The sequence below is a fragment of the Acomys minous genome, assembly GCF_964271855.1.
Source record: "Acomys minous genome assembly, chromosome: 5".
NCBI classification, from domain to species: domain Eukaryota; kingdom Metazoa; phylum Chordata; class Mammalia; order Rodentia; family Muridae; genus Acomys; species Acomys minous.
The window spans coordinates 31,392,638-31,536,816 of NC_140494.1; the positions used below are offsets into that span (position 1 = coordinate 31,392,638).

At 39.4% G+C, this 144,179-nt stretch overlaps 3 protein-coding genes and 1 pseudogene across 4 annotated transcripts; all 4 read left to right on the forward strand.

Moving 5' to 3' along the window:
• Positions 1 to 2,585: 2,585 nt before the first annotated feature.
• LOC311598749 (cathepsin M-like) lies at positions 2,586 to 6,472 on the forward strand (the record flags this gene model as incomplete). Its single annotated transcript, XM_084784084.1, has 7 exons — positions 2,586 to 2,711; positions 2,984 to 3,106; positions 3,199 to 3,345; positions 3,777 to 4,001; positions 4,383 to 4,545; positions 5,154 to 5,271; positions 6,373 to 6,472. The coding sequence occupies 7 exons, from the start codon at positions 2,586 to 2,588 to the stop codon at positions 6,470 to 6,472; spliced, it is 1,002 nt and encodes a 333-aa protein (XP_084640210.1).
• On the forward strand, positions 3,870 to 110,917 carry LOC311597541 (cathepsin M-like; the record flags this gene model as incomplete). Its single annotated transcript, XM_084781733.1, has 8 exons — positions 3,870 to 4,001; positions 106,827 to 106,954; positions 107,227 to 107,349; positions 107,442 to 107,588; positions 108,024 to 108,248; positions 108,630 to 108,792; positions 109,676 to 109,793; positions 110,818 to 110,917. The coding sequence occupies exons 2-8, from the start codon at positions 106,829 to 106,831 to the stop codon at positions 110,915 to 110,917; spliced, it is 1,002 nt and encodes a 333-aa protein (XP_084637859.1). The 5' UTR covers positions 3,870 to 4,001; positions 106,827 to 106,828.
• Positions 53,992 to 57,968, forward strand: LOC311597540 (cathepsin 7-like; the record flags this gene model as incomplete). The annotated part of the gene is made up of 6 exons (XM_084781732.1): positions 53,992 to 54,117; positions 54,607 to 54,753; positions 55,396 to 55,624; positions 56,059 to 56,217; positions 56,815 to 56,932; positions 57,869 to 57,968. 6 exons carry the CDS (start codon positions 53,992 to 53,994, stop codon positions 57,966 to 57,968), a joined length of 879 nt encoding a protein of 292 aa, XP_084637858.1.
• Positions 97,372 to 98,040, forward strand: LOC311598757 (large ribosomal subunit protein eL15-like; annotated as a pseudogene). Its single transcript has one exon. The product of its transcript is annotated as a large ribosomal subunit protein eL15-like (transcript).
• Positions 110,918 to 144,179: the final 33,262 nt, after the last annotated feature.

A 144,179-nucleotide genomic window follows, 5' to 3' on the forward strand; every position in this document is an offset into this window, starting at 1 on the left:
GAGGCAGAGGGGTCCAGGGCACTACAAGAAGACCTACAGAGTAAACTAACCTGGACCCTTGGGGCATCATAGAGTCTGAACCACCAAGCAAAGAGCTTGCATGGGCCAGACCTAGTCCCCCTACACATATGTAGCAGATGTGAAGCATGGTGATCATGTGGGTTCCCTAACAATGGGAGTGGGGACTGTCTCTGACTCTGTTCCTGCCTTTGGATCCCTTTCCCCTAGCTGGGATGCCTTGTCTGGCCTCATTGGGAGGGGATGAGCTCAGTCCTGCTGAGACTTGAGGTGCCAGGGAGTATTGGTACACTTTGGGGGCATCCTTTTCTTTGGGAAGAAGTGGGGGATGGTCATAAAGAATATGCGAGTGGGGGACTGAGAGGAGAAGAGTGAGGGGGCTGTGAGCAAAAGAAAAGTAGAATTTAATAGTTTAAAAGGGATTAGCAGTAAATAAAGAATTGAAAATGGAGAAAAATCAAAATAAATCTTTAAAAAATAGAATAGAAGAACACATTGTTTTAAAAATGAAAGGAAATAAAGTAAAAGCTTTGGAAGCCAGAAGGATGGCTAAAACAACAACAACAACAACAACAACAACAACAACAACAACAACAACCTGAGTTGCCCTGACCACGGTATCTTTTTATACTAATAGAATCCCTAACTAAGACACCATATAATAGATAATCTCAAAACCTGATGAAAGAATGTATTTTGATAGTAGGTCCTGGGGCCTAACTCATATCCTAATGGTCCACTTTCAGTATTGGTATAGAGGAAATTACCTCCAACATGGTGACAGTAGGGAAAACCACTCCACCTTTGGTAGCAGGCACATTCCCATGTAGAGAAATTGAAGTGAAGGGTGCTGAGGTTGAGAACAGGGATTAGAGGATTATTGTGTGATGAGTCTTGAGTTTCTCTAAAGAAAAAGGAAGTATTTCCAAATATCTAGTGGTGATATTTGCACACAATGTTGTCCGTCAGGTCACTGAGAGGTATATAAAGGGGTAAAAGTGGGAACATTCAGGTGATACATGCATTACCCAGTAAAAAGATTGACAATTTGATGGTTCTTGCTGATGTGCACTCAATTTAAATGAAAGAAAAGCCAAACACTTTCAGGGGACTCTGAGAGCAAGGATATTCATCTTTCCTCTTAGATTTAGCCCTGAATATTGCAGCCGTGTTACATATCACCTTCCCCTAAAAATTCCTGTGAACGTCATGTGTGTTAAACCCGAGGGGAGAAAAAGTCATTCCAAGGTTTGAGGTCATAGGATGTCACTTTAGTTGTGGGTTAAACAAGAAATGTGGTACTTCTTTACCAAGAAAAGCTTTTTTTCCTGAGCCACTCACCAGCAAAATATGACATATGAAGTGATCCAATGTGGAAACCAGGTCCTCTAACCAGGTCCACTAACCAGGTCTACAGGTTGAGCTCCACACAGGCCACTGAGGTGGCCACAGTCACCCCTTCAGAAAAGGTAGGGTCATGTTTAGTAAGAGCCTAGAGTCTCAGAGTTTGGAGTCCCAGACAGAGCCTAGGGACTTGGAGCCTGGAAGCCTGGAGCCTGGAGGCCCAATCTCACCACTGCACAGAAAATCAGGACAAGGTTAAATTCCAGAGACTTGGGATTTAAAGCCTGAGTAAAGTGTTGCTGGGCCAGATCCCGGGTCGTCAGTAACCTTTGAAAGGCTGTGGAGTGCACTGAGGCTGCAGCACGCACCCCAGGTGAGATTCTATGTCCACAATGGAAGAAAAGAAAGTGATCATGAGAGAGAGCTTTGAGAGTCTCCACGGAGAACCAAGCAGAACCCCAGGAATGAGACTCTTCTGAACCTCACTAGTCCTGCTGTGTGGATTTAGAGGAGGGTGGGGAAACTAGAGAGGAAACCAGACATGTCCTGGATCTACAGAGGGCATCACTTAAGAGATCCAGCATGTCTTAATCTGAAATCCTGGGTGTGACTTCCTTTAGTACCTCACCTTTTCTTGTGGATCTGTATTACATGACTTTTCTATGTGACTCTTTCCTCACTAAGGTAATGTGTGTGGCTGCAAAATCCTGTGGTTGGGAGAGATGGGTTAGGAGCAGAAGACCTTCTTCTATTTTGTAAGGAGGATTCAATAGGTCATGTTGAAATTAACCCAATTTCTTGATGTATGTCGGGCAGGGATATGATGTCATGTAGCCCCAATCCAGGAAGAAACCTTGTGTTATGTAAGAGAAATTTTGCTTTATTACAAATCCTAGTTACCTATGCCACAAGTCCATAGTTGTGTAAGCTTTGGACTTTGAGGTGCATCTTTATCCTTCTGATGAATTATTTCACTATATATGCAGTTTGTGTTCATAGAATTCTTGTCGTGTCTTTCATTTATTTATTTGCCCATCATTGAGCCTTTGGTGCAAATATATATTTATCCATTCCCAAAATCTGTGACTAAATATTTTGAAGAATACTTCAAATAACTTTATCCAGCACGAATGTTTTGGTTTCTCAGGAAGGAGTGAGAAGGCGGATTACAAGTGTTGGTGTAGTCACACCTTCATTTCTCTTCCCTTTTGTGTTCTTGAGGCATGGCTGCTGCTGTCTTCCTGGCTGTCTTGTGTTTGGGAGTGGCCTCATCTGCTGCATCACCTGATCCAAGTTTGGATGCTGAATGGCAGGATTGGAAGATACAATATGAAAAAAACTACACTATGGTAAGTAACATTAGACCTGTCCAGAGGGAGTCCAGAGAGCTTGCTGCTGTGGTGTTGGCACAATAGAGGCCACAGTAACTGTCTATCTGAAGAATTGCCCAAATAGAGATGAGTATTCAGTTGTCAGGATCTCTATTCCTAGATCTGTGGCCAATGGATTATTTCAGTGACCTGAGATGCCTCCCTCTGCCTTCTCCTCAGCCATGCAGCCAGTACTTGGTCAGCTTGTGCAGTGATTAACAATCAATGTCATCCGTTATTTTTACTTCCAGGAGGAAGAAGGACAGAGGAGAGCAGTATGGGAAGAAAACCTGAAAAAGATCCAATTGCACAATGGTGAGGATGGCCTGGGGAAGGACGGCTTCATCATGGACATGAACGCCTATGGTGACATGGTGGGTGTGACGTGTGGAGCTTCACATTGTCTTGTTCCCTTCAGTTCACTGGCATCTTTTGCTTTTCATGATTTATGTACTTTTCCTTAAAGACTGGGGAAGAATTCAGGAAATGGATGATCGATACGCCGATCCCACCTCTCGAGAATGTGAAAAGTGTCCAGAAACGTCTGGCTGGTGATGTGCCTAATTCCATAAACTGGAAAAACAAAGGCTATGTGACCCCTGTGCGGAGACAGGTATTTCTATGCCCTATACCCAACTTCCTCAACTACTGAAGAAGGTAGGAAGTGACCTGTCTGTGTGGATTGAGTTGATATTTCAAGAATATTTGTATTCTTCCTATGCTTTTATGTGATGCACATCAATCTTTTAACTCCACCACTAACTTAGCCTTACACAACCACCTAGCATCTGCCATCACATCTTTAGACTTTGTGTCATCTTACATTGTTATAACCTTCAGATATCAGTAGGTCCTGCCCTTATGTGCATGTGTATGGCCTATCACTGGGCACGAGCAAACTGGTAGCAGTCAAGTCTCCAAATGAGATGGACTTTCCTTAGACAGGCTTCCATCAACTTCTGGTAGTTCATTTTCTGACATAGTATTCATCTGCCTGATTTGGAGTTGCCATTTGTGAATGCTTGTCCTTTCATCTCTGGTTAGGGCAGGTGCAACTCTTCTTGGGCTTTCTCTGTGGCTGGTGCCATAGAAGGACAGATGTTCCGGAAAACAGGCAAACTGACCCCTCTGAGTGTACAGAACCTGATTGACTGTTCTGGACCACAAGGCAATCAGGGCTGTTATGCAGGAAATACGTACCTTGCATTGATGTATGTGGATGAAAATGGTGGTCTGGAGTCAGAGGCAACCTACCCATATGAAGCAAAGGTAAATAGATCTTCTATGCTTTTCTCATTTCATGCCTGTCATTGCAGTACTATCTTTCCAGGGTTGTCTGTTGCTATGGTTTCCGTGTAGCTGATCCTACTTCTATAAACATGGACAACATGTGAAACCTTTATATATAAAAATATACATTCTTTCACTGCAAAATTTGCCATGGACAGTGAGACTGAAAAAGATATCTTTGATAACATAAGAGCTGACTTCCAGTTCCAAATTTCCCAGTAGCATTTTGTTTCCTCAGATGATTTATAAGAGCCCATATTTGGGGGTGCTCAGCTTCAGAGCGGAGAATGTGGTTCTGACTCTTGCTCTCCAGGGCCCGGAGGGAAGTAACCTAGTCTTTTAACTCTTTATGGTATCAAGGATGGACCCTGCAGGTACAGTCCAGAGAACTCTACTGCTAGTATCAGAGGCTTTGTGTTAGTCCCAAAGAACGAGGATGCTCTAATGGATGCTGTGGCAACTGTGGGGCCCATTTCTGTTGCAATCGATGCAAGGCACGATTCTTTCCAGTTCTATAGAAGAGGTAAGCATGTGCCCTTCTAGATATTATTTTTAAACTGTGTGATGTACCCTTGGCATTTATGTTCAGCAGATCATTTTAGAACTATAAAACATGGTGTGAATATGTGGGTCTGCATATTTTACAGCTATCCAGTCAACAATCTTGTGTGTCCTTTGTGCTTGACATGACCTCCCCCTTGCATGTGAGCAGTTCCTAATACATCAGGCTTATTGATTAACTTAATTTCTCAATTTTTGCACATGTGCTATGTCTTACAGACTTTTAGAGATATGGCATTTCTAGAATAACCTTAAAGGGTCTTAAATTAAGTAATTTATGCCCAGCAGTGCTTGCTTGCAATTGATTTCTATTAGTGAAACCACAAGATGTGAGTGCGTCAGCTTATATGCATGTAGAGAATTGTTTACCAATATGTTGATGATCACTTGGATTTTTTTTTTGGATTCTAATGACAACCTGTATCAGGATTCCTGTCAGTAACTGATCCTATTGTTATTGGAGTTGTTATCATTTCAGTGAAATCAGAAAATGTATGACTGATTGTTCGAGACCATTGTTATAATCATGTTCCTGGGGTCTCTCACTGATTTCTTGATTTTATTTTTCAGGTATATATTATGAGCCAAATTGCAGCAGGACTTCTGTCAACCATGCTATGTTAGTGGTTGGCTATGGTTTTGAAGGAAGTGAACTTTTTGGCCGGAAATACTGGCTGGTCAAGAGCAGGTATAAATTGCCACTTTGTTTTAAATATTTGAAGTTGCAAAGAGATTTTACTGTTTCTTGTTGCTGCATAAATCCTGGAGGATATTGTGTCTTTAAACAAAAAATCATTTTATTTTTCTTTATTTTCTCTCATCTATGTGAGTGCATGTTTGCATGTGGATACACCAGAGCATGTGTTTGTGTGTATGGATACATGCTTGCATTTATGTTTGTGTGTTCTTATATAGTCCATAAATTGACATCAGTTATGTTCCTCAGTTGTGCTCCAGTTATCAATGAAGACAGGGAATCCCACTGATCCTAGAGTTCACTCTTTTGGTTACTGTGCCCACCTGTTTATCCCAGTTATGTCTTGGCCTCTGGGGTTGCAGACAGGAGTCCAGGCTTCCTGGCATTTGTTATTTTATTTATGTATAAGTGTGTATGAATGAATGATTCATGTGGGCAGAAGCCCGTGCAGTCCTGAAATGGACATCAGTTTACCTGGAGCTCCAGTAAGAGCTGCTACTTCTATACGTCCTTGAAAACATGTATGGTTGACACAGGTGCTGGGTGGGGGCTCTTGTCCCCTTGCTCTTAGGCAGTGAGCCATCTCCAGGCCCCATCATGACTTTCAGTGGGATCCCAGATTTGAATTTCAGTTTTTCCCCTTATATGACCAGAGGTAGACACTCTGAGCTCTCTCTACAGCTGGAACAACCAATTCGTACTGTGTGGTCACAATGTTCAGATTTAGCCACTAGTTTCTTTGCTCTCCAGGGCCCGGAGGGAAGTAACCTAGTCTTTTAACTCTTTATGGTATCAAGGATGGACCCTTAACATCATATTTGTGCGACTGATTTTTCTAAAATCTGACACAGTTGTTATGTGTGAGCTACCCATGGGTGTAAACTTGTTCTATCTTTTCCTTGCTGTAATTTTCATAGCCTTGTGTGAGGTATTATGGGTTCCCAGTTCACCCTCTGCCTTTTCTGCTGCTTTTGATTAAGTTGGCCTCTGGCTCAATGCTCAAATGAGGAGTTATTATAATAATTCACTGTGCTGTGTTATCTTCACTGTGCTGTGTTATCTTCACTAAAGGGAAAACATCCTTTCTTTCAGCTTGGGTAAAAAATGGGGCAGGGGAGGATATGTGAAGATTGCCAGAAACAAGAGAAACCACTGTGGAATTGCTACATATGCCACTTACCCCAGAGTGTGACCTGCATGGTTGTGACAAGGAAGGAATGGCTTTAAGACAACATGTACAGAAGGGACACATTCTTCTCAAAGCAACGGCCACTGCTGTGCTTACAAGATACCTCAGTCAGTGAAAAGCCAGATGTGATGTGATTGTGGGACATATTTACTCAAGTGAGACATGACTACTGCTACAACTGATTCCAGCCATTTATCTGTATTCATATTTTCTATAACAACTTGATTTTTATTTTATACTGTACCAAATTGTCTTCAAAAATAAAGGTTTCTTTAAATGTTTCTCAGCCATTTTAATTTCCTTTATTGTGAATTCTCTGTACTCCATTTTTTGAATTGGATGACTGGATAACTTGGGTTTTTTTCTATTTGCATTTGGGTATTAGTCCTTTATCAGTTGTGAACTTGGTAAAAATACTTTCCCATTCTGTAGGCAGCTGCCTTGTCTGAATGATGGTGTCCTTTGCCTTATAGAACTTTTTAGTTTCATGAGGTCCCATTTATGAATTGTTTGCCTTTGTGCCTGTGCTCCTGGTGTTCTCTTTAGAAATACTTTTCCTGTGACAATGAGTTTAAGGCTATTTCCAACTTTCTTTCATTCTTTCATTCATTCATTCTTTCTTTCTTTCTTTCTATCAGGTTTAGTGTTTATGGTCTTAGGTTGAGGTCTTTGATACACTTAGATTTGACTTTTGGGCAGAGTGATAAATCTATTTGTATTCTTCTCCATGAAGCCACCCAGTTTGACCAGGGCCATTTGTTGAAGATGTTGACTTTGTTTCAGTATGTGGTTTTGTTTTTTAATTTTTATTCTTTAATATATTTTATTAATTTATTCATATTACATCTTAATTGTTATCCCATCCCCTGTATCCTCCCATTACTCCCTCCCTCCCACTTTTCCTTTACTCCCTTCCCCTACGAATGTGATTGAGGGGGACCTCCTCCCCCTGTATATGCTCATAGGGTATCAAGTCTGTTCTTGGTAGCCATCTATCCTTCCTCTGAGTGTCACTAGGCCTCCCCATCCAGGGGGTGTGGTCAAATATGGGGCACCAGAATTCATGTGAAAGTCAGTCCTCACTCTCCACTCAACTGTGGAGAATGTCCTGTCCATTGGCTAGATCTAGGTAGGGGTTCAATGTTTACTGCATGTATTGTCCTTGGCTAGTGCCATAGTTTGAGCAGAAAACCCGGGCCCAGATCCAACCATCATAATGTTCTTGTAGGTTTCTAGGACCCTCTGGATCCTTCTATTTCCCCATTTTCCCATGCCTCTCTCACCTAGGGTCCCAATAGGATGTCCTCCCCTCTGTCCCACTTTCCTGGTAAGTGAAGGTTTTTTAAAATTGAAAAACACAGGTATCTTTATATGTATGTATTTATGCCTTCGTGTTTAATTTGATTACTTTATCATCATGTCTGTTTTTATGTTAATAACATTCACTTTTATTACTGTATCTCTGTAATACAACTTGAAATCTAGAATGAAGAGACTTATAGCCATTCTTTTATTATTCAGGACTGTTTTTGTGATCCTATTTTTCTTCCAGACAAAGTTGAGAATTTCCTTTTCAAGGTCTGTAAGGAACTCTGTTGGAATTTTGATGAGGATTTTACTAAATCTGTACATTACTTTTGGTAAGATGGCCATTTTTATATGTTAATTCTACTGGTCCATGAGCATGGAAGACTTTTCCATCTTCTGACATCTTCATTTATTTTTGCTTTTTAAAAATTATTAAGTTATTATTTACTTTATATCCTGTTCTTAGCTTCTCCTCCTTCTCCTCTCCTCTCCTAGTCCTCCCATTTTCCTCAGAATAGGGGAGGCCTCCCATGGATGTCAACCAGTCTTGGCATATCAAGTTGCAGTAAGACTAGGCGCATCGTCTTCTATTGGTGCTAGACAAGGCAGTTATTGTAGTTAGGGAAAAGGAATCCAAAATGCAGGCTACTTAGTCAGAGACAGCCCTGCTCTTATTTTAGGAGCCCTCATATGAAGACTCATCTGGACAACTGTTTTGTATGTGCAGAGGTCATAGGTCTGTCCCAAGCATACTCTCTGGCAGTTCAGTCTGTGAGCCCCTATGGACTCAGGTTAGTTGATTCTGTAGGCTTCTTGTGGTGTTCATCACCCCTGTGGCTACTTGAATCCTTCATTCCCCTCTTGTAATGAATTCTCTAAGCTCCATTTAATATTTGGCAGCAGGTCTGTGCATCAGTTTCCATAAGTTGCTGGTGAATCCTCTCTGATGACAGGTATATTAGGTCCCTATCTACAAGTGTAGCAGAATACTGTTAATAGTGTCAGGGGTGGGCTCGCTTTCATGGAATTTACCTCAAGTTGGTTCAGTCATTGGTTGGCCCTTCCCTAAATTCTTGCTCCATCTTTTACCCTTCTATATCTGTAGGCAGGACAAACCGCAGGTCTAATGTTTTGTGGCTGAGTTGCTGTCCTAATCCTTCCATTGGGAGTCTTGCCTGGTTATAGGGGATGGGGAGTTCAGGCTCCTTATCCCTCATTGCTAGGAGTATTAGCTAGGATCACACTCTTAGATTGTTGGGAGTTTCCATTGTCCTAGTTTTCTAGCTCACCCAAGACATGAGACCACCCAATCTAGTTGCCTTTTCTAGTACAGTCTCCCTCTGCCTTCTCCACATGTCGTCTTTCCTGTTCTAATGCCTACCCTCTCCTCCACCCAATACCCTCCCAATACCTTCAATGCCTAATATACTTCCACCTCTCAGTGAGATTCAAGCAAACCAACTTGGGCCCTCCTTGTTTCTCTTATCTTCTTTGGGTCTTTGGTTTGTAGCATGGTTATCCTGTACTTTATGGCTAATATACACTTATAAGTGAGCACATACCATGTTTTTCTTTCTAGATTGGGTTACCTCACTCAGCATGAACTTTTCTAGTTCCATCTGTTTGCCTGCAAATTTCATGATGGTTTTGTTTTTAGTGGCTGAGTAATGTTCCGTGGTGTAAATGTTCCACTTTCTTTGAGTGGGGGGTTGACGGACATCTACTTTGTTTTCAGATACTATTATGAATATAGTTGCTATGAACATAGCTGAGCAAGTGTCCTTGTGGTATGGTGGAGTATCTTTTGGGTACACGCCCAGGAGTGGTATAACTGGGTCTTGAAATAGATCTATTCCCAATTATTCTGAGAAACCACCAAATTGATTTCCAAAGTAGATGTACAAGTTTTCACTTCCAGCAGCAATGGAATAGAGTTCCCCCTCACTCCATATTCTCATCAGCATGAGCTGTCACTTGAGTTTTGGATCATAGCATTCTGTCATGTATAAGATGGTATCTCAGATTTTCTTTGATTTGAATTTTCCTGATGAATAAAGAGGTTGAACATTTAATTTTTCTTCATTAATTGATTTATTTATTCACTTTGCATCCTGACTGCAGCCCCTTCCCTCCTCTTCTCCAGGTCCTTATATCACATACCCTTTTCCAACAGTTCTCCCGTCTTCTTCTCCTCAGAGAATTGGAAGGTCCCCTGTAGGTAAAAACCTCCTTGGCACAATAAGTTGCTACAGGACTAGTAGCATCTTCTCCCACTGAGGCCAGACAAAGCAGTCCAGTTAGGAAAATTGGATCCAAAGCAAGCATCACAATCAGAGAGGGCCCCTGCTCTAGTTGTTGGAGTCCCACATGTAGATAAAGTGTTCATTTGCTGTGTATGTGCAAGGGTCCTAGGTCCAGTCCATGCATGCTCTTTGGTTGGTTGTTCAGCCTCTGTGAGCCCCCATGGACCCAGGTCATTTGACTCTCTAGGTATTCTTGTGGTGTCCTGTGTCCTACGGGTCCCTCACCTGTTTCCTCAAGCCTTCTACAAGACTCCCTGAGCTCTGTCTAATGTTTGGCAATGTCAGAACAGGCCTCAATATTTTCACCCCTTTGAGTTTTGGTCTTAGAGTCAATGATTTGTCTCTTGTTTCCAGAGTGTTATAATGGGTGCTTAAGACCATAACCCTAATTGTTGAGATTTTATAACCACAAGGAACAGAATTGGTGACCAACCCCACAAGACTCATGATGAGGGTGGGAACCCATTTGTCCCATATGCCAGGGAATTCCTTTAGATATAGGGTTTCAGCCAGTTAGGTGGGACAATGGATGATGTATTCTCTTCTGTAACTCTTTCTGGCTGACATTAGGACACTGTTATTAGGGCCCAGGAAGGCTGAAATGCTAGTAAAAGGCTGAGCAATGGGGTAATTATCAGAAGCATCTGCTTAGTTGATCCAGATGAGAGATGGAACAATCACATTGGCTGGACTAGTTTTCATCAGCTTTCAGGTAGTCCAGAGCTCAGCAGCTTGTAGTCCACAGGTGGTCTCTGAATGAAGTCTGTTACATGAAAATTTGCTGAGAAAAATATAGACTAGGGACAGAATTAAATTTTCCTAGTAATTGCAGAAGTTGTAGAATCTTGAAACCATAGAAAATTCTCCTTTTTAGGGACAGGTAAATGTACTTATCTGGAGTCTATTTGAATTGTGGCAGGTGGGTCCAAGTCACGTTTTGAAGATTATAAGAATATTTAAGTTTACAAAAGGAGACAAATTGGCTTGGAAAACAATTTAAAATAGAATTAAAGTTAAGTCTTAATACAATATTACCTTAAATCATTTATCATAATTGAAGGTTTTACATCTTTTAACTTTTAAAACCTGTATATATATATATATTTTTTTTTTGAGAAGGCAGTTGAATTCTTGGTTTCTGTTGTTAAACTGATCTTCAAACCCATCAGAGACATGAGAAAGGTAAATATAATTTGAATAAACAGGACGTGCAGTGCAAGCAGCTTCCAAAAATACAGGAACGAAAGATTCTGCTGACCACCTGGACAGCCACTCATGCTATCTCTATGATGTTGGAGCATCATCTTCAGCCTCTGCATCAGACTATCTGACAGACTTTTCGGTCAAACAGGTTATATGAAGGATTTGCCAACCTTTCTCTTGTAAAGTCTGGTAGTCAACTTTACTGCATCCAGTCTTCTAGCTTTCTGTTTGCAAGAGAAGCAAGGGCATCCCCCCCGCCCTCGCCCCCAGTGGCTAGATTACCACATGCGAAGCCATTTCCTAAAGGAGAATTTTTTGATGCTTATCATCTTCTTCAAAGTTGAAAGGGGGTGCTACCAGGAACTGACATGTTTCATTGTCAAAAAAATTTCAAATTAACAAAATATATTTAAATGCCATATTCTGTAGATTTTTGAGGTTTTTTAAGACCGTCTATCTCTTGTATATCTGAACTGCTTGTTTCTATCTATATACTGGCTGATTAACTTAAAACACACATGATTAACTAAACTAGTACCTAATGAGACCACAAGTTTGATTGACTATTAGTTTGCATTTCTTAATTAACAGTTTGTGATAGTAGCTTTCAAAAGGACTAGAACTGCACATAACATTTTAAAGAATTACGTAGTTACAATACCTTAAAAAGAGTTGATACATAATAAGCTATAACCAAAATATAACTTTTATTTCTATTCAATGTACAACATCAATATAAGAATAGATTCAATAGTCTACCTATTTTGTTTCTATATTATTTCTGTACCCCACCTCGCTTTTTATCTCTTCTCCTCCTACATCAAAAGAAGGATAGAGAATAGAAAAAGAATGAAAGAAATCCCAAAGTCCAACTTTCTATATCTTGTTTAAGACCACTCACAGTTTGCAACCAATCCCCCTAAAATGGCTACAAGCATCCACCACCACTGAATAACCAAAATCCCTCCACCCCACCTTGGAAATGGGGTGTCAGTCTCTTAAAATTGCTTCCTTATGATTTGAGATGTAGTTTTCTTTCAGGGGCCCAAGAAATCAGAAAAACGAGCAAATCTTAAAGCAAGCTGTAACATTTGCTGTCCAGTCTACATGTGCTGTGAAAATGTAGGCTTAAGTGAAGTCCAGACTGTAACAGTCTGTGAATATGGATCGTCTTATCTAGCCATTTTGAAGTTGTTCTAAAAGCAGATTTTTAAGGAAAAAGCTATTGAGGCAGTCTCTGAGTCTGGATCATCTGAGATGCTTGAAATTCTTTTCTGCCTGCCTCTACTTCTCAAGTGTTGGGATCAAAGGCTTGTTCCTCCCTTGTTCTTGGATTAAAGGTGTGAACTATCACCATATTGTTTGTTGTAACTCTGGAATTTAAAAAACTATTAATTTAAAGAGATCTGCCTATCTCTGTGGGGAATAAAGGCATGAGCCACCATCACCCTGCTCAAATTTTTTATCTTGGCTCCAATTACTCCATATTCATAGGGATTAAGAAAAGAAGTTTGAACTGTAGTAACCTTTAAAAGTTACTTAGAAGATATTAAGTCTCTTAACTGTATTTTTAATACCAAACAAGAAAGATGCCTTTTTTTTTAATTTAAGAAGAAAACTAAAAGCCTGATGTCCAAAATGGTGTGTGTCATGTGGCAATAGAGAGTCTAACATGATTTAAATTATGTGGCTTAAGAACACTCACTTTTTGTTTCATGCCAGTAAGACAAGTGTGCCTTTGATAAATTATAATTTAAATTATTATTATTTTTAATGCCTATTTAACCTATTTACAAGTTGAGCAGTTGGTACCTTTGAAAGACCATCACATGCCATGTCCTGCTTATGGACAACCTGGACAATCTGTGACTGTTCTTGATAAAATCTTTAAACATTTTTCTAAGAAACATTCTTTAATTTACAGTTTTTTTCTGAGACTGGTGGAATGTTAATCTGTATTTTCCATTGCTGTTCCCATACATTCATGGCCATATTAGCCACAAATGGCTTTAATTTTCCTATTTTTCCTTCTGGCCCTATATATTCAACCCATCTTGCACTTCATTTTATCTGAGATAATGTTCTAGACACTAGAAGCTGAATATATGCTTCTCAAAGGAGGTAGCCTGGCCAATTCTATCATTGCTCATAGTTTTTCTTTTATTTTTAATTTTGGAGTATGCAAATCAATCTTTAAAGCATACATATAGTAGCAAATTATTCTTAAGGTTGTTATGCTGTCCAGTATAGCCAATAACAAAATTTTCAGAGACATTTCCATGCACCATAGGTTCAAATTCCAATTAGAAACAGAAAAATAATGACAAAAATTACTTTGTCAGCTTTTTATGCAGTGATGAAAAAGGTTGATTCATCTAACTTAAAATGCTAAACGGTTAATATTTTGTTTAATATAATCATAAACAGGGGCATCCAAGTAATAAAATTTATTGATATAAACAGGAATATTATTTTCTTCTCAGTTAACAAAGGGTAGCAAAGGAAGGTGAGGTATATGAGCCCAATATGTTTCAGCAGTAATGGATTTATTTAACAGAGACAACATAGCAAGAAAGAGCAATCTTGTAGCCATATCTTTCCCCATGAGATTTCATAAATTTTACCCTTAGTAGGGAGATTATCTCAAGGACTTTGTTGTCACATTTTCTTTCTTGTTCTCTAATACAGCCTGAACATATGAATACCTGACAACAGCACAGAAGCTGATATTGTCTGCAGAGATATCATTAACATCTCCTTTAATTTCTATTGAAGGGGATGGGTGGAAGTCTGGCATGTAGCGTTAACATTCTTATATGTTAGTTGCTTGAAATAATCATTTTCTTCTTCATTAACTATCAGGCAACTGACTACCTTATACCGCTGACTGCCAATTTGTATGTCCTAGTTATCCTAAAAATCTGCAATAATTTAGTTATTTACCTTGGTTTAATTTTGAAAACAAGTATAGGAGGCCAAATAAAGCCTATCCTGGTAATCAGTCATGATAAGCACAGCCATGAATATTCCAAAAATATAATCATTCATAGGACAACTGACAATCCTCCTGCATGCCCCTTTTTCTTTCTTTCTTTCTTTCTTTCTTTCTTTCTTTCTTTCTTCCTTCCTTCCTTCCTTCCTTCCTTCTTTCCCTCCCTCCCTTCCTTCCTGTTCTTTCTTTTTTTCCCCTAATTTATTTATTCACTTTACATTCTGGTTGTAGCTCTATCCCTCCTTCCTTCCCAGTCTTACCCTCCCTCCATTTCCCCTTACACCCTCTTCTATATCTCAGAAGAGTGGAGCTCCTCTTCCCATCCACCACAGCTCATCAAGACACATCAGGACTGAGTATGTACTCTCTCCCTGTGGCCTCTCAAGGTAGAGTCCCTCCACAGGAAAGTGATCACAAAACTGGCAACAAAGCACGTCAGAGACACCTCCAGCTCCTATTACTAGAGGACCCACATTAAGCCTGAGCTGTTCACTGGTTACATCTTTGTAGGGAGCCTAGGTCCACTCCAAACAAGGTCTTTAGTTGGTGCTTCAGTCTCAGCAGGCCCCTCTCACCCTGAGTTATTTGGCTCTCTTTTTGTCTTCTTGTGAAGCTCCTGTCACCTCCAGGGTAGGGTAGGGATCACAGAGAGATGTGAGGGTGGAGATCAGACTTGGGGGTGGGGGTGGGTGGGAGGACAGAAGACCTGTAGAGAAAAGGCACCTGTGTGACAAACTGGAGACCTGGTAGATCTCCCAGAGGATACGAGAGAGGCTCTAGCAGAGTCTCCTAGTAGCAGGGGCTTCAGAGACTGAAGAGGCCACCCTCTAACTACTCAAGCCTCCTTGTAGAGGGAGTGGAACGCCAACCCACAACAAAAACTTCGACACAAAATTCACCCTGCCTACAAGAGTTGCAGGGATAAAGATAGAATAGATATATCAGAGATTGATGGAATGTCCAACCGTTGCCTGCCAATGGGGGAGAGCTAACCCCTTGACTCTACTAAAAGAACATTCTACTATGCTTGCAGATAGGAGCCTAGCAGAGTTGTCCTTTGAGAGGCTCTGCCTAGCAGCACTTTCAAAAAGATGCTCAGATGCAGTGCCAAACATTGGGTGATACTTAGGGAGGCTGCTGGAAAGGTGGGGTGAAGGAGGAAAGGACCTGGAAGTGCCTGAATCACTTTTAACTGTCCATAATAAAACAACAACAGCTGCTGAAACAGATGCTCCTTCAGCATCAACATCCCTCAATACAGAGACAGGGAGCTTTCCCTGATCTCCACATGGCTCATCACCATAGAGCATACCGGTCCCTGCATGGCCCAGTTACAAAAATAGTTATCTCTTAATATGGCTAATAAAAACAAGGAGGTTAAAACATATTTTTTATATATTTGTAGGATTTATTTATATATTTAATCTTGGTATTTTTTTCTTCTTGGTCATATGACATCATTGTGGCCATACATGAACTAATTTTTTAAAGAAAGGGGGCTTCTTAATACTTGATTATTTTGTCATTTACCGAAGCCGTTCTTTGTCCATCTGTATAAGGAAGAGGTTTTTGCAAAACTCCAAAATTTTCTTTAAAGAAGTTTAAAACTTCTCAATTGTGTATATTTGAAATATCAAAAAGTATCTCTTCTTAAGAGTAAAGTTATAGAGCACAGCCATATATTTTAGAAGATAAAAACCAAACAGTATAAATAATTTAGTGTGTCTAAAAACAAATACCAGGTTATTATTTTGATGTTAAAGATTGGCTACCAGCAAGAAAAGCACATGAAGGTTCAATTTTAATACCTTATTAATCAAGCATAGTTTTAATTTTTATTTTTATAAATCTGTTTTTAAAGGTAGGACAGAAATTACGTAAGATCTTACCCCAATTTAAATGTACCTTGGGAGACCTATTTCTTTAGTTAGCTCATGTCATTTTTTTTGTTGCTGTTCAGAATAGCTCTGACTCTAAATTATGAGTTTAAGTTAACTTTTGTTACAGATGTTAGAGGTTTTTAACCATATCCACCAGTATACAACCCAATAATATAAACATTGCTATCTGTTGAATCCAACTCTCATCACCACAGAGGATTTGTGGCAGGACTAGCCATCAGCTACCTTACCAGAGATACTGAGAAGCAGCTGGTGCCCCTCTAAGAGGAGCTTGTACAGGTAGCCCCGGGCTTGCTGCCAGGCAGAAGACTCTTGGCTTGCAGGTGCAGGACTCCAAGGGCAGAGTCAGTTTATCAGCTCAGTTGCCTCTTCCCCCTCAAAAAAAATTCTTGAAATGAGTAAAAACTAAGGGTGAACAGCTGGCTATGAATTTGGCCTTTTTCCCAGAATATGAATCACAGAGCCCAATCAAGAAAAAAACTATACACATAAACTGACATGGACATGGACAGACATTGACAGATCCAGACTTGGTGGTACATGATTTTAATCCCAAGCAATAAGGCAAAGTTAGTTCGTAGAAGGACGCACCCATGTTTGAGTGTGCTGTATGAGTGGGAGAAAAAGTGAGGAATCAGGGAAAGATTTGCTAGAATAGGATATGCCTATCTTTCAGGATAACAGAGAGGAAACAGAAGCTACGTAAAGGAGCAGCACAGAGGGAGACGGAGGGGAGAGGAAGCATTTTGCCAAGAGAATTTCACAGAGAAAGGTTGAAGGGAACACACTATGACAGGTGAAGACAGAATGAGCAAGAGAATGACGAGGAGCCAGAAGATTACAAGATATTGCCAAAGTTAGTATGATGCCAAATTCAGCAAAAAGTCAGAATTCTGACAGAAGTCAAATTGAATCAGTCATCTTGGAGAAGAGCATTAGGCAGAATACCTGAGTTGATCCAGCAACTCAGAGTTCGGAAAATGCTGCAAAGGGTGAACTTAGTTAACGGTAAGTATCAGAGGCTGAAAACATTCTAGGCCTGGATGAAATTATAGTGAGGTGAGGAGCTTCAAGGGCTAGGCCTAGGTTAGGATATGGAAGCAGTAAATCTCTGAGATGACAAAGTAGATGAATAAAAGCTACTTTTATACTGTCATTTTCTCCTGTTGGGTGTGTTTGCCTCTTTGTTCTAGAACTTTCAGGTATGCTTTTAGATTGCTAGTATGAAGTTCCACCAATTTCTTTGCCAAGGCACTTGGTGCTATGAAATTTCCTCTTAGGGCTGTTTTCATTGTGTCTCATAAGTTTGAGCATGCTGTGCTTTCATTTTCACTGAACTCTAGAAAGTCTTTAATTTCTTTCTTTAGTTCTTCCCTGACACAGCGATCATTGAGTACAGAGTTGTTCAGTTTCCGTGATTTTGTAGGCTTCTTGCTGCTTCTGGTACTAGTGAAGCTCAACTTTAATCCATGGTGGTCTGATAAGACACAAGAGGTCACCACAGTTTTCTTGTGTCTGTTGAGCTTTGCTTTGTGACCAAGAATGTGGTCAGCTTTGGAGAAGGTTCTGTGAAGTGCTGAGGTGTTTTGGTGAAATGCTCTATAGACATGTTAGGTTTTAGTTGAGCCATAATTTCTGTTAGTTCCATTATTCCTTTGGATGACTTGCCTATTGATAAGAGTGGAATGTTGAAGTCTCCCAATGTGGCTGCGTGAGGTTCAGTGAGTGATTTAAACTATAGTGATATTTCTTTTATAAATGTGGGTGCCCTCACACTTAAGGCATAGATAGTCATAATTGAGATATCAGCTTGGTGGTGATTTTCCTTTGATTAGTACAAAGTGTCCTTCATCTCTTTTGATTAATTTTGTTTGGAAGTCTATTTTATTAGATATTAGAATGGCTGCTCCAGCTTGCCTCCTAGGTCCATTTTCTTGGAAAATATTTTTCCAGTCCTTTACTCTGAGGTACTGTCTGCCTTTGATGTCGATGTGCTTTTTTTGTACTCGCAGAATGATGGATCCTGTTTTGTTTGGTTAACTACCCTAACCCAAGGCTATTGGGAAAGGTGTTAGTTCCCTAATTTCCTTTTCAGTCTATTTCTAATTTGAATCTAGGAGGGAATCCCCATTTTTGTGAGTTAGTTTTGTATCCAAGCATTTTGCTGAAAGATTTTATCAGCCACTGGAGTTCCATGGTGGGATTTTTACATTCATTTTTGTTTACTATCATATCATCTTCAAATAATATTAGCTATAGGGGGAATTTATAATAAAATTGTTTTGAAAGCCCATCTTATAACTGTCAGAATGGCTAAGATTAATAACAGAAGTAAAGAGCTCATGCTGGAAAGGATGTGGAAAGGGGGCAATACTTCTCAGTTGATGGTTGGACTACAAACTTGTACAGCCACTATGGAAATCAGTGCCACATTCCCTCATGATGAGAATTGGTCTACCTCAGGGTCCAGCTATATCACTTTTGATCATATACTCAACAGTTGCTCCATCCTACAATAAAGGTACTTGCTCAACTATGGTTTGTGGCATTACTGATAATTTCCAGAAACTAGAAACAACCTAGATGTCATTCAGAAGAAGAATGGATAAACAAATATAGTATATTTACACAATGGAGTATTACTCAGCTCTTAAAAAAATGATAACATGAAATTTACAGGCAAATGAATAGAACTAGAAAGTATCCTGGATGAGGTAAACTAGAGCCAGAAACACAAATATGGTATATAATTCCTTATATGTAGATATAGCCTTTAATAACTGTAACTGATAACTAAGGTACAATTTGTAGACAAAGAACGGTTAGGTATAGAATAAGTATAAAAAAATGACTCCAAATGGAATTTTACTATACTTATAATAGATCAGTGCTTTATTTCATTATTAACATAAAACTTCCTCTGAAATCAAATGGGAACAGATGCAGAGACTCACAGCCACATGTTACATGGGGGGGCGGAGAGAGAGAGAGAGTGCTACCAGGCCTCCCCACCAAGGAGAAGTGGTCAAATACGGGGCACCAGAGTTCATGTCCAAGTCAGTTCCTACTCCCCACATGACTGTGGAGAATGCCCTGTCCCTTGGCTAGATATGAGTCGGGGTTCAACATTTACTGCATGTATTGTCTTTGGTTGGTGCAGTAGCTTGAGCACAACTCTCTGGGGCCAGATCTGCTCATCATGATGTTCTTCTTGTAGGTTTCTAGGACCCTCTGGATCCTTCTATTTCCCCATTCTCCCATACTTCTCTCACCTAGAGTCCCAACAGGAGGTCCCCACATCTATCCCAATCTCCTAGTAAGTTAAGACTTTCAGGGGACATACCTGTTGGGCTAGTGTCCAATTATACAGATAAGCAACTTAAACAAACCTGTAACCCTGAGTGAAATACAAGTGACTAAAAGTAAATCCCCGTACAAATAAGCCATCACCCTCCTGGGCCAGATTGTTTTAGTACAAACTTATACTAGATTTTCAAAGAATAGTTGACATATGATACTATACACAAGTGACCTGAAAAAAATCCCACCAGGAATCTCCTATAGATGCAACAGATCAGTGCTTTTTTCCTAAACATTCTACACACTTCCTCCTGCAGCAGAAGGCAGTAAATATAGAAACCCACAGTCAGACATTACACAGAGAAGAACAGACCTTGGAACACTCAGTTCTAAATGGTAGGTCTTCTCCCTCCCCTCTCAGAGCTCAGGGAATCCAGAAAAAGAGGAGGAGGAAACTTTGTGAGAGTTGGAGGGTAGCAAGAAAACAAGAGTCTCAACTCAGCCTGAGCAAAGCTCATGTGAACTCAGGAACACTGAAGTAGCACGCTCAGGGACTGCACCAGGTCCTTTGCATGTACATTATGGCTTCGAGTTTAGTGTTTTATGGGATTCCTGAATGAGAGGATGAGTAGGTCCTAGACTCTTGTGCTTCTTCCCTCCTCTTGGTTTGTTTCCTCCAACTTTGATGTGATAGTTAATGTCTTACATTATTACATTTTCTTTTGTTGCACTTAAAAATGAATGAATGAATGAAAACCTAGACACTAGAATAAAAGTGAACAACTGAACAGTCATTTATGGGGGAGAGAAAATTAGGTTTTTCTAGAGGTGTGTCACTGTTATATTTACTAGTCCAGGACAGGTCTCCTGTTAGGAATGGTCCAACATATAACAGATTTCGTGTGTGTGTGTGTGTGTGTGTGTGTGTGTGTGTGTGTGTGTGTGTGCGCGCGCACACATATGTGCACATGCTTTTATTTGTTTTACAATTTGGTGTGCTTTTTTCTTTGGGGGAATAATTTATTTTTTATGTTTTTTTCTTGGGTGGTTAGTTGCTGTATTGGGTTTATCTTTGTTTTTTGAGAAAGAACTTAAATTTGGATGGGTAAGGAAAAGGAATTAGTCTGAAAGGACTTATAAGAGGGGGAGAATATGATCAAAATGTATTCACATTTAAAAATAGTTTTAAGGAGATCCAAGATGGCGGCACCGAGCACCCAAAGTATCTGATTTGCAGGACTGAGACTAAGGACCCGGTCAGGGTCTACAGACCGTAAGACCAGAGAAGACTTAGGTGAGAAGGATCCAAAAAGTGCAGAGCACAAGTGGGTTTGACCTCAGACCATTCAACTGGCCCACGGAGGACAGGTGCCCAGTCCCCAGAGTCTGGACCTATACCTGCCCACGGGCACTACATCAGGGACTTGGTATCTGAGATTGAACCATGGGTGGTGGTGAATCGCCAGCCTGGTGTAACTAGCTTGGGAAAAATGTAGGAAAATGGATGGTTCTGATCTCAGACCCACACTTTGTGTCCACAGAAAGCTCGAGGGGCTGGCAAGTGCACAGGACCATTATCCAAAGCCCAGTGAAACTGAGCATGCATGCCTCACCTGCCTGGTCTCTCTCCCTCTGACTGATTTGTGGGCCACACAATAACAGCATCAGAAATGGCTGGCCCAGGGGAACCCGAGAACATGGAGCCGGGATAGATTGTGGGGAGCCAAGACCATAGCCGGCAAGCATCTCGGACCTTGGCATAATACACCGAGAGGACCTGGGGCAGACTGCCTTGTGACCTCTTTCCCTCCTTGCCTCAGGGTACATTCCAGAAGGGTGCCTTGTGACCTCTTCCCCTCCCTCAAGGTACTCTCCAGCTGTTCTCAGGATTCCCGGAATTACAGAGGCCTTTAGAGGACAAGCAGAACAAAGTCTATAGATAACATATTGTGGTTCCAGATGCCTAACAATTCCACCTACCCCCAGAACCACAGGGGCCCTCACCCTGCCAAACTTCCTGACTTCCTGATATCTTGCAAAAACCGCCCACCCAGATTACCCCACTCAGCCTCCTGCTTCAGTGGTATATAATTGCCTGTGAAAAAATAAAATTTTGTCAGCTTGATCAGACTCCTTGACTTGCTGTCCGTTCTTCGTGTCTCTTGCCCCTCATTCTCTCCCTAGGGGTCCGAGGGTCCCAGTTGATTGTCCGGCGGGTCCGTACAATAGATCTGAATTCATATCATCCTGTCAGTCCACGGCAGGACCCAGGGATCACAGGAGAGGTGGGAGTGGACACGCCCTCCAGTACAGCGCCATAGCCCGACAATGATCTAAAGCAGCACGGTCTGAATAGATCTGGCTGCAACCTAGCCAGCCATACCTGGTGAACTGTTCCCACACACTTGGGCAGATCTGATTTGGCCTGAAAGGATCTGGCAGATGCCTAGCTAGCCACTACAGCTCAGCAAGGGCTTCCATGCTCGTAGGAGGATCTGAATTGGCCTGAGGGGATCAGGCAGAGACCTAGCTACCTGCCCCACCCAGAGAGCCATTCCTGCAACCTCTGGCAGAGCCTGACCAGCTGCCAGAACCCAGCAGGAGTTCCTGCATGCATGCCCAGCTGGGACTGAACAGGTCTGAAGGGATCCAACAGAAGGCCAGCCAACTCCCACAAGCCAGAGGACAGTATCTACTCTCTCCATCTGGACTGAACCTAGGCCTCACAGCCTGGATGGATCAGGCAGAATCTAAGACAGCCCCTACAAGCCAGCAGGGGTTCCAGCACTCTTGGATGGACTGATCCTAGGACCCCAAAGTCCCAGGAAATTTTCCTTTTCAGCCTTAAGACTTTGCTTTGATCTGCACAGAATGGAGGCCTCCCTTCTTCCATCACCCGGGTCAGATGTCTCCTTGAACTGTGTGCTGAACTGCAAACCAGGCTTTGGCCACTGGAGGCGCATAGTTTCTGCTCACTGGACTTCATATTATTAATATCACCAAATTGTTGAACTTGCTTTTTATATTTTAACAAAAAGTTTAATGACTCCTTTTATTTTGATCTAAACAAACAAGCAGAGTAAAAATGGAGATGTAGACAGAGTCAGAGGACCATAGTTTATGATTTTAAGGACAAAGTGCAAAAACAATTTCCTCTGGGGTAAAATTCATGTAATCTCCCAGGAGTCAAGAATTAGTGATAAATTCCAGAAATTTATCAATATCAACTCACTTGTCTGGCTGCCAGTTGGACATATGTATAAAGACTTTATAAAATAAGTCTGTTGTCCTTCCATAGACAGATATTAGAGTTGGGAGTTGTATCTGAGGAAAGATCTTTCTTGCTAGAAGGAGGGAAAAAGTAAAATGATTAGCCTGGTTGCAGCTCAGCCTATGTTTGTCCTGTGTCTCCCTTTTCAGGGTCCTATATAGAGACCACAGTAAGCTAAAGACCATTCTCTCCAATTACTCTACATTTTGTTTTCTGTTTTTTTGAACAGTTTACTCTATATTTTGGCTTGGCAGGTATGGACCTTGAAATGTGTCCAGAACAGTCCTTCAAAATGACACCCAAAAGGTGAGTCCATCATTGAGTTGTAGAGGTGGCTGTGAAATTCATTGTTCAATACAAGTGATCTTTTTAAACCATCAAGGGATATTACAGTAAATACAAAATCTGAAGAGTGTTTACATATCTAATACACGAGTAAAATGCTAATGCATCCTGAGAAATGGAATACTCAGCTGAGAAGTAAATCGGTGGATCCAAAATAGCAGAACTCATTTGCCACACCCAAGAGCAAAAGTGAATTAAAGTTGAAATTCTTTTGTGGCATGTAAAATATAATATTCTCCTCTACAATACTATATCATAAATATCAAAAGATCCCACAGAACAACTTTGGGAACCAGAGAAGAGAAGATAAGATAAGATAAGATAAGATAAGAGAAGAGAAGAGAAGAGAAGAGAAGAGAAGAGAAATTGTTGGTGGTTCCCTTGCAGGGAGGATTGAGCAGGTGGTAAACAGCTTGTTAAGGAAAACCAAGTATTGGTTGAATAACTAACTATAGGAACTAGTTGTTGAGGAAAGATAGAATAACAGAGGAGAAAAGAAATTCTGAGACCTGAGCATATGTATCCCAGGAGAACTTAATTTTTATTCTGCTTTCCTTGTCTGTTGCTTGTTTTTTCTCTCTCTTGGGCCAACTTCAGTACTTTATTTAAAGTAAAGTTCAATTTTTTTCCATTACAGATTAAATCATAATTTTCTCATCTTTCACAATCAATAGAAAATTAAAAATTTAACAGAGCAAGAGAACAGTCTAACAAAGAAGCACAAACAGTTCTGTGTAACCTACAATAAAGCATACAGCAAAAATCAATTTCCAAGCAATGGTCAGCATGACCTGATTATTAATTCTTAAACAATATTTGGGAAACTTTAATCACAAATTTCCCCAGGCTAAAACCATTGCTTTTTATATGATTGGCATAGCAACATAGCTTGAGCTAAACATTCTCTAATAAAGAAAAAACTTGCCTTACTCCCAGTCCCAACCAACGGGAGTCTAGGCTAACTGCCAAGGGGTTCTCTATTGTAAAATATCTATAAAGCGTGATGTTTCAAGCCCACCTTCTATTGCTCTCAAAGCACTGCTTCAGATTGCCTACAACAGCAGACTATTGGCCTCAGGTGAGCTCTGAGAGGGGCATGATCTTTGCCAGCTGCAAATAGTTTAATTCTGAGGATTATGAGAGGGAATAAATACCAGAGCCCAGAGAGAGACGGGAGGGGAGGTGCTCAGAAAAAGAAGGCTGCTTGTGCTTCCACTTGCTGCCTCTGGTTGCTGTTGCTGCAGTTTAAGAACAAGAAGAAGTTGGAGATACCCTAACTGTGAAGTTTGGACTTGCCCCGAGGAACCTGATGGCCTTAACCAGCAGGAAATAGCCTAAGAAACCTACTCTCCTTCTTCCCATTAATCTTCTTTCTCTTTTACCTGGTGTTGGAAGGGATTGGGGCTTAGAAGGGAGCTAGAAATATAAGGAACCCAATACAATACATAAAAGTTATGCTGACAACTGGGTTTTGCATTTAATAATGTGAGGGCATTTTGGAGCCTGAGTTTCCTTGCTGCCAAGAACAGAGTGCTTTCCATTACATGTGAAATGATTTTTTTTTTGTAGCCAGGGATTCAGACCCACAGTGATGCCTCCAAGGTAGTGAGGTGCCCATGAAGCCTGGCCATGATTTTAAAATGTAGAGGATGTTCCTTGTGACTTCATCCCTCAAAAATTCTAACATTCAGGACAAGATTAATTTTTCATTGTTTGACTTGAATGGTAATCTAATTTTACTGGGGAAGAACATAGGTGTGAATATGGGTAGGGAAACTGTACAGCAGAGGGAAGTCAGATATGGACCCCCAGACCATCTGAACTATGAAGACCATCAGAGTCTTCATGGCTCTGAATCAGCAGGGCAGGCGTGTCCTTTTCCCTTGTGATGCTCTTCCTGGTGATGGCCATTTTCCTGTTGATTGTGTCTATCACATAGAGCTCATAAATTGCCTCACCTCATGGGCCAAATTCATGTATCACTGGGACTAAGAGTGATGGAAGATCTATTCTTCTTGTCAGCACTCTCTCTGTAGCTCATTTGTTCTATTATGGTGGGTACTGGCTGCATTTATTTGAAGTTGAAGAATATGTATATTGGTATTGAAGGTGAAAAAAACAGTGCAGATACTTTATGTATTAGAGAAAGATTGATGAGACTAGGTTATTGATTCAGCCCTATGTGTGTAGCTAGATAGATGCTGTGTGAGCAGTTTCACTAGGCACATCTTCTTTTTTTTTTTTGCAGTGAGTATGACAGAATTTCATGCTGCTAAGTGTTCTCAGTGACCCCATTCTTCTGGTATGGAAGTCTTTAAGGTTGAACCAGTTGCAAGTAGACTGCCTGTTACAAGTCTCTCACCAATTTATTATAAGCATCTTACTCTGGGTCCTCATTGATATTAAAGGTAGTTAAATCTTGGAAGGTATCAGAGATAGAGACCAGGTAGACATAGAAGACTTGGAGAGTTTCATAATGGGACAACATACTTAATTTGAGAATTTTGTTTAAGATGTGTACCTCAATTTTTAGTTGGGTTGTTATGTTTGTATCTAGTTATTTGAATTCTTTATATATTTTGGATATTAGCCTTAGATATGTAGTTGGTCAAAGCATTTTTCCCGTTCTGTAGGCTACTACTGCTTTGTCCAAATGAAGGTTTTTATTGCTGTGCTGGAGCATCTCTGTTTCATAAAGTCCTATTTGTTAGTTGATGACCTTAGTGCCTGCACTAAAGGCTTTAGATTCAGAAAGTCATTTACCATTTCAATGAGTTTAAGGCTATTCTCCACTTTCTCCTCTATAAGGTTCTTTGTATCTGGCTTTATGGATGCTGTCTTTTTTTTTCAATATGCATTTCTTGCTTTTTTTAAACATGAAAAATCAGGTGCCCATATGTGTGTAGATTTATGTCTGGATCTTTAATTATATTCCATTGATTAATGTGTCTGTTTTGTGCCAATACCATGGTGTTTTATTACTTGAACTTTGTAGTCCAACTAGAAATCAGGGATGAAGATACCTCTGGAAGTTCTTTTCTTATTCAGGGTTGTTTTAGTTATCTTGGGTTTTTTTTTTCTGTTTCCAAATGTGGGTGAATAAATATTTTTTGAAGATGTGAAAAATTGTTCTTAATTTTTAAAATTAAACTAACAAAAGTCTGAAAGTAGATTATTTTCTCATACAACACAGCACAAACAGTTTCTCCTTCCTACACTCCTAGTTCTTCCTGCTTCCCTCTCCTCCAGATCTACTACCTCTCTGTTTCCTCTTCAGAAAAGAGTAGGTGTTCAAGAGATGATAGCCAAATAATAAAAAACTAGATACAGCAAGACAAGGTGAAAGGCCCAATATTTAACTTGGACAAACAATCCAATAGGAGGAAAAAGTCTCAAGGGCAGATAAGAGATCCAGAGATACACTTGCTCCCACTGTTAAGAGTAGCACCCCCCCCAAAAAACACCAATGCAATAGTCATGACGTCTACGCAGAGGACTTGGTGCAAAGCTATGCAGGCTCTGTCCTTAACATTTCAGTCTGTGAGCCCATGTGACTGATCCCTGACTAGTTGGTTCAGTCGGCCATCTTTTCCTGGTGTCTTCCATCCTCTCTGAATCTTATAGCTTTTCCTTCCTCCTTTCCTTTATATCTGAGGGAAAGGACATGGTAAAGCCCCCTAATTTACTCTCTGCATTATGTCTATCTGTGAGTCTCTGCTCCTACTCCCATCTGCTGCCAGAGAAAGCCTCTCTGATGATAAATGGACAGGTCACCAATCTATGAGTATAGTAGAGTACAGTTAGGAACCATTTCAATGACTACTTTTTATTTCTTTGGCCAATTGTATTTGTGTTTGGTTCTGCTCTATGTCTCTGGGCTATCTAGTTTCTGGTTCTTGGCCTTCCAGGAACTGTAGGGCATAGTGTTGACATTTTCAGAGGGATTGAATTGAATTTGTAGATTACTTTTGGTTGGATGGCCATTTTTACTATGCTAATCTTACCAATCCATGACCATGGGAGATCTTTGCATCTTCTGATATCTTCTTTAATTTATTTCTTCAAAGTCTTAACTTTTTTTTAATCATACAAGTGTTTCACTTGCTTGGTTAGGAATACTCTGATATATTTTATATATTATTTGAGGCTATTTTGAAGGATTTTTTCAAGATTTTTTTCTCAGATCATCTGTCATTTGCAATTAGGAGGGCTTCTTCCTCCTCTTCCTCCTCCTCTTCTCTTCTTCCTCCTCCTCCTCCTACTGCTACAAATATCATTATTATTATTTTAGTTAATCCAGACATTTTGTTGAAAGTGTTTGTCAGCTATAGGAATTTTTGGTGGAATATTTCAAGTCACTTATGTATACCAGTATAACACCTATAAAAGAAACTTTGAATTCCCCCTTTCCAATTTGTATCTGCTTGATCTCCTTCACTTTTCTTGTAGCTTTAATGGAGACTTCAAGAACTATATTGATTAGGTGTGAAGAAAGTGGACAACTTTGTCTTGTTCCTGATTTTAGTGGAATTCCGTTGAGTTTCTCTCCACGTAGGCTGATGTTGGCCTATAGGATTGCTGCATATTGCCTTTATTATATTTAGGTATGTTCCCTGTATCCGTAATCTCTCCAGAACTTTAATCACAAATGGGTATTGGATTTTTGCCAAAGGCCTTTTATTCATCTAATGAAATGGTCATGTGATTTTTGTCTTTCACTTTGTTTATATGGTGGATTAAACTTATTGATTTACAAAGGTTGAAGCATCCCTAATTCTCTGGGATGAATCCTACTTCATCATGGTTGGTAATTTATTTTTGATGTGTTCTACATTTCATTTTGCAAATATTTCTATATTTTAAAGGAAATTATTCTATAACTCTCTCTCTCTTTGTTGCGTCTTTCTGTGGCTTTTGTATAACAGTAACTCTGGCCTCACAAAATGAATTGGTGTTCCTTCTGTTTCTATTATGTGGAATAATTTGAGGAGTATTGGTATTAGTTCCTCTTTGAAAGTCTGTGCTAAAACTCCAAACCATCTACCTCTTTGTTTTGTTTTGGGAGGGGGAAACTTTAATTACTCCTTCTGTTTCCCTAGGGGTTGTAGTATTTAAATTGCTCATCTGATTTTGACTTAACTTTTTTAGGTGGCACAGATCAGGAAAATTATCCATTTCTTTTGGATTTTTTAACTTGGTGGTGTATAGATTTTTAAAAAATGTATGTCCTTATGATTTTACGGATTTCCTTGATATTTGTTCATATGTACTTCTTTTTATTTCTAATTTAGTTAATTTGGATAGTCTCTTTTTGTCTCTTAGTCAATTTGCATGAGTTTGTCAATCTTAGTAATTTTCTCAAAGAACCAACTCTGTTTTACTGGTTTTTGTATTTTTGTTTTATTTTATTGATTTCTGCCCTGAGTTTTATTATTTCTTGTCACTGCCTCCTTTCATGTATGATTTATTTTTTGTTGTTCTAGGGATTTCACATTAAGTTTTAAGTTACCTGTATGGGATTTCTCCTATCTCTTTTTGTAGGTATTTAGTGCTATATACTTTGCCTCTTAGAAGAGCCTTTATTGTGTCTCATAAGTTTGGTTATGCTTTGTTTTCATGGCCATTCGATTCTAAAACATCTTTAATTTCTTTTTTGACTTATTTATTCCATTCAATAGACAGTTGTTCATTTTCCATGAGTTTGTCAACTTCCTGTTGTTTCTGATTGTATGGACATCCAGGTTTAATCCATGATGAACAGATAGGATTCAGGGAGTTATTGCTATTTTTTTGTATCTACTGAGACTAGTTTCATGTCTGAGTATGTGATCATTTTTGGAGAAAGTTTTATGAGGAGGTGAGAAGAAGGTGTGTGTTTGGGTAAAATGTCCTGTAAATATTTGTCCATCTGCTTTGTAATGTCTGTTAGCTCTCATATTTCTGTGTTTAGTTTTAATCTGGGGGAAATGTCCATTGGTGAAAGTGAGATATTGAAGCCTTCCACTATTTATGGGTGAGTGTTGATGTGTGATTTAAACACTAGTTGTGTTTCTTTTGCAAAGGTAGGAGCCCTTGTGTTTGGGTCATAGATGCTAAGAGTTGAAATGTCATCTTCATAGATACTTTATTTGATGAGTATGCACTGTTTTTCTCTACCTCTCTTGATTTGTTTTGAAGGACATTTTGTCATATATTAAAGACACAAGCCTTCTTCTTAGCTCCATTTGTTTAGAATATCATTTTTTTTCTAACAATTTACCTTGTAGTAATGTTGATCTTTGGTGCTGAGATTTGTTTCTTTGATGAAACAGAAGGACAGATGCTGTTTTTGCATCCATTCATAAGTCTGTGGCTTTTAATTGTGGAAAATAAACCATTGCTGTTGGGAGAGATAAAAGAAAGTAATTGTTGATTGTAATTATTTTGTTTTTGTTTTGTGATGGTAGTGGTGGTGGTGGTGGTGGTGGTGGTGGTGGTGGTGGTGGTGTGTGTGTGTGTGTGTGTGTGTGTGTGTGTGTGTGTGTTTTCTCTTTTGTTTTGCTGGGGTGAGAGTATTTTTTACTGTATTTTCTTGTGTGTGATTACCCACTTTAGGTTGGAGTTTTCTTTTAGTGTCTTCTGTAGGGCTGCATTTGTAGATAGATATTGCTTCAATATAATTTTATCTTGGAAAGTGTTCTTTTCTCTGTTTATAATGATTGAAACTTTTATTGGGTATAGTAGTCTGTGATGTCATTCACAGTTTCTTAAAGTTTGTAGCATACCTGCTCAGGTGTGGCTTTTAGAGTTTCTATTGAGAAATAAGGTACAATTCTAATAGGACTGTCTTTTTATGTTACTTGTACTTGTCCTTTTAAAATATAGCTTATTATATTCTTTCTTTGTTCTGTATGTTTAGTGTTTTGATTATTATGTGCCAAGGTAACTTCATTTTGTTTTCCAGTCTATTTGGTATTCTGAGGCATCTCTCTTTCTTTGGAAAATGTTCTTCTATGATTTTGTTGGAAATATTTTCTGTGTCTTTGATCTGGGTTTTTCTATTTCCTTTATTTCCATTATTCTTAAATTTGGTTTGTTCATAGAATTTTAGAAATACTTTCTAGGTGTTTTGTGCTGGGATTTGTTTGGATTTAACATTTTTAATCTTTGTATCCATTTTTTTTTATCTTGTCTTCCATGCCTGAGAGTCCTCCATCTTTTATACTCTGCTGTTCAAGCTTCCTCTGCAGTTTTTATTTGAATTGCTAAATTTCTCATTTCCATATTTCCCCTCTCTTTTGTTTTTCCTTATTTATTTTATTTCAACTTTTGAATCATTTGTTAAAAATAACTTCTTTCTAATGTTTGCGTTCTCAAATATTTCTTTAACAAGTTTATTCATTTTCTCCTTAAGGACTTCTATCATGTTCATAAAGACTATTTTATTGCTTTTTCTTGTACTTCAACCAGGTTGGAGTATTTATGGCCTGATGTAGAGGTTTTAGAATGCTGTAGTGTGGAAATATTGCCTTACCTTTTATTGGTTGTGTGTTTAACCTGGTGGCTTGGCATCTGGGATTGGGCGATTATAATTTTAGGTGTTGGTATCTGGCCTTGTCCATGTTAAGTGGTTGTATTCTTCCTTAGTTTCTGTTTCCTTTCTGGTTCTTTGAAGAGAATTGTGGCTATGTTTCATATTAGGAAAAATTTCCACAATCCTTATAGTTGTTGCCACTGGGTGTTAAAGGAAAATGTATTTCTCTGTATTGGAAACTCTTACTTAGGAATGGGAATGTTCTGGCTGTGATGATATGATCATTAGAAGGGGAGGAAATCAGGGTGTTTCAACAGGATCTGCTTAGTTAGTCTGATAATAATGAGGTCAGAGAGTGAGGAGAAGCCATAGCAGAAGTTATGCTACACAGCTGGCAACAGCCTGGAGAGTTAGCTGTGGAGGAATGGAGGAAGACGTGAAGATCTGCAGTTAACTTACCTGCTCCCCTGGCAGGTGTTGCCTGTGCTTTCTAGGGTGTGCCTGGTGATGGTGTGGAATGGGATAAACAAGCGAGTAAGGGATGGGAGGGTTTGTGGGGAAGATCAGTATGATCTACTGGAGATGGGACAGTGGATAAGGGAGGCTACAGGGAGTCTTCTCATATAGAGCTGGGCTAAGACCTGGCATTTGATTTGGAGCAGCAGAAAGAGAGCTGAAGGCCTGCAGTTAGCCTACGTGATTTCTGGCAGGAGTGACTGGTCGGTTAGCAGGGAGTGTCTGCTGGGTTTGTAAGGTAGGATAGAGCAAGAGATTGTTTAGGGAGATCATATCTGCGTATTGCACTGGAGATGAGTTGCTGGGAGGCTGTCACAAGGCTTCTACTGCATAGATGGAGATGAGACTGGAGTACTAGACTGGGAGGCATGATGGGAGGTGTGAAGATCTGCAGCTAGCCTACATGATTCCCAGCAGGAGTTACTGTGTTTTCCCAAGGAGTGATTACTGGAGTTGCTTGCTCAGAGACAGCAACCTGTGCTGGGAGGAATGTTAGCAGGATAAGATCTGTGTAGTCTATTGCAGATGGGGCTTTGAGGGAAAAAGAGGCCTTGGCACACGATTTGCTACAGAACTAGGGACAATACTGAGGGATAGAGTTTGGAGGAGCTGAGGGATTGGCAAAGATCTCGTGTTAGCCAAACTGTTTCCCAGACCAGAGTCTGGACTATTTTTAAAAATGAGTATTGCATTAAGTTGGAAAACTTTAAAAAAAATCAATAAATTTCTTGACTCAGCAAAACCATCAAAATTAAGTCAAGAATGTGAGACCCTAAATAGACTTATAATATGAGAGAAGATTTTAAAAAATCATAAAAATCTTTCCAACTAAAAACTAATCTAGTCCCAGATGTATTCTTAATAGAATTCTACCAGATTTTCAAAGATGTTCTATAGTCAGTTCTTCTAAAACTGTTAAAAATATAGAAACAAACAAGCAAGAAAAAAAAACACTTTCAAATTTATTCTAAGAAACCAGTATCACAAGAAACCAGTATCACTCCAAAACTAAAACCAAGTAAAGACTCAACATGAAAAGAGAAATAGTGAGGAGAAGAAGGAAGAGGAAAGATAGGAAGAAAGAAGGAAAGAAAGAAACTGCTGCATGCCAATATTCATGATGAACATAGACTCAAAAATTCTGAATGATTTAATGTAAGTGGGCTACAGACATCCATCAAAAATATTATGCAGCATGACAACTTTGACTCTTACAGTGAAATGAAGTGCTGCTTCAATATGTACAAGTCAGTAAATATAATAAACAACAATCAGTGGAGATAAAGGTAAAAGTGACATCATTATCTCAATAGATGCAGAAAAAGTTTTTGACAAAGTCTCACATCCTTCATGATAACGGTCCTAGAGAATGTAGGAGTAACAGGAGCAAACTAGAAAATAATAAATGCTATACATATCTGGTGCCATGCCACATGCCTATAATCCCAGCACTCAGAAAGGCAGAGGCATGTGGATCTCTGTGAGTTCAAGGCCATCTTGGTCAACAAAGTGAGTCCAGGACACTGAATTTACACAAATAAACCCTGTCTCCAAAAGAAAATAGTACAAAACAACAACAACAACAACAACAACAACAACAACAACAATAACAACAAAAACAGAAAGAAAGAAAGAAAGAGAGAGAGAGAGAGAGAGAGAGAGAGAGAGAGAGAGAGAGAAATACAAAAAGCTATACATGAGAAACCTAAAGTCAACATCATTCTAAATGGTAAAATAAAACTTAAAGCAATCGCACTGAAGTCAGGAAAAAGGCAAGACTATCTGATATTTCCATTCCTTTTCAATACTGCACTCAATGCATTAGTTGGAGCCATAAGGCAAGAGAAGGAAATTAAAGGGATACAAATAGGGAAAGAAGAAGCCAGACTACTCCTGTTTGAAGATGACATGATATTAGACATTAGAGATTCCAATTGTTTACCAGAAAATGTCTACAAACTATAAACACATTCAGCAATGTAGCATGATGCAGAACCAACTTGCACAAATTAATAGCTTTTTTTTTAATACGCCAACCACACACATACATAGGAGGAAATTAGTGACACACCCTAACCCACAACAGCTTCATGGAAAATAAAGTATCTAAGAATAAACCTAACCAAGGAAGTCAAGGACCCAAACAGTAAACACTTTATACCTCTGAAGAAAGAGATAAAGACACCAGAAAATGAAAAGACATCCCACGCTCATGGATTGGTAGAATCAACATTGTGAAAATGAACATTTTACCAAAAGCTTTTTATACATTCAATGAAATGTGAAGAAAAATACAAATAGCCAAATCACTATGAATGTAACATTTATATAATTCATGATTGTCTCATGGTTCTTCCTGCTGTATTTAGTTTATTTTATTTATGTGTAATAATATAAATGTATACATTAAAAAAGAAACATAATAAAAATGGAAAAATTGTGTAGATATTTTGATAGGGATTGCATTGAATCTGTAAATTGCTTTTGGTAAGATGGCAATTTTTACTATGTTAATTCTCTTGATCCATAAACAAAGGAGATCTCTCCATCTTCTTATACCATCTTCAATTTTCTTCTTCAGAAATTTGAAGTTTTTTCGTACAAGTCTTTCACTTGCTTGGTTAGTGTTACACCTAGATACTTTATATTACTTGTGGCTATCATGAAGGGTGTACTTTCCCTAATTTCTTTCTCAGGACAATTGTCATTTGTATACAGGGGGGATTTTGACTTTTTTGAGTTGATTTTATTTCCAGCCACTTTGCTGTAGGAGTTCTCTGGTCGAATTTTGGGGGTCATTTATGAACATTATCATATCATCTGTGAATAGGGATAATATGGCTTCTTTCTTTCCAATGTGGATCCCCTTGATCTCCCTTTGTTGTCTTACTGCTTTAGCTAGAGCTTCAAGTACTATATTGAAGAGATATGGAGAGAGTGGACAGCCTTGTATAGTCCCTGATTTTAGAGGAATTTTCTTGAGTTTCTTTCCATTTAATTTGTTGTTGGCTATTAGCATGCTGTATATAGCCTTTATTATGTTTAGGCATGTGCCTTGTATTCCTGATATCTCCAAGACTTTAAACACGAATGGGTGTTGGATTTTTCAAATGCTTTTTTGGCATCTAAGGAGATGATCATATGTTTTTTTTTCAGTTTGTTAATATGGTGGATTACATTGATGGATTTCCATATACTGCACCATCCCTGCATGCTTGCAATGAAGCCTACTTGGTCATGGTGAATGATATCATTGACATGTTTTTGGATTGCAAGTATTTTTGGGGGTATTTTTCATCAATGTTTATGATATTGGTCTGAAATTCTCTTTCTTTGTTGGATCTTTGTGAAATTTAAGTATCAAGGTGACTGTAGCCGCATATAAGGAATTTGGTAGTGTTCCATCCATTTTTATTTTGCAGAGTAGTTTGAAGAGTATCGATATAAGCTCTTCTTTGAAGGTCTGGTAGAATTCTGTGCTGAAACCTTCTGGCCCTGGGGTTTTTTGGAGGGAACTTTTTAATGACGGTCTCTATTTCTGATCTTGATTCAACTCTGGCAAGTGGAATCCATCAAGAAAATTGTCCATTTCCTTTAGATTTTCAAATTTTGTGGTGTATAGGCTTTTGAAGTAAGACCTCCTGATTCTTTGTATTTCTTCAGTGTCTGTTGTTATGTCTGCCTTTTCATTTCTGATTTTGTTGATTTGGACAGTGTCTCTCTGCCTATTAGTTAGTTTGGTTAGTGGTTTGTCTATCTTGTCAATTTTCTCAAAGAACAAACTCTTTGTTTGGTTATTTCTTTGAATTGTTCTCTTTGTTTCCAATTTATTGATTTCAGCCCTGAGTTTGATTATATTCATCTGTCTACTCCTCTTGGGTGTTTCTGCTTCTTTTTTCCAAGGCTTCCAGATTTGTCATTAAGTTGACTATATGAGACATTTCCAATTTCTTTATGAGGGCACACAGTGCTATGAACTACTCTCTTAGCACTGCTTTCAATGTGTCCCATAAATTTCAGTATGTTGTACATTTATTTTCTTCCCTGACCAGTTGTCATTGAGTAGAGAGTTGTTTGGTTTCCATGTGTGTTGAGGCTTTTTGTAACTTCTGTTGTTGTTGAAGTCCTGCATTAGTCCATGGTGGTCTGATAGGATACAAAGACCTCTGCCCAGGCCCTTCTGCCTTTTATGTTCTCTGCTGAGAAGTTGGGTGTAATTCTGATACGTTTGCCATTATATGTCACTTGGCCCTTTTCCTTTGTTGCTTTTAATATTTTTCTTTGTTCTGTACATTTTGTGTTTTGATTATTATGTTGCGGGGGAGTTTATTTTCTGGTCTATTCTATTTGGTGTTCTATAGGTATCTTGTATGTTTATATGCATCTCCTTCCTTAAATTGGGGACATTTTATTCTATGGTTTTGTTGAAAATATGTTCTGGGCCTTGGAGCTGGGTGTCTTCTATTTCCTCAATTCCTGTTATCCTTAGGTTTTGTCTTTTCATGGTGTCCTTGATTTCTTGGATGTTTTGTCTCAGGAATTTTTCAGATTTAACATTTTCTTTGATGTTCGCATCAGATTCTTCTATTTTATCTTCTACACTTGAGATTCTTTTCTTTATCTCTTGAATTCTGTTGGAGATGCTTACATCTGCAGTCCCTGTTTTTTTCTCTAAGTTTTCTTGTTCCTGACTTTCTTCTATTTGTGCTTTTATCATTGTTTCCATTTTCATCTTCAGATCTCGAACCATTTTATTGATCTTCATCTGATTGCATTTTTCTAAATTTCTTCCAGTGATTTCTTCACTTCTGTTATAGCCTTGCTAAGGTCTTCAATCTTTTTGGCTGCATCTTCATGTATTATTTGTTTATATATTTTATTCATTTCCTCCACTATCATCTTCATTATTGTGGATTTGAGGTCATTTTCTTGTGTGTCAGTTATGTTTGAGTTCTCAGAGTTGATTTCTTTGAGATAACTAGGTTGTGGAGATGCCATATTATTTTGGCTTTTGCTGTTTGCGTTTTTATGCTGGCCTTTGTTCATCTTGCTGTTCTTGATTTTGGGAGATAGTTTCTGGTATCCTTCACTGGCCACTGAGATTTAAAGGATGAATGTTATGATAGGATTGAGCTGGGGGAAATGTGATCACAGTACTTTGAGGCACCATTTCTAGCCCAGGAAGGAAGATCTTATATTTGCAAGTACTCATGTGTGTGGTAGGAGTAAAACCTGTGAAGATCTAAGATTAAAGGACAGCAGCAAAGATATCCTTATCCCCAGAACTTTTAAGTTATTGAGATAGTATAAAAATTCAGGAAGCGAATCTGGAAACATTTGTCATAAACTTTACAACAGAAGAAAGTTCCCACTATATAGTATGCATGCATTGTCTCAATTGAGAGCATTTGTTATATGGCCTTCTTGGTGTACTTTATATTAAATATTGGTGAGGTGGCAATATGAACCACGGTTGTATTTTGAGTAATTAACATTGCAAGGAATGTGTATTTCATCAATATGGCCAGGTACCATTTAAAGGTAAGAAGCTAGTTTTCTTAAACACCAGCTCAGCTAAATGAATGTTAGTATTATATCTAATTTTTTTTCCTAAGACAGAGTTTTTCTGTGTAGCCTTTGGATGCCCTGAACACAGTCTCTAGATGAGGTAGGCTTTGAACTCACAGAGATCTGCTTGTTTCTGCCTCATGAGTACTAGAATTAAAGATATATGCCACCACAGCCAGGTTTTAGTCTCAACTAGAGAGTATAGATATGTTTATATCTTTAGGCTGTAGTTAATCTTGCACATCCCTTCTTAGTTCTTTGTTGTGTATAGTCTTCACTTTTACCACTTTCTTTTCCTGGTCAGATCTTTGTCATGGCCAGTGGTAGGAAATCACTAACTTTATATCAAATATTTTACTTGTTTTTACTGTCTGATTTGTTTCTGCATTTTCTTCTTCCCAGATGCTGTGGGGTTTTGGTGAGGGTTTCTTGTGCTTGAACCAAAAGAAACACCAGGATCATCTTTTGGATATTCAATATACACAGTCATCTTCCCCAGAAGTCAGTGGAGAAACCATACGAGCTCTCTCTGGAAAAAGTGAACACTGATGTGCAAAGTGTCCCTGTGGGACCAGTACTGTGACATATTATGTCTTTTTGAACAAAGAATTTTGCTGTGTTCTGGGTCCATTTCTGACAACCATCCTTAGGTTGCCACTGATTAATGTTTCAGATTACCAAGTGTGAGGATGGTACTGCAGTTGATACTTGAAAGAATAAAAGGAAGTTAAAGAGTGCTACAGATAGCATAGTCCTTTACCAATAAAAAGAACAGACAGAATCTATTCCCTTGACTTTAAGTCCACCTTACCATGCTTGGTGGAAGAACTTAATTGTACTCAGCCTAAGTCTTGCTGGGTCATTTGCTATGAAAATCAGAGAAAACACAAGGTCTTCCCAGTGAAACTGGTGGGGGAATGCTCACTGTCTCATCAATAATCCCTAAGATGGATATAAAAGGCTCTTATTTAACCAAAGTACTAACCTGTCCAGAGTAATTTTATGTTGTTCTTGTCAGTGAGTGAAAACCTGGACTCTAAAGGTTTGGGGGAGTCAGGAGATTTCAGAAAGGATACAAATGGAAAAAAGAAATTTTAGAATGATCATTGAAGAAACAATCTGAAATGATCTTACTAATATGGGCATGTGATTGTTTTAATGAATAGAGACTTTAGGATGATCTCAATAACATGTTTATGTGGTTATTTTTATAAATATTAGCTTTAGGTTGGTCTTAGTAATATGGCCATATGTTTTTTTCCTCAATGAATAGAGACTTTATATTGGCAACATACCTAAGGTAGGCATTTCCTCCATTGTTATATCCCAAGTTCAGATTGTTCCTTGTTTTATATCACTTATACTTCTATTTTCTACTAGATAGATAAATAATAAAATATGTTAACTTCACATTTGTGTTGAATGCTTAAAATCACATGATATCCAAATAGACTGATGAACATTGAGAGATGATGTATGGTGTTTATCAGTTTGACAATGGATCTGTAGTTCTATTTTATGAGGCTAAGTTCTGTCAGGTTGACACAAATTAAGGTCATTTAAGAAATGGAGACCTCAATTGAAAAATAACTGTTACAGAATGGTTTCTATGAAAGTCTTTAGAGAATTGTCTTGATTAATGATTGATGTGAAAGGTCTCAGATCTGTGTGTGATTTCCATTGGACTAGTGGTTTAGGTTTGTTGAAACTGAGGTAGCCATGGTGAGCGAGTTAGCAAGCAAGATTCCTCCAAGATCTCTACTTCTGGTTCTGGACCCAGGCCTCTTTTGCACTCCTGCTTTGACTCCCTTCAGTGGTAGACTGTGAGAAACATGCTTTTCATCGTGATGTTTATCACAAGAGCAGAAGAACTGCTAATACAAAGTCAGTGTGAATAGTGGATTAAATTTATTTATGCTTTTTTGGAAAGAGCCAGGGAATATAGATTCTCAATGTATGGTAAGAACTTTTGTTATAAAGATCAAGGTGCTGATATCATGATGTTGGAAACAAAGCAACTTGGAATTTAAAGGACAGAGAGTTTATAGTTATACAACTTGAAAATCACCATAAAAATTAGAGCAACAACTCCTTGGCAATAGCAAAGAGACACCTTGTTGGTGATGTTGTTCTTATACTAATCAGGCGCAGAGCAGATGGCAGTCCTTTATTAATCCTAGTATGCCTGCATTGATGGCCAAAGTTATTTTGTGCCCAGGACTCATAAAAATAAAATAAAATCCAGGCAGTACAGTGAAGAAGGAAGAAGACAGGAACATCATGTTACCCATAGGCCTGCCTTCCAGTGCATGATATTAATGGGTCATAAAAACCTGCTTGCTGACACACCACCCATCATGGATGGAGAATGTCAGTCAGGGGTCTGCCAGCTGCTTGGCGTATGTTGTTGTCAGATGGGAGAAAAATAGAAGTGTAGCAACTTAAGCATTGTGAAGGAAGATGGTATTGGATACTCATGGGTGGAAAGGAGTAGCAGGCTGTGAGTAGTTAGTGCTGCAACCTGGGGCCATGCTGAGGTTCCAGCCTGCACTGCCACTGAGGGCCATATCTGAATCAGTGGCTGTGCAGCAGCTGGGGTAGGTGTGATGTCCTTGGCTCATATTACCACTAGATAACACGGGGATGTTTCTGGTTGGAGAGGCTGCCAGGGACCATCTGGGTATCCAGGGGCTGTGCATAACTGGACATGCCTCTCACTGGATGCAACACTCTGGAGAGCTGACTCTATCTTTCGCCATTGGCAGCACACGGTAGAGTGGTCCTTGAGCCCTGCCCAGGCAGCAAAGTGGACCTGGCCCTGAAGGCATGAGTATGGGTGAGAGGCCCTGAAGGTGTGAGTGTAGGAGAGCTGATCTGCCACTTGTCTGTCATAAGATGGCATGGTTATGGTTATGGGGTGATGCTTTCCCTACCTCCCCTTACCACTTGTGACAGTCAGAAAAGCTGCCAAGTTCTGGGGTCATGAGAATGAGAAAGCTGGCTCTGTCTCTAGCCAGCTGCAGTACTAAGAGGAGTGGGCCATGTACGTTGCCTGAACTGAACAGTAGAGATGCCCCTGGTGGAGGGGGCACAAGTGAGCCAGTTCCAAGGGAAGTGCACAGGACAGCTGGCTCTGCTACTTTTCTACTATTCTAAAGCTACAGGATTTCCATGACACAGGGCAACAACAGAATAACTAGTAGGAGTGTTCCAATGAGGATCCAGTATTGATGGTGTCACAGAAGCTGGAGATCTTGAACCAGACCAGTGACTCAGTGCAAAGAACATTTGGAAGTGAAGATATGTGGACAGAGGGATGTGCTGTGGGCCCACTGTGACACACTACAGCTTCCACAGTGAAATGTTTTCCGTGGTTTTGTTGTTGTTGTTGTTGTTGTTGTTGTTGTTGTTGTTGTTGTTGCTGGGGGACAGATTGCAAAGGTGAAGAGTGGATATGAGGGGATGGGTAGATAGATGAATGGGACTGGGGTCCATGATGGGAAACTCACAAGGAATCAATAAAAACTTAAAAATCGGAGTGCAACAAATTAGATGGGTTGATTTTGTAAAATAAGTTCCCTTTGCCTATGATCCCTTTCCCCAGTGCTCTGTATCCTTACCGGCTCAAGGACAAATGACAGCAGCCCATGTTGTGTTCAGAGCCTCATGGATTCCCTTGCTCCACATCGTGAAGGAAGATTTTCCATGCCTAGGACTAGAATTTTTTGTTGAATATTCTTTGGCGCTTGTGAGGAGCAGTCTCATTCCTTGTGCCATAAACTTCATTTAAACCTACTTTATGTATGTTCACACACAAAAACATTATAAGTGCATTTTAAGTAACTTTGCCCTGCCGTAATATCTAAAAAACACTATAATGCCCACCATAGAAAGATGTTCACAAAGATGCTACAGTAGTGGTGCTTTTATCTTGTTCATGACCAACTGTTGTTTAATTAGAAGTAAGATCCCATCGTTAGAAGGGATTTCTCCCTGATACTGTAAACCTAGTGATTTACCTGTGTCTGTTTCTTCCCAATGGTCATATGCCTTAGAAGAGAATCCACTACGACCATCTTCTTAAACTAATATTATTTCATAACTGTCTCCTAAGTATTTAGTTTTACAACAAGAGATAAGTGTAGATCACCTAAAAGAAGCTCACCTCCTCCAGATAGTGACTATCACAGAGATCCACAGCTTGTCAAAAGTCTGAATTGAATTTAAGCCTCTACAATGCAGCCCCTACACACAAGCCTCAAGAAAAGTCATGAATGAAATAGAGGGCAGAAACATTGTAAGAGCCAAAGGGAATGGGTGTCTGTTTAAAGGTAGTGTCTTATGTACATGACAGGGATGCTGAACTGCTGAAATCTTAATAATATGGTTCATTAAATAAGACCAGTACAAGGACACCACCAATTACTTTGGCACTATGCTTTGGGACAAACTTCACAAGGACCCCCTAGATGAGGAGATACAGGGAATTAATTGTTGCTGAGGGAGTGAAAAGCAGTTTCTAAAAAGGACAAGCTCCCTGATAGATATTCTAACCCTAAGTGGCCTGCCTTAGTTACAAGTCCATCAGATCAATGCTGAATGCTTTAATAATATGTATATTTATACACAGCAACAACGATAAAAAAGATAATGAAATTCACAGGAAGTAAATTGGCAAAGGAGGGCTGGCTTACAAATGTGGTAGAGAGGTTGAGAAATAGTACAAATATACACTCAGCTATGATATTACTAACAAATTAAAAATAAATTACCTTGTAAACTGAGAAAATGAATATTTCCAAGTTTGCAGTTTGTGACAGCTCTTTTCTGCATGATGTTCCATATCTAGAGATTAGCTTGTTATATTATATTTCCAATACTCTAAGGGCACAATGGCAATAGAATTCATTGCAATATTGTTTGGAAAATAGTGACAAAATAATGATGATGTGCATCAGTATGTAGAGTGTAGTATGTTAAATGGGTTTAGATTCATCCAACAACAAAATGATGTTCGTGCACTAAAAATAAACCTGAGAGAGAGAGAGAGAGAGAGAGAGAGAGAGAGAGACTACACAATGAAGCATCAATTTCCTTACTAGACACAAGATGCTAACAAATAAAATAAATAAGTAAAAAGGCTAGTGCCTGGAATAGATTAATTCTTTTGAAAATCTCAGCCAATGTGGTCGCTTATACTCCCACACTGTATAGGCTACAGCCAGTAGTCTTAATTATCTATCAGAAATTCATGGTATGACTTTATTGTTGAAAACACAACATGCACAAGTCACAGAATATGGAGAAATGAAATTGGTACTGACCTAGAAGCTTCATTTCTACCCGCTAACTTTCATGGTGATGGTAGGTGCTATTACAATATTTCTGTAAAAAAGAACCACCAATCTTACCCAGCAGTGACCCCTGCAAGGTACAACAATGATTGGGCTGGCGTGACATGCCCACTGGTGAAACAGTGGTATAAACATCATGGGCCTAACCAATCAAACTCTGATTGGACTTAAGTCCTGCTTCACAGATGAAATATGTAACTGGCACCAATATTGGCATGAAAACGTTTGACTAGACAGACTATATGCCCCAGAAGAAAATTTACAACTGTAATGCCGCTAAACAACCATGGTACCTTATCTATCTATCTATCTATCTATCTATCTATCTATCTATCTATCTATTATTTAATTGTTTATTTATTATATAGTAATTTATCTGCATGTATGCCTGTATACCAGAAGAGAGCACTAGATCTCATTATAAATGGGTATGAGCCACCATGTGGTTGCTGGAAATTGAATTCAGGACCTTTGGAACAGCAGGCAGTGCACTTAACCTTGGAGCCATCTCTCCAGCCCCAACAGCCATGGTATTAAATGAACACCTAATGAATTATTATACACTCATATTAATGCATCTCTCAACCCATGAATGGAAGCTTTTTCTTGAAGTAGATGCTGATTAGCACAAAGACCTACACCTGGTCAAGCCAACTAAGAGACTGCAGAGTGGCCATCTGGAAATGGAAAGGATCTACACATCACTTCCTCCATTGTGCAGATATCACTGTGGAAGGGTGGATGGAAATAGTGTAAGAGCCAGAGGCTGATGATGACTGCAAGGAAACAATGTCTTCCGGACACAAAAGACTGCAGCAGCATGACTTCACAGTTAAAGCGGAAACACACAGTAGACCTGTGTTATAGACAAGCAAAGTAAGTTCCAGCATGGACAAGGCAGCTAGACATGACATCCCGTTCCTAGACATGGAGCTACTGGCATGTTTTGCTCCTGGGAGAGGCAGAGTCATTGTTCTCCAAGACAGTAGCCCTTGGTAAGTCAACCACATCATATCAGTGAAAGGCCACACACAAATATTTGTGCATTAACAGTCATTATATTTTTAAAAATGTCACAGAAAGATTTGTAGTTATATATGTTCAGATGGGGGAAGGAAAAGTAGAGTGGGTGAGTGTGAGCTAATAACTCCCATGAAACTCTCAAAGAACTAATTAGAGAATAGAACATAGTTCCAGGGATCATTTCTGTAGCTTCTTAATGTCTAGACACAGAGCTTCCTCTATAGTGCTGGGCTGGTGAAGGTCCTGTAAACAGTGTACTAATGTGAACACATTATAAAGCGAGACAGTTGTCTAGCTTGATGATGTCTTGGTTAGAGCTGATTTTGCAGAGTTCCAATAGCTCCACTGTCTCTTTTTCTCTCATCTGAGAACTTTTCCATTACGCTTAGGATTCTGTGGTAGAATAGCAATCAGGACATGGTGAAAATTCAGACACGATTGCTGTATAATGAACTGGGGCAGATTTGAGAGCACAGGTGAGAGGCTCTGATGATTTAGGCAAACTTCTGAGTATGAAAGAACACTCACTCTTCATGCATCATAAATAGAGGACAACAGGAAGCTTTGTTCAGACTCTCCTTTGAGATAAAGAGTGGCATGGTAGACTTTTAAAAATGTCACTGAGCATCCCACACTATTAACTATGGAGAAGAGGGATTAGCCATATCTCAATGTCTTTTCACTAGACACAACGATTTGCTATATATGTATGTCACTGCTCAGGGATTCTCAAAGTGAAGCTTGTAGAGATACTATGGATAATGAGCTTGAAAAATTTTGCAACTCATTGTACATAGATTAGAGATCTTTACTCCCATCTTTCTATTTGAATTCAAGCTCCTTGGTACAAAGAGTGGAATGCTCTTGCTTCAAATTATCTCTGTAGCTCTTGTATTTCTGTGATAAATGTCACAACCAAAAGCAGCTTGTGGAGGAAAGGCTTTATTTTCCTTGTGGGTTACAGACCATAATCCAAAGACTCCAAAGCAGGAACTCAGGTAGGTATCTGGAGCCATAAAATGAAGTGAGGCCACAGGAGGCCACTTCTTTCTGGTTTCCTTCTCATGGATTGCTCATCTTGCTTTCTAATACAACTCAGGATCAACTTCCTAATGGTGGCATTTCTCATAGTCAGCTTGGTCCTTTCTATGATTCATTAATTAGTAAAATTTGGAAAACAAGCCACCGGGCAAAATGCCTCCTTTCTACCACAGATAGAATTCTGCCTGAAAATGGGCAAGCTTTGATGCAGACATTGTCGATGGCCAAACTTTGCTAAGATAGGGTAAGCAAGTCCTCAATAGTTCCTACCCTACAACTATGTCTGCCAGTTATATTGGGCCAGAAGATTGAAGATGATGCTCCAATATTATAGAGAGTTTCGGGTGACTATTCAGGGAGCAAATTGTCATTTTTTTTCATTTTGGAAGCTGCTAACCTGTACTTCTGGCTTCCTCAGGTAATTATGTTTGATTCCTTCTCAAATCTCTAATGGGGTTGATTACCAGATAGTTTAGTTTTTAAAATTAAGCTTAGTTGTTTAGGGGATAAGACATTTTTAGGTCTACATAGTTGTTTTAAGTTGATAGAGATGAGCTATGATAGGTACTGATTTACATTCAGAATTTTAGACTCACCAAGATAGGAAAGATGTTTTCTGCAAGGTTGCCAAATACAATAATCCCAAACACCATGAATGTAACATTTATGTAATTCCTGATTGTTTTGTGGTTCTTCTTGTTGTATGTAATTTATTTTATTTATGTAAAATAATGTAAATGTATATGCCCTCCCCCCCAAAATCCAAAGAACTGTAATGGATTCACCTTTAAAAAATCCCTACAGGCAGGCCAGTCTGGTGGAGGCATTTCTTTTTCAGTTGTAGTATCCTCTTCTTAGATGAATCAAATTGATTAAAAAAAAAGCTTTCTAACACATTGGAACGTTAGTTGGTCAAGTAGGTGTCAAAAATTAGCACAAAGCCACAATTTCTTCCATGTAGCCTCTATACTTTCTGTGTCCTAAGCTCTTTGATTTCCCACTCCAACGTTTAATGGCATCTCTCTATAAGAAATACAATGTAGAATCATCACAGAGGAAGATTGGGTGTCAGAACTCAGTCCTGAAGGTTTATCTAAGTGATCAAGGAAGGTGAGGGCCTGATTGTGTGTAATTATGTAATTAGGCTGCTAGGATGCTCCTTAGACTATTATCTGGGAAATCAAAGCTGCCCTACAAACTGACTGTTACAGTAGCCACAGTCTAGAGAATGGAAGTGTATTTCACAATTCATCACACTTCTCGGAGTGGGTAGGAGGGACATTCCCACCTCCTCACCACCTTTCTGATGGGCTAGCTCCCTGAACAATAAAGCAAAAAAAGAAGAACACTTTCAGAGCCCCTTCTTTGGGGGAGATCCAGCTGATACATCTCATTGTTACACAGGTTTTTGCCCCCTGAGTTCATTAGTCAACTGAAGAGCAACATCCTTAAAGTGTTACAGTAAGATTTCAGTTATGCAAGAGTGTTCAAGGCCATAACCACCACTGAACCCAATTCCTCAGAATTTTCAGTTGTTAATATGGTTTGAAATTGAGTCAAATGCCATTTCTTAAGGACAGGTGAAGTTTTGGAGCGGAAAACCATGATATGAGTGGTGATATTTTAATTTTTAAAATTTAGTTGTAAGTTCAAAAGTATAAGAAAAAGGTAATTTGAATAATGCAAAAGAAATTTCTTTTCCTTTGGCTACTCATTCTTTTATTAGCTCATCTAAAAGTGAAGATATAAGCTCAACAGAAATTAGTATGAATTGGAATTTTCAAAGGAGTCTTAAATTGGGTCATGAGCCATTTTCTTTCCAAGAATATCAAACTTATTAACAAATCTTCAATTAAAATGACTTTAAGGCAGAAGAAAATTAGTAGATTAATACGATATTTTCTTTTGTGTCTCACACTAGAAGAAAACTAAAGTCAAGTAGCTTTGAGAAATCAAGTTTGAAGATAAGGAATCTTCCATCCTGTGCCAGTAATTTCCCTTGGATGTATTCTTATATAGTTAAAGCATCATCCAACATAGGCTTGAGCCTATAAAATAAGGGCAGGAAGTTGGAGTAAAAGGAGAATAGTAAGAATAAAAGGAAGAAAAAAAGAAATGGAAGAAGCAAGGGAAAAGAATAAAAGATGAAATAAAAAGAAACATAAATTATAATCAGAGAGAAAGAGAGAGAATAAATGAAGTTATTTGTTTATACAAATTCAAGTACTTAGGTGTTTCATACAAAGCCAGTATGATGTGAACACAAACACCAATATTCACACAAGTGAAAATTGTGGCCAATGTCTTTCAATTGTAAAATACATGAATGAAAGTATATTGCTATAATAAAATAGTTTAGAATAAATATTAATAATTTCTAGGACATGACTAATCTTAAAAGTATCATATTCAAACCCTGGTTGGCCATTCCCACATGTTCTGTGTTACCATTGTCTCATTACATCTTGCAGGTAGGACAGATTCTACTAGGTGGAGGGTTTTGTGGCTTGTTTGGTGTCCAGATTTCTTTTACTGTAGCCTGAAGAATACCTTCTTATGTCAAAGAGACTAGAATGTATGGTTGACGACTCCAAGCTTGCACCAGCTAGACCTCTGCTTGTTCAATAGTTTTCAGAAGGCAAATCATCTCAGGTTATTTATAGATCTCCATGGGATCTTCTCGGCCAACAACTCAACCTAATGTAATCCAGTGTCATCTCTTGAAGCCTGGCCTGGCTAGAAAAGACCAACAGTTCAGACTCCTGATCTTCTAGTACTAGGAGTCCTCACTAGTGTCATTCTTATAGATTCCAGGAAGTTCCCACTGTATTAGATTTCCACACTGTCCTGCAAATGCCTCTAATTTCAGTGGTCTCTTGCACATCCTCTCCCTCCACTCCCTCACCTCATTCCTCCTGCTCTTGCCTCCACTCGGCCCTAGTCCACTCACATAGTCTTTTCTACTTCCCCTTCACAGAGGGATTCATTCTTTCCAGATAAGGCCCCTTCTAACCTTTCTGGATTGGCTGATTGTAGCTTGATTGTAATGTACTGAAAAGCTAACACCCACTTATAAGTGAATATATACCATATTTGTCCTTCTGGGTCTGGGTTACCTCTTTCAGGGTGAGTTTTTCTTGTTGGATCCATTTGCCTGCATGTCCCATATACCAGGGGGAGGTAGGTCTACCTGTCCTGAGGTATGGAGGCAATTTCATTTGCAAAATGCCCCTCATTGTTACCCAGTTTTTCAGAATGCACAAAGGAATCGTTATCACGAACCCTTGGATTTTAAAATTGTCCAAAGACTGGCTGAGTCTGTTTGTGCTTATGGCATGACCACAGCCTTTGTTATGGTGCAGTTGGAATCTCTAGGAAGATATTGCATGACACCCTCAGATTGGGAAAATTTAGCACGAGCCTGCCTTTCACCTGGTGCCTATTTAGATTGGAAAGCTTATTACATTGAGTTCTCAGCTGAGCAGGCAGCTGCCAATGCAGCTAACGGACAACCGGCATGAGACCAGGATATGCTTATGGGGCAGGGACGTTTCGCTAACCAACAGACAGGATATCCGGTGCAAGCTTTTGAGCAAATTAATTTTATTGGCACAAGGGCATGGAAACCCCTTCCTATACAAGGGGAAGTGTCTGGAAATCTCACAAAAATTATTCAAGGAGGCAATGAAATATTTGCCGACTTTGTGGCCAGATTAGTTAATGCCTCTGGAAAGATCTTCGGTGATCCAGATACTGCAATGCCTTTGATAAAACAACTTATTTTTGAGCAATGTACCGAGGAGTGTAGACAAGCCATAAATCCATACAAACATAAATCTTTAGATGTGTGGTTAAAGATCTGCAGAGAGATAAGAGGACCATTATCAAATGCAGGATTGGCTGCAGCTGTGATACAGGCAGCCCAAGGAAGGAATAGAAATGGAGTTACTGGTCCTCAAAATTGCTTCAAGTGCGGCAAAGAAGGACATTTCAAACACCAGTGTCCCAGAATAGTCAAAATCCTCCTTCACATACATCTGGCCTCTGTCACAAATGCAGGAAAGGAAATCATTGGGCTAATGAATGCCGGTCAGTAAAAGACATTAATGATCAACCACTAGCAGCAGGATTTGGAGGAGCATGGGGCCCTCATCCTCAGGGCCCTCAAATATATGGGGCAATGGAGGAGACCAGAGCTCCAGAACAGTGGCTGAGTCTGCGTTCTCCCATAGAATGCCAATGCCCCAGAGAGCTACTAGAGGGAGCGCAGGCCTTGACCTCTGTTCCACCACCAGACTTGTACTGACCCCACAAATGGGGCCTCAGTTGGTAGCCACTGATTTCACTGGCCCTCTACCAAAAGACACAGTGAGACTACTAATTATTCATCCCGGTGTAATTGATTCAGATTATACAGGCACTGTAAAAATTATGATCTCATCTCCTCGTGGGGTGAGCGCAATTTCACCTGGTGACCATCTAGCGCAGTTGCTCATTCTTCCTAGCTGTCATAATTTATTCCTGGCAAAAGATCAAACACGTAGAGGGAAGGGATTTGGATCCTCGGGAGCTTCGGTTTACATGGCTATGAATTTACAAAATCGCCCCACTCTAAAACTTTTAATAGAAGGAAAAGCAATCACTGGCCTTATGGATACCAGGGCAGAAACAAGTATAATTGCTAAAGGTGATTGGTCCCCCGAATGGCCTGTTTAAACCTCTAGTCACTTACTCAGAGGGCTGGGTTTCGAGAAAACCCCAAATATTAGTGCCAGAATGCTAAATTGGAAAGATGAAGAAGGACATGGAGGAGTTTTCCAACCCTATGTGTTAGAAGTCCCCATAACCTTGTGGGGAAGAGATTTATTGAATGCAATGGAATATAAGATCACTAATCAGGAATCCTACAGCAGACAATCTCAGGAGATGATGAATAATACGGGATATATTGGAGGAAAAGGACTTGGAAAAAATTTGCAGGGACGCCCAGATCCTATTGCCGGCATCCCAAGGCTTGATCGTAAGGGTCTGGGGTTTTCCTAGGGGCCACTGAGGATACAATTCCCATTACATGGAAAACTGAGGAACCTGTATGGGTTCTCCAGTGGCTCTGCACTCAGTAAAATTGCAAGCCATTCATGAGCTGGTTAGGGAACAGCTGGAACTAGGTCATTTATAGGCCTCAGTTTCACCATGGAATACATCCATCTTTGTTATAAAAAAGAAATCAGGTAAATGGAGGTTATTACATGACTTGTGAGCTATTAATAATCAGATGATGCCAATGGGGCCAGTCCAAAGAAGCCTCCCTTTGCCATCCACTTTACCTGAAAATTGGCATATTATTGTGGTAGACATCAAGGATTGCTTCTTCTCCATTCCTCTGTCTCCAAAAGACACAATGAGATTTGCTTTCACAGTACCCTCAATAAATCGTACAGAGCCTGATCAGAGATTTGAATGGGTAGTGTTACCACAAGGAATGGCTAATAGTCCTACAATGTGTCAGTTATATGTTGCTGATGTCATTCGGAGATTTAGGAAGGAATTTCCTCAACTTAAGTGCTTTCATTACATGGATGATATTTTGATGGAAATTATGCAGCTTGGCTGCCAATGGAGCTATCCAGGATTATGTGTCACCTCAGTAACTTATCATAACTTCAGTAGAGTGGCTGACTTGTCTAGCAGTCTCTCCCAGTATCTTGCAGGTAACTGGAGCAGAAGCCTGGATAGTCTCCTGCGGGAACTGCGTCTCTCCATAGTGCACATCAATTCTACATGAACTGACGTCTCCATGGTCTCTGAGCTGTCGCAGTGGTTCCATAATGCCTTCTCTCATCTGCAGGAATGGGCGGAAATAAGAGCTTTGACAGTGTGTCTGGTCCTTGTCAGTTGCCTAGCACTCTGGTGCATATGCAGGATGCACGCCCACCAACATCACACGTAGGCCTTTATGGTGCAATTATTTGCTGCACTGGAGGCAGGGCAATCTCCCCAAGTGTGGCTTGGCATGATAGAGAAGTAGTCAGTGATGGGTATAGATCCTCTTTTCACTTGGTGGACCAAGGCCATGACACTAATGTGCTTCCGTTTCCCCTTCCTTGGCATGGTGAGAATGGCGTATACTCAGATATTGCCTGCCGTAATACATGGGCACCCGCAAGGGGTGTAGGACAAGGTACCGTAGGGGGAGGACCCGATTGTCCGACTCTGAGTTCCCCGAGAAGTAAACCTGACTGCATAGAGGTTGATGTCGGAAACTGTCTTGTTCGCTGTATGTTGGGGATGCCCACAGACAGCAGATCAGGACCCCCCTCCTCCTCAAAAAGACATCTTGACAGGCCAATGTGGCCCCAGGAGGATCAGGTCAATGCTTCCCCCCTCTAGTTAATGCCTGCTCCCTCCAGGGACCCAAGCTCACCTGTATATTATGGATCCATCTACCTCCTTTTCTAATAAAGAGAGGAAGGAGAAGATGTTGGGGACGGGCTGCATGGCCAATGTTCAACCATCTTGTCAGCCTATTTCTCCAGTGCAGGGGGGACAACCTACCAGGCATTCTCTGTGCCACTTGCTCAAAATTTAATGAATAAGGGGGAATTGTGGAGAGCCACAGATAGCAGTGCCCCCTGCTGCTTCCCCAGCACAATGCGCCCCTTATGCGCATGTGCAATGCGCCTTTGAGCGAGCCCCTTATGCGCATGCCTGAAGGCATAGTGTGAGGTGGCATGATCCGAACAAGGCATAGCGTGAGGTGGCGTGATCCAAACGCACCAATCAAGAGCGACAACGTGGCAGTCTCTGATAGTATTAAGCACACTATAAAGGTTCTGTGGGAGCTTTTCCCGAGGTCACTCTGGTAGTCCAGGTTCCTGAATAAACTGCGGCAAGAAGAGTTCCCGGTGTTGGTGTCGTTCCTGCTGGTCGGGGGCGGCATCGACATGAAGAGTTGCTAGAAATGATTTCTCTGCCATGTCTCTTATTTTTAATATGGGATTTAAGGAGACATAATGAGTTACCCAGTGTTCTCATATGTTTACATATGGGCTTCTATAACTTGTACAACCACTACTCACAGGGCTCAGACTTCAGTGGATGTCAGTACTAACCTAGGGACTTGAGAGAACCCATATGTCTGGATGCAATTTCCTACAGTTCTGGTTGAGTAGGTCTTGGATAGATTTAAGAACCAGCTTTCCTAGCAAGATCTCAGGGATGGTATTGCCACTGACAATGACCTCACATGAAAAAAAACTGTGCATAGATAATAAATTGCCTTATATGACCAAACTTATTGGTGAAAGTTTTCACTGTAGAGGAAGGGTGGTCCTAGTTACCTTCCCAATGTAGTGTAATAATGTCAAGGTAGGCCACACTAGAGCATTTTAGAAAGGGCAGGTGGGCTTTGGATCCTTCAAGCTTATTCCTTGTTCACACTTGAATCTGGAGGGCATCTGAGAAGATCCCTAAGTCTGTTTAAGCACAAGGGCATGGTTTGATGAATGTGCTCACTCATCTGGTGCTGTGTTGGGTAAAAAAATAATCTAAGACAGCTGATGCCTAAAAAGAACAGTGACACTCACTAGGTCATAACTAGGAACATATTTAGAAATGTATTGGTTGAGTTTAAATTTTGTGTAACTTTGTTAGTGTAGGGTTTAGGGTGGATAGGTGTATTATATTTCTTCTGTGATTCAAGGAAGCAACTAAATGATACAGTGAATGGAAAAACAGAATATGGTGTGTCCATGTACTAGAAAAATCACATAACCTAGGTTAGTAAGATATTTTGACAGTAGCTACTGGAGGCTAAATTATTTCTTAATGATCATTCTTTCATACTAGCACAGTGGAAATTAAGTTCAACATGAAAATGGTGAGGTAACACTCAACCTACGGTGTCAGGTAAATTTTTAAACAAAGAAATCAAGGTGAGGGTCACTGAAATTGAGGACAGGATTTAGAGGCTCATTGTTCAATGAGGTCACATTTCCCGAAAGCTGATTAAATCTTCCCGGAGATCTACTTGGTGTTGTTTGCACAACAATGATGGTGTCCCTAAGGCCACTGAGATTTACATCTAAAATTTTAAACATCAGAAATTTCAGGTGATAGATATGTTACTGAATGACATGACTGACAGGTCTGTTGTTACTGTCTGATGAGTGTTCAATTTAATGTGAAGCAAAGGAATGCCAGGCAGTTTGAGACTGCAAGTACCAGGACATTCATTTCCCTCTTTAGCTTTGGTCTCGAACAACATTTCCCTCTATGGAGACAGCCATCCAACTTTAGGCTTTTGAGATCTAGCTTTGTTCCTCCTAACGCTGTAACAATGTATTCCAAGGTCCATGTTCTTAATGGACCCCAATATAGTTCTGAATTAAACATGAAACACAAGACCAGAATATTCTGACTGAGCCCACTCCATGATGGCAACCCAAACCTCTTATTTTAAAATAAGTGCTAGGCTGAAATCTTACATCACTTTTCCCGGAACTTCTCATGAGCATTTTGAGCTACTATTGAGATAAAATGACAAGCTATTATGTGATCCAGGGCATGAAGCTTGATTCCCTAACTTCTTGTGTGCATGTCTACAAGTTCAACTCCACACAGTTCACTCAGGCAGTCCACACCCATCCCTTCAGGTCAGATTTGATCAGATCTCAGTCGGAGCCTGGAGGTCCAATCCAGTCACCTGATAAGTCAATCAGAAGAAGGAAAGACTGGGAAGGCTGACTAGCAGAGACTTGAGATTTAAAACCTGAGGAAGGTGTTGCTGAGCCGGATCCTGAGACCTCTGAAGAGCTGTGGAGTGCACGGAGGCAGCAGTGATCACCAAGGTGAGACCCTGACTCTGCTAAGGCAGAAAGGGAAGCTATGAGAACCTCCTTGGAGAATCAGGCAGAGATCCAGGAACAAGAATATGTTAACCTTCACATCCTTGCTCTGTGGGGGCAGAAGAGGGTAGAAAAGCCAGAGAGGAAGCAGACACTTCCAGGTTTGTATAGGTTCAATTCAGGGGAAGTCTAGTTCTGTCCAGAGAGAGTGACAGCTGATACATGAACACCATGGATGGGTTCATTTCCTTCTGAGCCAACAGAAGTCATTGTATTGTACACCGCCCCAAGATAAATGCCTCCTTTTTATGATTGGCATGGTCAGAAGGAGTAATAGGTGGTGTGTCATTTGTCTGTTCTTATAGGGAGTGTGCTGAAGAGATCCAGCTGGGCTTGATCCTGGGATTTCAGGGTGTCTTTGTCTAGTACGCCACCATCATCATGGTGTCTCCAGTTTCCAGTGGCTTTTCGATTTGAACGTTTCCTCATTGAGTTAATGAGTGTGTGGAAAAACCCAGTGGTTGGATAGAGTACTAGACATTTTGGTTTTCCTAATATTTTCTAAGCTGGACAGTCCAGAATGTTTTTACTCAAGAGAGAGTGTTTCAAAGAAAGCCATATTCTGCTCTGTATTTAAAAGGTGTATGATACAATGTAATGTCAGCTTCTGGGGAAACTTTGTATATAGAATAAGATTTTTGGATCATTAAAAGTCCTCAGTTAACATAAAAGTCCCTAGTTATGTGGTTATTGACTTTTTTTTTTATGTCCATGGTCATCTTTCTGGTCATGTAAATTTGCAGTACACAGCAGTTTTCTTTTCTACAATTCTGCCCACATGGTATGCAATTTTATTTAAAAAGTAATTGTCATCCTTAGTATCTCTACTCCAAACTAATATTTAGTCATTTCCAAAATCTTTAAGTAAATATTTGGGAGAGTAATTGGAATATATTTATCCAGCATGGATGGCTTAATTTCTCAAGAGAGTTGATGTGGTCTAATATTCATTTTCTTTACTCTCTAGGCGCTTGAGTCATGACACCAGCTGTCTTCCTGGCCATCCTGTGCTTAGGAGTGGCCACAGCTGCTCCATTTCCTGATTACAGTTTAGATGCTGACTGGGAAGATTGGAATAAGAGCAATGAGAATGCATACAGCCCAGTAGGTCACATGGACACACAAAGAAGTCCCTCCTAGAGCATGCTCATTAATGTGGGGGTTCACAGATTATCAAAGAGGCCACCCCTACCTGAGGTATTAATGTAACATGGGGTGAACACAAGGTGGCCACTGTCTGTGTTCACAGGGTGTTGAGCATGGCATAGTTTGCTGTCCTGAGAGCCCTCTCTATGACTTCTATACATCTGTAGCAGCAAGTCCACTTGGTCAGCTATGGCAGAGGTATAATGAGGAGTAAATTCCATCTATTATGTATATTTCCAGGAGGAAGAAAAACAGAAGAGAACATTATGGGAAGAAATTATGAAAATGATCAAACTGCACAATAGGGTGAATGAACCGGGGATAAACAACATCACTGTAGAAATGAATGGATTTGGTAACACGGTGAGTCTGACTCAAATTGTTTTATACACTTCCACTTTTACCTTTTGTTGTTAAAATGGAGTCCTGATGTACTTTTCTTTGAAGACTACTGAAGAAATGGAGAAAATGACGAATGATAGTTTAGCTCTGACTCTAAGAAAAGGGAAACACATCCAGAAACGTGGAGATGTCAAAATCCCCAAAACTTTGGATTGGAGAAGGGAAGGCTTTGTGACTCCTGTGAGAAGCCAGGTATGACAGCATCACATGGATGCATTCCTCAGCTACTGGGGATGCAACAAAGTATTGACATGTCTGTGTTATTTGACTGTTGTATGACATATTCACTAAACACCTTTATGTAACTTGATGCCACAGGTACTATCCTTAGTATTCTGTTGCTAGTAACAAATATTTCTTTGTTCTCCTGAGGAGTGAGAAAGCCCTACTGAATGCTGTAGCAATTGTAGGAACCTTACATGATTGTCATTTCCACACATTACTTATTCTTAAACTTCCGCTTAGTGATCACATTATATTTCCCTCTAGACTTAATATCTTCCATTAATGATATTTATCACACCTGCTCTCCAGCAGATCATGGCCTTAGCCTTATGTAGATGTGTGTGTGTGTGTGTGTGTGTGTGTGTGTGTGTGTGTGTGTGTGTCTGTGTGTCTGTGTGTCTGTGTGTGTTCATGTGACTACCCACTAGAGCATGAGACATCTCCCCATGGAGACTGACCCTTCTTACCTAGGCATTTATCAAACTCTGATCCTTCATTTTCTGATAAAGTACTTAACTACTCGAGTTATTGTTGCAGTGAGTAGGGTTTTTTTTTGTTTTTTGTTTTTTTTTTGGTTTTGTAGATAATGAGCTTTTCTTCCCTTCTCAGGGCGCATGTGGTGCATGTTGGGCTTTTGCAGTGGCCGGTGCCATAGAAGGACAGCTGTTCAAGAAAACAGGCAAACTGACCCCACTGAGTGTTCAGAACCTAGTGGACTGCTCCAGAACTTTTGGCACTAATGGCTGTAGGGGTGGGAAACTTTATAGTGCCTTCCAATATGTGAAGAACAATGGTGGTCTGGAGGCTGAGGCAACCTATCCATACCAAGCCACGGTGAGTGGGCTTCCTGTTCTGTCATTTCAGTTCAGCTGGTGCAAGAAAAATGGCAGAAATGATCCATTGTCTTCAGAGCTCACATTGAATGTAGGCTTTCCCTGCACACCAACAGTGCCACCGTTACAGTCCCTGACATGGCATCATTGTCTGCTTCTGTGCACATGGAGCATCTGCAAAGCTTCTCACATATAATACAGTCCTGTACCTTGAAAATTTATCACGGATAGGAAGAGCTATGGGGGGTCATTAAAGACATGAGAACTGATTTTCATTTCCCAGTCTCCTAGTAGCATTTCATATCCTGGGATGGTTTACAACAGCCCGGAAGAGGGGTTGCCCTATTGCAAGGCACAGAGTGTTGATGTTTTGATTCATGCTTTCCAGACTGTAGATGGAAGTAACCAAGTTTCTTACCTCTTTACCTTTTAAAGGAAGGAAATTGCAGGTACAGTCGTGAACGTTCTGTTGTTAAGGTCACTCGCTTTTTGGTTGTCCCAAGGAATGAAGAAGCCCTATTGAATGCTTTAGTAACTACTGGGCCCATTGCTGTTGGAATTGATGCTGAACATGAATCTTTTAAAAAATATACAGGAGGTAAGCATGTTCTTTCACTATTATTGAAGAATGCTTGTGATCCTTTGGGAAATGCCAGGTTGGTGCTCTATTATTGTATAAAATTCCATATGAATATTAGACTATGTAAATTTTGCCCTTGTCCCTGAAATTATCATGTGTGTTGTTTCGTTGTGACATGACATCCCAATGCATGTGAGTATTTTATTATTTATCATTGTTTAGCTTTATTTACTCCACCTTTCCCACTTGGTGAATCTTAGGATATGGAATAATTATCTTTCTAGAATTAAATTCTAAAGAGCACCTCAAATTAAGTGCCTATATTTAGCTATTATTTACCAGAGTGAGATTATACTAATGAAAGCACAGGGTGTGAAAACTTCATCTGACTTACATGGATATAGGGAAGTGTTCCTCAATGTATTTATCCCCATTTTCATTTCTTTTTATATCTTGTTTAGAGCTTATGCCAGGATTTCTGTCAATAATAATGTTGTTTTTTTTTTACTGGAATTTCTGTCATTCCAATGTAATTAGAAAATGCCTCACTTACAGTTGTTGACCATGGTCACTACCAGGTTCCTGAGCCTTCATGCCCTTGATCTTATTTTTCAGGTATATATCATGAACCAAAATGCAGAAGTAATTCTCCCAGCCATTCTGTGCTGTTGGTTGGCTTTGGCTATGAAGGCCAAGAATCAGAGGGCAAGAAATACTGGCTGATAAAAAACAGGTATAAATAATGAAAATAATTCGTACTTTAAGCTTCAAAGGAAGATTGTGTTTGGACTTGGACTTTAGATACAAGTCATAGAAAGCACTGTTATAATTAATTTTCCATTTTTCTGCATAAATGAATGTGTTGTGTGTGTATGTATGTTTTGTGTGTATTTGTGTATAGACCTGATATTGACCTCAGTTGTCTTCCTGAGTTGTTCTCCTCCTTATGAATTGAGGTGGTGAATGTCACTGATACTAGAGTTTTCTACTTTGGGTAGTGTGCTTATCTAGTTTCTTACAGTAATGTCCTGACATCTGCAATTACAACTTGTCTGCAATGACCTCTGAGCTTAAAAAAGTTACTTTCCTTTATTGGTAAGTGTGGGTATCATTACAAGTGAATGCTCTGTGTGGGCAGCACCCCATGCAGACCAGAAGAAGGCATCACATTTTTTTTTTATCTCTAGTTACAGGGTATCTTGAGCTCACTGACATGGGTGCTAGGTAGAAACTATTGTCCTGTAGTCGGACTCCAAATGTTCCTAAGGACTGAGCCATACCTTCAGCCTAATTTGGCTTTAAGTGGGACTTGGACTCTAGCTCTAGACCTCACTCTTGTGTGATCAGGCTTTACTCTCTAAAATTTTTTTTATGCCTGGAACAACCAGTATATAATATATAGTCAAAGAGTTTGGATTCTGGTTTCTTTGGGGACCAATATAACTTTGTGTCATTGATTTCTTGTTCGTAATTTGTTATTTCTGAACAACCTGTGGGTGGAAAGATGTCCTACTTTTTCCTGCTGAAAATTTTACTACCCTCTGTGAGATAACTCTGGCTTTTCTGATGACATCTCTTGGTCTCTGGCTCAATGCTTATGTGCAGATTTATTGTAACAGTCTCCTCTGCTGTGTCTTTTCTTCTAAATGGAAAACCTTATTTCTTTCAGCCATGGTGAACAATGGGGAGAAAACGGATACATGAAGATTCCCAGAGACCAGAACAACTACTGTGGAATTGCTTCCTATGCTATGTACCCTGTATTGTGAGCTGCCGTGGTAACAGGGTAGGGAAGGGTATCACAAACATAATAACCTCAACCTCTTTAATGTAGCCAGCCCCTGTTGTGTGTAAAAGATGCTTAAGTCATTAGAAAGCCAGGGTAAGATGTGAATTCTCTGATAGGATTACTCTAGTAAGTCATGGCCATTGCTATAAATGATGCTCTGCACTGATTTGTATCCAAACTCCTGCAATCATTTGATTTTAATTTTTTTGCTGCACTAAATGATGTCCTCAAAGAATGAAAGTGAAATTCAAATAAAGCATCTAGAACCTATTTTTATGAGGTGATATTTTTATGATCAAATACATCTTGAAGACAGAACTAAGTGTGGTGCTAGTGTTCTAGGAGAAAGAGTGGGTGGCTCTCCTGTGATGGATCTCTGTCATTATTGCTTGTGGTTTGTGCACAGAGTTCGATCGGTATACTAGCAATCCTTCTCTGAAAGACTATATGAAAACATCTGTATTTGGTATTATTAGTTGACACAAATTCACTCAGTTTTAATTCCTCGCTACTCTGTGGAGTGTGATGTTACTGCTGTTCCCACTGCATTGCTTTGAGTTGTGACTTTTTTCCTGCACCAGTATTGTACTAGCTTCCCTGTGACTGTGATATAGAAATCAAGGTGACCATATCTGCAGTCATAGAAATAAACATCTAGAAGTTTCAGTGTTCAGTATGCCGAGTGCTGACATAATCATTTCAATACAGGCTTTTCCATTCACAGTCCTTTTTTAGTATTGTCCACAGTTAGTGAGCCTTGAGTTTATCTATCTGATGCACTTGACCTTAACATAGGTATTTGTGTTTAGAAAAATAGCACATACACAATACTATATACCTATTCATTAGCTATATACTATGTAGTGCTGTGTGCAGGCATTAAAATGTATTCTCAATTCATAATAATTTGCTGGCATATCAGATTTCATTTCCAGTGCTTGACTTCATCGATTGGCTTTTGGGTCTCATAACATTATCTGCATGAACATCATGTAGGGAAAAGTCTGGGCTGTGGTCTTCTGTACATCTAGATTGACGAGTAGGTCTATCTAGCCAGAATCCTCTTCACCCCATGCTTCTTAATAGTTTTATATGTATTAATAGTTCTATATGAGCTTCAGTCTGCTCCTTGCTGTAAGATTTACCTATCCATCTACACATGAAATGGGGCACAGTCTCCATTGTGTTAAAGACTCTATACAAACAACTCCTGTAGCTATACCCCATTCTTTGATAAGTCTTACAAAGAATGATTTAATAATTTCCATGGCACAATTCTCCTTAAACTGTAACCCCCGGCCTTTTCTTTTTCTTTTTGCAAAGTACTAGGGAAGCAAGCACCATATATGGAGACTATCTTCTTAGTAAGCCTGAATTCTCAATTCCTACAACTGCATGATTTGTAGTTTATTTGTTTATTTTTTTCTGGTACCTTGTGGCCTTAGAATTTAGTTGGAAAAATCAAATGATTAATGCCAAATTTTGATAAACCATGCAGGCAATAAAACTAAGCATTCATTTCTGAGCTCAGATAGCCAAATATTTCCACAAAAAGAGAATAAATGTCTATGCTACTAGATGGTTTGGCCCTATTCATTTGAGCACCCTGATTTTGTTGCATTCAGGAAGTGTTAAATGCCTATGGATGTAGCCAAGAAGCAGCTGACTGCTCTTGGATATTGGCTCCTTAGTTATGAATCCCAGGGCTTTCACCAGGGACTTTTATGTCCAGGAAAATGAATATATTGTTCTCAGTGTTATTGTGTTGTTCTTTTGGTCGATTCATGCAAATACATCAGGATACTTCCTCCCTTGAGAGTGGAATGGCTTGAGTTCTATTAGAAGAGGAATAATTAATTCAGAATCTTGAGATGTCCCCTGGGTAGTTAGCATGATTAGGATTGTCCCTTGTGGTGCACTTGCACAATTTGCCATTCACAATGGCTCCCATTTGTGGGAGACTCTAAGGTAAAGCCTATCTGACAGGATTGGTGGCCACCAAGGTACTCCCAGTAGCTATTATGGTTCACTTGGGAGTTCTGTAATTAATTAGTGGGTATAGGAAATGGAAATTTGGAGACAATGAGGAAATCTGCAATGCACCCTTCATATAGATAGCCAATTGTGTTTGAGACCTTTTTGTCTTGTTGTCTACAACAACTTAGAGATTGAATGGAGTGACCTTAAGAGAGTACTTAGTGGCTTAGTTGAGTTTCACCTTTGAAGGTCCATGGTCTTATTTCATTTCCTACACAATTATTTACAGTGTGAAGGTCCCTCTCACGTTATTGGGAAGAGTTTGAGTAATTATTTAGCCTACCTTAAAGTCTGTATCTCATGTGGATTAACTGCTAGCAGGCTGTCAAGGCCTCATCAGAGTTCTGAGAGGTCCATCATTAAAGACTATGTTGGGACGAGAAAGCCAGAGAGTAATTATAGTGATATGCCCAATGAAGAAAGCAATGCCTAACCTGTGTGACTTACTCATGTGAATTTATTTGACTCAGGAGGGATTAAACTTAAAGACTAGTATGGGGTCCCTTAATGACTCACAGGAAGAGCTGAGCATAGTAATTGGTGGTTCACTGTTATATCAGAGGTTAATAGAAGGGCCTCTGAATTGTGTAGCTTTCCCATATCTCATTATAAACAAGTGCAAGCTTGCTTGGATGGCAAACCCCAGGGAAGATCCTTGGTTAGTAACTGATTCTGTGGTGTCTCAGAAAGAAGTCCATTCATCATTGCGGGTTCCATGACAGCCTGGACCACAGGCTCAGCTACTCCTGAAGAGACAGAGATTCAGAATTGGTATGGTTTCTAACTCACAGGAATTCTCTACTGTCCTAAGAGTCTAGGGACTTGGGAAGGCCCATGTAGTTCTGGCCTGCTCAGGCCCCAACGTTCTTGTTCCTCTGGCAAGATGAAGGAGAGAGGTAATGTTGGTTTCCATAGTTTGTCCTTGCCTTATAATACTTTGTACCTTCTATGAGCTGGAAAACATCAAAAAACGCTTTTTAAATCTATTCTTTGTGAGTTTCTCAATTGCACTAATCTCCCCAGACCTTTGTAACTGCCCTCTGCCCTTGCAACCTCCCTGCAGACATAAAATAAAAATAAATAAATAAAAAATAAACAAAACAAAACAAAGCATACAAATATCTTGTGAAAGCTGTAGTGTGTCCCACAGTACACCCTTTTGTCCACACAGCTTTCCCTGCTTTGTTGCAATGAGTCACTGACCTGGTTAGAAGCCTCTGGCTTCTGCTGCATCATCAATATTGGATCCTCACTGGGACTCCGCTCAGGTATCCTGTTGTTACCCTGTGTCATGAAGATCTGGCAACGCTGGAAAGCAGGGATAGCCTTTTGACATGCTTCAGCAGTTCATAGACGGGGTAGCTGTTGGAGTGGGCTAACTCAAAGCCATGGATCTGGGCCCGGGTGGTAGCTGATTTGGTCAGCCACTCAACTCTCTAGCACCTGCACCGCCAGGGCAAGGTCTCCAGCACTTCCCCAGGTACCTTACTCAAATGCTATAGCCAGGTGAGGGGTTGAGCCAGCTCTCCCTACTCTTATATCCTCATAGGGCTGGCTCCCAGCCCTACTGTGATGCCCATATGGGGCGCAGGATCTTTTCTCCTGAATACTGCTGCTGGAGTGGGAGAAGGCCAGCTCTCCCACTCTCAGGATCACAGGGCAACTCCCCTGTGTCTATGTCACCTCATGGCAGATGAGCTCTTCTGGGCTCATGCCCTCTAAGCTGGTTTACCCTTTCTCTGTTATGAGGGCCAGCTTTATTGTGCTGCCCAAGTGAGGTACAGAATCTAATCATCTGAGTTTTGCAGCTAGTGAAGGGAAGGGCCATCTCTCTGATTCTCATGACCCTAAGGTCAGCTTTTTCATCTTTGTTCTTCATATCAATGTGGATGGCTTCATTGTGGTTGGGACATTACCTGCCCTCTCTTCTTTGTCCTAAGCAGTGAGGTACTTCTTCCTTTTTGTCTATTTGGTTAACACTAACCTCCTATTTTAAGGTGTTAGGGTATTTTCTAGTGCAATATCCCATCTCCCCAGGCTAATTCACATACCTGGTTTAGGTGCTCAAGTAATATGGCAAATTGATCTGGGTTATTGGTGTTATTCCCCAGGTAATTTTGATTCCTTTAATTCTCCCAGTGGAAAGGAGATGTATATAGACCACCAACATCCCACATGTCTTTTCTGTAGGCACATTACTGTCAGGGAACATCCCTTCAGGGTAGGAATGTAGATGAATCTCTTACTAGTATGCCCTTTGAATAATAGACATAGGCTCCTCCTGAGCAGAAGAAATTTGAAATTTCTGGAAGTCAGAATTGATGTCTGAAGATCTCTCATTGAGCGATGACATCTTGTAAAAGGAGGAGTCCCTTTCTATTCATTGGCTTTCCTTTTCAGAACCTTATCCACTCTACAGCTAAAGCTCAAGAATCCACCCTTCAGTTTTTGGTTAATTCTGGATTGGGTTCAGAGGTCAGAGAAGACTTGATCTTATTTTCAGCATATCTGAGGGCTTCCCTTTGAGGTACAGAATACACCAAATTGTATGATGGCTCTGTTTAAGACTGCCATCTGGTGAGCATTTTTAAACCAGATGATGTTCACAGGTTTTAAGACATAGGTTTTAAAAAAAGAACAAGACATGTTTTCTAGGCACCTCAGTGTCTAGGTCTCTGCTGGTTTGCTTCTCCCAGTAATATATACAGAAAGGCTGCTCTGACCAATGTGGTTGAGGCGCGGGGGGGGGGGGGAGGGCAGTGAGTGTTATCCAGTTTAATGACCTTGGGATGAGTTCCGAAGATGGATATGGTTTGAGGAATGTAATTTCTCTAGACCATTATCCTGATTCTTGCTGCTTTTTCTGGTATCCCAGATATATATGATGCCTCTATTACAGAAAGTATATCAATCCTTCTTGACTTTTTATGTAGAAGGATGGGTCAAAGTAAGGCTAGCTTAGTGTAGGTGAGAAAGAGTTTCTCTATAGAATGAGTTAGAAACATTTTTATTTGTCTAATGAAAATTTGGTAACTTTCAACACATGCAGAGGGGAACTGCATCCCAGTTTATATCAATAAAGGTATTAAAGAATTAAGTATTAAAGGTATTAAGTAATAAAAAAAAGTACCAGGCTCTTGAATGGACACAATATCTGAGATTTATTGGCTGACCTGGGGGGATAGGGAAGGACCATGATACCCCAGTGAAATATGTTTGAAAATTTCTGCTTGGGGTCTTATTGGTCCCTTGTCCCTTCTTTCAGGCTTCAAAAGGACAGACAAAGATGGAGGTATAATTGACAAACAAGAAACCAAAATTACTTTCTGTCTCAGGTTTGGTGGTCTTTTTTTTCTTATGTTTCTCTATAGAATATAATCTTTTGTTGTCAGTTACAGTGTGTTCTCACTTCTCTATGAAATGTTATTGTTTTGTCTCTGTGCAAGTTAGTGCAAGTTGACACACTTCGCAGTACATAAAATAACTCATTTTCTTCATTCAAAACTTTTCCTTCATCCACATGGAGTAGAGGCCTCCCTCCTTCCAACACCCAAGTCAGGGGTTATCCTTAACAGTAAGAGATTACACTATGGTGCAAGCCAGGGTTTTGTCAGTAGGGAGTACTTAATCACTGCCCAATAGACATGGTTTTGCTGCTTAATATTACCACTAAATAGTTTAGAATGCTTAAATATTTTTACACATTTTAACAAAGGAAATTAATGACCCTTTTTATTTTGATTCAAACAGGCAGAGTGAAAATTGAAACACAGACAACATTCCAGAGAAACTTCATTTATGAATCCAAGAATAATTATAAAAGCAATCTCCTATGGGTAAAATTCATCTCCTTGCAGCCAACAGTTAGTAACAAATTCTAGGAAATCATCCATGTTAACTCATGCCTGACTCTCACTAGAGTATTTCTGTAAGGTCTATTTGAAATAATTCTTTTCCCCTCCCATACACAGATATTGGAGTTGGGTGTGGTGTCTGAGGAAAGAACTTCCTTGTTAGAGAGAGAAAAGAAAAGAAGTAATTAGCCTATTCATAGATCAGGCTGTGTTTGGATGAGTGTCTTCATTTTCACGGACTTATAGAGAGGCCAGGATAAGGTAACTCTAGTTCCTCCCCATTTTGTCTTGGTATGTACTGAACTTGAGTGTGTCCAGAACAGCCTTCCAAAATATGACCACACAATGAGTCCATCATGGGGCTGGAAAGGTAGCTCAGGATTTATGAGCACATATTGCTCTTTAAAAAGGTACAAGTTAAATTTCCATCACTCACATAAGGCATTTCACAACCACCTATAACTAAAGCTCTAGGAGGATCTACCACCTCTGAGCTCTGATCTCGGTGTGCACTGGCACACACAGTCTGTCTGTCTGTCTGTCTGTCTGTCTGTCTATCTGTCTGTCTGTCTGTCTCTCTCTCTCTCTCTCTCTCTCTCTCTCTCTCTCTCTCTCTCTCTCACACACACACACACACACACACTCCCTTCACACACACCCTTTCATAATCACACTCACACACACATGCATGCACGCGCGCGCACACACATACACACACAGTTAATAGCAAGAAAGACAAAATTACTTCACTTAGACTGTCTTTGCTGAGATCAAAGCACATGTCTCACAGTACAACATGCAAAGGAACTCACTACCCATGGAACAATGGGAATTTGAGCCAGAGCCTGATTCTGCCTGCAAGATTGGTATTCTATGTTTGGGGTATGGGATGCTTCCACTTTCTTCTCTGGATTGCTAGGTTGGGGTTAATATATTAGACAGTTTGGAGAAGTCATTCCACTGGGAATTGTTTGCAACATAGGAGTCCAGTAACAGGAGATTTGAATTTATCATGGAATGCTTTCTGCCAGTCAGAGAAGGCAGAAGTCTGTGCCATGGTGACCACAAATACAGAAAATCATCATCTCTTTATAAGTGTTTTTATTTTAGTTTGTGTTTATTTGTATTTTGAGTATATGTATTATGTATTTTGATCACATTTCACCCCACCCTAACTCCTTCCCATAACACACTTCTAACCCTCCCTAAATTGTTCTTTTCATTTCTTGAAATAAGAAAAAAAAAAACACGGAACCAAACCAAACCAAAACCAGCACACACAAAAAATAAAGTAGTTTAGTTTGTGTTGCCTAACCATTCCTGAGCATCACCTCGGCTTGAGAGTGTGTGTGTTTGATCTACTTAATGTTACTCCATGAAGAAAACTGACTTCCCCTCTTTCCAGTTGCAAATTGCTTCTTGTTAAGGAGTGCGACCTTGTGTCCACGTTCCTATTTCTATGCTGTGATTTTATGTGACTTGAGCTTGTGCAGGATTGTACATGATGTCACAGCCAGTGTGAGTTCACATGTGCATCATCCCTGACATGTCTGAAAATTCAGGATCCATGGAGCTGTCAATCAACTCTGGCTTTTGTAAGTTTCCCACCTCCTCTTTTGCATAGGTTTCTGAGACTTGTGTGGTGGGCTGCTATGAAGAAAGCCCACAAGAGCTGATTTCTCCAGCCTTTCAATGGTCTGAACATTATCCAGGTCTAGAAGATGACCAAATAAAATACTTTAATTGATGTAAAGCAACAGCAACAACAACAACAACAACCAATTCACCCCCCAAAAACCAAAACCAAAATCCATTCTTCTACCTAAGACCTTGTTTCTTGACTGTGGGGAGTAACAGCGAGCTACATGTTTCCTCTGATACCTCAGCTGAATTGTTTCAGTCTTAGGGAGTAATTTTAGGCTTCTTGAATGTGCATCTACAAAACACTTAAGATAGTTACTTCTCTTATTGCTATGAGAGAACACCTTTTTAAAGCAACTTAGGAAAATAATTTATTTTGTTTCACATTCTAAAGACTGAGATTATAAAAGAAGGAAAATCATGGTTGCATGAGTGTGTGACGCTGGTCCTATTACATTCCCAGTGAGAAATGAAAAACAAATGTTGGTGTTCAGCTCATTCTTTCCATATTTTAAAATGTTGAAAATAGAGATCGCAGCTAATGTGGGTGTTGGCCTGCACTGACACACCTTTGCTTGATAGTTCTCTGTGTTCTAGATGGGCCAGACTATTAGCTGCTCAGGTGTCCCACAGGTCTCTTCTGGATACCAGCAAATGTGGGTTGTGGCCTGTGCCTAGCTCAGATCTCCAAACTCGGTTTTGCTGTGCCAATTCTCTGTTCCACAGGGTTCTTGCTCTTAGCCTCAGTGTTCAGAGGAATGCAGGGTGCTATAAGTTTGTGACTCCAGAACCCAGGGGACATCTGGCTTCAATGGTGTGAGCTAGTTCTCATCTTCCCCAACTCATTCCCTTCAGTCAGTTTCGCAGCCTCCAATCATGTACTCCTTAGACATGGCACACACTGGCCACCACCTGTACAACCACTTCGGATATCAATCTGGTGCTTTCTCAAAATATTGGGACTAATTCTACATCAAGATCCAGCTAGACCACCCCTGGCCATATACCCAAAATATGCATCATTATACAACAAGAACATTTGCTCAATTATGTTCATAGCAGCTTTATTTGTAATAATCAGAATCTGGAAACAATCTAGATGTCCCTCAACTGAAACGGATAAATAAAACTGTGGCTCAGTTTCACAGTGGAATATTCCCCAGCTATTAAAAACAAGGAAGTCTTGAAGTATGTAAGCAAATGGATGGGCCAAGAAATGATCATCCTAAGTGAGGTAACCCAGACCCAGAAGACAGATGTGGTATATACTCACTTATAAGTGGATATTAGCCCAATGTAGTTATCCTCTGAGAGACTTCCCCCAGTGAGGTATTGAATGGGACAGATACTGGGTCTAGAAGCTGGACTCTGGGCAGAATGCTGAGAGTTGCAGGAAAGAGTAGGGAGATGGAAGGTCCAGGAGGGAGCGGGAGCTCCACAGGGAGCCCATCAAGGCCTGTGGATCAAGGCACAGGGGGGGGATCTACTCAAACTGATGCACAGTCAGGGACAATGCATGCAGAGAACCAAGACTCCCTTTTCAGATGTAGCCAATTAACTGCTGATTCTCTGCATGGGGGGCGGAGGGGGAAAGCTGCTGAACCTCTGGCATGCACTCGAGGGCCCACTACTTGGTCACTACTCCTTGGCCAGATGGCCTATTGGCACACAGTGGAAGTGGAGGCAGACTATCCTGATGAGACATGATAGGCTGTTCCCAGAGATCTAAGGGAGGAGAATAAGCAGAAGAGGGAGGGAGGGTTGCAACGGGAAGATAAGAGGGAGGGAATAACAATCAGGACGTAAAGTGAATAAACTATATTAAATAAACCATACATTTAAAAAGTTCAGGTAGAGAAGGGGGTTGCTGCAGAGAATGATGCACCAACCAAAGGCCATGCACGGCAAGGACCTAGACCCTGTGCTTAGTGTCAGTACATAGGCATCACATTCTCCTCGTGGGTCCCACAATATGGGGAGTAGGGACTACTTCTGACATGGCCTCTGGTTTCCCAATGTGGATCACCTCCCCATTTCCTGGTTGGCCTGGCCAGGCCATAGAAGAAGAAAATACAGGTATACAGATGAAACTTGATGAGCTGATATGAGATATTAGGGGAGGAGGGCCCCCCTTTCTGAGGGCTAGGGAGGGAGGGAGAGGAAAAGAGGGCGGGATCAGGAAGTGATGAGGGATGGGACTACAAGTCAGTTGTAAAGAATTAAAACTACAGAACAAACAGGCAATTTATATTCCTAATCCCATTACATGGGAAAAGCTCTAAGACTGGCTGAGACATGAATGTCTACGCATAGACAATGCTTCTTATCGGTTACAGAATCCCTGTGATTTAGGATTAAATGTCATTCTTCATATGGCATGAATGAAGATTTACAGATGTCTTTCTTCTGCCCATGGAAAGAGCAGAGAACTAGTCTTAATTGTTATGTGTATCATGCACACCTCATACATGTATAATTTCAGGACTGTATTATGTGTATGAGAAATTATATGTTTTCAGAACAAAAGAACCAGACTTTGAAGCAGGATCAGAACTGAACAGGATTCATTCCCCTCAGCATGCTGGATGCTGACATCCTGCATCCTTCACGTTCCAGCCCCAAGTGCTTCAGTTGTTGTTTTCCATGAGAACAGGATAGTTCCCAAGTCAGCTTTGAAGATAGCTTCTGTTCCCAGTTGGTCCAGCATTTCAGACTGTCACACATAGGATTTTTATTAAGCCTGGAATTTCTCAACATTTAGAAACTGGACCACAAATGCTATTCCTAGCTTATTTAACTATTTTCACACTTTTTTGGCCCCTACAAAGGTATTATTTGTCCCTGATAATCAGGAAGAAATCCTAAGAGAATGATGCCACATTTCCCCAAGGAGGGTTGGGTAGGTTTTTTTTGTTACTTTCTTGGCCTATAGATGTTTGTTCTCATTGGGAGTTGGTTATAAGTTATTATTGGTTTTATACAGAGAGAAAAGAGGTTGGATTCAGGAATGACTTTGTTTTCCTTTATCTTTCTTTCTTAGGTTTGGAGATAGGGGCAGAAAAGAAAGAAGGGGGAATATAGAAATATACAGGGATGATAGGACAAAAAGTAGATTATTGAGTTGACTCCTCAATTTAAAGCCTTAACAGTGCTCACAAGGTTATTTTAAATTCACTGGTATAGATATTTGTATATTGAAGCAAAATTAGTTTAATTTTGATACATTGGTATAGAAATCAAATTTAACATTATTCTTCACACACATTATATATAATAAATATATAAATGTATATATTATTATAATATACAATAAAAAATATATATAATTTATGAGAAATTATATATAAATATATATATTTCTACTCTAATATGAGGTATTGTACCCATACAACTCAAGTAGAATACAACAAGGTTTACATTCAATACCTTGAAAGTTCTATTCAGCCTATTTATGATAAGTAAGTTAGACAAGTTAATTGCCAATTGATCAAATAATGGTCATGTCAATTACTGGTCTATTTACATTACAAGAATATACATCCAAGGTGTAACAGATAGGTATGATTCTATAGACAGATAAGGTAAAACAGTTAGATAGGGTCTTCAAAATACCAGAGTCCTATAGAATATGACATTTAAGGACTCTTTTTTTAAATCTTTTCTTAAATATTTTACACATTAACTTAATTTTTTTCCAGAAACACTTATTTATTTTTTTAAATCAGCATTTCTCTGCTATTTGGTTTTTTTATACTTTTATTTTATTACTCATGTGTAAAACAAACTACATACAGCAGGGAGAACCATGTGACAATCATGAGAATACTGAGCTCTATATATGTTACATTCATAGTGACTTGGCCATCTGCATTCGTCTCGTTTGAAGTAAGTGTTTTTCCTGTCTTGTTGGGTCTAGATCCGAATGAGATTCAATATCTATCTTATCTTCAACTCTAATAGCTTAACTTCTTTATCTTGATCTAAAACAATCTTTTTTTTTTTTTTTTATCATTTTAAGGATTCTTTGACAATAAGACAGGTTAACCTCCTGCAACACCCAGCCTACCTCAAAGAAGATGATGAGCATCAAAGAACCTCCTTATGGAGATGGTTTCAAATGTGGCAAATCTGTCACTGGGCAAAATGTCCTCATATCAACCACTGGCAAGCTTGGATGTAGGCAGAGTCGACAGCCAAACTCTAACAAGACAGGGTAGGCAAGTCCTCAGCAGTACCTACCTCATAAATATGTCTGTCAAATATATTGGGACAGAAGTATGAAGATGATGCTCCAATGTTATAGAGAGTTATGGGTGACTATTTAGGCAGCAAACTTTTTTTTTTCAATTTGGAAGCTGCTAACCAGCACTCCTGTTTACTCAGGTAATTAATTTTATTCCTTCTCAATTCTCTGATGGGGTTTAAGACCAAATAGATTAGTTTCACAATTAAGATTAGTTGTTTAGGGGCTAAGATGTTTTTAGGTCTAGATAGATGTTTCAAGTTGATAGAAATGAGATATGATAGATACTGATTTACATTCAGAATTTTAGACTCACCAAGATAGGAACATGTTTTCTTCAAGGTAGCCAAATGCAAATAACCAAAACACTGTGAGTATAATATTAATATAATTTCAGATTGTCTTGTGGTTCTTCTTGCTCTATGTAGCTTATTTTATATATGTATAATAATATAAATGTATATGTAAAAATACTAATTTTAAAAATACACTAATTTATTACACATGCATAAAACAAACCACATGACAATCATGAGAATCATGAGTTCTATAAATGTTACATTCATAATGGTTTGGCTATTTGTATTTGTTCAGCTTGAAGTAAACGTCTTTTCTGTCTTGTTGGGTCTAAATTTCTGAATGAAATTCAATATCCTATCTCAACTCTAGTAACTTAACTTCTTTATCTTGATCTAAAGCGATCTTATCCCCTAGCCAACTAAATTTGATTGTAAAACTATACTATCTGGCCTTCAATGCTCCTCAGAGACTTGAGAAGGAATAAAACTAAAATTCTTGAGTGATCCAGCAGTGCTAGTTAGCAGCTTTCAAAATGTACAAATTAACTTAGATGGTTTACTGCCTGAACAGACACCCAACACTCTCTATAACATTAGCGCCTCATCTTTGGCTTTCTGGCCCAGTATCTCTGCCAGACTTATTCACAGGGCAGGAGCTATTGAGGACTTGCTTCTCCTGTCTTGGCAGAGAGTGACCATCAACTCTGCCTGCATCTAAGCTGCCCATTTTTAGGCAGAATTCTGTTTGTGCCAGGAATGAGGACATTTTGCCCAGTGGCTGGTTTGCCACATTTGAAGCCATCTCCATAAGGAGGCTCTTTGATTCTCACCATCTTCTTTGAGGTTGGCTGTGTGTTGTCAGGAGTAAACTTGTCTTGTTGTCAAAGAAATTTAGGATTATAAAAACAACTTAAAATGCTATATTCTGTGTATCTCTGAGGCTTTTGAAGACCTTATTCAACTATTTTACCTCATATATTTATAGAGCCATATCTATCTGTTAGACTTAGGCTATGTATTCTTGTGCTAAAATCTGACAAGTATTTGACATGCCCATATTTTGTATCAATATACTAAATTCTATAGCAATGACCTAGACATAACCTTTATTATGAGAAATAATTAATTTTAAAAAGAAAGGAAGAAGGAAAAAATAAAGAAACCGCTGCATGCCAATATTCTTGATGAATATAGATCCAAAAATTCTGAATGATTTAATGTAAGTGGACTACAGGCATCCATCAAAAAAGATTATGCAGCATGACAACTTTGATTCTTTCTGTGAGATGCAGGGTTGCTTCAACATGTACAAGTAAATAAATATAAAAACAACAATGAATGGACTTAAAAGCAAAAATCACATTATTATCTCAATAGATACAGAAAAACCCTTTGACAAAGTCTCACATCCTTCATGATAAAAGCCTTAGAGTATGTAGGGGTAACAGGAACAACTACAACATAATAAATCATGTACATATTTCAGGCAGACAGAGGTATGTAGATCTCTGTGAGTTCAAGGCCAGGACAGTGAAGCATATACAAAGAAACCCTGCTTCAAAAAAAAAAAAAAGTACAAAACCACCACCACCACCACCACGACCACCACCAAAACAAAAAAGAAAGAATGAATGAAGGAAATAAAGAAAGAAAGACAAAACCTAAAGTCAATATCATTCTAAATGGAAAAAATTAAAGCAATTACACTGAAATCAGGAAAAAGACAAGACTATCTGTTATTCCCATTCCTTGTCAGTATTGTGATCAATGCACTAGTTGGAGCCATAAGGCAAGAGAAGGAAATTAAAAGGATACAAATAGGGAAAGAAGAAGCCAGACTACTCCTGTTTGAAGATGGCATGATATTAGACATTAGAGATTCCAAACTGTCTACCGGAAAACGTCTACAAAGTATAAACACACTCAGCAATGTGGCACGATGCAGAACCAACTTGCACAAATCAATAGCTTCTTTATACACCAACCACACATACACAGGAGGAAACTAGTGACATAACCTAACTCACAACAACTTCCAGGAAAATAAATATTTAAGAATAAACCTAACCAAGGAAGTCAAGGACCCCAACAATAAATACTCTATACCTCTGAAGAAAGAGATAAAGACACTAGAAAATGAAAAGACATCCCATGCTCATGGATTGGAAGAATCAACACTGTGAAATGATCATTTTACCAAAAGCCTTTAATTGATTCAATGAAATCTGAATAAAAATATCCATCTCTTTCTTTTTAGAACATTGTTTTAATTGTTTTCTTGGTTTTGGGAGGAGTTGTTGTATTTTGTTTGTTTTTGAGAAATACATTAAAGATTGGTGGGTAGGGAGGGGAAAGGATCTGGAAGAACTTGAAGCAGGAGGAGAAAATGATCATATTACATTTAAATTTAAAATTTGTTTTATATAAAAACTGCAATAATAGAACAAGAAGTGAGAGACCAAAAACAAATGAAGACCAAGAGGGAGTCCTAAGGCAAGAAGGGCTGTTTTTCTTTGCTGCAAGTCTCCTGGCTTTTGTCTGTGTTTGACTCAGAAGAACAGAGGGAAGAAAGCAACCAATCTGTTTAAGAAGAAACTAACATGATCTTTCCCATAGGACTGGCCAATCCCGTTCCACAATGGCCGGCCATTGTGGAGCCTGAGCAATTTTGGTGTCAAAAAACAGAGCACTTTCTTTTACATGTGAAATGGCTCTTTATGGCCAGGGCATCAAGCCAGCAGTGATCCACCGAGGGCAGCGAGGTGCCCCTGAAGCCTCGTCATGATTTTGGGTGGTGGAGAGTGTTTCTTGTAACTCATCTCTGAACAGTTATTATATTAATGGTAAGATCCCCATGACCAAGGTTTTTGTTGCTTTGATTTGACAGGTGAGTTAATTTCACTGAGGAAGACCATAGGTGGGAGCATGTATAGGGAGGATGTATAGCACAGGGAAGCCGAGGGAACATTGTGATCACCTGAACTGTAAGCAAGAGCATTTGCAAGGCTCAACAGGCCAGGTGTGTTTTGATGCACGTGCTGTTCTTCCTGTTGCTCATTTTTCTTCTTGATTGTGTCTATCTTGCAGAGCTCAGAGAGTGCTTAAACTCAAGTGCCAAACTCTGGGACTCATAACAATGGACTAAGTTCTTCTAGAATTTCTCCCTACCCTCCCATAGATCATAATTTCTTAGGTGGTTCTTGTCTGTATTTGTTTGAGTTTTAAAATGTGTGTATTGGTATTTAAGATAGCAACATACAGTTCAGATGCCTTCAGAGATCAGCCAGATAGTGGGAATGAGCAGCTTCACTGTGTGTATCTATTGGTGCTGAACAAAAGAAGTTCAACTTACGTCCTCCTTTTTTAATGAGTCCAGTTTTCCTTTGTGAAAATTTAAAGGATGAATGTTATGGTAGAAAGTAGCATATGGAAATGTCATAACAGGGCTTTGAGAAACTGATTCCAGCCCCAGGAAGGATGATATTATATTTGCAAGTTTCTCATCAATTCCTCATCAACTAGTGTTCCTGTTCTTTGTGTGTGTTGTAGGAGTGAAACTGGGGGGAAGTCTAAGATTAAAAGACAGCAGTAAAGATACCCATTTACCCAGCATTTCTAGGTTATTGAAACAGTATAAGAATTCAGGAAGGAGATCTTGAAAAGTTTGTCATAAGTTTTATTCCAGATGAAAGTACCCCCTTTAAAGTATTCATATATTGTCTCAATTGAGAGTGTTTGCTATGAGGCTTTCTTGGTGCACTTTATATTAAATATTGGTGAGGTGACATTATGGACCATTGCTGAATTTTGAGTACTTAATTTTGAAATGAATGGATGTTTCATCAATAGGGCCAGTTACCTCTTAAAGGTAGGAAGCCAGTTTTCTTCAACAGCAGCTCAGCTAAATGACTTTAGTCTCACATAACTTTTTTCCTGAGACAGGGTTTCTCTGTGTAGCCTTTGGATGTCCTGAACTCACTCTGTGGACATCCTCTGTGGAGGATTGGCAGATGCCATGGCATAGGAAGTACAGAAGGCAAGTGAGCTTCCTGGAGACAGCCCAGTATTTTGCATGGCTGTGATGAATGGGTGCACCCTGCAGAGGCATAGCCTCAGGGACTTTATCTCTGGATTGCTTTTTCCTGCCAATATGCATTCTCATGCTTGTCATTACTGTGTCCATCATATATCTGGCATGGTATGTCTGGGCATGGGGAGACCACCACTGCCTATAGTCATGGGTATGTGCCCACTCTGTTGGGCAAATTTCCTGCCCACCAACATGAAGATGTACTTTCATGAAACAATACTATTTACATGAATAGATATTTCATAATTCCTGATAATGATTTACATAAATCCTGATTTGATTCAAGGAATTTTAAGAGGTTAAAAGTTAAGATAGTTGATAGTAAGTTTAAAGTTAGAATCAATAGTATAATTGTGTAATCTTGTAAAATAATAAAGATTGCAAAAGGCATTCAGTAATTTTTCATTCATTGCAAGCATGTACATTGCACTAAGGAAAAAAAGTAGGCTTGTGACAATTATTGATCATGAAAACATTTATTCTAGGTTAGTTCCAGGGATGATGTCACAAGTCTTATTATGCACCATGATAAGTAAAGCCATAAACAGGAGTGGGTAATTCTGAGTATAAGGAAAAATAGTAGATTTTTTAGCCAGTTTAACTTTGTAAGACTTCTAAAATTAGATGTAAGATAGATGACCTGCTTCTTTGTAAAAGCCTTGTTAACCTATGATATAAAAACTATTGCTTTGAACTTATAATGGAATTGCTATGTGGAAGATAGATAAAAACTATTGCTTTGAAGTTATAATGACTTGTGGAATGGAAGATAGATAAAAATATCGCTTTGAAAGGCATACGAAGATGTTTGGAGCTCCACAAGAAGACCATATAGACAAGTGGATCTGGACCCAGAGGGCCTGCACAAACTGTTTGATCAACTGAGGACAATGCATGCAGTAAACCTACACCCCCCTGTTCAGATATAGCCAATGGACAGTTCATTCTTCAGGGTTGTGGGGGGATCAGGGACTCTGGTGCCCCAGATTTGGTCACTGCCCCTTGGTGGGGAGGCCAGGCAGGCAAACAGAGGAAGTGGAGCCAGGCTATAAGGATGTGATCTGATAGGTTGTGGCCATATGATGGAGGCAGGGAAGTCCCCTTCAGTCTGAGGTCTAGGAGGGGGATTAGGACAGAAGAGAGAGAGAGAGGGTGGAAACGGGAAGATAGAAGTGAGGGGATAAGAATTGGGATGTAATCTGAATAAATTTAAAAAAAAAGGAATGTTTGGGTAGGTGTCAGTTTTGATATGGCAGCATGTAATAAATAATCCTATTGTAACTCCCTCTTATGTAACAAATTTATCTGTTTGTGCAATGATTGCTTTTATGACTATTAGGTAATTTTTCTTCCTATATACAGAACTTTACCTTAGATGGTATAAAAAGTGCTAAGAGAGAAAGTAAAGGTTGTTGGAGCTGTTTGAGTTTTGCTCCATCCACAAGATGTTTATGTGTATATATGTAAAAATGGCTGCAGCTTGCTCCTTCAAGCTTTGCTGTATGTAAGTATGTCTGTCTGTCTGTCTGTCTGTCTGTATGTATGTATGTATATATGTATGTATTTATATGTGTGAAGTTGTTGAAGCTTGTTGGGACTTGCTTGTTGGAGCTGCTTTGCCCCATCCACTAAGTGTGTGTGTGTGTGTGTGTGTGTGTGTGTGTGTGTGTGTGTGTGTGTGTGTTTCCCTCTTTTCTCTTTTCTTTCTCACCGTTCCCAAGTTAAAAGAGCTCAGATTTTCTCACAAGTTACAAGCAGTACTGCCCCAGTTTCCCTTTTATTTGCCTGTTGCTATCAGCAGAGGCCTCAAGTCACCAGTTACAAAGTACTGGTTCCCAGTCACCAGGAGCTATGAGTTCTGCCATGTTGCCAAGTGTGTGCCCACGTCCTCAGTCTACCTTGACCTGTCAAGACTGGCCTTGTGCAGAGGATAGTCCTTGTGACTCATCAGTGAACATGGAAAGACTCCCATGATTAATTTTTCATAGTTTCATTTTGCAGGTCAGTTGATTTCACACAGGAAGAATAGGTGTGACCTTGAGTAGGGAGTTGTACAGCAGAAGGAAATTGGATATGGATCTCCTGACCATCTGACCTGTGTGTGAGAGCATCTGCACGTCTCTGAATCAGCAGGACAGGTGTGCTCTTTGTCCTAACGCTGCCCTTCCTGTTGATGACCATTTTCCTGTTGATTGTATCTATTGCTTAGGGCTCAGAGAGTGGCTCACCCCAGGCCTCAAATTCATGAGTCACTGGGACACAGAGTGATGGAAGTTCTTGTCTACTTCCTTCCTTGGTCTGGGTGGAGTTGGTGAAGGAGGAGCCATGACCAGAATACATTGTCTAAAAATGTTTTCAATAAAAAGATTAAATAAAAAATAAAATGAAATGAAGCCCAAGGTGTCCATAAACTTAGGAACAAATGGAAAGCTGGGGTGTGATTAATAATACCTCCTTCTGAGAGTACACACTGTGTTGTGTCCAAGTCACTGTACTGTATGGTTTTTTGTACATTATTTTACTTTCATAACTGTCCTGTAAGGAGGATTATTTCCATTTAATAATTAAGAATACCAAGAACCACAGCAGAGGCTGGAAAGTATCTAGAATATGTTGGTAATTAGGTCAATATTGTGCTATTCTGATGGTTAAGTTGGTTCAAGGGCTAAAGCTTAACTAGCTTAACAGTTTTGTTGAATGCTTTGTTTAGTACCTCACTCTCCTGGATTCCTATATCCACTTCCCCAACATGAAACAAAATATTTTTCAAAGTAATTTAAAAATGGGTAGGACACCAAAATCTCTGCAATTTCCTAAAGACAAATGAAAAGTGTGTGTTGGTTTTGTATACAGAATAAAAAAAAACTGAGGAAATTACCACCTAAACAGTAATTTAAAAAAAGCATCAGGGAGGCAAAAGAAAGAAAAACAACACATGTGGTTTGATGATAATTATTCCCTCATCAGCTTTGGTATTTGAACATTGGGTTACAGTTAGAGAGGTTTCATAGGGGTAACTTTATAGAGAAATGATGTCACTGTGGGCATGTTTTGAGATTATATATCCTCATTCTACTTTCAGTTTATTAGTTTTGCTTTAGGCTTTGATTTTCTATAAGTGAGCTCTTAGCTTTGTGGCCTTGCTTCTTAAGTTTCCTGTCCATAATGAACTTTTATCTCTTTGCAACAGTGATTCAGAATAAGTATTTTTATTTTCCTACCATCACCACCACCACCACCACCACCACCACCACCACCACCATCACCACTATCATCATCACAACAAGGAGGACCCTAGGGAGAATCCTTAATTTTCATTCAGAAGAGCAAATAGAACAGACAATGGAAGTGGTTGAAGGGAAGGTTGGAGCCTACCATAGATGTCTTCTGAAAGACTCCACCAAGCAGGTGAGTGAAACAGATTATGAGATTCACAGTTAAACTTTGGACAGAATGCAGGGGGTCTTATGGAAGAGTGAGAAGATAGGAAGACGTGGATGTGATGGTAGCTCCACAAGAAGACCAACAAAGCCAACAAATCTGGGCCCAGGGGGTACCTGTGGAGACTGACACACCAAGCAAGGACCATGTATAGACAGGACCCAGGCTTTCTACTCAGATGTAGCCAATAGGCAGTCTCCATGTGGGCCACTGAGTAAGGTAGCCAAAGGCTGTGTCTAACAATCACTTTCCTCTGGGCAGTTCGGTCTTACCAGGCCACAGAGGAAGAGGATGAAGACAATTCTGAAGAGACTTGATAGTCTGTGGCCAGTTGGTAATGGAGGAGGGCTCCCCTTTTCTGAGGACTAGGGGAGGGATGGCCAGAAGAGAGAGGGAGAGTTGGGCCTGAAGGAGATAAGGAAGGGGAATAAAATTGAGATGTAAAGAGAATAAATAAAAAAATTAAAAAACAATAACCACAGAAACAACAGCAAGAGCAATCCCCAATATTGTTGCTTAAACAAACATCTTCAATGACAAAAACCATTTTTCTGTCAATGTGGATGGAACAAAATTCATAAGGACCCCTTTGATGAAGAGACACAATCATTTACTTTGTTAAGGTTTACTGTTAAATGGGTTTAGTTAAGTTTTCTAAAAAGAGAATAATGTTCATGCATTGTAAATAAAGAGTTATAAAGAAGCAAAGGGGGAGGAGGTCAGTAAATAGATGATTAATAGATAGAGATAGAAACACTCACAGAGATAGAAAGGAACGGGTTACATTTTTAGAGGTATTAGACAAAGGGGTCCACTAGACCCCCTAAACTGTAGAGGGTACAGCCAGCAGTCTTTGTTACCCACCAAATCTTGAGAGTGAGACCCTATTTTTTAACAACAAAAAACCTTTTATTAAAATTAAAAGTGAAACATCTTTTTTTACTTTCTTTTATTAATTTATTCATATTACACCTAAATTGTTAGGCCATCCCTTGTATCCTCCCATTCCTCCCTCCCTCCCGCTTCCCCCACACACACACTCCCCTTCCCTATGTCTGTGACTGAAGGGGACCTCTTCCCCCTATATATGCTCATAGGGTATGGAGTCTCTTCTTGGTGACCTGTGATCCTTCCTCTGAGTGCCACCAGGCCTCCCCATCAAGGGGACGTGGTCAGGAATGGGGCACCAGAAGTCGTATGAAAGTCAGACCTTACTCTCCACTCAACGGTGGAGAATGTCCTGTCCATCAGCTAGGTCTGGGTAGGAGTTTGAAGTTTACAGCCTATATTTTCCTTGGCTGGTGCCATAGTTTGAGCAGGACCCCAGGACCCAAATCTGCCTGTCATAATATTCTTGTAGGTTTCCAGGACCCTCGGGATCCTCATATTTCCTCATTCTCCCATGCTTCTCTCACCTAGAGTCCCAATAGGATATCCTCCCTTCTGACTCACTTTCCTGGTAAGTAAAGTCTTTCATGAGACATACCCCTTGGGCTAGTGTCTCGATATAAGTGAGTATATACCATTTGTCTCTTTCTGCTTCTGGGTTAACTCACTCATTATAATCATTTCTAGTTCAATCCATTTGTCCACAAATTTCAGGAATTCCTTGTTTTTAATAGCTGAATAGTATTCCATAGTGTAAATGTACCACAGGTGAAACATCTTTTTAACAAAAGGAGAAAAATTACTCTTTAGGTATTGCTTACTGAAATTTGAAACAGAAAACAAAAAATAAAAATAAAAAATTGTACACAATTTCATATGTTTTATACTTTAAGACTTAAAATACCATTTTATAAAACTATCTCTGCTATATTTATACACAGACCCTATTTTTTTTTAGCACATCACTTATATGAGTCATAGAACATTGAAAATGAATCTATTACTGATCTAGAGACTTCATTCCTACTGGGTAGCTTTCAATACTGTAGGGAATTAGCCATCCTTTTACTCAGCTCTGAACCCTGGGTAGTACAAAGATGATTTGCTGGCACTACATGCCAACTGGTGCAATAGTGTCATAAACTTCATGGGTCTAACGAATCAGTATCTGATTGGACTTTAGTTCTCTTCACAAGATGAAATCAACAACTGGCACCATTTTTTCAGTCTATTCTATGACTCGACAAATCATAGGCTCCAGGAATGAATAGACTGCTATAATGCTGCTAAACAGCCATTATGTAAAAAGAAATGCCTAATGAATTATTATACACCCAAATTAATGCATCTCTCAAACCATGAATGGAAGGAAGCTTTTACTTGAAGTAGATGCTGATTGGCACAAAGACCTACAACTGGTCAAGATGACTAAGACACTGCAGAGTGGCCATCTGGAAATGAAATAGATTCACACCACTTCCTTCATGGTGCACATATCACTGTGGAAGGGTGGGCGAATATAGTGTGAAAACCAGAGGAAGATGATGACTGCAAGGAAACAATGTCTTCCGGACACAAAAGGCTGCTGCAGCATGACCTCACAGTTAAAGCAGAAACACACAGTAGACCTGTGTTATAGACAAGCAAAGTAAGTTCTAGCATGGACAAGGCAGCTAGGCATGACATCCTGTTCCTAGAAATGGAGCTACTGGCATGTTTTGCTCCTGGGAGAGGCAGAGTCATTGTTCTCCAAGACAGTAGCCCTTGGTAAGTCAACCACATCACACCAGTGAAAGGCCACACACAGATATTTGTGCATTAACAGTCATTATATTTTTTAAAATGTCACAGAAAGATTTGTAGTTATATATGTTCAGATGGGGGAAGGAAAAGTAGAGTGGGTGAGTGTGAGCTAATAACTCCCATGAAACTCTCAAAGAACTGGGTAGAGAATAGAACATAGTTCCAGGGATCATTTCTGTAGCTTCTTTTTTTTGCTTTTTTATTAATTTATTCATATTACATCTCAATTGTTAGCCCTTCCCTTGTATCCTCCTATTCCTCCCTCCCTCCCACTTCCTCCCTTCTCTCCTCCCCTATGTCTGTGACTGAGGGGGACCTCCTCCCCCTATATATGCTCATAGGGTATCGAGTCTTTTCTTGGTAACTTGCTATCCTTCCTCTGAGTGCCACCAGGCCTCCCCATCCAGGGGACGTGGTCAGAAAAGGGGCACCAGAGTTTGTGTGAGAGTCAGATCTCACTCTCCACTCAATGGTGAAGAATATCCTGTTCATTGGTTAGGTCTGGGTAGGGGTTCGAAGTTTACTGCCTATATTTTCCTTGGCTGGGATACGTCTCATGAAAAACTTTACTTACCAGGAAAGTGGGTCAGAGGAGAGGACATCCTATTGAGACTTTAGGTGAGAGTAGCACGGAAGAATGGGGAAATAGAAGGATCCAGAAGGTCCTGGAAACCTACAAGAAGAACTTTATGACAGGTGGATCTGGGTCCTGAGGTGCTCTTCTGTAGCTTCTTAATGTCTAGACACAGAGCTTTATAGTGCTGGGCTGGTGAAGGTCCTGTAAATAGTGTGCTAATGTGAACATGTTATATAACGAGACAGTAGTCTAGCTTGCTGATGTTTTGGTTAGAGCTGATTTTGCAGAGTTCCAACAGCTTCACTGACTCTTTTATTCTCATCTTAGAACTTTGCTATTACCCTCAAGATTCTGTGGTAGAATAGCAATGAGGGTATAGTGAAAATTTAGGTAAGATCACCCCAAGATGATTTGTGGTAGTGTTGAGTACAAGTGAGAGATAATAGGGCAAGCTCACCTTCATGCATCACAATGCAGAACATCAGCAAGCTTTGACCACATTCTCCTTTCACACAATGAGTGGTGCAGTGGACTATGATTAATGCCATTGCGGATTCTCCTTTTCCCAAGAACTCTGAGAAAGGATTGTCTCCATTGGGGACAAAGACATATATGTATATGTGTCGCTGTTCAGCATCCCTCCAAGTGAAACTCTTCACAAGTCTTTAGGACAATGAACAAGAAAATATTCATAAACTTTCTCTACATACAAAAGGACGGGGTGCTTTCTCTCTCTCTCTCTCTCTCTCTCTCTCTCTCTCTCTCTCTCTCTCTCTCTCTCTCTCTCTCTCTGTGTGTGTGTGTGTGTGTGTGTGCATATTGGTTCTTTTTTATTTTATTAATTTATTCATATTACATCTAAATTGTTATCCCATCTCTTGTTACTTCCTGTTCCTCACTCCCTCCTGCTTTCACCCAACTCCCCTCCCCTAGGTCTGCGACTGAGGGGGACCTCCTCCCCCTCTATGTAATCATAGGGTATCAAGTCTCTTGTTGATAGCCAGTTATCCTTCCTCTGAGTGTTACTGGGCATCCTCATCAAGGTGACTTAGTCAAATATGGAGCACCAGAGTTTGTGTGAAAGTCAGTCTCCACTCTCCACTCAGCTGTGGAGAATGTTCTGTCCATTGGCTAGATCTGGGTAGGAGTTTGATGTTTATTGCATGTATTGTCCTTGGTTGGTACCATAGTTTGAACAGAACCCCTGGGCCCAGATCTGCCTGTCATAATGTTCTTCTTTTAGGTTTCTAGAACCCTCTGGATCCTTCTATTTCCCCATTCTTCCATGCTTCTCTCATCTAGAGTCCCAATAAGATATCTTCCCCTCTGACCCATTTTCCTGGTAAGTGAAGACTTCCATGGGACATGCCTCTTGGGCTAGTGTCCAATTATGAGTGAGTATACACCATTTGAGTCTTTCTGCTTCTGGGTTAACTCACTCATTATGATCCTTTTTAGTTCCATCCATTTGTCCACAAATTTCAGGAATTCCTTGTTTTTAATAGCTGAGTAGTATTCCATAGTGTAAATGTACCACGGTTTTTTTTTTATCCATTTTTCTACTGAGGGACACTTAGGCTGTTTCCAGGTGCTAGCTATTACAAATAAGGCCACTATGAACATGGTTGAGCATATGTCCTTGTTGTGTGCTGGAGCATCTTCTGGGTATATTCCAAGTCTTTAGCTTATAGCTTGACAGTCTTCTATTGCTGTGATTAACACCATGACCAAAATCAACTTGAGGAGGAAAGGGTTTATTTGGCTTGTAATTTATAGACCATCATTAAGGCAAGCCAGAGCTTGAACTCAAGGAAATTGCTTGAAGGCAGGAACTGAAACAGAGACTACAGTGGGACACTTATACTGGTATCCATAGCTTTCTTATCATACATTCTGATACAATGCAGAGCCAACTTCCCCTAGTGATACTGTCCTCCTTTAATGTGAATCATTAACCATGAAAATGTGCATTGAAATGTCTGGAGGGGGTATTTTTCTGAGTTCAAGTACCCTTTTCTCAGATCACCCAAGCTTGTGCTGAGTTGACAAAAAAAAAAAAAAAGGCTTTCCAATCCATTCATAAGAGAGAGTCAAAATGGCTACAGATATATCAGCAGAAAATCATCTTTTTCTTCATGTCGCCATAATGTTTTCTGTGTCCTAAGCTCCCTGCCACCCAAGTCTACATTTAATGCACTGTCTATAAGGAATATGTGTAGAATCAGACCTCAATTAAGTATGTTATAATTTTGTTTATATGATGATGTAGAATATATGTCCATCAGACATAGCATAGAGAATGGAAAGGAACAAGGGAGAAACATGGAGAATAAACATTAGCTTTGTTCTGAACTGTAAAAATATTCCAGGACTAGATAGCACTAATGGAAACATAACACTGTGTTTTAAAAAATCCTCCATTTCTAGGAGTCTTAGCTAGAGTGATCCTCAGATTCCTGGGCGTTTTCAATGTCTTAGGCTCCAACCTCATTCCAAAAATGCACCCCCTCATTCCAGATGTTTCTCTCAGTTTCTCTTCCTCTGTCCTTCCCACACCTGATCTACCCTATTCCTTCCCCATCCGATCCCCACCCTTGATCCACTCCTAAGATCTAATTTATTTCTTCTTCTCACTGATATTGAAATGTCCCTTACTTGTTATTTAGCTTTTTCTGTCTGTGGATTGTAGCTTAGTTTTGCTGTATTTAATGCCTAATAACCACTTATAAATGAGTACTGTGATGATTGTCTTTCTGTGTCTGAGTTAACTAAGAATGATTTCTTTTACTTCTATCTCTTTGCCTGAAAATTTCATGATGTCACTGTAACCCTGAAGACTTCCAATGGAAGGATTAGGACATCAAACTAGCCATAACAACTTAGACCCACAATTTTCCTGCCTAAAATGTATACAGGGTCAAAAGATGGAGCAGAAATTGAGGGAATGACTACCCCAGCTTGAGACCCATGCCATGAGAGGGAACTAACTCCTGACACTATTAATGATATTCTGCTATGCTTGCAGACAGGAGCCTAGCATAACTGTCATCAGAGAGGCTTCACCCAGTAACTGACAGAAACAGATATAGAGACCCACAGATGAACATTAGGTAGAGCTTGGGGAATCCTGTTATAGAGAGGTGGAAGAATTGAAGGAGCCATAGTGGCCAAAGACACTGCAAGAAAATCTACAGAATCAACTACCTTGGACCCATAGGAATTCATAGAAACTGAACAGTCAACCAGAAGGCATGCATGGGACAGGACTAGGCCCTCTGCACATCTTTAACAGTTGTGCAGCTCGGTCTTCATGTGGGACTCCTAATGGTATGAGCAGGGGTTGTCTTTGACTCCACTGTCTGCCTTTGGATGCCTTTCTACTAATTGGATTGCCTCCTCTAGTCTCAATAGGAGCAAATATGCCGAGTTATACACATTTTGAGATGATTAAGCTAGTTGTTATCCATGATAGACCTCCCTTTTTTGAGGAGAAAGGGTGGAGGGGGAAAAGAGATGAGTGGAAAAGAGGGAGATTAAGTTGTGATTGGGATGTAAACTAAATAGAAAAAATAATAAATATTAATAAATATGTAAAATTATATAAATGCTGAAATTAATTTTTTATTCTGTAAAACTTTGTTTTATAAAAACTCAGCAAAACACACACACACTATGCCCCCCACACCCTGGTGTATGTTTTCAATCCATTCCTATGGAGGCAGAGGCAGGCTGATTGCTGTGAGTTGGAAAACCTGGTCTAAACAGCAAATTCAGGTCAGCCAGTCTACATAGAGAGACATCGATTCTATAGATAAAAGAATTAATGGAAATAAAAATCAATCCAGATGTCTTATGCTAATCAGAAGAGGAGACAGTTAAAATGTTTAAACTGAGACACCTATGCTTAGTGCTTACTGACCTGCATTGGCTTATGTCTGCGATAGAAATCCCTTTGAAGACCTGGCCATCAAGGGAATAAAGCATTGCTAGAAATGATTCTTTCTACAATGTCTCTTATTTTTAATATGGGACTTAAGGAGACATAACAATGAGTTACCCAGTGCTGTCACGTGTTTACACATGGGCTTCTATAACTCTTACAACCACTGCTCACAGGGTCCAGACTTCAGTGTACGTCAGTGCTAACCTAGGGACTTGAGAGAACCCATATGTCTGGGTGCAATCTTTTCGTGTAATGTTTAGGTGTGAGTCTCTGTATCTGCTCTGATTAGCTGCCATAGAAATGATGATGATTGTGCTAGATACTGATCTATGAGTATAGAAAAGACCTCCAGTAATAATATTATTGATTATTGATTGTTTTTGTCATCCAGCTCCTGGTTCCTGGTCATCCAGGCAGTACAGAACATGGGCTCCCTCTTGTGGCTTGGACCTCAAGTTCCACCAGTTGTTGGTCAGCCATTCCCACAGGCTCTGTGCGGTTACTGCCCCAGCACATCTTGCAGGCAGGACAAGTGTGGGTCAAAGGGTTAATGGCTTGGTTGGTGTCTCAGTTCCACACTGGGAGCCGTGCCTAGTTACAGAAGATGGCTGGTTCAGGCTCCATATTATCCTTTACTAGGAGTCCTCACTAGGGTCACCCTCATAGTTTCCACTGCACCAGGTTTCCACATCACCTGCTAAATGATCCCCCTATTTCATCTCTCCTTGTACTCTCTCCCTTCACCAATTGATTCTTCTCTGCCAACCCACCCCAATTACACTGGCAAAATCTATTCTATTACCCCTTCCCAGGAAGACCCATATATTCCCACCTTGAGCTGCCCTTTATTTAACAACTAATATCCACATATAAGTGAGTACATACCATGTTTGTCTTTCTGGGTCTGGGTTACCTTACTTAGGATAATTTTTCCTAGTTCCATTTATTTGCCTACAAGTTTCATGATGTTGTCTTTTTCTAACAACTGTGTAATAATCCATTATGTAAATACACCACATTTCTTTTATCCATTCTTCTATTGAAGGACATCTGCATTGTTTCCAGTTACTGATTATCATGAATAAAGCTACTATGAACATAGTTGAGCAAGTGTCCTTGTAGTACCATGGGGCATCTATTCGTACATATGCCTCAGCCTTAGGTTTAAATCATGACTCACCAGCAAAGAATGGGAGGAGGATTGTAGGATCCAGAAGGGTTGAGGACACCAGGAAAACAAGTCTCCAAAAATCATCTAATAAGGTCTCATCTGGGAAGTTTTATGGGAATCCCAACAGTGGGAGTAGGGGGTGTCTCTGACTCTTATGTACTCCCGGGATTATTTTCATCGTCCAAGGTTGCCTCATCCAGGCTTATATGAGGGTTTGTGTCTAGCTTTATTGCTTCTTGTAATGCTGTGTTCAGTTGCTATCCCTGGGAGGCCTGCTCTCTTATTAAAAAAAACAGGAACAGTGGATGCAGGGAAATTGGAGAGATCAGGATAGGGTGACTGGGAAGAAGTAAAGTGAGGGGAGGATGCAATCAAGATATACTGTATGAAAGAAGAATAGAAAACCCCGATGTTTGCCACCAATCCTGACTTTATATGAAAGATCTTGTCCATAGTTGATGAGCCACCTTATGTGACCAAATGTATGCATGAAAGTCGCTACTGTAGTGAAGGATGCAGGTGAAGAGTGGTCCTAGCTATCTTTCTAGTGTGTGTGTAATAATGTCAAGTCAGGTCATGTTAGAGTAGCTTAGGGAGGACAAGTGAGCTTTGGATCCTTCAATCTTATTCCTTGGCCACACTTGAATCTTGAGGCCATCTGAGAAGATCCCTAAGTCTATACAAGGAGACAGTCATGATTCAATGAAGGTGCCTGTTCACCTGGTGCAACAATGGATAATGAAAAATAAACTCCTACCTAAGAAGAACGTATCCTGTGGCATTCACTAGGTAATAACTAGGGACAGTTTATTAAGGACCCTGGAGATATGTATAAGCTTGACACAAAAGGGAAAGTTGGTCCACTTAACATATGTCCATATAACAGAGTTGGCATCCAAAAAGAAGGGTGGGGATCTGAAGATGCAAAAATATTAGGTTTTGTATAAGTTAGGTATAGGGTGTCAGGTAAAGAGGTATCATACATTTCTTCCCCTTTTCAAAGAAAGCAACAAAATGGCATGTTGAATACTGAAACAGAATATGATGTGTCCATGTAGTATAAAATTACATAATTGATCAAAACGAGGTACTGGGGACTAAACAGAGTCAGAGTTGGAGGGCTATCTGGCTGTATAGATGATCAGGATTCTTGCTAAAGTCAAGCAAGGATGAGTAGACTTTACCTGGGGCACCATGGAGGAAAAGAACCCTGATGAGATTCAAAGGGTTATCAGATAGTAATAATGATTTGTAGTGACCTGACTTATGAGGATTCTTGACAGAAATGAGATAATATAAGGTAGTGTAAATACATTGTCTGAAGAAACTTATCTACTACATCTGAGCAGAGGGTCTAGGACCACGTCATACATAGACCTTAGTTGGCCCATCAGTCTCTGTATTGTAATGTTGTTATCCTTTATTAAGTGTCTAATATTTGCTTATGAGTAAGTATATACCATGCATATCTTTCTGGGTCTGGGTTTCCTCACTATAGATCCATCCATTTGCCTGCAATTTTCAAGATTTCCTTGTTTTTGATAGCTGAAGAGTATTCCATTGTATAAAAACGATCCTTAGTTTCTTTATCTATTTTTTGGTTGATGGACATCTAGGTTGTTTCCAGATTCTAGCTATTATGAACAAGGATGCTATGACCATAGTTAAGCAAATGTCCTTGTTGTGTGGTGATGCATATTTCAGGTATATGGCCAGGAATGGTATAGCTGGGTCTTGAGGTAGATTTAGTCCCACTTTTCTGAGATAGTGCCAGACTGATTTCCAAAGTGGTTGTTCAATTTTGCATTCCCACCAGCAATGGAGGAGTTCCCCTTTCTCTACATCCTTCCCAGCATGGGGTTTCATTTGAATTTTTTATCTTAGACATTTGGATAGGTGTAACATAGAATTTCAGAGTCATTTTTTTATTTGCATTTCCCTGATGACTAGGGATGTTGAGCATTTCTTTAAGTGTTTCTCAGTCATTTGATATTCCTCTGTTGAGAATTCTTTGTTTAGCTCTGTACCACATTTTTTAATTGGGATATTTGGCTTGATGGTTTTTAATTTCTTGAGTTCTTTATATATTTTGGATATTATTCCTTTGTTGGATTGGTGAAGATCTTCTTCCAGTCTGTAGGTTGTCATTTTGTTTTGTTGATTATTTCCTTTGCTTTACAGAAGCTTTTCATGAGATTCCATTTATTAATTGTTGATCATAGAGCCTGACCTGTTGGTGTTCTGTTCAGGAAGTTGTCTCCTGTTCCAATGAGTTCAAAGCTCTTCTCCACTTTTTCTTCTAATAGGTTTAGGGTGTCCAGTTTTAAGTTGAGATCTTTAATCCACATGGACTTTAGTTTTGTGCACAGTGATAAATATGGGTCTATTTGCATTTTCCTACATATAGCCATCCAGTTAGGCCATCAACATTTGTGGAAGATAATATGTTTTTTCCATTGTATGGATTTGGCTTCTTTGTAAAATTAAAGTACCTATAAGTATGTAGGTTTATTTCTGGGTCTTCGATTTGATTCCATTGATCAACCAACCTATTTCTATGCCAGTACCATGCCAGTTTTACTACTGTTGCTCTATAGTACAGCTTGAGATCTGGAATGGAGATTTTTTTGTCTTTTATTGTACAGGATTGTTTTAGCTAGTCTCAGTTTTTTATTTTTCTATATGAAGTTGAGAATTGATCTTTCCAGGTCTGTTAAGAATTGTCTTCTAGTTTTGATGGAAATTGCATTGAATCTGTAAATTGTCTTTGGTAAGATGGGCATTTTTACTATATTGATTCTCCTGATCTATGAACATGGGAGATCTTTCCATCTTCTGATGTCTTCTTCAATTTCTTTCGAGATCTGAAGTTTTTTTTCATATAAGTCTTTTAATTGCTTGCTTAGAGTTATACTAAGATAATTTACATTATTTGTGGCTATTGTGAAGGGTGTAGTTTCCCTAATTTCTTTCTCATTCTGTTTGTAATTTGTATACAACATGGCTACTGTTTTTTTCTAATTTTGTATCCTGCCGCTTTGCTGAAGGTGTTTACCAGCTGCAGAGGTTCCTTGGTACACTTTTTCGGGTCACTTATGTATACTATCATGTCATCTGCTAATAGTGATAGTTTGACTTCCTCTTTTCCTATTTGTATCACCTTGATCTCCTTTAGTTGTCTTACTGCTCTAGCTAGGACTTTACGTACTATATTGAATAGATATGGAGAGAGTGGACAGCCTTATCTTGTCCTTGATTTCAGTGGAATTGATTTAAGTTTATCTCCATTTAGTTTGATGTTGGGTATAGGCTTGCTGTGTATTGTTTTATTCTGTTGAGGGATGTGCCTTGTATTCCTGTTCTTTCCGAGACTTTAAACATACATGTGTGTTGGGTTTTGTCAAATGGCTTTTTCAGCATCTAATGAGATGATCAAGTGTTTTTTCCTTTCAGTAATCAATCAAGACACAGACACTCATTATATTTTAAAATAGCCTTAGTTAACTGGGGCAGGGCAGATATTAATCCCCTAAACTACTTCCCATAGTGGTGCAGATATGGAATGCCTGCCTCAATCCAATGCCATCTGCTTCTAATTATTTGTACCAAGCTACCTCCCATCCATAATTTCATATACTTGCTAATTTTCTTCATCTGGGCCAAGTCTCCAGCCACACCAGCATTGTGCTTCTCCTCCATCTAATCCATGATGGCCAGCTTCATTGTTCTTCCTTCTCTTTGGGTCTCACTTCTTCCCAAGATTCTTTCTGTCTCTCCAAGCCTGGAAACCTTACCCATGCCTATCCCATTTGCCATGCCCAGGTGTGATGGCCTTTTATTGGTCAAATAGGTTAGGCTCTAGGCAAAGTATTGTGGGTCACAGAGACAGCAAGCAGTAATTAGCATCAAAATACATCAGACAAACCTCCAACAATTCCCCTTTTCTGTATAAATAAAAGAGACATTCTTTTTTTTCTCCTTTATTAATTTATTCTTACATCTCAATGGTTATCCCATCCCTTGTATCCTCCCATTCTTCCCTCCCTCCCATTTCCCCTTATTCCCCTCCCCTATGACTGTTCCTGAGGGGGATTACCTCCCCCTGTATATGTTCATAGGTTATCAAGTCTCTTCTTGGTAACCTGCTGTCCTTCCTCTGAGTGCCACCAGGTCTCCCCCTCCAGGGGACATGGTCAAAGGTGAGGCACCAGAGTATGTGAGAAAGTAATATCCCACTCTCCACTCTACTGTGGAGAGTGTTCTGTCCATTGTCTAGATCTGGGTAGGGGTTTAAGGTTTACTGCCTGTATTGTCCTTGGCTGGTGCTTTAGTTTGAGCGGGACCCCTGTGCCCAAATCTGAGAGATGGCTCAGCCATTAAAGGCTAGGCTCACAACCATAAATATAAGACATTCTTTTCATATACAGTAAGAACAATTATGAAAAATTATAAAAACCAATAAGTAAGACTTACATACATAATATTTAATCAAAAGATATTTGGAAACCTTGAAGAGATGTTATCTATTCTATCTTGGTGAGTCTAAAGTTATGAACCCAAATCAATATCTATCAAAGCTCCTATCTTAACTCCTAAATAGCTAAGCTTAATTTTAAAACTATCTTGTCTTCAACCCCATCAGAGACTGGATTGCACTGATAGATTTCCATATAGTCATCCACCCAGTTTTCCTGGAATGAAGCCTACTTGGTCATGGCGAATATTTTTTGATGTGTTATTGGATTTAGTTTGCAAGTGTTTTACCGAGTATTTCTCTGTCAATGTTAATAAAAGAAATTGGTTTGAAATTCTCTTTCTTTGTAGAGTTTCTATGTGGTTTAGGAATCAAGGTGACTGTGGCCTTATAGAATGAGTCTGATAATGCTCCTTCTGTTTCTATTTTGTGGAATAGATGAAAGAGAATTGGTGTTAGCTCTTCTTTGAAGGCCTGGTAGAGTTCTGTGCTGAATCCATCAGGCTCTGGGATTTGGGGAGTCAGAGGCAAGCGGGACAGAGGGAGGAATGGAATGATACATGATGGGATAACAATTGAGATGTAATATGAGTAAATTAATAAAATATTAAAAAGAAAAAATAGTAATGTAATCTCTAATGAAGAAATTGAACTTCATTTTAAGTAAAGTGCTGCAGTTGGACCAAGAAGAACAGAAGGAAAATAAACTTTTCCTGCACTAGAAGACCTTTCAGTTTTGCAGTGCAATATATGCCTTGGCCTCAATATTTTGTTTTCCTCCATTCCTCAATCTCTTCTCAACAATTAGTTCCTTTAACTAATTGTTCTCCAACAGTTGGTTCCTTTAACTCACTGTTCCCTGCAACTCAATTCTCCCTACTGCGGACCCACCAAGATTTTCTCTTCTCTCTTCTTGAAGCTGTTCTATGGGACTCCTGTAGAGCATGGTTGATGCAAGGATGTATATAGACAGTGTTAGACTAGTCAGAGACCTGAATTGAGCAGGGCCAAGTTTTGGTTGTACCACATATGAATCTGTTCTCTACTTACAAAATGAGGACCCAAGTCTTCTGGGCCTAGACTGAACTATTTTGGCTAGAGTGCTTAGTCAATTTTGTTTATGTATATCCTGCCTACAATGATGAAAGGGACAATCTCTCTCTCTCTCTCTCTCTCTCTCTCTCTCTCTCTCTCTCTCTCTCTCTGTGTGTGTGTGTGTGTGTGTGTGTGTGTGTGTGTGTGTTGTGTTGTGTGCCATGGGCACAAGAAAATTAAATCAAATATGAAGGTTGTGAGTTGAAAGCAGGTATGTTGGGGATGGACCAAATGTCCTATGCTAGACAACCTAGTCTCTGACCTATGTCCTCATCTTTCATCATGCCTTTATGTGGCATCTTGGTCTTGAACTACAAATCACGTGTTTGTACATTCTATGCTTTTCCTTCTGAGATCTCTTTATAGCTGGAAAAAACAACTCATCCCACATGTTCACATTGTTAATTTTTTCATTGTTTCAGGAGAGTTAGTGACATATTTGTTTCACTACTTTTCTAAAATCTTACACTACACACTTACTATTTCTGGACCATCTGTCAGTGGAAAGACATCTTGTTCCTGTTCTGCTGTGAAATGACTTGTTATTCAGGAGTTAAACCTCTCCCTTTTCTTATCTTTTCTGTTAAATTAGCCTTAGGCTCAAAGGTCAAATGGGGAGTCATTTCATTAGAACTTCTTAGGGTGTTTCTTCTATTGGATATAAAACATGGTTCCTTTTATCTGGGGTAAAACGTGAGGCATGGGTGTATGGCTACTTTATGATTGCCAAAACTTGGAACAACCACTGTGCACTTGCTTCATTTGCCAGCTTCCCCAATGCTTGAGCTGCCCAATGGTGACTAGAAAGGACAGGACTTGAGACAGTGTGACACAGGGGGCATTTCCTTTTCAAAGTGACCAGCCTCTTCTGTACTGATACAACATTTGAGTCACTGAAAAGCCTTTTTGTGATGTGAATTCTGTGATATGGTTTCTCTGGTAAAACAGTGCTGTTACTGTAACTGATGCTCAGCACTGTCTGCATTTAGTGAATGTAATGTCTTGATTTTCATTTTTTGACTGTGTCAAAGGACATCTTTAAAAACAGTGGTTAAGTTAAAATATAATGCATAGCTTCATTCTCTTTTGACAACAGTGACTTTTGTGTGCATCTTGAAGACATAAATGAATATGGTGCTGATGTTCTAGGAGAAAGAGCGGGTGGCTTTGCTGTGACAAATGTTCTGCCATCATTGGTTGTTGCCTGCTTGCAGGCTTCTGTGTTTCTACTAGCAACTACATTAAATTTTCTGAATTTGACATTTTTGTTGACATGAATTCACACAGTTCCAATTCTTGGCACTTGGCACAGTGCCAATGTAATTGGAGGGTTCCAGGTTCACCCAAAGTTGAAAGCCAATCTTGGCATTGTTGTCCATGTGGTGCTGGCTCTAGAATCGTGATATTGCAGCTCTGTCTTCTAAGATTCTACTAGGATGTCCCATGAATCAGTTGAGAGAGCTAGGTGGACATTTTCTGCACACATTGTCAACATGCACACTTGGAGTAAATGGAAGGTGTTGCCATTTCCTTGTTGTTAGTCCCAAGAAGGCTTTCCTATGGATTGAAGCACTGTGTCTTTGACATAGCTATGCCATGTGAAAAACACACATTCACTTCAGATTTCACTCACTGGGGGATTCTTCTGATCTTTATACACTAGTAAACATAGAAGTTGAATCTTCCTCTGTCATTACAGAGATCTTCCTAAGCCAGCATGTGGCACAGAAGTTCCTGCATGGAAGCCCTGGAGAGGCCATTACATGAAGCTCTGAAAATAAGGCCTGACATGTGTTGGAGATATCAATATGTTGGAGATACCAGGATCCTGAGATATCTATCAAAGAGAGGTACACACAAGGAAGGTTAGTAGCCCATGGGAGAAATATGTGGCAGGCAGCAAAAGCTACATGAACAGAACCATTTAAGCCTTTTAGCATTATACATGGAGGTACAGAGTATGGAAATGCCCTGCTGGGTTTCATGCTTACTGTGCCAGGATTATTTTTGCTGTTCTTTGATTCTTTCATTTGGAAAGGTAATGTGTATTCTGTGTCATTGTATCTTGGAAGTTTGTGATTTGCTTTTTGATTTAGCAGCTGGTTAGTTAAGAGATTGCCTTGAATCTAAGAAGAGGCCTTGAACTATGAACATTTATTTTTCCCTTTTATGAGAATAGATTCTGTTTTCATACACTGTATCCTGATATAATTTATACTCTCTTTACTCCTTCCAGTTGCCTCTCAGCTCTCTTCCCCTCCACTCTCACCCCCTCCCCTGCCATTTGGACCCACCCCATTTCTAACTCTTTCTCACATCAGAAAAGAATAGGCTTATAAGAGATAGCAAAACATGACAAAATAAAACATACTATCACATCAAAGTTGGACAAGGAAAACCAAGAGAAGGGAAAGACCCAAAAAGAATGCATCAGAATCATAGACCCATTGATTCACATTCTCAGGAGTCTCATAAAAATAGTCAAGTGAAAATTATGATATATATGTAGAGAACCTGGGGCAGGCTTCTGTGCACCCTGTGTTTGCTGCTTCAGACTCTGTAAACTTTGGACTTTTAAACCATGTTGAGATGGAAAGACTATGGGGACTTTTGAAATTGGACTAAATGCATTTTGAATTATGAGATTTCCACAATCTTATTAAGGTGAGGAAGTGGACTGGGGTAATTTGAATGAGATTGTCCCATAGGAGATTACCTCATGTTTCAGTATTGGTCCACAGTTGATGGAACACTTTGGGAAAGTTTAAGACAAGTGGCATTATAAGATGAGGTATATCTCTGGTGTCTGACTTTGAGGTTTCAAAGCTAATTCGAATGTGCTCTTTGCCTCTTGCTTAAGATGTGGAGATAGGAGGTCTCAGTTGTCCCTGCTGCCATCATGAACTGTAACCTTCTGAAACCAATGCTTAATTAAATGCTTTCTTATGTAAGTTGCTTAGAACTTGGGGTTTATCATAGCAATAGAAAAGTAACTAATACAAGGACATAGTATTAAACAAACTCCTAATATTCATATCATTTATAGCCATAGATTAGTTCATCTTTCAGTCCTCATCTGAGTAACTTCTCTTTGCTTTAGATGTCAGTTATCAAGAGATTTACAATGGATACATGTGAATAGGAGACTTTGGAATGTTCAGTTCTAAATGGAAAATATATACTATATTCCTCCTTTAAATATGTAACACTCAATATGGAAAAGTGTAGAGGATGCGTGTACAATCCAGTGTAGTTGATGGCCACAAGGAAACTGTATGTGGATACAATAAATAGCTACAAATGTGAACTCACAGACATTGTGACAGAGTGCAGTAGACCAATGCAGACTAAAGCAAGACCAAATGCCAGGGGCCATACAATCTCACCATTAACCATGGTGCTATTTTCAAGTTTTAGCTTGTTGGAGAGGGACTACATCTGACTACACAAGTGAAAGGCGAACATCCAAGACTATTTGTGCAGCAAAAATTAGTCTTGATGGGTTTAAAAAATAAGGACATCGATTGGGACATGTGGGTAGGAAAGAGAGAAATATCTATGAAGAGTGGAAAAGGATGGTTAATGTTGTTAAAGCATAATATATGAAACTTGCAAAGAACAAATTAAAGAAAATAATTCAGTTGTAGGCCTAATTCAGTTTTACAGTTTGCTCATTTCCTATACATCAGGCATCTTCCTTCTTGATGGACATGGGAAGGTTGTGTGACCAATATGCCAATGTAATTCTGCTGATGTCTGGGTTCGGCCACAGAATACATAATTCCAACAACTTCACCATCTCCTATTTTCTTAGGTGAGATGTTGACCTTTATCCTTGAGTTCAACACCTGTCTACAGTGTGCAGAAATCTGTGGCTGATCACCATGTAGAGAATTCACAAAAATCCAGGCAAGGTTTAGGTGACTATAGGATGAGATTTTGTGATGGATTCTGATGGCTTAGACACACGTTCTTAGTAACAAATGGCATCCGCTTCTCATGCATGTCGGAGGACATTTTACACCTATGACTAGAATGCCTATTGAGATGATCAGTGACATCTTAGTCTTTATTTAATATCACTAATCATTCTGTATTCTTAATGGAATTTGGAGAAGTGGAATTTCCCTGTTGTAGCCAAGGATAAGGGTAGGGATCTGAAAATTCAAAAAATTATTCCAGCAAAACACAATCAGAGTTGAAGGGATATCTGACAAGGATGACCAGACTTCAAATAGGTCACAGTTCAGAAAAATCCCTGATCAGATTGAAAAGGTGAACAGATAGAAATAATAATTGGTATTGACTTGCATTATCAGGATTCTTGATGGGAATGGGGTGACACAAAGACATGGGCAGATATTGTTAGCAAATACCCAGAGACAGATGTTGAAGGAATAGGTGTTCAATGACTTACAGGCATTATTGTGCGTACTCTGTATGACTTAAATATCACTCCTTGTTTCTGCTATATTTATAAATATATTGGTTAAGCTTAGATTTTGCTTTCTTTGGGTAGGGTAGGTTATAGAGTAGACAGGTACCGTGGCACAGAGGCACAAACAGCAGAGCCAGCAGAGGGCTGCACGACCCCTGGTATATTTATTTCCTGATATAAAAAAGTAGAAAAATGCCACAGTGAATGAATAAGGACAATACGTAATCTCCACATGTGGTGGTTGGAGTGAAAATTACCTGCATAGGCATATAGCAGTGACATTATAAGGAGTTATGGCTTGTTGGAGTACGTGTGTCTTTGTTGGAGAAGGTGTTTTGCTAATAGGACTGCTTTGGGGGTCTCAGATACTCAAACCATTGCCTAGTGTGCTACTCTTTTTTTTTAACCTCATGTTAAATGTTTATTTCAAAAAATACTAAAACACAATTCTTTTATAACGCATATATTTGAATTCAAATGTAAGGGTCCTATTCTTGAAAAGAGAATTTTTATAATTATAAGGTAGGATGTAAAGTAGTATTGTGAGACTCAGATTTTAAAATCACATATATTATACTGGCAGATTATTCAAAATAGATGTGGAACTTTAAACTTTAGTAATGAGGAAATAGGATTTAACATAGAAAATATTTAAATAAATGATTCAAAAGAGAAGATGCACCAATAGAAATCATGGGGAAAGATGCTTAATATCATTGCTATCTAGGGAAAAAGAAGAATAAAACTTTAAGATAGCTGTACATCCCTGCCAGAATGATAAGAAAATACTAAGAAGAATATGGAAATGTCATGAGTCAACAAGGGCATGGAGCACTCTAGTGTGGCACTCTTTTCCTGTTGCCTGTGGATCAATCTGTGGAAATCTCAGTTCCTTTTCCAGCACCATGTCTGCCTGCATGTTGCCATGATGATGATAATGAACTAAACCTCTGAAAGTGGAAGTCAGCCTCAATTAAATGTTTTTCTTTATAAGAGTTGCCATGGTCACTTCCACCTGGAGCATAGGCAGCAGAGGTGAGCTGAACATGGGGCCCACCCCAGTAGCCTGATATCCCAGGGAGGTCTGTGGGGGTGGGTGGCTGAGCAACACACAGTGCAGAACCCGCTCAGCTTTTTCTCCACTTGCCTGATCCACATGGGGCATAGGCAGGAAAGACAGCAGTGACCCATTCCTGTCCATTTTCTACCTGCTTGTGCCACCTGGGGCACAGCCATCAGATCAGTCAGAGCCAGCAGAGGGGCACAGGCAGCATAGCCAGCAGAGGGCTGCAGGAGGCCTGAATCCCTGAGGCACAGCTACCAGAGCCAACATCAAGGACAGCAAAGATGACTAAAGGCCAGTATAAAATACATTATCAACGCCTTTCTTCTGGCGGCAGCCATCGGGTGAGCCAAGATGGGTGCGTACAAATGCGTCCAGGAGCTATGGAGGAAGAAGCAGTCCGATGTGATGCCCTTCCTTCTGAGGGTCCGCTGCTGGCAATACCGACAGCTCTCTGCACTGCACAGGGCTCCCTGCCCCACTCCGCCTGATAAGGAGTAAAGGCTGGGATACAAGGCCAAGCAAGGTTATGTCATTTACAGGATTCGTGTCCACCCTGGTGGCCGCAAATGCCCAGTTCCTAAGGGTGCAACTTACAGCAAGCCTGTCCACCATGGTGTTAACCAGCTAAAATTTGAGTGAGGCCTTCAGTCTGTTGCTGAGGAGAGAGCTGGACGCCATTGTGGAGCTCTGAGAGCCCTGAATTCTTACTGGGTTGATGAAGATTCCACATATAAATTTTTGAGGTTATCCTCATTGATCCATTCCATAAAGCTATCAGAAGAAATCCTGACACCCAGCCAGTCCACAAACACACAGAGATACGTGGCTGACATCTGCTGGCCGGAAGAGTCGAGGCCTTGGAAAGGGTCACAAGTTCCACCACACTATTGGTGGCTCTCGCTGTGCAGCCTGGAGAAGACGCAATACTCTCCAGCTCCACCATTACCGCTAATATACGTTATGTTTGTAAAATTCATGCCTAATAAACAATTTAGGACAGTAAAAAAAAACATTATCAACAAGACCCATGGCAATACAACACCACCAGAGTCCAGCTACTACAATAAGCCCTGAATATCCTAACACAGCTAAGGCAGAAGGATATGAGAACCAAGAAAGATATAAAAAGCTACAAGGAAAAAAGTTCAAGTAACTTATAATAGGCAGACCTAACAGGATTATACTCAACTTCTCAACAGAAACTCTAAAAGCTAGAAGGACCTGGACAGATGTCTTTCAGTCCCTTACAGACCATAGATGCCAACATAGACTAATATATTCAGCAAAACCCTCAGTCACCATAGATGGAGAATACAAGATATCAAGACAAAAATCCAAATTTAAACAATATCCCCAAATTCAGCCCTATAGAAAATACTAGAAGGAAAACTCTCATCCAAGGAGGTTAACTACATCTAAGAAAACAAAGGAAATAAATAATTCCACATCAGAAAAAGACAAAAGAAGGGAAACTGTAGGCATAATGTTATTGCGTAGTTTAAACTCTTTTTTATTTTATTAATTTTCAGATTACAATTCAATTGTTACCCCATCACTTGTATCCTCCTATTCCTCCCTCCCTCCCACTTTTACCCTATTCCCCTGTAGTTTAAACTCTTGTCTTCTGTCTTAATATTGTTTTAATCTCTTCTTCCCAGCTGTCTCCCTGAGAATTCAATAAATAATCTTACAGCCTATCCAGGAGAAGAGGAAAGAATAGGGCTGGACTTCCTGCCAGTCAAGGGAAAAGGAGTTAGGAGATTCAGCCAAAGGAATTCAGCCACAAGCAGAGGTACAGGAGAGACGAAGAAGATTCAACTGGAGAAACAAAAGAAATCAAAAGCAAGTAACTTGGGCACTATGGCAAAGATGGAGTTAGGATCACATAGAGGGTTAAGAACATACTTAAACTGCTAAAGATTGTGTTGTGAAGCTCATTATAAACAAATATAATAGAGTCTCTATTATTTGTGTGGTAGCCAGGTTAAGAGAGAAACTAAGAGAAACTAACAGAGTTTTCTAAAAACAACTTCAACAGGGAACACAGACACACACATGCTTCTACCAACAAAAAATAACAAGATTTAATAATCATTGCTCATTAATACCTGTCAACAACAGTGGACTCAGTTCCCTAGTAAAGAGACACAGGCTAACAGATTGGATGCAAAACAGGATCCATCATTCTGCTTCATACAGGAAACACATCTCAGCAACAAAGATAGACAATAGCTCCGAGTAACAGGATGGAAAAGGGCTTTCCAAGCAAACAGACCATAGAAGCAACTTGTAGTGGCCATTCTTGTATCTAATATAATAGACCTTCAGCCATAATTAATCAATAGCGATGGGCAGTACACTTCATAATCATCAAAGGAAAAAAAATCACCAATATGACATCTTAATTCTTAACATCTATACCCCAAGTGCAAGGGCACCCACACTCATAAAAGAAGCATTACTAAATCTTACATCACACATTGAACCCTACACATTTAATAGTAGGAAACTTCAACATCCCTTTTTCACCAATGGACAATTCATGAAGACAGAAACTAAACACAGAAATAATGAAAGTAACAGACATTATGAAACTAATAGATATATCTACAGCATTTCATTCAGACACAAAACAAATGTACCTTCTTTCAGCACCTTACAGAACTTCCCTCTGGTGCAGCAGCCTTGCGACGCCAGAGGGGAAGAGGATTCAGACAGTCCAGATGAAATTTGATAGGATGGGGTCAGACGGTAAGTGAGTTGAGGTCCTCCTTTCTGAAGACTAGGGTATGGAGGAGGGGGAAAAGGGAGGAAGGTTGGGAATGGAAGGAGACAAGGGAGGGAGCTACAATTGGGATATAAAGTGGATAGATTAAAAATAAACAAATTAAATTTTAAAAAGGAAAAATGGGGAGATCTAATACTAGCAATTTAAAAGCACACTTGAAAATTTTGGAACAAAAAGGAGCAAACACACCCAAGAGGAGTGGATGGCAGAGAGTGATCCAACTCAGGGCTGAAATTAATACAGAGAATCAACAAAACCAAGAGCTGGTTCTTTGAAAAAGTCAACAAGATAGACAAATCTTTAGCTAGACTACCCCAAAGGCAGAGAGACAGTACCCAAATTAACAAAATCTGAAATGAAAAGGAAAACCATAACAACAGATACTGACAAAATGCAAAGACCCATTAGGTCTTACTTCAAAATCTGTACTTGACAACATTTGAAAATCTAAATGAAATGGAAGATTTTCTTGATTGATACCACTTACCAATGTTAAATCAAGTACAGGCAAACAATTTAAATAGACCTACAACCCTTAAGGAAATAGAAACTGTCATTAAAAGTCTCAAAACCCAGACAAAGAACATGACCAGATGGTTCCAGTGCATAATTCTAACAGATAATAAAAGAAGATCTAATACCAACACACCTCAAACTATTCCATAAAACAGAAACAGAAGGAACACTGCCAAACTCACTCTTTGAGATCACAGTCATCCTATAACTAAGCCACAAAAAGAACCAAGAAAGATAGTTTCATGCCAATCTCCTTCATGAATATTGATGCAAAAATACTCAATAAAATACCCTTAAGCTGAATCAAAGAACACATCAAATAGGCTTCATTCCAGGGATGCCAGGATGGCTCAACATATGAAAATCCATCAATGTAACCCATCATATAAATTAACTGAAAGAAACAAAATTTCACAGGATCACCACATTAAATGCCATAAAAACCTTTGACAAAATTCAACACCCTATTGTGATAAAATCTTGGAGAGATCAGAGACACAAGGCAATACCCAAACACAATAAAGGCAATGTACAGCAAGCCTATAGATAACATCAAATTAAGAGGAGAGAGATGTAAAGGAATTCAGCTAGAATCAGGGACAAGACAAAGCTGCCCACTATCTATCTATTCAAAATAGTGCTTTGAAGTTCTAGATAGCGCAGTAAGATAACTAAGGAGATCAAAGGGAAACAAATTGGAAAGGAAGAAGTCAAAGTATCACCAGTCACAGATAATATGATAGTATACATAAGTGACCCCAAAAGTTTTACTAAGGAACTCCTACAGTTGATAAACATCTTCAGCAAAGTGACTGGATACAAAATTATAGCAAAAAGCAATTCTGTAGCTCTCCTGTATACAAGTGAAAAACAGGATGAGAAAGAAACTAGGGAAACAACACCCTTCACAATTACTACAAATAATATAAAATTCTTTGTTGTAATTCTAACCAAGCAAGTGAAAGACTTGCATGACAAGAACTTTAAGTCTTTGGAGAAAGAAACTGAGGAAGCTATTCAAAGATGGAAAGATCTCTCATGCTTATGAATCAGTAAGATTAACAGTAAAATGTCCATCTTACCAAAAGCACTCTAAAGAATCAATGCAATTCCCATCAATATTCCAACACAATTCTCAACAGACCTTCAAAAAGCAATTCTCAACTTCATATTGAAAAATAAAAGGCCCAGGTAGCTAAAACATTTCTTTACAATAGCAGAACTTTTGGATGTGTCACTATTCCTGATTTCCAGCTGTACTACAGAACAATAGTAATATAAACTGCATGGTATTAGCATAAAAAAGACAGGTTGATCAGGGAAATCTAATAGAAGACACAGAAATAAAACTACATACCAACAGACACCTAATTTTTGACAAAGAAGCCAAAGTCACAGTGGAAAAGGAAAGCATCTTCCACAAATGGTGCTGGTATAATTAAATGTCTGCATAGAGCAGAATGCAAATAGATCCATATTTTTCACCCTGCACACTATTCAAGTCTAAGTGCATCAAAGACCTGAACATAAAACTGGATACACTAAATCTATTAGAAAAAAGTGGGGAATGCTCTTGAACTCATGGCCACAGGAGATAACATCCTGAAGAGAACACCAACAGCTCAGGCAGTAAGATTAACAATTAATAAAAAGGGGCCTCATGGAACTGAAAAGTTCCAATAAGGCAAATGAAACTGTTAATAGAAAAAATGACAGCATACAGATTGGAAAATATCTTCACTAACCTTACATCTAACAAAGGGCTAATATCCCAAATATATAAAGAACTCAAGAAATCAAACACCAACTAAAAATGGTGTACCAAGCTAAACAGAGAATTCTCAACAGAGGAATATTGAATGGCCAAGAATGACTCAAAGAAATGTTCAACATCCTTAGTCCTTAGGGAAATGAAAATCAAAATAACACTGAGATTCTATCTTACACCAGTTAGAATGTCTAAGATTAAAAATTCAAATGACAGAACATACTGGTGAAAATGTAGAGCAAGGGGAACACACTTCCAATGCTGATAGGAGTGCAGAATTGTACAACCATTTTGGAAATCAATCTGGTGGGTTCTTAGAACATTGGCACTAGATCTACCTCAAGACACAGCTACACCGCACCTGGGTATATACTCAAAAATATTCCACCATGCCATAAGGATACTCGTTCAAATATGTTCATAGCAGCTTTATTCATAATAGGCAGAATCTAAAAGCAACCTAGATGTCTTTCAACCGAAGACTGGATGGAGATAATATGGTACATTTACACAATCAAATACTACTCTGGTATTAAAAAACAAACACACCATGCAATTTACAGGAAAATGAATGGAACTAAAAAAAAATCATCATTGAGTGAGGTAACCCAGATGCAGAAAGACACATGGTGTGCATTCACTTGTCTATGGACATTAGCCATAATGTACAGTATAACCATGTTACAACCCACAGATCCAAATAAGTGAAGAAAGACCCAAGGGTAGATTGCTGGATCTCACTCAAAAGAAGAAATAAAAGAAACGTCTGAGGTTGGTGGAGGGAGGGAGCTGTGTGGGAGACAGGGTGGGGAGGGTAATGAGTTGGGTATCAGATGTGGGGAGAGCATGGGTTGGAGGTGAATGGTTGGTGGGAGAGAAACTGGGAAGAGAATGGAAATCTCCTGACCAGAGGAGGCCCCAAGGAGTCTATTGGAGTGACCCTATCTGAGATCCCTCACAGCAGGGGACATGGAGGCAGAAGTTGCCACCTCCTATAGCCAGCCTGACTTCTAGTGTAAGAATGGTGACACCAACCCACATATAAAACCTTCAAAACTAAAATTTGTCTTGCCTACAGAGGTGTAGGGATAAAGATGGAGCAAAGATTGAGGGAATGGCAAACCAATGACTGGCCCAACTTGAGACTCACCCCACGGGAAAGAGCCAACCCCTGAAACTATTAACGATACTATGCTATGCTTACAGACAGGAGCCTAGCATGGCTGTCTTTTGAGAGGTTTCATCTAGCAGCTGATGGAAACAGACACAGAGACCCACAGCCAAACAATATGCCAAGTTCAGGGAGTCTTTTGGAAGAGTGGGAGGAAGGATCAAGGGAGGCAGAGGGGTCCAGGGCACTACAGGAAGACCTACAGAGTAAACTAACCTGGACCCTTGGGGCCTCATAGAGTCTGAACCACCAAGTAAAGAGCTTGCATGGGCCAGACCTAGTCCCCCTACACATATGTAGCAGATGTGAAGCATGGTGATCATGTGGGTTCCCTAACAATGGGAGTGGGGACTGTCTCTGACTCTGTTCCTGCCTTTGAATCCCTTTCCCCTAGCTGGGCTGCCTTGTCTGGCCTCATTGTGAGGGGATGAGCTTAGTCCTGCTGAGATTTGAGATGCCAGTGAATTGGTACACATTTTGGGCATCCCTTTCTTTGAGAAGAAGTCGGAATTGGGCATAAGGAATGTGTGAGGGGGGACTGAGAGGAGAAGAATGAGGTGGCTATAAGTAAAAGAAAAATATAATTTAATAGTTAAAAAGAGATTAGCAATAAATAAAGAATTGAAAATGCAGAAAAATTAAGATAAACAAATCTTTTAAAAAACAGAATAGAAGAACACTTTGATTTAAAAATGAGATGAATACTACTCAGCTATTAAAAATGAGGAATTCCCGATATTTGTCAACAAATGGATTGAACTAGAAGTGATCATAATGAGTGAGTTAACCCAGAAGCAGAAAGAGACAAATGGTATATACTCACTTATATCTGGACACTAGCCCAAGGGGCATGTCCCATGAATGTATTCACTTATCAGGAAAGTGGGACAGAGGAGAGGACATCCTATTGGGACACTAGGTGAGAGAAGCAAGGGAGAATGGGGAAATAGAAGAATCCAGAGGGTCCTAGAAACATACAAGAAGAACATTATGACAGGCAGATCTGGGCCCAATGGTCCTGCTCAAACTATGGCACCAGCCAAGGACAATACGTACAATAAACTTCGAACCCCTACCCAGATCTACCCAATGGACAGGACATTCTTCACAGTTGAGTGGAGAGTGAGGTCTCACTTTCACATGAACTCTGGTACCCCATATTTGACCTTGTCCCCTGGATGGGGAGGCCTGGTGGCACTCAGAGGAAGGATAGCAGGCTACCAAGAAGAGACTTGATACCCTATGAGCATATATAGGGGAGGAGGTCCCCCTCAGTCATAGTCATAGGGGAGAGGAACAAGGGGAAAATGAGAGGGAGGGAGGAATGGGAGGATACAAGCGATGGGCCAACAATTTAGATGTAATATGAATAAATTAATGAAATATATTTAAAAATAAAAATAAATGAAATGAAATGAAATGAAATATAAGGTTTGGAAACCAGAAGAATGGGTCCAAAAAATAAAAACTGAGTTTCCTGACCATGGTCTCTTTTTATACTAATAAAAACCTTAACTAAGACATCATGTAATAGAAAATCTCAAAACCTTGTGAAAGGATGTATTTTGACAGTAGGTCCTGGGGACTAACTCATATCCTAATGGTCTATTTTCAACTGGTATAGAGGAAATTACCTCCATCATGTGGATGGTAGGGAAGACCACTCCACCTTTGGTAGCAGGCACATTCCCATGCAGAGAAATTGAAGTGAAGGGTGCTGAGGATTATTGTGTGATGAGTCTTGAGTTTCTCTAAAGAAAAAGGAAATCTTTCCAGAGATCTAGTGGTGATATTTGCACACAATGTTGTCCCTCAGGTCACTGAGAGGTATATAAAGGGGGAAAAGTGGGAACATTCAGGTGACACATGCATTACCCAGTAAAAAGATTGACAATTTGATGGTTCTTGCTGATGTGCACTCAATTTAAATGAAAGAAAAGCCAGACACTTTCAGGGGACTCTGAGAGCAAGGATATTCATCTTTCCTCTTAGATTTAGCCCTGAATATTGCAGCTGTGTTACACATCACCTTCCCCTAAAAATTCCTGTGAACGTCATGTGTGTTAAACCCGAGGGTGAGAAAAAGGCGTTCCAAGGTTTGAGGTCATAGAATATCACTTTAGTTGTGGGTTAAACAAGAAATGTGGTACTTCTTTACCAAGAAAAGCTTTTTTTCCTGAGCCACTCGCCAGGAAAATATCACATACGAAGTGATCCAATGTGGAAAGGCTCGCTGTTCCTCTAACCAGGTCCACAGGTTGAGCTCCACACAGGCCACTGAGGTGGCCACAGCCATGCCTTCAGAAAAGGTAGGGTCATGTTTAGTAAGAGCCTAGAGTCTCAGAGTTTGGAGTCCCAGACAGAGCCTAGGGACTCGGTGCCTGGAGACCCGGAGCCTGGAGCCTGGAGCCTGGAGGCCCAATCTCACCACTGCACAGCAAACCAGGACAAGGTTGAGGGGTGAGACTGACTAACCAGAGGCTTGGGATTTAAAGCCCGAGTGAAGCGTTGCTGGGCCAGATCCCGGGACGTCAGTAACCTTTGAAAGGCTGTGGAGTGCACTGAGGCTGCAGCACGCACCCAGGTGAGATTCTATGTCCACAAAAGCAGAAAAGAAAGTGATCATGAGAGAGAGCTTTGAGAGTCTCCACGGAGAACCAAGCAGAGCCCCAGGAATGAGACTCTTTTGAACCTCACTAGTCCTGCTGTGTGGATTTAGAGGAGGGTGGGGAAACTAGAGAGGAAACCAGACATGTCCTGGGTCTATAATGGGTGTGGCTTAAGAGATCCAGCATGTCTTAATCTGAAATCCTGGGCATGGCTTCCTTTAGTACCTCACCTTTTCTTGTGGATCTGTATTACAATGACTTTTCTATGTGACTCTTCCCTCACTAAGGTAATGTGTGTGGTTGCAAAAACCCGAGGTTAGGAGAGATGGGTTAGGAGCAGAAGACCTTCTTCTATTTTGTAAGGAGGATTCAATAGGTCATGTTGAAATTAACCCAGTTTCTTGATGTATGTCAAGAAGGGATATGATGTCATGTAGCCCCAATCCAGGAGGAAACCTTGTGCTATGTAAGAGAAATTTTGCTTTATTACAAATCCTAGTTACCTATGCCACAAGTCCATAGTTGCTTAAGTTTTGGACTTTGAGGTGCATCTTCATCCTTCTGATGAATTATTTCGCTATATATGCAGTTTGTGTTCATAGAATTCTTGTCGTGTCTTTTATTTATTTATTTGCCCATCTATTGTTTACTTATTCATTCATTCTTTCCTCATACATTACACCTGGTTCCCAGTTTCCCCTTTCTCCAATCCTTCCAGGTGCTATGCAATTTTATGGGTAAACTAAATACCATTTATTAAGCCTTTGGTGCAAATATATATTTACACATTTCCAAAATCTGTGACTAAATAGCTCAAATAACTTTATCCAGCATGGATGTTTTGGTTTCTCAGGAAGGAGTGAGAAGCGGATTACAAGTGTTGGTGTAGTCACACCTTCATTTCTCTTCCCTTTTGTGTTCTTGAGGCATGGCTGCTGCTGTCTTCCTGGCTGTCCTGTGTTTGGGAGTGGCCTCATCTGCTGCATCACCTGATCCAAGTTTGGATGCTGAATGGCAGGATTGGAAGATACAATATGAAAAAAACTACACTATGGTAAGTAACATTAGATCTGTCCAGAGGGAGTTCAGAGAGCTTGCTGCTGTGGTGTTGGCACAATAGAGGCCATAGTAACTGTCTACCTGAAGAATTGCCCAAATAGAGATGAGTATTCAGTTGTCAGGATCTCTATTTCTAGATCTGTGGCCAATGGATTATTTCAGTGACCTGAGATGCCTCCCTCTGCCTTCTCTTCAGCCATGCAGCCAGTACTTGGTCAGCTTGTGCAGTGATTAACAATCAATGTCATCCGTTATTTTTACTTCCAGGAGGAAGAAGGGCAGAGGAGAGCAGTATGGGAAGAAAACCTGAAAAAGATCCAATTGCACAATGGTGAGGATGGCCTGGGGAAGGACGGCTTCATCATGGACATGAACGCCTATGGTGACATGGTGGGTGCGACATGTGGAGCTTCACATTGTATTGTTTCCTTCAGTTCACTGGCATCTTTTGCTTTTCATGATTTATGTACTTTTCCTTAAAGACTGGGGAAGAATTCAGGAAATGGATGATCGATATGCCGATCCCACCTCTCAAGAATGTGAAAAGTGTCCAGAAACGTCTGGCTGGTGATGTGCCTAATTCCATAAACTGGAAAAAGAAAGGCTATGTGACCCCTGTGCGGAGACAGGTATTTCTATGCCCCATACCCAACTTCCTCAACCACTGAAGAAGGTAGGAAGTGACCTGTCTGTGTGGATTGAGTTGATGTTTCAAGAATATTTGTATTCTTCCTATGCTTTTATGTGATATGCATCAGTCACTTAACTCCACCACTAACGTAGCCTTACACATCCACCTAGTGTCTGCCATCACATCTTTAGACTTCATGTCGTCTTACACTGTAACTTATAACCTGCAGATATCAGTAGGTCCTGCCCTTATGTGCATGTGTGTGGCCAACTACTGTGTCATGAGCAAATTGCTAGCAGTCAAGTCTCCAAATAATATTAACTGTCTCTTGACAGGCTTCCATTAACTTCCAGTAGTTCATTTATCGCATGTTATTCATCTGTCTGATTTGGAGTTGCCATTTGTGAATGCTTGTCTTTTCATCTCTTGTTAGGGCCGATGCAATTCTTGTTGGGCTTTCTCTGTGGCTGGTGCCATAGAAGGACAGATGTTCCGGAAAACAGGCAAACTGACCCCTCTGAGTGTACAGAACCTGATTGACTGTTCTGGACCACAAGGCAATCTGGGCTGTAATGGAGGAAATACGTACCGTGCATTGATGTATGTGGATGAAAATGGAGGTCTGGAGTCAGAGGCAACCTACCCATATGAAGCAAAGGTAAATAGATCTTCTATGCTTTTCTCATTTCATGCCTGTCATTGCAGTGCTGTCTTTGCAGGGTTGTCTATTGCTATGGTTTCCCTGTAGCTGATCCTACTTCTATAAACATGGACAACATGTAAAACATTTATATATAATATACATTTCTTAACTATAAAATTTTGTCATGGACAGTAAAACTGTAAAGGATGTCATTGATAACATAAGAGCTGACTTCCAGTTCCAAATTTCCCAATAGCATTTTGTTTCCTCAGATGATTTATAAGAGCCCATATTTGGGGGTGTTCAGCTTCAGAGTGGAGAATGTGGTTCTGACTCTTGCTCTCCAGGGCCCGGAGGGAAGTAACCTAGTTTTTTTTAACTCTTTATGGTATCAAGGATGGACCCTGCAGGTACAGTCCAGAGAACTCTACTGCTAGTATCAGAGGCTTTGTGTTAGTCCCAAAGAACGAGGATGCTCTAATGGATGCTGTGGCAACTGTAGGGCCCATTTCTGTTGCAATCGATGCAAGGCACGATTCTTTCCAGTTCTATAGAAGAGGTAAGCATGTGCCCTTCTAGATATTATTTTTAAACTGTGTGATGTACCCTTGGCATTTATGTTCAGCAGACCATTTTAAGAATATAGAACATGGTGTGAATATGTGGGTCTGCATATTTTACAGCTATCCAGTCAACAATCTTGTGTGTCCTTTGTGCTTGACATGACCTCCCCCTTGCATGTGAGCAGTTCCTAATACATCAGGCTTATTGATTAACTTAATTTCTCAATTTTTGTACATGTGATATGTCTTCAAGATTTTTAGTAGATGGCATTCCTATAATAACCTTAGAGGTGGAGAGTGGGATATGACTTTCTCACGTACTCTGGTGCCTCACATTCGACCATGTCCTCTGGTGGCACTCAGAGGAAGGACAGCAGGTTACCAAGAAGAGACTTGATACCCTATGAGCATATACAGGGGGAGGTAATCCCCCTCAGGAACAGTCATAGGTGAGGGGAATAAGGGGAAAATGGGAGGGAGAGAAGAATGGGAAGATACAAGGGATGGGATAACCATTGAGATGTAACAAGAATAAATTAAAAAAAACAACAAAAAATAACCTTAGAGGGTCTTAAATTAAGTAATTTATGCCCAGCAGTGCTTGCTTGCAATTGATTCCTATTAGTGAAACCACAAGGTGTGAGTGCGTCAGCTTATATGCATGTAGAGAATTGTTTACCAATATGCTGATGATCACTTAGATTTTTTTTTTGATTCTACTGACAACCTGTATCAAGATTCCTGTCAGTAACTGATCCTATTGCTACTGGAGTTGTTATCATTTCAGTGAAATCAGAAAATGTATGACTGATTGTTCGAGACCATTGTTATTATCAGGTTTCTGGGGCCTCTCACTGATTTCTTGATTTTATTTTTCAGGTATATATTATGAGCCAAATTGCAGCAGAACTTTTGTCAACCATGGTATGTTAGTGGTTGGCTATGGCTTTGAAGGAAGTGAACTGGACGATAGGGAATACTGGCTGGTCAAGGGCAGGTATATATCGCCACTTTTTAAATTTGAAGTTGGAAAGAGACTTTTCTTTTTCTTGTGGCTGCATAAGTCTTACAATATATTGTTCCCTTAAGTTAAACAAAAAGCATTTTCTATGTATTTATTTTCTCTCATGTATGTGCATGCATATTTGCATGTGGATATACATGAGCATGTGTTTGTGTGCATGAATACATGTTTGCATTTATGTTTGTGTGTCCTTATATAGTCCATAAATTGACATCAGTTATGTTCCTCAGTTGTGCTCCAGTTATCAATGGAGACAGGGAATCCCACTGATCCTAGAGTTCACTCTTTTGGTTACTGTGCCCACCTGTTTATCCCAGTTATGTCTTGGCCTCTGGGGTTGCAGACAGGAGTCCAGGCTTCCTGGCATTTGTTATTTTATTTATGTATAAGTGTGTATGAGTAAATGATTCATGTGGGCAGAAGCCCGTGCAGTCCTGAAATGGACATCAGTTCACCTGGAGCTCCAGTAAGAGCTGCTACTTCTATACATCCTTGAAAACATGTATGGTTGACACAGGGGCTGGATGGGGGCTCTTGTCCCCTTGCTCTTAGGCAGTGAGCCATCTCCAAGCCCCATCATGTCTTTCATTGGGATCCTGGATTTGAATTTTAGTTTGTCCCCTTACATGGCCAGGGCTTGACACTCTGAGCTCTCTCTACAGCTGGAACAACCAATTCATACTGTGTGGTCACAATGTTCAGATTCAGCCACTAGTTTCCTTGGGTGCTAACATCATATTTGTGCCACTGATTTTTCTACAATCTGACACAGTTGTTATGTGTGAGCTACCCATGGGTGTAAACCTGTTCTATCTTTTCCTTGCTGTAATTTTCATAGCCTTGTGTGCAGTAATTATGGGGTCCTGGGAGTTGACTCTCTGCGTTTTCTGGTACTTTCAATTAAGATGGCCTCTGACTTAATGTTCAAATGAGGACTTATTATAATAATTTACTGTGCTGTGTTATCTTCACTAAAGGAAAACATCTTTTCTTTCAGCATGGGTAAAAAATGGGGCATGGGAGGATATGTGAAGATTGCCAGAAACAAGAGAAACCACTGTGGAATTGCTAGTTTTGCCACTTACCCCAGAGTGTGACCTGCATGGTTGTGACAAGGAAGGAATGGCTTTAAGACAACATGTACAGAAGGAACACATTCTTCTCCAAGCAACAGCCACTGCTGTGCTTACAAGATACCTCAGTCATTGAAAAGCCAGATGTGATGTGATTGTGGGACATATTTACTCAAGTGAGACATGACTACTGCTATAACTGATACAACCCACTGATTTGTATTTGTATTTCCTGTAACAACTTGATTTTCCATTTTCATTGTACCAAATTAAATCTTTCAAAATAAAGGTTTCTTTAGATGTTTCTCAGCCATTTTAGTTTCCTCTCTTGTGAGTTTTCTGTACTACATTTTGAAATTAGATGACTGGATGACTTTGGGTTTTTGTTTTGTTTTGTTTTGTTTTAGTTTAATTTCTTGAGTTCTTTATATACTTTGAGTATTAGTCCTTTATCAGTTGTGGACCTGGTAAAAATATTTTCCCATTCCCTCGGCTGCTGCCTTGTTTGAATGATGGTGTCTTTTCTCTTACTGAGCTCTTCTGTTTCGTGAGGTCCTATTTATGAATAGTTGGTCTTAGGGCCTGTGGCACTGGGGTTCTATTTAGAAACTTTTTTCCTGTTCCGATGAGTTCAGGCTATTTCTGACTTTCTTTCTTCCTTTCTTTTTTAAAATCAGGTTCAGTGTTTATGGTTTTAGGTTGAGGTCTTTGATACACTTAGACTTGACTTTTGTGCAGAGTGACAAGTATGGATCTATTAGTGTTCTTCCCCATGCTGCAATCCAGTTTGACCAGCACCATTTATTGAAGATGTTTTCATTCTTCCAATATGTGTTTTTTGTTTCTTTATTAAAAAATACTATCCATATATGTGTGTGTCTTTATGTCTGGGTCTTCAAGTTGATTACTTGATCATTATGGCTGTTTTTATGTCAATACCATGCATTTTTATTACTGTAGCTCTGTAGTATAACAGAAATCTGGAATGGAGAGACTTATAGGAATTCTTTTACTATTCAGTACTGTTTTTGCCATCTTGTTTATTTTTTATTTTTTATTAATTTATTCTTGTTACATCTCAATGGTTATCCCATCCCTTGTCTCCTCCCATTCTTCCCTCCCTCCCATTTTTCCCTTATTCCCCTCGCCTATGACTGTTCCTGAGGGGGATTACCTCCCCCTCTATATGATCATAGGGTATCAAGTCTCTTCTTGGTAACCTGCTGTCCTTCCTCTGAGTGCCACCAGGTCTCCCCCTCCAGGGGACATGGTCGAATATGAGGCAACAGATTTCGTGTAAAAGTTATACCCCACTCTCCAGTCAACTGTGGAGAATGTTCTGTCCATTGGCTAGATCTGGGTAGGGGTTTAAGGTTTACCACCTGTATTGTCCTTGTCTGGTGCCTTAGTTTGAGCGGGACCCCTGGGCCCAAATCTGCCTATCATAATGTTTTACTTGTAGGCTTCTAGTACCCTCTGGATCCTTCTACTTTGCTGTTTTCCCATGCTTCTCTCATCTAGAGTCTGAATAGGATGTCCTCCCCTCTGTCTCAGTTTTCTGGTAAGTGAAGGCTTTCGTGGGACATGCCCCTTGGGCTAGTATGCAGATATAAGTGAGTATATACCATTTGAGTCTTTCTGCTTCTGGGTTAACTCACTCATTATGATCATTTCTAGCTCAATCCATTTGTCCATGCTATCTTGTTTTTGTTTTGTTTTGTTTTGTTTTGTTTTTGCTTTCCCAATTGAAGTTGAGAATTGTTCTTTCAAAGTCTGTGAAGAACTGGTTTAGAATTTTGATGAGGATTTCACTAAATCTGTAGATTGCTTTTGGTAAGATGGCCATTTTACTATGTTAATTCTGCTGGTCCAAGAGCATGCAAGATATTTCCATCTTCTGGCGTCTTCAATTTCTTTTGCTTTTTAAAAGTATTAGTTATTTATTTACTTTACATGCCAATCACAGGTTCTATTCCCTCTCCCCTCTCCTCCTCCTCCTCCTCCCCTTTGCCTCAGAAAAGGGTAGGTCTCCATTGGATGTCAACCAGCCTTGACATATCAAGTTACAGTAAGACTAGGCACATTTTCTTCTTTTGAGGGTAGACAAGAGAGCACAGTGAGGAGAAAGGCATCCAAATGCAGACAATTTAGTCAGAAGCAGTCCCTGCTCCTGCTCTAGGAGCCCCACATGAAGAACCAGCTGGACAACTGTTATATATGTGCAGAGAGCCTAAGTCTGTCCCATGCATGCTCTCTGGTTGGCAGTTCAGTCTGTGAGCCACAATGGGCCAAGGTTAGTTGATTTTCTTGTGGTGTTTTAGTAGGTTATTTTTGTGTTGCGCATGACACCTGTGGCTCATTGAATCCTTCCTCTCCCTATTCTAAAGAATCCTCAAGCTCCGCTGAATGTTTCGCTGTGCGTCTCTGCATCACTTTCCATCAGTTGCTGGCGAAGCCTCTCTGATGACAGGGATATTAGGTTCCTGTCTACAAGTGTAGCAGAATACTGTTAATTGTGTCAGGGGTGGGCTTCACGGAATTTACCTCAAGTTGGTTCAGTCGTTGGTTGGACCTTTTTAAATTCTTGTTCCATCTATTACACCTCTACACCTGTAGACAGGACAAACTGTGGGTCTAAGGTTTTGTGGTTGAGTTGGTGTTTCAATCTCTCCATTGGAAGTCTTGTCTGGTTACAGGGAATGGGCAGGTCAGGTTTCTAGCTCATCTAAGACATGCCCCCATTCAGTCTAGTTGTCTCTCTCAGTACTATTTCCCTCTGCCCTCTGCACGTATCATCTCTCCTGTTCTCATCCCTAACCCCTCTTCCATCCAGTTTCCTCCTTCCATCCACTTCAGTGTCTCATCATCTCCCCCCTCTCAGTGAGATTCAAACAACCACCCTTGGGCCCTTCTTGTTTCTCTTATCTTATTTGATGTCTTTGGTTTGTAGCATGGTTATCCTGTACTTTATGTCTAATATTCACTTATAAGTGAGTACATACTATTCTTTCTAGGTCTGGCTTACCTCACTCAGCATGATATTTTCCAGCTCTATCAGTTTGCCTGCAAATTTTACAATGTCCTTGTTTTTAATGGCTGAGTAATACTCCGGGTCTTAAATGTAGCACTTTTTTGGGGGGGGGGGGAGGTGAGAGACATCTAGTTTGTTTCCACATACTGGCTATTATGAATAGAGTTGCTATGAATATAGTTGAGCAAGTGTCCTTGTGGTATAATGGAGCATCTTTTGAGTATATGCTCAGGAGTTGTATGGCTGGGTCTTTAAACAGATCTACTTCCAATGTATAGAGAAACTGCCAAATTGATTTCCAAAGTGGTGTACAAGTTTGCACTCCCAGCAGCAATGGAGGAGTATTCTCCCTTCCTCTATGTTCTCATCAGCTGAGTTGTCACTTGGTTTTGATCTTAGCCATTCTGTCAGGTGTAAGATGTAATCTCAGAGTTGTTTTTATTTGAATTTCCTTGTTGGCTAAAGAGATTGAATTTTCATTTTTCTCCATTAATTAACTTACTTTACATACTGATGACAGCCCTCTCTATCCTTTTCTCCAACCCCCCTTATCACACACCCCCTCTCATCAGTTCTCCCCTCTCCTTCTCCTCAGAGAATTCCCATTCTCTGAGTCCCCTTTGGGTACCAAACCTCCTTGTCACAATAATTCTCTGAAGGACTAGGAGCATCTTCTCTCACTTAGGCCAGACAAGGCAGCCTAGTTAGGGGGACAGGATCCAAAGACAAGCATCACAGTTGGAGAGGAACTGTGTTCCAGTTGTTGGGGGACCCACATGTAGACCAACTGCTCATTTGTGACATATGTGAAGTTGTCCTTAGTCGAATCCATTCATGCTCTTTATTTGATGGCTCAGCCTCTGTGAACCACCATGGGTCCAGGTTATTTGATTTTCAGGTATTATTGTGGTTTCCTTGGTCCCTATGGGTCCCTCAGTTGTTCTCCCAACTCTTTTGTAAGACTCCTTGAGCTCTGTTTAATGTTTGACTGTGGGTCTCTGCTTCTGTCTCTATTAGCTGCTGGGTGAAGATATGCCCCTGTCTGCTAGTATAGTAGAGTTTCATTAATAGTATCAGCCTTTGGCTATTTTGGTGGATGGGTCTCAAGTTGGACCAGTCTTTGGCTTCCCATTCCTTCAATTTCTGCTCCATCTTTGTCCCTGCACATCTTGTAGGAAGGAAAAATTTTGGGTCTAGGGTTTTGTGGGTGGGTTGGTGTCCTTATCCCTCCCCTGGAAGCTGGACCTGCAGGTGGCCATTTAAGCCTGCATATCTCCTGCTGCTAGTAGTCTCAACTAGAGTGACCATGCATGGAATTCCTGGAGCCTCCCCTAACTCAGTTCTCTGGCACATCCTAGAGATGTCCCCATCTGATTTTCATTCTCTCCTCCCTTGTCCTCTGTTCAATCTCTCTACTTCTGATCTCTACCCTTGCCCCCTCCCTATTCCCTCTCCCACAAAATTTCCTCCCTCTCTCCACCTCCAATGCTTATTTCATTTCCCTTTAAGAATAAGGTTCAAGAGACTCCCTTGGGCCCTCTTTGTTACTTAGTTTCTTTGGGTCTGTGGATTGTATCCTGGTTATCCTGTGCTTTATGGCTAATGTCCATTTGCATGTGAGCATGCCTAGCATGTCTAGTATGTGGTTTTGGGTGTGAGTTAGTTACCTCACTCAGGATGATCTTTTCTAGTTTCATCCATTTGCCTGCAAATTTCACGACATGGCAGAATTTGACATGGCTTCTTCCCACATATGCCCCTTCTAAAAATAAAATTATGGAGAGCCTGTCTTAGGACAGTGAGTAGGCACTATGGTTGCCATGTCAGAAATCCTGTACTTAGGCTGTATGCTGTGACCTTCGAGTTGCTGACCTTTACCTCATGAGGTCTTGTGTTCTAGGCTATCCTTGGACTATTTACCTTTGAAAGAAGTAGGGAAATCCCAACTTGGAACCACCCAGAGGATCAAGGAAGTTCTTACAAGGAACTACTCAGAGAACTAGGAAATTCTACAGGGAGCGATTTAGGCTATTGCATTCTTGCCCGGCGGGCTAGGGTGAGTAAGATTAGAATAGAGCCTATTGACCTTGCTCTTTATATGTTCCTGCTAGTCGGCAGTAAAGTGAATCTTGATCAGAAATTTCCCGACTTGATTCGTTATTTCTCGCATCTCTGTATCCTATTTTCAATCCCCACTCCCTCTTTCAGGTGAACTCTGATTCGATTTTTCCCACGGGATGGGACCTGACAAGAAAAAGCCAGATTGAATTTGAAAATGGTTGTTCAAGTTTGCACTCCCAGCAGCTGTGAGTTGTTTTCCTTCCTCTACATTGTCACCAGCATGTGCTGTCACTTGAGTTTTTTATCTTAGCCATTCTGTCATTTAAGATGGAATCTCAGAGTTCTTGATTTTCATTTCCCTTATGACTAAAGATGTTGAACATTTCCTTAAGTGCTTCTCATCCATTAGTAATTCCTCTGTTGAGAACTCTCTGTTTAGCTCTGTACATCATTTTTAAATTGGGTTATTTGATTTGTTGGTTTTTAATTTCTTGAATTCTTTATATATTTTGGCTATTAGCATGCTGTCAGGTTTAGGTTTGGTGAAGATCTTTTCCCATTCTGGAGGCTTCTATTTTATCCTCATAGAATTGTGGGGGTCACTTATGTACACTATCATAGCATCTGTGAATAGCAATGCTCTTACTTCTTTATTTCCAACTTGTAGCCCCTTGATCTCCTTTACTTGTCTTATTGCTCCAGCCAAAATTTCAAGTACTGTGCTGAATAGATTGAGATGAAGTACACGGTCTTTTCCCCAGTTTTAGTAGATTGCTCTAATTTTATCTCCATTTAATTTGATTTTGGCTATCAGCTTGTTGTTTATGTTGTAGTACAAGAAGAGCTACACAAACCACTCAGACTCCTGTGTCAGTCATATATGGATGGTTTATTCAAAGAATGTGCACCCCCAAAACAAGGCTGATTGAAATCAGTGTCACAGAAAGGACTCGGGAGCATAACTGTTACATCAACTTGTTTTCCAGAATCAGTTATGTAATCAAAACCCACAATTAGCACATACAGGGGACAGATGGTGGAACATGGTGGTCAGCTCTGATTCAAGTTATTTTGCTAACAAGCTGTTCTGATTTATCTTTAGTTTGATTGGCTCTAAATGAGATAAATTAGGCAGTGCTTAGGGTACTTCCAAAGTGTAACCATGTATTAGATAGCAAAAGTACAGCCAGAGGTTAGCCAAATATGTAAATAAGAAAGTATGAATTATGACACCATCTAATCGTCTAGTGTAGGTTCACTTGACCCTTTGGCAGGAAATGCTAGTGTTAGCTATGAATAACTGTTTGTAGGAAATAGAGTTAAAAAGCTTAAACTTTTTTTAACTTAATTTCACCTTATAAACAAAATGGACACTGAATATGAAAATGGCGACAGCAATGTTAAAACACAGTCCACAATATTTTCACCTCTTTGAATTTTGATCCTAGAGACAAACCATTGACTGAGTCACCCTTTTGTTTCTGGAGTGTTATAATGGGTCCTTAAGACCATAAGCCTAATTTTTGAAACTTTTATAACCACTAGGAACAGAATTGGTGGGCCCCTCAGACTCATGATGAGGGTGGTACATCAGTTTGCATTATAGGAACACATTTGTCCCATATGCCAGGGAACTCCTTTAGATAGCATTTTGGCTTGTTAGGAGGCACGATGGATGATGCACTGTATCTGTAACCACTTCCCGCTGACATTAGGACACTGTTATTAGAGCCCAGGAAGGCCGAAATGTTAGTCAAAGGTTGAGCAGCGGGACAATTTTTCAGAGGCATCTGATTAGTCGATCCAGTTGAAAGACGGAGCAATCACATCAGCGGGACTGTTTTACATCAGCGTTCAGGTAGTCCGTAACTCAGCAGTTCCGGTTCACAAGTGATCCCTGAATGGACTCTGTCAGACAAATGAAAATCATCTGAGAAAAATATAGACTAGGAACAGAATTAAAATTTCCTAGTAACTGGGGAATTTGCAGACTCCCAAGCCCCTGGGAAATTCTCCTTTTTAGTAAGAGGTGGTTGTACTTATCTGGAGTCTGTTTGAATTGTGGCAGGTGGTTCCAAGTCATTTTTGAAGATTATAAGAATCTTTAAGTTTACAAAAGGAGACAAATTGGCTTGGGAAACAATTGAAAATCTAATTAAAGTTATAGCTCTGTACAGTCTTAGTACAATATTACCTTAAATAATTTATCATAATTGAAGTTTTTACATCTTTTAATTTTTAAAATTTATAATTTTTGAGAAGGTGGTTGAATCCTTGGTTTCTGTTGTTAAACTGATCTTTGAACCCACCAGAGACATAAGAAAGAAATATTTTTGAATAAACAGACAGTGCAGTGCAAGCAGCTTTCAAAAGCATAGGAAATACAGATTCTTCTGGTCACCTGGACAGTCACTCAAGCTATCTCTATGATGTTGTACCATCATCTTCAGCATCTGGTTCAAATCACCTGACAGACTTTTCTGTGCAGTAGGTTATATGAAGGACTTGCCTACTTTTTCCCTGCAAAGCTTGGTAGTCAACTTTCCTGCACCCAGTCTTCCAGTATTCTGTCTGCAATAGAGGCAAGGGCACTTTTTGCCAAGTGGTTAGATTACCACATATGAAGCCATCTCCTAAAGGATAATTTTTTGATCCACATCATCTTCTTCAAAGTCAAAAGGGTGTGCTGCCAGGAGTTGACATGTCTCATTGTCAAAAACTTCTTAAATTAATAAAACATATTTAAATGACATATTCTGTAGATATTTGAGGTTTTGGAAGACCATCTACATATCTCTAGTATATCTGAATTGCTTGTTTCTAGCTATATACTGACTGATTAACTTAAAAATGCCTGTGATTAACAAAACTAGTCCCTAAAAGCCCCCACAAGTTTGATTGACTATTAGTTTGCATTTCTTAATTATCCTAAACAGTTTGTGATAGTAACTTTCAAAAGGACTAGAACTGCACATAGTGTTGTAAAAAATTACATAGGTGTAATGCCTTAAAAAGAGTTGATACATAGGATGCTATAACCAAAATTAACCTTAATTTTGCATCAATATATAACATAAATATAAGAGTAGATTCAGTAGTCTATTTCTGTATCTTCCCTTTTTAGCCCTTCTCCCCCTACATAAAAAGAAGGATAGAGAAAAGAAAAAGAATGAAAGAAATCTCACTCTGAACAACCAAAATCTCCCCACCCCATCTTGGAAATGGAGTGTCATTCTCTTAAAATTGCTTCCTTATGATATGGGATGTAGTTTTCTTTCAGGGGCCCAAGAAAAAAAATTGAGATGTAACAAGAATAAATTAATAAAAATAAAATAAAATAAAATAAAAAAGAAAGAAAGTTGTAGCATTTGTTGTCCAGTCTACATGTGCTGTGAAAATGTAGGCTTAAATGAAATCCTGACTGTAACAGTCTGTGAATATGGGCCATTTTACCTAGCCATTTTGAAGTAGCTCTAGATGCAGATTTTTAGGGAAACAGCTATTGAGGCAGTCTCTGAGTCTGGATCATCTGAGATACTTGTAATTCTTATGTGTCTACTTCTATCTCTCAAGTGTCTTGATCAAAGGCATGTGCCTCGGAACTGCTGGGGTTAAAGATGTAAACTGCCACCATCCTGTTTATTGTGATGCTAGAGTTTAGAAAACTATTAATTTATAGAGATTCGCCTGTCTCTGCTGGGAATAAAGGCATGAGCCACCACCATCCTCCTCAATTTTTTTTCCTTTTTTTATTAATTTATTCTTGTTACATCTCAATGGTTATCCCATCCCTTGTATCCTCCCATTCTTCCCTCCCTCCCATTTTCCCCTTATTCCCCTCCCCTATGACTGTTCCTGAGGGGGATTACCTCCCCTTGTATATGTTCATAGGGTATCAAGTCTCTTCTTGGTAACCTGCTGTCCTTCCTCTGAGTGCCACCAGGTCTCCCCCTCCAGGGGACATGGTCAAAGGTGAGGCACTAGAGTATGTGAGAAAGTCATATCCCACTCTCTACTCTACTGTGGAGAATGTTCTGACCATTTTTTAATCTTAGTTCTAATTTACTCCAAATTCATAGGGATTTAGAAAACAATTTTGAACTGTAGCAACCCTTTGAAGTTACTTAAAATATTTTAACTCTCTTAACTGTTTTTAATAACCAACCAAAAAGCCTCTTTTTTTATTTAAGAAGAAAACTAAAAGCTCATGTCCAACATGATATGGGCCATGTGGTAACATATAGTCTAACATGCTAGCATGATTTAAATCATGTGGCTTAAGAAAATGCATTTTTCACTTCATTCCAGTAAGGCAAGTGTGCCTTGATAAATTATTATTCGGAATTATTATTATTTTTAATGCCTCATTAATTTTTTACAGGTAGAGAACTTGGTACCTTTGAAAGACCATCACGTGTCATGTTCTGCTTATGGACAACCTAGACATTCTGGGATTGTTCTTGATAATACCTTTTAATATTTTTCTCAGAAGCATTCTTTATTTTACAGCTTGTTTTTGAGATTGGTTTAATGTTAATCTGTGTTTTCCATTGCTGTTCCCATAAATTCATGGCCATATTAGCCACAAATACCTTTAATTTTCCTATTTGTCCTTCTGTCCCTATATATTCAACCCATCTTGCACTTCACTTTATCTGAGATAATGTTACTGTCCCTAGAAGCTGAATATATGCTTCTCAAAGCAGGTAGACCAGGTCATCATTTATGATAGTTTTATTTTTAATCTTGTGGTATGCAAATCAATATTTAAAGCATACATATAGTAGCAAATTATTCTTAAGGTTGTTATGCTATCCAGTATAGCCAATAACAAAAGAATTCAGAGACATTCTTATTGACCATAGTTTCAAAGTCTAATTAGAAACAGAAACATAATTTCCAAAATTACTTTGTCTGCTTTTTATGCAATGATGAAGAAGGATGATTCTTTGAATGCTAAATGGTTAATATTTTACCATGACAGGTCTTAACATCAATAGTCAAATTGTTATAGAATTCTCTTTGTCTAATATAATCGTAAACAGGGGAATCCAAGTCCTAAAATTTATTGATATAAACAAGAATGTTATTTTATTCTCAGTTAACAAAGGGTAGCAAAGGAAGATCAGGCATATGAGCCCAATATGTTTCAGCAGTAATGGATTCATTTAACTGAACAACAAAGCAAGAAACAGCAATCTTGTAGTCATATCTTTACCTTGAGTTTTCATAAGTTTTACCATTAGTAGGGAGATTATTTCAAGGTCTCTGTAGTCACATTTTCTTTCTTGTTCTCTAATACAGCCTGAGCATATGAAGACCCAATACTAGCATAGAAGCAGATATATCTTCAGAGATATCATTAATATCTTCTTTAATTTATATTGAAAGGGATGGGTGGCTATTTGGCATGTAGCACTAACAGTCTTATATGTTAGTTGCTTGAAAATAGTCATTTTCCTCTTCACTAACTCAGGCAACTGACTGCCTTATGTGGCTGACAACCAACTTGTATCTCCTAGTTATCCTCAACAATCTACAGTAACTTAGTGATTTATCTTTGTTTAAGTTTGAAAACAAATATAGGAGACCAAATAAAACCCATCCTGGTAATCAGTCATGATCATAATCACAGTCATAAATATTATAAAAATTATAATCATTCATAAGGGCAACTGACAATTCTCCTGCATGCCCCAATTTCTTTCTTTCTTTCTTTCTTTCTTTCTTTCTTTCTTTCTTTCTTTCTTTCCTTCTTTCCTTTCTTTCTTTCTTTCCTTCCCTTCTTCCTTTCTTCCTTTCTTTTTTCCTTCCTTCCTTTCTTTCTTAATATATTTCCTTGCTTTACATCCTAGTCATAGCCCCATCCCTCCTTACCTCCCAGTCCTACCCTCCCTCCCTTTCCCTTTCTCCCCTCCCCTATTTCACTGAAAAGTGGATCCCCTTTTCCCATCCACCACAGCTCATCACACTCAATCAAGACTGAGCATATCATCTTTCCCTGTAGCCTCACGAAGAAGTCCCTCCTGAGGGAAGTGACAGAATGTTGGCAGCAAAGTCCATGTCAGACAGTCCCAGCTTCCCTTTCTAGAGGATCCACATGAAGCCTGAGCTTCCCATTGACTACACCTTTGTAGTGTGCCTAGGTCTAGTCCATGCAAAGTCCTTTGTTGGTGCTTCTGTCTCAGCAGGCCCTTCTTGGCCCTGGTTATATGTATTTTTTTGGGTGGTCTTCTTGTGACGTTCCTGTCACCTCCAGGATAAGAGAAGGAGCACAGAGACATATGAGGGTGGAGATCAGACCCGGGGAGAGTGCAGGTGAGAGGACAGAAGACCTGTCGAGAAAAGACATCTCTGGGACAAGCTGGAGACCTAAGTCAGGGTAGGACTCCCAGAGGATATGAGAGGGACTCTAGCAGAATCTTCTCGATAGCAGGGGCTATAGAGACTAATGAGTCCACCCTCTAACTAGACAGGACTCCTAGAAAAGGGAGGGGAACACCAACTCACCAACAAAAACTTTGACCCAAAAGTCACCCTCCTACAGGAAGTGAAGGGACAAAGGTATAGTAGATAGATCATAGATTGATGGACTGTCCAATCAATGCCTGCCCCAAAACAAGATCCACCTCATGGGAGAAAGCCATGTTTTGTATATGTCTGTTGAGTTAATTTGATGTATAGTATCATTTAATTATGATGTTTCCCTATCTATGGTTCAGATGACCTGTTGTTTCTTGGAAAAATGAGGTATTGAAGGCACCTAGTATTAATGGGTATGGTTAGCATAGTGTCTGCTTCATTATCTGTTACTTTGATTGGAATGAAATTTCTCTCTTTAGGTCTTCTGCTTGGTTTTTATTTAAGTCTGTTTTGCCAGGTATTAGGATAGAGGTTTCATTTTGAACCAGGAGACAAGCAGACATGACTATTCTCCTTTGTTCATCATTTTATCCTAAGATTGTGCCTATTTTTAAAGATATGATGTTTCTGGTATACACTAGGTAGACAGATTTCATTTTTAATGTATTCACTCAGCCTAAGTCTTTTGATTTGATAATTGAGGCCATTAATATTTAAATTTTTATTGAAATATATATTAATTGTGCTTATTGGGTTGTTGATTAGTGTTGGTGCTATGTGCTCAGTGGTACTTGCATTTTAGTAATTATGGTGTATATTTCTTACCACGGCCTCTCTTGGTCATGCTCAGAGAAAGGGATCTCTTTACATATGACCAATTTATCACAAGTTGACACACTTCACAGGGCAGGAAAATTTCCTTTCCGGCCTTAAAGACTTTGACTTCGATCTGCACAGGATGGAGGCTTCCCTTCTTCAATCATCCAAATCAGGTGTGTCCCTGAACTGTGTGCTGAAGTGCAAACAGGCTTTGGCCACTGGAGGTGCATAGTTTCTGCTCACTGGATTTGGGTATGTTTGCTAAATATTATTAATATCACCAAATGGTTTACCTTGCTAAAACAATTTTGCATATTTAACAAAAAAAGTTTAATGGCTCCCTTCATTTTGATTTAAATAGGCAGAGTAAAAATGGAGATATAGACACAGAGTCAGAAAACTTCCATTTATGATTTGAAGGAATAAGTATAAAAACAATCTCTCCTGGAGTAAAATTCATATAATTTCTCTGGAGTCAAGAATTAGTGATGAATTCTAGAAATTCATCAATATCAACTCACTAGTTTGGCTGCCCACTGGATATATCTGTAAGGATTTTGTAAAATAATTCTATTGTCCTTCCATAGACAGATGTTAGATTTGGGGGTTATATCTGAGGAAAGACTTTTCTTGTTAGAGGGAAGGAAAAAAATCAAATGATTAGCCTGGTTGCAGATCAGGCTAGGTTTGTCTGGGTGTCTCCCTTTTCAGGGTCCTATATAGAGACCACAGTAAGCTAAAGACCATTCTCTCCAATTACACTACATTTTGTTTTCTGTTTTTTTAACAGGTGCTCTACAATTGGGCTCAGTAGGCATGGAACTTGAATATGTTCAGAACATCCTCCAAAATGATGCCCAAAATGTGATTCCATCATGGAGCTGGAGAGATGCTGGCAAAGTTTGTTGTTCAATAAAAGTAATCTTTTTAAACAACCCGAGGAGATATGGTAAATACAGAATCTGAAAAGAATGTTTACATCTATAACACATGAGTACAGAGTTAATGCAGCTTGAGAAGTGGAATACTCAGCTGGGAAATAAAGTTATCAGTGGATCCAAGATAGTGGAACTCATGTGCCACACCCAAGAGCAAAAGTGAATTAAGGATGAAATGCTTCCGTGGCATATAAAATATAACGTTCTCCTTTACAGTACTATATCATGAAGATCAAGGAAGAACTCTAGGGTAAGGAGTGAAGTTGTCCTTTGTGCCCAGTTTCCTGTCCTTTGTCTGTGTATGACTTAAAAAAATAGTGGGAAGAAAGCAATTAATATGATTAGAAAATAACTGACATAAACTTCTCATGGTACAGAGTATATTGGAAGTTTTGGATTCTTTAAAAACTCAGTTATGTTATGTAAATATGTTTTAATCCCAAGTGTGGGCTGTAGGGCTGCTTCGGATTATCCACAGTATCAGACTATTGGCCTTGTGTGGGTTCTGAGAAGGGCATGATCTTTGCCAGTTGCAAATAGTTTAGCTCTGAGGACTCTGAGAGGGAATAAATGCCAGAGACCAAAAAGAGAGAGGATGCTTGGAAGAAGAAGGCTTCTTGCTGCTCTTGGTAGCTGATACACAATTTGAGAACAAGAAGTTGGAGGTATCCTGACTGTGAAGATTGGACTTTCCCTCAAGGAACCTGATGACCCTAACCAGCAGGAATTAACCTAAGAGACCTAACCCGCATCTCTCCATTAACCCTCTTCCTCTCTTACCTGACATTGAAAAGGATTAGGGTGGAGAAGGGAGATAGAGTATAAGAAACTCAACAAAATAGATAAAATGTATGCCCGACAACTGGGTTTTACATTTTATACTGAGACACCATTTTGGAGCTTGAACATCCTTGCTGCCAAGAACAGAGTGCTTTCTATTACATGTGAAACAACTTTTGTAGCCAGGGATTCAGAGCAGCAGTGATGCCTCCAAGCCAGAGAGGTGCCCATGAAGCACTGCCATGATTTTAGAACATGGAAGATGTTTCTTGTGACTCATTCCTCACTCTGAGTCCTCAATGGTGTTAAAGGTAGTTAAACCTTGGAAAGTCTTAGAGAGAGAGGCCAGGTAGACATAGAAAAGTTGGAGAGTTTCATAATGGAACAACATGTTTAAAAATGTCTTAGTAAGATATAGTGTGATCATTTATTGTAATGGAGATGTTAGTGGTTGTTTAAAGTTCTGCACATTGACAACACCAACTATTTTGTCAGTATGGAGGGAGAAAATTTCACAAGATACCAAGCTAGATTAAGTGATGTAGGTAACCAATGGTTTCTTAGAGATGAAGAAACTTTTTTTTCAGGAACCCTCTTGATAGGTTATTTAGTTTCAAGTGGTCAACCACAAATACAGATGCATAAGATCATCAAAATCAATGAGCTATGTGATGTGGAGTGATGTGGTGTGGTAATGTGTGTGTGTGTGTGTGTGTGTGTGTGTGTGTGTGTGTTTGTGTGTGTGTCTTTTTACATGTGTAGCAATAATAATTAAGGTAATGGTCATAGATTTGATAAGTGGGGGACATGTAATGATTCCAGGGGCAAAGACAGAGGTGCAATGATATAAACAAAGTACTCATGTATGAACTCTTGAGAAAAACAGAAAAAGTGTTAGTTTATGCACTTTTTTGAGAAAATAGACATATTTAATCACCACATTTGGGGTGCACATGAGTTTTTTTTTCTGGAAGTTGCTCCATTTCTAGGAATTAAATTATTACATTATTTTCCCATCAATCTAAACTACATGGACTGTGACAGTCATTATAATATTGTTTACAAGTTAGTAACAAAATGCTATAGATGTCTGTCAATATACACAAAGTAGATTGTTATATGTATATCATTTTAGAAAACAAAGGATGATTGTTAATAATGCATTAAAATACGGGTAGTGATTATAAATTAAGAAGATGTGTATGACTTGAGGACTCGTAATATCCTGAATGTAAGACATACTAAGAAGATTAATTGGTATGCAAACATGAGACACACACACACACACACACACACATGCACATGCACATGCGCACACACACACACACACACACACACACAGAGAGAGAGAGAGAGAGAGAGAGAGAGAGAGAGAGGGGGAAGAGTTTCTGAATAATGGAGCAACAGTGATCCTATATGACACCAAAGCCTAACTAATAAAGCATACAGTGTCAGTTCTTTCATGAAGAACTGATGTCATAAATCAAACCAATATGGAGAGGGAAGATAGAGATCTTACTGATACTTCATCTGGAAGTGTTCAGGACATTTTTCTTTAAAGATACCCTCTTGTTTTCATATTGTTTAATTGGCAAGAGTCAGAGCTCTGCTGTATCTGACCCATGTTTTGTCATGTCGATGCATAGTTTTGGAGTTTTATGACAAAAGGAAGTTCTTTCTTTTGTAGGTTTTAGTCACTGAGGTCCTATATACAAAATAAAAGAGAGCAAAAGAAGTCACAAGAAAAAGATACCCACTAATTCCCACACTTAGGAATCTCATAGAAACAATAAACTGGAAGACATAATATATATGCAGAAAACCTGGTGCAGACCTGTTTAGGCCCCTTTCTGTTTCCTCAGTCTCTGTGAATTCATATGAGCCTTGCTCACGCTGATTTAGAGGACATGTTTTTCATTGTCTTTCATCCCATCCCCTCTGGCTTTTACATTCTTCAGTATTTTCTTATACACGACTCCTTGAGCCATAAAAAAAGTATTCATTAGAGACATCTCTTCTAGAGCTGAGTGTTCTGAGGTCTCATTCTGTGCATACTTTCTGGCTGTGCCTCTCTGCATTTATCTCAATCTAGCTCAGGAGGAAGCTTCTCTGAACAGTGGCTGAGCAAGGCACTGCTCTATGAGTATAGCAGAATGGCATTTGGAGTCAACTGATTGCTTTTTTTAAAACAGTAGTATTTGGTTTTACTTTAGGTCCCTGGGTGATCTAGTCTCAGGTTCTTGGTTACTCAAGCAGTGTCAGAGATAAATTCAATTTTGTGGAGTAGACCTAAGTCAAATCAGTTATTAGTTGCTTACTGCCACAAGCTTTGTGTCACCATTGCCCGAGGATATCTTGTAGGCAGTGCATCACTGTAGATAAAGGGTTTGTTACTGGCTTTATGCTTATGATTTTCTTTTGGTAGTATGCAGAATATATTTATGTAATAAAAATGCTAGCATGCAGGGGTGAAGGCTCTATGGAGGCACCAACTCTGTTTTTTCATGTCCCATGAGTTGTGTAGGTGTTGTCTTTAGCAATGGTGCCTTGATGTCAATTCATGGAAAGAAGTTTACATTCTTGGCCTGGTTTTTGGAGGGCACTCCCTTGGCCAACAACCCAATTGCATATTGCCCCATCCTGGTGCTGTCAAGTTGGGGCTCTGTCTCCCCCATTAATTGGTAATTTCATTTAGATTGCCTCCATATATGTATATATTTTAGCAAGTTCCTACTGAATATTAGATTTCCATATTACCCCTCAAATGCCCTTTAATTCCTTCCCTCATCCCTGTCTCCACTCTCCCTTCACGTTTGCTCCTCCAGATCAATCTCTCTGCTACCCATAACTACCTATTCTCTTTCCCTTTCCTAATGAGATCTATCTGTTCTCTCAAGTAACCTACTTTATTCCTAGCTCCTGTGGTTCTAGAAGGTATAGCTTGGTCATCATGGACTAAACAACTAATACATACATATAAGAAAATATATAACATATTTGCCTTTATTCAGTCTGGAATATCTCACTCAGGATGATATTTGGCAGATATAACTTTGTCTTCAACTTTCATGATACCATTTCTTAAACGGCTAAGCAATAATCCATAGTGTTATGTACCACGTTTCCTTTTCCATTCTTCTGTTGAAGGACATCTAGATTGTTCCTAATTCCTGGCTATTATGGATAAAGCATCACTGAACATGGTTGAGCAAGGGTCTCTATTGTAGAATGAAGCATCCTTTAGGTATATGCCCCTAGTGGTATACTGAATCCTGAGGAAAATTAGCTTTCAACTTTCTGAGGAATTGTCACTGGTTTTGGCAGCAGCTGTACACATTTGCATTCTCAGCAGTGACATATGAGTATTTCCCTTACTCCACATTCCACATCCTTGCCAGCATAAGCCATACTTTGTAAATTGAACCTAGTCAGTATGAAATTTGTAAGATGAAATAAGAGTGTAATTATGATTTGCACTTCTTTGATGAATAAGTATTTTGACCTTTTCTTTGTTTCTTGGTCATTTGTGTGTCTTCATTTGATATTTTTTTTAGATGTGTACCCCAATTTTTGTTTGGGTTGTTTTCTTGGTATCTAATTATTTCGGTTCTTTATATATTTTGGATATTAGCCTTATATCAGATATGTAGTTGGTCAAAACATTTTCCCATTCTGTAGGCTATAGCTTTGTTGAAATGATGGTTTCTATTGCTGTGCTGAAGCATCTCAGTTTCATAAAGCCCTATTTATTAACTGATGATCTTAGTACGTACACTAATGGTGCTCCACTCAAAAAGTCTTCTCCTATGCCAATGAGTTCAAGACTATTTTCTACTTTCTCCTCTGTCAGGTTCAGTGTATCTAGACTTATGGGTACTGTCTTTTTTCCCAGTATGCATTTCTTGCTTTTGTAGAATGGAAATTCCACGGCCCATATGTGTGTAGATTTATGACTTAGGTCTTTAATTAGAGCCCATTGAGTAATGTGTCTGTTTTGTGCCAATGTCACGGTGTTTTTATTGCTTGAACTTTGTAGTCCAACTAGAAGTAAGGGGCAATGATACCTCTGGAAGTTCTTTTCTTATTCAGGGTTGTTTTAGATATCGTGTTTTCTTTTTTATGTTTTCAAAATGAAGCTGAAAATTATTATTTTCAAGATATGTGAAAAATTGTGTTGAACTTTTAAAGTTAAACTTTTAAAAAACCCTGAAAATAGATTCCATTTTTAAACAACACATCCCAACCAAAGTTTCTCCTCCCTGTTCTCCTAGCTTCCCCTCTCCTCCAGATGTACTACCCCTCTGTCACCTCTTCAGAAAAGAATATGTTTCCAGGAGATTACAGACAAACTATACAAAACAGGGTGCAATAAGACAAGGTGAAAGATCCCATGTTGAACTTGTACAAATAATCTAATAGTGGTACAACACAGATTGGGAAAATTATCCTTTTTTATTTTCCAATTTTGTGAGGAATAGATTTTAATGTATGTCCTTATGATTTTATGGATTTCCTTTTTATTTCTAATTTTGTTAATTTGGATAGTTTCTTTTGGTCTTTTAGTTAATTTGCATAAGAGTTTGTCAATCTTAGTAATTTTCTCAAAGAACCAACTGTGTTTTGTTGATTTTTGTATTTTTTATTTTTATTTTATTGATTTCTGGCCTGAATTTTATTATTTCTTGCTATCTACTCCTTTTTGTATGATTTATTCTTTTTGTCTTAGGTATTTCACACATGGTTTTAAGTTTCTCCAATCACTTAGTAGTATGCACTTGATTCTTAGAACAGTTTTTACTATGTCTCATAAGTTTGGATATGCTGTGTTTTCATGGTCATTCAATTTCAAAATGCCTTTAATTTCTTTCTTGGGCCATTTATTCCACTCAGTAGAGAGTTGTTCACTTTCCATGCATTTGTCACCTTCATGTTTTTTTCTGATTGTGTGGATATCCAGCTTTAATCCATGATGAACAAATAGGATTCGGGGAGTTATTTTTATTTATTTATTATGTATCTACTGAGATTAGCTTCATGTCTGAGTATGTGATCATTTTTGGAGAAAGTTCTATGAGAAGGTGAGAACAGTGTATATGCTTATGGGTTTGGGTAAAATGTTGTGTACATATTTGTTAGGTCCATTTGGTTTATAATGTCTCTTAGCTCTCACACTTCTGTGTTTAGTTTTTACCTGGATGGCATGTTCATTGTTGAAAGTGTGATTTTGAAGTCTTCCATGATCTGTGTGAGGGTTGATATGTGATTTAAGCATTAGTAGTGTTACTTTTGTAAAGGTAGGAGACCTTGTGTTTGGGGCATAGATGCTAAGAATTGAAAAGTCATCTTCGTGGATATTACATTTGATGAGTATGCAGTGTTCTTCTCTATTTCTTTTGATTAGTTTTGGTTTGAAGTATATTTTGTCATATATTAAAGTGGTTACCCCAGCTTTCTTCTTAGGTCCATTTTTTTAGAATACTTTCTTCCTAACCCTTTACCCTGCAGTAATGCTGAGATATGTTTCTTTGGTGAAGCAGGACAGATGCTGTTTTTACATCCATTCTATTAGCCTGTGGCTTTTAATTGTGAAATTGAAACCATTGATATGGAGAGATTTAAATGAAAGTGATTGTTATTATTTTGTTTTGTTGTTGCTTTTCTGGTGGTGGTATTGGTATTGGGGTGTGCATGTGAGTGTGTGTGTGTGTTTCCTTTTTTGTTTATTTATTGTGTTTTCTTGTGTGTTATTAGCCTCTTCAGGTTGGAGTTTTCCTTACAGTACCTTCTGTAGAGCTGGATTTGTATTGCTTACTTAAATACAATTTTATCCTGGAAAGTCTTATATTCTCTATCTGTGGTGATTTAAAGTTTCCTTGGTTTTAGTGGTCAGGAATGTCATTCAAGGTTTTGTAGACATTGTTATGCTGCATAATCTTTTTGATGGGTGTCTGTAGTCCACTACAGTAAATAATTGATGATTTTTGAGTCTATATTCATCAAGAATATTGGTATGCATTGAATGTCATTCAAGGTTTCAAGAGTATGTAGCACATCTGTCTAGGCTTTTCTGCCTTTTAGAATTTCTATTGAGAAATTAGGTGCAATTGTAATAAGACAGTCTTTTTATGTTACTTGTTCTTTTTCTCTTGTAGTGTTTAAAATTCTTTCTTCTGTATGTTTAATGTTTTGATTATTATGTGTCAAAGTAAATTTATTTTGTATTCCAGTCTATTTGGTGTTCTGAAGGCATCGCCTTTGGAAAATGCTCTTCGATGATTTTGTTGGAATATTTTCTATGCCTTTGGCCTGGATTTTTCTCCTTCCTCTATTTCTATTATCTTAGATTTGTTTTGTTTATAGTTTTTTTTCTAAATGCTTTGTGTTGGAATTTGTTAGATTAATATTTTGACCTTTGTATCCATTTTCTTCTATCATTTCTTCAATTTCTTAGATTATTCCATTTTTTATATTCTGCTGGTCAAGCTTGCCTCCACAGTTTTGTTTAAATTGCTAAATTTCTCATTTCTATATTTTCCTCTTTTTTGTTTTTCCTTAATTATTTTATTTCCACTTATGGATTTTGAATTATTTTTTAAAAATAATTTCTTTTCACTGTCTGTGTTTTCAAATGTTTCTTTAAGGAATTTATTCATTTTCTCCTTAAGCACCTCTATCATGTTCATAAAGACTAGTCATCAAAATCTAAAACTGAGCAATAAAACATAACCATCCAAATGAGAGTTTTGCAGTATAATAATTAGGATGTACTAGATGTAATGGACCTATAATTAAATCTATAATTAAAGAACATAGACTCCCCTCCATTTGTTGTGGCCTTCTCCACCAGGTCCATTGGCGTGCATGCACACACACACACACACACACACACACACACACACACACACAAAAGATATTGACAAATTATTAATAGGTAATGTATGCAAAGCTTCAAAATTTCATGAAAAACATCATGTTATTGGTAAGGGGTTAAAAAAATTCCCTATCACTTGACAACAAGCCAGAGAAATAATTAGTAAGTGTCCTACATGTTCCTTATATAATCAAATCCCCTTACCTGCTGGAGTTAACCCTAGGGGCAACAAAAGGAATGAAATTTGGCAGATGAATGTGTTTCATTTTACAGAATTTGAAAAGATGAGGTATGTACATCATACCATCGATACATATTCAGGCTTTCCATGGGCAACTGCCTTAAGTTCTGAAAGGGCTGACTGTGTGATTACTCATTTACTGGAAGTAATGGCAATTATGGAAATACCTACACAAACTAAGACTGACAATGCTCCTGCATATGTGTCCCTTAAGATGAGAAAAATTCTTTGTGTATTATAATATAAAACATGTTACTGGTATACCTCATAACCCCACAGGACAAATAGTTGTGGAAAGAACTAATCTTACCTTAAAAGAAATGCTTATTAAACAAAAGGAAAGGGTAAAGACCCCCAGGGATTGATTAAATAAATCTTTGTTGACTCTAAATTTTCTTAATATTAATTATGAAGGGACGTCAGTTGCAGAGAGACATTGGGTGACAGAAAAAACCTCAGAACCTGGGACAACCAATGTTCCACAAAGATTTGTCAAGTATGAAATGGAAACCTACAATAGTTTTGAGATGGGGTCGTGGTTATGCGTATGTTTCTACAGACAGTGAAAAAATATGGTTACAAACAAAACTTATAAAAAGCAGATCTAAACATTTAACAAATGAATCTTAAGAGCTACCTGCTTCTTACATCTTTACATTGTTTCATACAGCTTAGAGAACTAATGCCCTCTTCTGGCCTGTTGGTGTACATGCAGGCAGATCCCTGTATTATCTACAAAAACCAGGACAATATGAAGACAAAGCAGGCATCCTGGGTGATTTAACCCTAAAAGAATGCCTCTGGCATCACAAGCAAGGTGCCTCCACTATTGTTTCCTTGAAAAATTATATAAGTACTAGTATTCTTATACTAATGATTTCAAAAGTTTTCTTGCTTTCAACAAAAACCAGGACAATTATAAAGACAAAACAGACAACCTGGGTGATATAACCTCAAAAGAATGCCTCTGGCACCTCAATCAAGGTGTCTCTACTGTTGTTTCCTTAAAAAATTATATATATATATTCAAAACAAAACTTTCAAAACAAAAATCAGGACAATGATGAAGACTGAATCTCTGCTTCTGGCACTACTGTTTCCTTAAGAAATTATATACATATTAACAATAAAAAGGCTAGCCAAAAAGGTCAATCCCAAAAAGACTAGACAAAAACAGAAACAGCTAGCTTTTCCAGTGCTTGGCTAATATGTTATTTTTCTAGAGTACCCAAAATATGTTTTTCTCCTAAACAACATAAAGTAATTTTGAGAACATGACACCCCCATTCCCAATAGGTGGGGTGGGTGTTTTTGGAGGGTTACCAATGCTCATTTTTGCCTAAGGGAGTTAGCTATTGTTGGGGACAGGCCATATGGCCAATGTTCAGCCATCTTGTCAGAGCCTAGGTTTCTATCTCTCCAGAAGTCTGTCATTTACCAGAAACAAGCTGACCCTGTCGTGGTTCAGCAGTTAGACATCTGTTGTGGTTCAATGTGGGGGACAGTCATTCTAAGACCCCCAAGTTCACAGTAAGAGCTACTCCTTTCTGGCTATAAACTAGCTTTTCCAGTAAGACTACTGGTAAAATCAGATTAAAGGCCAGCTGCCTGAGAGCAGCAATTCCAGGAACTTTTTCCTGACTAACCAGATCTTTTACAACTTTCCTTTCTCTCTGGAATTTCTCCTTCTTCTGTGATTATAGCAGCTGTAAAGGTAGACACCTGCTGGAGCATTCCAGAGTTAGGTATCCATAGCAACCCTTCCTTATGCAAATACCCATTCCTCTGTGCCTATAAAAACTCTGTGAAAATTTTCAATAAATGGGGTTTGATCAGAATCCAGACTTGTCCTCATTTCTTTGTGTCTCCTGTCCCCCCACTTGTCTGCCCCCTCCACAGGTACCCATTGAAGACCCCGCTGGCTGGGACAAGCTATAAATTAATAAAAGGGATTTCTTTCTCCTATCTTTCTTTCTCTCTTATGTTTTTAATCCATCTAATATTAAGAAAAAGGGGGAAGGAGGGAAGGATATAGGTTTATAGAATAAAAGGTAGACTATTGAATCTACTAGCTTCAAAAATCTTACATTGGTATTGTAGATTGATGAAAATTTAAGACTATTTTGATTGATGGAACTATAAGGACTATTCAACATTTGCTTCACATTGATAAAAACTTAAATTGTATATTGTTATTCATCATTTGCCTTATGTATTGTATGTTATATATTGATAAAATATTATATATTGTATGTTAGTAGAAACTTAAGATCATTTTGTTCAATGTTTATTTAATGTATTATTCGTGTGCCTCTCATTCAAAAAGGTAAAGTCTTATGAAAACCAACTATTAATAACTTATTCAGGAAGACTGGCATTAATTGATAAAAGTTGGTATTTAGTTACCTGTAAATCTTACTAGATACTAATTTACTTGGTCATAGAGCAGGTTTGTTTAGTTTCTTGTATATGTCTTCAAAGAAATAGATTGATAACTGTAAGAATAGATAGAGAATTGGTATTCAAACTCTTCAGAGATCCACAGAATATGGCATTTAATGATGGAGGGCTTTCCTGACAGAGAGAGAGTTCTGCTCCTAGCCACATCTCTGTATGCATCATTAAAGATGAGGGCATCAAGAGATGAAGGTGACATAATGGTCACTGGTCTGAGGAACTGCTCTTATCTCTACTACTGATGACAGACTGACTGTCCACTATGGTCAACAGTGATTCTGGGAAGTTGACTGTCCAACTTTACAGAGACTAGGTGGACCAGACATAAGAATTCCTGCTTCACAAAGCAGTTTGCTAGATGTTTTGGGCCGATAAGGCTGAAGACTGATTGCCGCAATGATGGAGAGAATCTGGTGACTGTCCAAGCTGTCAGCTCTCTCTGTCCTATCCACACATGGAAGTTGCCCGCCAGCACTTCCTTTCCACTAGATAGAATTTCCTTCTTGGATCTCTGATGGAATTGAAGACTAAATAGCCACAGTGTTACTAGAAGCTTCAGTTTAAGAATTAAAAACACATTTATAGACTGATAATTACAATTTCTAATAAAGAGACTTTAGGAAACTTTAGACAATAGGAAAGGACTCTCTTTAATAGGACAGTGGAATACTTTCTCCAAGGTTATCAAATACAAAAGGACTGGGTTATGTACCTGATGCTTCTGTATATATGTATATTTGTGTATATAGTTCTTAATTATTTTTTTTTTAAATAAAAGGGGCATGTGTGGGAAGGATTGGAGACATTATCCCAGGTGAAGGCACTTGGACACACCATGGATACCCCACTGAGATTGCCATTGTGGTAGACTGGTTGGAGCCATCCTGAGTCTGGACTTCAGGAAACAGACAGGGACTCTGGCTGGGCTATTCTGTTTCTAATCGAACATTGATGGAGGTGTGTGGGGGGGGATCTGAGAGGAGACCAGCTTTTGCAGGAGGGAGAGAGACACAGGCAAAGAGGAGAGGAGAGGCTGCAGGTTTTGGAGCATGATCCCATGTGGATTGGGGAGACGACCAGTTTACAGGTTGGACCAGCATGCAGGCCAGAGACACCTAAGGATCCATCCCATGGAACAGATAGCGGAAAGTTTATTCTTGTTTCCCTCTAACCTTTTTTCCCTCTTGTACAGGATAGTTCGGTTGTGTAATAAAGCCTAATTGTTAAAATACAGAGCCAACATTCCTCTTTTACCCTACTCCCCGCCCCAATGCCTGTGACAGAAGGGTACCTCCTCCTCCATCACAACCTATCAGGTCTCATCCAGATAGCCTGCTTACCCTTCCTTTGAGTGCCACTAGGCCTCCCCAGTAAGGGGAAGTGGTCAAATAGTGGACACCAGAGTTTATATCCAAGTCAATCTCTGCTCTACATACAACTGTGGAGAATGCACTGTCCATTGGCTAGATCTGAATAGGGGGTTTAGCTTTACTGCATGCATTGTCCTTGCTTGGTACAGTAGTTTGAGCAGACTCTTCTGGGTCCATATCCACCAGACTTGATGGTCTTCTTGCAGGGTCATTTTCAGCATTTCTTAGAACTTTCTCTTGATGTATGATGGCTATGTTTAAGACTGCCATCTGGTGAGCATTTTTAATCCAGATGATATTCAGGCCAGACACAGGCTTAAAAACAGAGAACAAGACATGCTTTTTAGGCACCATAATGTCTAGGTCTCTGCTGGCTTGCTTCTCCCAGTAATATGTCTAGAAAGTCTGCTATTTTCAGTGTGGTTGGGGGACCTGTGAGTGTTATCCAGTTTATTGTCTTAGGTTGAGTTGCCAATATAGATGTAGTTTGAAAGATGTGGTTTCTCCAGACCATTGTCTTGAACCTTGCTGCTTTTGTTGGTAGCCTAGATATGTATGGTGCCTGGATTACAGAAAATATATCACTCTTTCTTGACTTTTTATGTAGAAGGATGAGTCAAAGTAAAGCTAACTTGGTGTAGGAGAGTGAGTTTCTCTACAGAATGACATAGGAACCTTTTTGTCTAATGAAAACGTGCTAACTTCCATCACATGCAGAGGGGAACTGGTCCCCAGTTTATATCAAATAATTGTTTGATCAAGATATTAAGTATTTTTAAAAGTACCAGATGGACACAATATCTGGACTTACTGGCTACCTAGGGGTATAGAGAAGGCCCATGATACCCCAGGTAAAATAGATGGAAGATATTTTGCTTAGGGTCTTATTGTTCCCTTGTCCAATTTCTTTCAGGCTTCAAAAAGAACAGGCAAAAATGGTGGTATAATTGACAAACAAGGAACCAAAATTATTCTCTCTCTCAGGTTTTCTCATGTGTCTCTATAGAACATAATCCCTTGCTCTCAGGGACAGTGTGATCTCACTTATCTATGAAATGTTCTTGTTTTATTTCTGTGCAATTTGTCATAAGTTGACACACTTCACATTGAAGGAAATAACTCATTTTCTGCCTTCAAACATTCGTTCTTGATCTGCATGGAATGGAAGCCTCCCTCCTTTCAGCTCCCAAGTCAGGTGTTACCCTGAACAATGTGAGATTATACTATGGTCAACCCAGGGTTTTGTCAGTAGGGAGTACTTAATCACTGCTCAATAGACATGGTTTCGCTGCTTAATATTATGGCCAAATAGTTTAGAATGCTTAATTTTAACAAAGGAAATTGATGACACTTTTTATTTTGATTCAAACAGGCAGAGTGAAAATTGAAACACAGACAGCGTGCCAGAGAACCTTCATTTATGATTCTAAGGATAATTATAAAAGCAATCTCCTGTGGGTAAAATTCATGATATCTCCTTGCAGCCAATAGTTAGCAACGTACTCTAGGAAATCATCCATGTTAGCTCATGTCTGGCTCTCACTAGAGTATTTCTGTAAGGTCTATTTGAAATAATTCTGTTCTTCTCCCATACACAGATATTAGAGTTGGGTGTGGTGTCTGAGGAAAGAACTTCCTTGCTAGAGAGAGAAGAGAAATGAAATGATCAGCCTGTTTATAGATCAGCCCCTGTTTGGATGAGTGTCTTCATTTTCACGGACTTATAGAGAGGCCATGATAAGGTAACTCTAGTTCCTCTCAATTTTATCTTGGCACATACTGAATGTGTCCAGAACAACTTTCCAAAATATGCGCACACAATGAGTCCATCTTGGGGCTGGGAAGGTAATTCAGGATTTAAGAGCACATATTGCTCTTATAGAAAACACACATTCAATTTCCATTACCCACATAAGGCATTTCACAACTACCTGTAACTGAAGCCTGAAGCTCTAGGAGGATCTGACACCTCTGATCTCTGTGTGCACATGTGCTCTCCCTCCCTCCCTTCCTCCTTCCCTCTCTCTCTCTCTCTCTCTCTCTCTCTCTCTCTCTCTCTCTCTCTCTCTCTCTCTCTCCCTCTCTCTGTATCTCTCTCATACACACACACTCACATCATACACACTCTTCACAGAACACTACACACACACACACACACACACACACACACACACTTAAAAGCAGGAAAGACAAAAATTACTTCACTTAAACAGACTTTACTGAGATCAAAGCACATATGTCACACAGCACAATCTGCAAAGAAACTCACTGCCCATGTAGCATTAGGAACTTTAGCCATAGCCTGATTCTGCCTATAAGATTGAGATTCATTGTTTGGGTTATGGGATGGTTTCTTTTTCCTCTTCGGATTGCTTCGTTGAAGACAGTTTGGAGAAAGTATTCAACTGTCATTGGTTTGCAACAAAGAAGTCCAGTAACAGGAGATTTGAATCTATCATAGAATGCTTTCTGCCAGTCAGAGAATGCAGAAGTCTGTGTCATGGTGAACAAAAATACAGAAAACCATCATCTCTTTATAATTGGTTTTATTTTATTTTGTGTTTATTTATATTTTGAGTATTTCATATCATATATTTTGAACACATTTCATCTCCCCAACTTCCTCCCATAACACCCATCTTACCCTCCCTGTCTTGTTCATTTTATTTCCTGAAATAAGAAAAAACAAACAAACAAACAAACAAAACCCAGAATCAAACCAAACCAAACCCAGCACACACACACACACACACACACAAATAAAATAGTTTTGTTTGTGTTGTCCAACTATTCCTGAGGATCACCTCAGCCTGGGAGAGAGATTGTGTGTGTGTGTGTGTGTGTGTGTGTGTGTGTGTGTGTGTGTGTGTGTGTGTGATATCTACTTAGAGTTACTACATTGAAGAAAACTGATCTCCCCTCTTCCATCAGCTAACAGTTACAAATTGCTTCTTGTTAAGGAGTGTGACCTTGTGTTACTTTCCCATTTCTGTCATGTGATTTTATATGGTGTGAGCTTGTGCAGGGTTGTGCATACTGTCACAGACAGTGTGATTTAATATGTGCATCATCCCTGATATGTATGAAAAGTCATCCAACTCTGGCTCTTATACTTTTTCCATCTCCTCTTGTGCATTAATTTCTGAGCCTTGAGTGGAGTGTGCAATGAAGAAAACCCACTAGGGCTGATTTCTCCAGGCTTACACTGTCAGAACATTATCCCGGTGTAGAAGAAGACCAAATTAAATACTTTAATTAATGTAAAACAACAAAAACAACAACATCAACAACAACTCACCCCCAAAATACCAAAACCAAAAACCACTCCTCGACATAAGACCTTGTTTCATAACTTGGGGGAGTACCAGGGAGCTAAATGTTTCCTCTGATCCCTCAGGTGAATTGTTTCAGTCTTAGGGTATAATACTTGGCTCCTTGATCATGCATCTACAAAACACTTATGATAGTTACTTTTCTCATTGTTAGGAGAGAACACCTTACTAAAGCAACTTAGAAAAAGAATTTATTTTGCTTCACATTGCTACACATTGAAAGTAGAACATTATGATAGGCAGATTTGGGCTCAGGGGTCCCGCTCAAACTAAGGCACCAGCCAAGGACAATACAGGCGGTAAAGCTTAAACCCCTGCCCAGATCTAGCCAATGGTCAGAACATTCTCCACAGTAGAGTGGAGAGTGGGATATTACTTTCTCACATACTCTGGTGCCTCACCTTTGACCATGTCCCCTGGAGGGGAAGACCTGGTGGCACTCAGAGGAAGGACAGCAGGTTACCAAGAAGAGACTTGATACCCTAGGAGCATATACAGGGGGAGGTAATCCCCCTCAGGAACAGTCATAGGGGAGGGTAATAAGGGGAAAATGGGAGGGAGGGAAGCATGGGAGGATACAAGGGATGGGATAACCATTGAGATGTAATAAGAATAAATTAATAAAGGAAAAAAAGAAAGTGTAAAAGAAGGAAAATCATGGTTGCGTAGGTGGGTGAAGCTGGTCCTATTAAATTCACAGTGAGAAGTAGAAAACAATGAATGTTGGTGTTTAGTTCATTCTTTGCAATTTAAAAAAAAATTAGCAATAGAGGTAGCAGCAAATGTGGATTGTGGTCTGTGCCAAGTCATCTTTGCTTGTTAGTTCTCTGTATGCCAGATGGACCAGGCCATTAAGCTGAAGCAGGTGGAGAGACCAAAGCCCAAAGCTGCTCAGGTGTCCCACAGGTCTCTTCTGGATAGCAGCAAATGTGGGTTATATCCAGCACCCTGATCAGCTTTCCAAAATCAGCTTAGCTGTACCTATCCTCTGTTCCCCAGAGGGTCTGATTTTGGCTACAGTATTTGGAAGAATGCAGGATGCTCAAAGGTTATTACTCTAGAACCCAATAGAAGACTGGCTGCAATGGGGGAGGGAGCTGGTTCTAATCCTCATAGCCTGGATGGGCAAGAAAGCCAATATGAGGAAAAAGATTTCCCAGAGCAGCAGTCAAAACTTCACCCACTTCCACTGATAGGAATCCCACAAAAACACCAAATTAGCCACAACATATGTGTAAGGGACCTGGTGCAGATCATGCAGAATCCATGCCTATTGATTTGGTCCCTGTGAACCCATCTGAGCCCAGTTTGTTGGTTCAGTGGGCCTTGTTCTCCTGGTAGCCACCATCCACTGGCACTCCTCCAATCATTCCTACACCTTTTCTGTGTTCTTCCCTAAGCTCCAAGGAGAAGGAGCCATTGGAAGCCTCCAATTTAGACTCTGTCCTCATAATGTATGGTTGTGAGAGTTTGTACCCACTCCCATCTGCTTTCAGAAGAAGCCTCTGTGATGACAACTGGACAAGGAACAACATTAGGAATCATTTCATTGATTTTTTTGCCAGTGAAGTTTGGTCCCACCATAGGTCTGTGGCTATCCAATCCCTAGTGTCTGGCTATCCAAGCAGTGTCAGGCATGGGCTCCCTTTTGTAGAGTGGGACTCAAGTCATCAGATGTTGGTTGGCCACACCCACAAGTTCTGTACCACTATTATCCCAGCATAGCTTGCAGGTCAAAATTTTTGTGGGTTGGTTGGAGTCCAGGTTTCTCTTTCAGTAGCCTTCAGAGTACTTTCCCACACCAAAAAGACTAGAAAGTAGAGGGGAAGTCTCCATACAGGCACCATCTTGATTTCTCTATGCTCAATGAAATGTGTGGGTGTTGCCCTTGGTGATGTGGTTCTACTGCCATATTAGGAGAGTGACTCTCTGTTCTAGCTTTGGCCTGGATTTGTTAACTCTGGGATCCCAACCCACTGGAGTTGTCCCATCCACATCAACGTATTAAACATGAAGCTAAACCACTTTAGAAACATCCTAAAGCCTTAAATATGTGTTCTTGGTGATTTTAGTCTGCGTCACATTGATAAAAATGTTTGATGTTATAAGGTCCTTACATTAAGATGGCATTCAAATACATTCAATTGAACATAGACTTTAATACTCTATTTTAAAGACTCATTTCCTCTGGTAAGGCAAAATTAACTCAATCTATCTCAGAGTCTGTGATTTTTATGAGTCCAAACAATACCCAAATGTTTAGAGTTTCTTCTAAGACTCAACACAGTCTCTAAACTTTGCTCTCATAAACAGCCAATACAATATTGAGACCATACATCCCAAATTCTAAAAGGAGAAATGGAGGAATAACAATAAAGAAAACATAAAGTAATCCTTAAAACCAGTAGGACAAATACCACATTCTGAAACCATGTTTTTTTTAAAATATGAGACTTTTGAAGAAATCATTTGAGAGCCAAGAGAAATAGGAATTCAATCCCCTCCAAGGTTAAAAACTATAGCTAATTTCTTTTCTGAGTACCTGGTGAGACATTATTTTTTTATATTTAATTTGTTCTCATTTTGAGGCCTTGGATTATAAAATAATCTAAATTTAGAAAAAAAACTCTTTGTGCTACCAATTAAGGATAAGGTTTTACGTATTCTCATCAATTTCCCCCAAGAAGTGCTATTTATAATAGGCACTAAGAAATCCACCACTCTCACACAATGTCTCTATAAGAGTAGGGTTAACTTCCAAATGGATAATTGTGTCATGCTTTTATGTGGGTTATGAATGACCTCAGAGTCATAGAGTACTTTTAGTTCATCTCTTTTGTGAGTGAAGATTCAGTACTAAGGAAATAGTGACCTCAACTTTCTTTTCATGAGAAAATAAAGATACTTTATTTCCTTTGTTCCTTTGCCTAGGTCTTTTATCAATCCATGCAACACTGAAACCATTTGAATACAATGTGGCACTTTCCTACTATTTACTAATGTCCCTTGATGCACTCTTTGGCACACTTTTAAGTAATAAAAACAATACAGGCAAACAAAACTTACTTTTTTCCTTTTTTAAAAAAACGATTATTTTCACTTAAAATTCTCAGAGATTATTTATGAGCCCTGTGATGAGTTTGTTGGCTCATTTGGCCATGTTTTCACTACCAGGTGCTTCCTCTGATGCCATGGTTGACATCCTTGAGGTGCTTTGCTTTCCTTGCAAATGTCCAGTGTGTTTTTCTGTTAAACACCACCCTTGTATTTACAATGTGGGTAATTAAAATAGTCTGGACAGTTATGTCTCTGTACAGTGTTTTAGTCAAATTAGCATGCAATTTTAGGAGTTTCATGGCACCTTAAAGAATCCAATCCTTCTCTGAATACTAGGTGACTGTGTAAGACAGCAGGGAAAATATTGGTTGTCTCATAGCTCCCTGGCCTTCTGGCCTATTCTTCAACTCCATATAATGAGCATAAGAAAGACTCTTAGCATTTTAACTTGTTTTCAGGAGTGGTAGGTTTCTGTTTTGCATAAGTTTAGGTTAATTTTGTCAACACAGAAAGCTGTAATTTTTATGAATGCATGGTTTAGTCAGTGTTCTCTTTAGTTTGGTTAGTTTCTATTGCTATGATCAAACACCTTGACCAAAATTAAATTGGGCATGTTTCTTAGCTACAGTTTCTATTGTTACAAAGAAACACCATGATCAATAAGCAAATTGGGGAAGAATTTAGTTTACATTTCCAAATAACTGTTAATCACCAAAAGAAGTCAGGACAGAAACCTTAAGGCTGGTGCTGATGTAGAGGTCAGGGAGGAATTCTGTTTACTGGCTTGCTTCACATGGCTTGCTCATCCTGTTTTCTTATAGAGCCCAGGACCACCAGTCCAGGAATAGCATCACCCACAAATGGGCTGGACCCTCCCCCATTGATCACTAATTAAGAAAATTATTTACAACTGGATTTTATGCAGAGATTTTCTCAATTGAGGCTCTTTATGATTATTCTTGTTTTTGTCAAGTTGACATGAAACCAGCCAGCACAGGAGGAAAGGTTTTATTTTGCTTATACTTTCAGTTTACAGTCTACCACTGAAGGAAGTTAGGACAGGAACTCTAATGAGCAGGAATCTCAATGCAGGAGCTGATGAAGAGGCTATGGAGGGGTGGCACTTAATGGCTTGTTCAACTTGCTTTGGAGCACCATCCCAGGTACGGTACCACCCACAATGACCTGTGCCATTCCATATCAATCACAAATTAAGGAAGGTCTCTGCAGCCAGATCTTATGGAGTTCCCTCATTTTAGATAAATCTAGCTCATGTCAAGTTGACACAAAACTATCCAGCTTAGTCAGGTACTGTTGGTTTTAAAGCTCTCTGTGCATTCAGATGAACATTCCTAGAAGAATAGGCTTCAGGAGAGATTTACAAAATAAAGACATTAGAGGAGTAGAAACAGACAGCAGGTAAGCTGTCAGGAGAAAAGCTTCTACACCAATGTCTGGGGGTTGCTCACAACCATCCCTACTCACTATCATGCAACAGTACAACATAGATTTTAAATAACATGTACAACATGAATTCATAATATAAAAAGGAAGAAGTCACATTATTTCCTATTGATTTAGGACTCCTTTTGTTGAAATGTTCAATTTGCTTCCTAGAGAAAAGTTCAACAATGGGAATGTGTTTGATTCTAGCAAGGGCACTAGTTAGTAGCAATTCACATTTAGGACAGTTATCACTGGGACAAAAAATTCATTTATATTTTTTGAGAAAGCACATACAGCAGTATATACAGCCGTTCCATTGTCAGCATGCAGACTTTCTCATGTACAACTTACAGAAGGGCTAGTGGACTTCATTTCAACACAGGGTTAACATGTCTTTCAGATGGGACACTCATGCAACCATAGACTCTGTTGGCATAATACTGTATCCATGAACTATATGATGGTCCTAGCCTCCTACATATATCCATGGTGTGATGGAGCAAGCATTTCTCCCTTTTAC